At 39.2% G+C, this 117380-nt stretch overlaps 2 protein-coding genes across 3 annotated transcripts; both read left to right on the top strand.

Moving 5' to 3' along the window:
* Positions 1-18132: 18132 nt before the first annotated feature.
* R3HDML (R3H domain containing like) lies at positions 18133-27957 on the top strand (the record flags this gene model as incomplete). The annotated part of the gene is made up of 5 exons (XM_081322177.1): positions 18133-18393; positions 20707-20825; positions 22418-22550; positions 25694-25809; positions 27825-27957. 5 exons carry the CDS (start codon positions 18133-18135, stop codon positions 27955-27957), a joined length of 762 nt encoding a protein of 253 aa, XP_081178303.1.
* Positions 27958-31365: 3408 nt separating this feature from the next.
* HNF4A (hepatocyte nuclear factor 4 alpha) lies at positions 31366-99760 on the top strand (the record flags this gene model as incomplete). 2 transcript variants are annotated; one of them, XM_081323352.1, is made up of 10 exons in its annotated part: positions 31366-31417; positions 81138-81312; positions 82137-82231; positions 86166-86272; positions 87525-87680; positions 91291-91378; positions 93146-93301; positions 96181-96417; positions 97968-98093; positions 99618-99760. In XM_081323352.1, the coding sequence occupies 10 exons, from the start codon at positions 31366-31368 to the stop codon at positions 99758-99760; spliced, it is 1335 nt and encodes a 444-aa protein (XP_081179478.1). The 2 variants fall into 2 exon arrangements, with proteins under 2 accessions (XP_081179478.1, XP_081179477.1); XM_081323351.1 differs by lacking the exon at positions 31366-31417 and adding an exon at positions 74367-74487.
* Between the last annotated feature and the right edge of the window lie 17620 nt (positions 99761-117380).

Here is a 117380-nt window from a genome sequence, read left to right on the forward strand (position 1 = left end):
TGCTGCTTTTGTCCTGCTTTTTTAAGCCCTCTCCCCAGCCAGCACAGCCAGGTTAGCTATAAATAATGTGCTGCAAGAGATCTGGGTATGATGGTATTGGTGCGTGGAAAGGAAGGTTTGAGTTTGTGTGTGTTAATAAAGGAGTTAGAAATATACTTTTCTCTAGTAGCAGGACTCAAGGAGGAGCAATAGTAAATGTAGCAACAGGGAAAAGATGTAATGGTGAGCATTGATACTAGGGTGTTGCCTAGGGATCTGTGCTGTTGTGTTGGCAGAGTGGATGTTGAGATGGGTCCTCTCACATGGCCAGGGCCCCAGACTCAGGCACAAAATCAAGTTTTCAAGTCCCAAATAGAAGTCTAGTATGGACAGGGTCAATATTTATTTATTTATTTATTTATTTAGTTGCATTTGTATACCGCCCTTTCCCTGAGGACTCAGGGCGGTTTACAGGGAATTAAAAATCAAACCATACAAAAGTTAAAACCAGTTAAAAAGCATTAAATTCACCCTGTACACTAAAAACCCCAGTTAAAATTTTCTCCTCAGCCTGGGCCCGAGAGCTCAAAGAGCCAGGTCTTCAGGCCCCGGCGGAATGATCGGAGGTCGGGAGCAGTCCTCAGCTCCACCGGCAGCTGGTTCCAGAGGGCAGGCGCTCCCACTGAGAAGGCCCTATCCCTGGGTGTCACCCGCTGGCAATCTCTCACCGGCGGAACCCTGAGCAGACCCTCCCTGTGGGAGCGCACTGGGCGAAGGGCGTTTGATGCCGGCAGCAGGTGTTCCCTCAAATAACCCGGACCCAGGCCATGTAGGGCTTTATAGATAATAACCAGCACCTTGAATTTCACCCGGAGGGCAACCGGAAGCCAATGCAGCTCGCGGAGTAGAGGTGTTACATGGGAGTATCAGGAAACCCCCATTACAACTCGCGCGGCCGCATTCTGCACCAGTTGAAGCCTCCGAGTGGTCTTCAAGGGCAGCCCCATGTAGAGAGCGTTACAGTAGTCCAAACGGGAGGTCACAAGCGCATGAGTGACTGTGCGTAGGGCGTCTCGGTCCAGATAGGGACGCAACTGGCGCACCAGGCGAACCTGTGCAAAAGCCCCCCTGGTCACGGCTCCTATGTGATCTTCAAAATTGAGCCGTGAATCCAGGAGGACGCCCAAGTTGCGAGCCCTATCAACGGGGGGTAACACCTCACCCCCCATCATTAGAGGTGGAATAACTTGGTTAACCCGAGACGCCGATATGCACAGCCACTCAGTCTTGGCGGGATTGAGACGAAGCCTGTTTCTCCCCATCCAGACCTGAACCGCCTCCAGGCACCGGGACATCACGGAGAGGGCATCACTGGGTTGGTTCGGGGTGGAAAGAAAAAGTTGGGTATCATCAGCGTACTGGTGATACCCCACCCCAAAACCACGAATGATCTCGCCCAGCGGCTTCATATAGATGTTGAACAGGAGGGGCGAGAGAACCGACCCCTGAGGGACTCCACAAATGAGAGACCTCGGGGCGGATCTCTGCCCTCCTGTCAACACCGACTGCGAGCGGCCCTGGAGGTAGGAGGAGAACCACCGTAAAACGGTGCCTCCCACTCCCAACCCCCTGAGACGCCGCAGCAGGATACCATGGTCGATGGTATCGAAAGCCGCTGAGAGATCTAATAGGACCAGGACAGAGGAGCAACCCCTGTCCCTAGCCCTCCAGAGATCATTCACCAGCGCGACCAATGCCGTCTCCGTGCTGTGTCCGGGCCTGAAGCCCGATTGGTACGGGTCCAGATAATCAGTTTCCTCCAGGAACAGAGGGAGCTGATGCGCCACCACACTCTCAACAACCTTCGCCAGAAAGCGAAGGTTGGAGACTGGACGATAGTTGTTTAAAACAGCCGGGTCCAAAGCAGGCTTCTTGAGGAGGGGTCTCACCACCGCCTCCTTCAAGGCGGCAGGGAAGACACCCTCCTTCAAAGAAGCAGTTATTACTGCATGGAACCAGCCTCGTGTTCCCTCCCGAGCCGCATAAGCTAGCCAGGAGGGGCACGGATCCAACAAACAGGTGGTGGAGCTCAGTCTCCCCATGATCCTGTCCACATCATCAGGGGAAACAGGGTCGAACTCAGTCCAGATAACATGCTCAAGACCGCCTGATTCCTCCACATCAGACTCTGCCCAGTCAGAGTCCAAGCCGGTCCGGATCCGAGCGATTTTGTCCGTCAGATGATGACTGAACTCCTCGGCTCGTCCCTGCAAGGGATCCTCCCTCACCTCCTGGTTAAGGAGGGAGCGAGTCACCCTAAACAGGGCGGCCGGGCGATTATCTGCGGACGCGACAAGGGCGGCAAAGTAGTTGGACTTCGCCGTCCTTATCGCCGCAAGATAAGACCTTATAAAGGTTCTTAACTGCAATCGGTCGGATTCGGATCGGCTGGATCTCCAACCGCTCTCTAGACCTCGTCTCCGACGCTTCATCTCCCGGAGCTCCACCGAGAACCATGGAGCCCAGCGGGATCTGCGCCGAGTCAGAGGTCGCATGGGTACAACACAGTCGAGTGCCCTGGTGGCAGCCGTTTCCCAGGCCTCCACCAGAGCATCGACTGGGCTGTGGGTAAGGGTGATAGGTATCGGCCCAAGCGCCCTCTGGAACCGGTCCGGGTCCATTAGGCGCCTGGGGCGGAACCACCTGGTCGGTTCCGCCGCCCAGCGGCGGGGGATGGCATGACGGAAAACCAGCCTCAGGAGGTAATGATCTGACCATGACAGAGGGGTGATGGACGGAGAACCCCCTCCCAGATCATCCAACCACTGTCCAGACAGGAACACGAGGTCGAGAGTATGATCCCCCTCGTGAGTCGGGCCCTCAATAACCTGGGTCAGGCCCATGGCTGTCATGGAAGCCATGAACTCCCGAGCTAACTCCGACGACCCCCCCAGTGATGGCAGGTTGAAGTCACCCAGGACTATGAGCCTGGGGAACTCCACCGCCAACCCTGAGAGGGTGTCGAGCAGCTCAGGCAGGGCTGTTGCCACACAGCTGGGCGCCAGGTATGTGAGCAGCAAGCCCAACTGAACCCGAGGACCACATCTCAAGAGCAGGGATTCACTCCCGGCCATCTGGACAATGGTGGCCTCCCGGGGACACAAAGTCTCCCGAATAACCACTGCCACCCCACCACCCCTGCCCTGAGCCCGTGGCTGGTGCAGCACCCGGAAACCTGGCGGGCATAACTCGGTGAGAGGCACCCCTCCCTCCGAACCCAACCAAGTTTCCGTGATGCACGCTAGATCCGCACATTCCTCCTCGATCAGATCACGGATGAGGGGAGCTTTGTTAACTACGGATCTAGCATTAAAATAGACCAACCTGAGCTCAGGGGCCTGATCACCCTCATCCCCGGGTAAGAGGGTGCTAACCGGAGGGTCGGAGCGCGCCACCGCTCGGAGATAGCGGGGGCGCGATCCCAGATGTTGATATGGCCCTCCGCGCAAACACCTGCTGCCATTCCCTATCGCCGTGGGGATTGGAAGCCCCACCCCCACATTCCCAGAACCAGCAGCCACCTCCCCCGACCCCGTCCCGTCAGGACCTCTAACAGGACCAGACTGAGTGCCGGTTAAAGATTCCCTCCCTACCCCCCCCTCCCTCCCCCTCCCTAACCTCTTAAAATAACCGGCTAAAAATTTTATCAGGGGCCTCTTAGCACGTCTTGACTCGAGGCCCCTATCTAAGCCCAGCCACCTCTCGGAATCCCAAAGCTTGGGATCGTCATTAAGGGGAGTATGGAAACAGGCGACAGGTCGCGCCCATGAGGCAGGAACTGCCCTAAGGGCATACAAGTCCGCTTCGGAGTAATAAATCATACTGCGCTGAGATAGTCTTTTAGGGCAGATGTTGTGTCCAAAGGATCGCTCAATGATGGTGTATAGATGGTAAAAAGTCCAGTAGGCACCTCTGCTAGTCTGCAAAGCCATCTCAGCTCTCACCTGAGATGGAAATCCAAGGGACAACCTCAGTCGTCCTCTCACTCCGGCTGAGGAGTCCAATCAGGAGCAGAGAGAGAAAAGGGGATCCTGATCCAGGGCCACCCCAACTGGTCTCTCACACCAGTGAGGTGGTTACTGGCCAGTCCAAAACCGTCCTCCCACCACGGTCCGGTCCCAGCCACACTGGACTATCAATAGGAGGGATCTTAGTTCCCATCAGGCATGGAGCTAGCCATAATGCCTGCCTGTCAGCTGGAGAAGTAAGAACAGGCAGGCCAGGCCTCTGTCAATCCTCGCATCTCCGGCCAGCGCCACCAGTCCGGGGGGGGGGGGAAGAACAGGAGCATTCTTTCCCAAGCACCCATCCGCCAGTCCAGGCAATCTTCTAACGGCAGAGAGAGGCAATCCCAGCAGATGTATTAAGTCCGGGAATTCGCCAACATGTCCGCCGGGGCCGATGACCAGGCCCACCATCTGCAGCCACCATCCGGGAGGAGAAAAAGGCTCCGCGCCGCCAAAAACGGCGCCAGCCAGCTGGTGATCGTAAGAAGATCTCTGACCGGTGGGGATCGTCGCTGCTGCCCCTCCGACAAGCAGAGGGTATTCACGGCGAACAGGCAGAAAGAGGGAAGGCAGGGCAAGGCGTCCCGGACTTCTCGGCGCCATAGCGGAGAACAGCAGGTCGGCAGGCAGGCAAAGTCTCAAATGCCGCTAGTTCAAATCAGAAACCGCTAGCTCGGAGGGGGGGGGGCTGAGCACCACAAAAAGCAGCGCCCAGCAGCTGTTTTAAAATCCCCCCAATCCCCAGAGACGCCTCGGCAAGCCGGCAGAAGAAGGAAGCAAGGAGGGCATCCCGGACTTCACATCGCTGTCGCAGTGCTCAACGCCATAGCGAAGCTCGGCAGATCGGCAGGCAGGCAGTTCTCAAGAGCCGCCAGTTCAGAGCAGCAAGCTGACAGTTCAGAGGGGGGGGGCCTCAGCGCCACGAGGAGCAGCGCCCAGCAGCTGTTCCAGAGTCCTCCCAATCCCCAGAGTCACCTCGGCAAGCCGGCAGAAGAGAAAAATCAGGCAAGGCGTCCCGGGCTTCACGGCGCTGCAACAGCGTTCGGCGCCATAATAGAGCTCGACAGGTCGGCAGGCGGCAGTTCTCCAGCGCCGCTAGTTTGGAGGGGGGGGGCTCAGCGCCGCAAAGAATAGCGCCCAGCAGCTGTTTATTAACTCCCCCACCCCCAGAGTCGCCTGGGGGTGGGGGAGTTAATATAATCTTAGAGTGATGATGTTCCAAAGATTGGACACCACCAACCAATACTCTTTAGCCAATGGTACCAGGACCATGCCCCTATTTCTTGATTGGGTAGGATAGGGAGAGATGATTGGAGTGAGACAGTCCTGTAATTAGTCTAGTTCTGAGCTATAAAGGGCTTTAAAGGTGACAACCAGGACCTTGAATTGTATCCAGAACAATTGGGAGCCAATGCAAGTTGGGAAACAGTGATGTCACATTCACCAAATAAATGGCACTGTTAACTGCCTATGCAGATGCATTCTGCACCAGCTGAAGCTTCTATTACTCTTCAAGGACACCCCCATGTAGAGTAAATTGTAATAACCCAGCCTATTCAGCCAAGGCTAAATCCAGCCAGAAGTCACAAAGGCATGAGTGACTGCAAACAGAGTCCCCAGGCCATGAACAGGTGCACCTGACATATAACCCAAAGTTGCACAATGGTGCTCCAAGCCATGACTGCCACTTGCTCCTTGAACAGGAGCTGCAAGTCCTGGGTGACTCCAAGATTGTGCATTGGATTCTGTCTGGGGGAGTGTCATCCCAGCCAGAACAGATATGGAAGATTTTGGACCAGGAGTTACAAAAAAGTCATAGCTGCTTGGGTTGAGCTGAAGCTGTTGCATCCCTTCTAGACCTCACAGCTTTCAGGGATTGAGACAAAACCTTGTTAAATGAATAGTGTAATGTATTGGCCTTTTGTATATGTTGTAAGTGTTTGCTCATGTTGCACTGCTTGCTAATTGCTTGCATTCAATTGCTAAGTGCTAGTTCACGTGTATACTTGTAACGGTTGCTAGCCGGGCCAGATTGGTTGTCTCCAGCTGGCTAAGTAGGTCTTTGGGCAGGAAAGCTATGCTTCAAACCTATTGGTCACCACCTATCGGCCAACCATATAAATAGCTGCCCAGCAGCTCCATTGTTCCTTCAGTTATGTTTGACCTTCAATAAAGCCTGTTGCTGTATTGAACCTTCCGTCTCGCTCAATGCCTGCAAAGAACTGGCTACACAACAAATAGTATATATAGTATTCCTCCATTTAGGGAGGAATAGGAGTAAGCAAGCGAAGTATGTATTAGAACTGTAAAAATCTTCATTTTGTATCTTTTTTTCCTATGTTTAGGATTCTGAGTTTTGATTTAAGGCTTAATTCTAAAGGAAAAGGCAAGTTATATAGTATGACTGAAATGTAAAATGCAACTTTCATATGTTAAATGCAGGTAGAAAGGTACCAGGTTAGGAAAGGTTACACCTTTGGGTTGCCCTTTTTGCTGCAGAAAAATGTACTGTATTTCTAGTAGATGTCTACTTACTGTTTAGAGTTCAAAGTCTTAATGCTTTTGCAGTGTGGGAAGTAATAAACATAGGCATGAAAGAAAGTCCAAAGAACTGTGCAAGGAATCTGTCTCACTTTCATAAATTGGTTTTCTGAGATGTGTTTTCAGTGAGCTATCAAGCAGGAACTGTGAAATATGTAGCCAGCACAGGGCAGAATTCATTTGCACAAAAAGCACGTATAAAGATATTTTAGATGCCATTATGCTGCTGTAGAAATGTAAAAATTCTTCCCTATAAACTTCAGACCAATGGCTCTTATGGCACAGCCAGTATCTAAAAAGTAATGACACATCTCTAATATTTTATCTAGTTACAATAGCCAGATATATTCTAATAAACATTCAATGACTTAAAGATTAAATGTACTTCAAGAGCCACAATTATTCTTTTTAGATTCATAGTGATGCCTATGTAGATTGTTCTGTCTTATATTGTTTTTGATATACAACACTATTCTAGGAATAATTTAGTTCTAATGTATTTCCTTTTAGAAGTTTCAAAGTCTGAGTAGAACTACAGTATGTGCTATGTGCAATATGACCCTATGTCAAATTTAGCATTCCTATGTTGAATTCAACCTTATAACAATAGCATCCATTACTCTATCTTATTATTTTAAATTATGCCCTTCTGCTCTGCCCCTAGCAGCAGTAGCAAATTATAAAGATCAGGGTTCAGAAGATGTCATAATGGATGCCATTATGTCATAATAAGATGCCATAATGGAACGAAGTAAACCAACCTAACTATTCTAGAGAAGTGGGGGATTCAACACCAAAATTTTATTTGAGAACAGTTCTCAACACTGAATGTCATGAAGATTTGAATTCATTAAAAGTAGAAAGGGAGATTAACATCTACTGTAAGTGCTTTGAGAGAGAGCAGCAACAGTGCCTAATACTTCAAAAGCGTTATTTCACTTTAAAAATGTTGAGTTGCAATCTATGAAAAATGTGCAGCATGATTTTGTCTGGATTTAAGCAGGCTGAACAACTCACAGCATGCACAGATACAACATTTTACATCGCTGAGGCCTATAAATTTCCACAAGATTCTTATTAATCTTTAAAATCTTCCCCAGAGAGAATGGTTTTTTACTAAGAAGTAATCAATGTTTATGATGTATAGTACTGTTCTATTAAAGCTTTTTCTTATGGGAGTCCTTTCAGGACAGATCTGCATACGTGTAAAAGTTTATGGCTTTTTTGAAATCCTTTGATAGACAGATAATACTTATTTAATGACTTGTTTAGTGACAGTTCATAGTTACAGCAGCAATAGAAAAGTAACTTTATTGTCTGGAGTTCTCGCGTGTATGGCCTTTGCAGGTCTGTAAAGCAAAACAAAGCAGTCAGGGTTTTCTTCTCAGCTTGAATGTTGTACTGTCTTGCTAAGATGTGGCATGGAGATATAAACAAGACATCAATCTTAAGAATGCATCCTAATTTTAAAAATTGTTGATGTCCAGTCAAAAATCTACTACCTCGTAATTTAACCCCACTGTTTATGATCCTGTCTTCTGGAACAACTCTGAACAATTCAGCGCCTTTTTCTACTTGACAGATCTTCAAAGAGAGCTTGTCATGTCTGCCTGGAATCGTCTCCAGATTAAACTTCCAAATTTTCTTCACAGACTTTTCTTTCTAATCATCATATAATCTTGATTGTTCTCCTGTGGGACATATTCCAATTTGCCAATCACTTTCTTAAAATGAGGTACCGGTACTTAACATTAATTTTTCAGGTGTTGCCTGACTAGCACAAAGGATCACTATAATATTATGTTGAGGACTGCATTTTTTCTTTTCTTATTTTTGAAGCTGTATTTTAAATATTTTCAATCATTAAAATTAAATATTTTTAAGGAAGCAAATTTGGTTCTCTTTGGAAATAACATTAGATATTGGAAGACACATTGTAAATTACATTTATTTATAATAGTAAAATTAACATACATTTTTTCCTTAATATTTAGATAATATTTTTTTCAAATATTCAAGATACCTTACCAATACAACAATCCTGTAAATTCAATCACTATTATTGTCTATATTGCTAATGGGTTTGGGGTGACAATGAGAAGAGGCTAAGAAGCATCCCCTGAAAGTTTAAACAACACTAGCCAAAACCATATATGTGAAAAATATTCTTGGGCATTTTTTATAGATAAGTATAAATGTCAAAAGGAAGAGAGAACAATCCAACTGCAATGGTTGGCACAGAACAGTAATGATGACATGTCTGCAAGCCACAGACAGCAGAAGCATGATGGAATTTGCCAGGAAAGGAAGCCAGGTCAAAGTTCTTGGAAATAAATTTTGTTAGAAGTAGGTCCCACTAAATAAAGTTGGGATTATTTGATCCAAATAAGCATAAAATCAAGCTGTAAAACATTGCAAGGGCTACAGGACAAATCTAAGTCATAAAAACAAAATATTCCTAACTCTTTAGGCCTGGTGTAAGGGCATGTCATGGGCATCATCACAAAATGGGTGCTATTTTGGTTACAGCCAATCATAAAACACCAGAAGATAATCTGGTAAAGGTGTTGCCCATTAGTCTCTGTAGTCAAAATGTTCTCTACTTTCAGCACTCAGTTTTTAATCCTTTGTTCAAGATGTGGGCACTTTCTCTAATAAAGTATTAGGTTTTGGGTATTCATTTTTATTTTCTAAGAATGTCTCAGCATCTACTTATATTTTTTTTGAAACGGAAGATAATGTTGAAATATGATACTTTGCTTTGCAGTATGACAATTTTTAAAATAATTACACCATGAAGGCTTACTGGAGAGACCAAATCGCCCTACAAGTGAGAAGTGAGACCACAAAATAGTCAAAGTAATAGAAAGTGAAAAGGCTACAGTGGTTGGGGCTTAAGAATTCAAACAGAAAAGTATCTGCCCCACAACACCCCAGACTTGACAATTGTTGTTAAGGAAGACAAATACACTGGTTAGTGGCAGTACTTGGAGACAGCAGAATAGAAGAGAAAGAACTGGATATACAAAATACAAAAGTCTGTAACTAAAAGTGGAATAACTGTGACGAAAGAAAGCAAAGATAGTACCAATAGTATTGGGGGCCTTGGGTGCAATCTCAAAATATCTGGACCACCACTTGAACACCATTGGCATTGACAAAGTCATCATTAGTCAATTACCAAAGACAGCTTTATTTGGAACAGCTTACATCCTGTAACTATAACAGTGGGCGGGCAATTAATTTTCCCGAGGGGCCACATAAGGAATGGGGATTGTAATTGAGGGCTGCCGTCCTGCCCGGGGGTACACTACCTCCCTCGCTGTCACCCCACCACTGCCAGCCAGACAGGGACCATCGAAGGGCTGGATGTGGCTTTCAGGCCTGAAAACGCCCAGGTCTGCTTTAACACCATCAAATAACAATTGCCTGTTCCAGGTCCTTGGAAAGCACTTGATGTGTGGATAAAAATGCCAAATCCAGTCTAAACATCTGGCTGACTATTCAGTCAACTACTGGTATAATAATGTTCAGTTGTGGCATGGATGTGGCTAGGATCAAACTGGTTCTCTATACACAGTGACATTTCAACATAACCCCCACTTTAACATTTTTGTGTCCTGATGTCTTAGGTACACCAGAAGTCATGGAGTTTGTGTTGTATGTCATGGTGCACATTTTGTCACTTTCTTGTTCCTCCTGCTGCTGCCTATACTCCTAGTTTAAAAGACTGAAGGTGGAAAATGCTAGCTTAAAATTAGGCCAGAGAAAGATGACCAATTCATGGTTTAAAATATAAAGTGAATATCCCAAAGGTGCATTTTCAAAAGGCAGCTAGACTTTCTTGGTTTTTCCTTGAAGACGTTTCATTCTAACCACTGCACCACCAGGGCTATGGAATTATTGTATTGAGTAGAAGACATAATACATAAATAATTTGAAAATCATAATACGTTTTAAAATTATTATTTATAGTGGTGGTGGTGGTGATGATGATGTTGTTGATGATGATAAGCTTTTTAAAATAATATTCTTTATCTATGAGTATCCTTTCATATACTGGAAGCAGTTGGGTTTTTTTTTTAACCCTACAGTATCTTGAATCTCTTTGATTCTCCAGGTAATAGCTGAAATTTCATCAAAATTTAGATACAAAATATATGAAAACATCTATTTGCTTTCAGATGGGGAAAGGCAGTTTTGTATAGTGTTTAAGATATTAGGCTAGAAACCAGAAAATTGAGTTCTAGTCCCACATTTGGCACAAAGCCAGCTGGGTGATCTTGGACCAGTCACTTTCTCTCAGCCCTAGGAAGGAGGCAATGGCAAACGACTTCTGGAAAAACCATGCCAAGAAACTTATCTACGCAGTGTCTGGGAGCTCTTTGATTCTACGGGTACTAACTGAAGGTTCGCCTGGTGCATCAGTTGTGGCCCTATCTAGACCGGGATGCCTTGCGCACAGTCACTCATGCACTCGTGACCTCCCGTTTGGACTACTGCAATGCTCTCTACATGGGGCTGCCCTTGAGGACTACTCGGAGGCTCCAGCTGGTGCAGAATGCAGCCACGCGAGTGGTGGTGGGAGTTTCCTGATACTCCCATGTAACACCTCTACTCCGTGAGCTGCATTGGCTTCCAGTTGTCCTCCGGGTAAGATTCAAGGTGCTGGTTATGACCTATAAAGCCCTAAATGGCATGGGTCCGGGTTACTTACGGGAACATCTGCTGCCGGCATCAACTTCTCTTCGTCCAGTGCGCTCCCACAGAGAGGGCCTCCTTAGGGTGCCGTCGGTGAAAGAGTGTCGACTGGCGGCCCCCAGGGGGAGGGCATTCTCTGTGGGCACGCCAGACCTGTGGAACCATTTACCGGTGGAGCTCCAGCCTGGTCTGATGGGTTTAGGGGTATTTTAACATTTTGTAATTTATTAAACTGGGCTATTGTATTTAATATTTTTTAATTTTTATATATTGTATTTTATTGTATTGCCCTGTACACCGCCCTGAGTCCTTCGGGAGAAGGGCGGTATAAAATTAAATTAAATAAATAAAATAAAATAAATAAATATTTTGGGAACAAAACATATGAAAACATATCACAAAACATTGGCTAACAGAAGAATTATCTATTTGTTCATTTTTATTGCAATTACATGATTAATTGACTTTTTTGTAACCATGTTTCCATCTAGATTACAAATGGTTGCTTGCCTCTCCATTGTGGCTTAACCCACTTTTTCACATGCTGCACTGTTTCTTCCAACTCCAGCAGAGTTACCATTTTTCTGCATTTTTTCAGTGGTTCTGAGTGCACACAGACTATATTTCATCACAGGATGTCAGTTAGTTATATTAGAGGAAACACTGGCTAGGAGACATAATTTTCCTGTCTGGATTAGATTCAGAAAAGAAGTGATATCAGTACTGATTATAGACTCGACAGCTTACAGGGGTAGGCAACCTCTTTTATGACTCATGGACTTCAACTCCCAGAATTCCTGAGTCAGCTATTGGAAGGAACCTTAGAAGTCTTCCATTCCAGCCCCCTGCCCAGGAAAGGAATCCTGATATATACCATCCTCTGCAAGTTCCTGCATAATAATCTCAGGAAATTTGACCTTATTTATCCTGCAAGTGCCTTTATGTAAACACTGATTCTGACTACTAGAATATCCACAGAAATCAGAGGTGCGTGATGTGAAATGGAGAGAAATTATCCCACCTAAAAGGCTAAAAGGCGTGAAGGAATACACACATTACCCTGGTTACATTTTTGAATACTGAAGCTTAATCTGATACTGTTCTCATGCTTTGCAAAAGAAATTTATTTATTCTAGAAGATATATTTTTCCTACAGGAATTTGAAATGAGAAATTTGCTTTCATGCCCTGGTGCACATAGGCTTTCTGGAAGCATCTGTCAGGCTGTCCAAAAGCAGATTGTTGGACTAGATTTTTTGCTTCGATTCAGCAGGAATGGTTGGTCTGATCGTGCCAGCTCTTGCACATTGGAAGCCAAATTGCTTTTCCTTTCAAGTACTATTGGAAGGATTAATATTTGTATGAAAGGTCTTGGTTAGCCCAAACATTTATCTCCCCTTTCCCTTTTTCTGTCTATCTAGTCATTAGAGACAATTTTTGGGATTTCTACTTTGCTGACAGCAGTTTAATTGTGTGTACTTTTTGGCACACTGGAAGGTCCTCTCTGCAGATACCGTGTGCTTTGGCAAAATGGGCAGTCTGGGCTGCAGGATAAGGCATCTATCAGGGATGCAAAATCTACCAATTCCTGGAAGACAGATGTGGGGTGGGGGTGGGGGTTGTTGCTCATTAGAGCTCTTTCTAACTGTGCCTGAGACACAGCTTCATTATAGGATGCTTTTCAAGTCAGCTTGCTTTACAGCAGTGACAGCCAGAACTGGGCCCCTCAGAGGCCAGGCCATTTCAATCAAATGAAAACTAAAGTATGCTTAGAAATTTAAATAGATGTTGCATGACAGGATTAGAAGCCTGGTAGCATCCACACGCACGCGCACACACACAACTGAACTTCTATTGGGCCTTCTCCTAATAGAGGAGATAAATCATAATATAAATACTGCTCCTCCTGGATGCTTATGAATTACCGGTATTTAAAACATCTAAAAGTTCTGCAAAATGTATAAAATACAAGATGATGTAGGTAGAATTAAGTTATAGTTCAGAGTTCAAAAGATTCTGACATTTTTTTAAAAAAAACATGTAGAGTAATTGTTTTGGTTTTAAAACAGAAAGAGTGAGCACATATATTCAGGCAAACCAGAATGTCAGACTACACTGAGAACAGTACATTGCTTAAGACAGAAATAATAATAATAATAAGTTCACAAGAAATATATATAGGTAGTCCTCAATTGAAGCCTTTGAACTATGGTGCTGGAAAAGACTCCTGCGGGTCCCTTGGACTGCAAGGCGATCAAACCGGTCAGTCCTAGAGGAGTTCAACCCTGACTGCTCTTTAGAAGGCCAGCTCCTGAAGTTGAAACTCAAATACTTTGGCCACCTAATGAGAAGGAAGGACTCACTGGAAAAGAGCCTAATGCTGGAAAAAGTTGAGGGCAAGAGTAGAAGGGGACGACAGAGAATGAGATGGCTGGATGGAGTCACTGAAGCAGTAGGTGTGAGCCTAAATGGACTCCAGAAGATGGTAGAGGACAGGAAGGCCTGGAGGAACGTTGTCCATGGAGTCGCGATGGGTTGGACACAACTTCGCAACTAACAACAACAACAATAATAGTCCTCAACTTACATCAGTTCATTTAGTGACCATTCAAAGTGATTTATGACTGTTTTACACAGTTACAACCTTTGAAGCAACCCCATGATCATGTGATTAAAATTCAGATGCTTAGCAATTGGTTCATACTTATTTTTTTATTTTTATTTTAATTCCATTTATATCCCGCCCTTCTCTGAAGACTCAGGGCGGCTTACAAGCTTAGCAGTATGACTTATGACAATTACTATGTCTCAAGGTCATGTGAACTTTTGCGACCTTCTAACAAAGTCAATGGGGGAGTCAGATTCACTTAACAACCGGGTTACTACTACTTCTACTCCTGCTGCTGATAATAATAACAACAACAACAAAGGTGGAAGGGACCTTGGAGGTCATCTAGTCCAACCCCTGCTCAGGCATGAAACTCTATACCAGGAGCCCCAACCCCTGGTTCATGGACCAGTACCGGGCCCCGGCATGCCAACAACAGATCCGCACAAACAAGCAAAGCCCCATCCATGGGATTCAGGGAGCACACAAAACCACACATCCTCCAGTCCACAGAAAAACCTCTGTCCATGGAACCAGTCCCTGGTGCCCAAAATGTTGAGGACCTCTGCCTTATACCATTTCAGACAAATGGTTGTCCAGTCCCTTCTTAAAAACTTCCAGTGTTGGAGCATTCACAGCTTCTGGGGGCAGGTTGTTCCACTGGTTAATTGTTCTAACTGTCAGGAAGTTTCTCCTTAGTTCTAGGTTGCTTCTCTCCTTGATTAGTTTCCATCTGTTGCTTCTTGTCCTGCCTTCAGGCGCTTTTGAGAATAGCTTGACTCCCTCTTCTTTGTGGCAGCCCCTGAGATTTTTGGAACACTGCTAACATGTCACCTCTAGTCCTTCTCTTCATTAAATTAGACATACTCAATTCCATAACTGTTCCTTATATGTTTTATCCTACAGTCCCCTAATCATCTTTGTTGTTCTTTCTGTATTTCCTTAACTTTTTTCTTTTTCTTTTTACATGTTGAAAGAAGCTTTTGTTGTTGTTGTTGTTGTTGTTGTTGTTATTTTTGACTTTTGTTGCAAGCCTTAGTTAATTTTGAGCTTTAGCTTTCCTCACTTCATCTTTGCAGACTTGGGCTATTTGCTAATAGTTATGTGCCCCTCTTTCCACTTTTTATACTTGTCCTTTTTGTCTTTCAATTTATCAGAGAGTTCTTTATGCAGCCATGCTGGTTTCTTTTGAGAGCTGTTATTTTTCTTCTTTGTTGGTATTGTGCTAGACTGGGCTTATCAACTGCAGGGATTTACTTAACAACTGTGGCAAGAAAAGTTGTAAAATTGGGCAAAACACAATTAACAAATGTCTCAGTTAACAACAGAAATTTTGGGCTCAATTGTGGTCATAAGTGAAGGACTACCTGTATTAATAAATCTAATTAATAATTCTAATAAATCTAGAAAGGATTATTTAAACTGTAATTTAAAAGTCACCCTACCAATGAGAGGAGTGACATGTACATTTAATAAATAAATAATTCTACATTAAAAATAAGCTTTATCAATGGGAATACCAACACTGATTCTGCAAGAAACCTTTTCAATATTTTGACAAAGATAAAATCTCGTAGAGATTATCACCATCAGGTTGGTTTGTAATAAGGCTACGAGATCTGATCATAGTTGAGATTGCTGATTTGGCTTGGCTCAAGAGGATGGGGTCCTCTCTCCTTTGCCTGATTGGGTTTCAGGTGTTACATCATGGAAAGGGTGGAGGTATGTTGTTTGTCATTTGAGATACATGTTTGTTAACTTGGGCTCTAGGACAAAACCTGGACTTTTGTTACTCTACCAGCCTCCTGCTCTGTAGCATCCTTTTTGCCCAAGTTCCTTAATTCTGTTGCCAAATTACTTTCCAAACCTATGGGAAACCTGATTTTTCTGGGTATAGGATCTTCAGTAGCTCATGACCACAACAGCTGTATGCATCTTCCAGGTCATCCAAGGCACAACACAAAATAGTGGTTATATGCCTGACCTGGTTTTATTCTCAGAGCAAGTATAATCTGTTACTGGAGGAGATTTCTGTTTCTCCCCTGTCATTGTCAGATCACTGTCTGGTGGTCTGCAGGTCTCTGGTACTGGCTTCCACTGTAGGGAGGCTGGGTTTATTAGATTGGTTCACACTAGGTAGCTGATGGATCCAATTGAGTCCTGAGTAAATTTGGGGCTGTTGCTTAGGATCTGCTGCATGGATCTGAACAGCCTGATGGTTGCTTGGAATCAGAGGGAAGCTGAGGTTCTGGATCAAATGGCATCTCCTCCTGCAGGGCTTCCCACCCCCCCACCCCCGGTTTACAAAAGATTTGAGGGGGATGAATTAGGTAAGGAGATGGTGGAGGAAGACAAGTGGTGAATCTTACCAAACATGGATTGGAGCTTCTATTAGGGCTTAACTCTTGGCAGCAAAGCCAGCCACAGATTCTTACCACATCCATGGATAACCTTCCAGAGGCCTTGATTCAAATGGCCTGAGTCCTCCTGAAAGGAGTGGCTTGGAGGTTTCCTACAAGGTCACTTAAGGAATTTGAAGGACATCTAGATAAAGAATCCTAAGATTCACTAAAAGGTGGACTCTAGCCTTAGAGAAGGCTAACAGTTAACTGTGATTTGTTGATTAAACTAGAGTCAGTTCATTAATCAGCTTTAATATGAGGACCCAGATTGTTGGGGGCAATAAGCTGACTTTGTAATAGTGCTGCTTGGGGGGGGGGAAAGCCCTAATAAGCAGGCATATACATAGAATGAAGGCTATTGCTAAGCACATTGATTTGTGCTTCTTAGATTGTAAGCCGCCCTGAATCTTCGGAGAAGGGCGGGATATAAATGGGATTAAAAATAATAATAATAATCATAGATTGAAACTACAGCATCCACCTTCTTCAAAATTATTGACATGTTTCAAAACATGTTAAGCTAAAACATTGTTTATAAACTATATTGGCTTGATTCACAGAACATACTAAAACACAGGGAAATGTTTTGGGTAAACCAATAATATGGGATATTGATTTGAATAAGAGATTATATAAAAACAATTCAATTCCTCCAGTTGTGAGACTATTTCATCTCAATATTATCAATCTGGAGTCAAGTGCAAATAGTAGTGGTGCCATGAACTAAGAATTCGGAACATAGATCCCTCATTTTAAAATGGCTTATCTGAGTATTTCTACTTTATCTTTCTAAAAAATGAGTTTTGTCCCTGTTTTCCTGACCAATTTCTACCTTCCATAGAGTTAGGATTTTCTTCCAAGTAGACAAGTATAGGATTGTACTGTTAGTGTATTAATTGGATAGCCTTTGCAGCTTTCCCAACCTCATAACTTTTAAGAAGCAGTGATACGTGGTAGAAACAAAGCTATGTGTACACAGGGAAAGAGTCATAAATTGCCCAGTTGAGCACTTTTTAGTCTTTAAAACTTTTCCCAAGGCAAGAGTTCAGATGCAGATTTTACGTCAGATTGCCATCAAAGACTTCTTGGAATTGGCTTTGTTAAATCTGTCTGCCACATGTGTCTGTGTGCAGGTTGTTTGTAAGGGTCACTTTTTGAGTTAACCGCTGCTGAAGCAACTAACATTTCTCAGCTGTTCTTGGCACAGCCTTCAAGGTAAGTAGTCTGGGGCATGTCCTTTTATTAGATGCTTTGGGGAATATCAAGAAATATATATATTTTTCCTAGGGTTAAAAAAGAACGAGAAGCTGGTATTATTCCCCCATGTATAATAAGAATTAGCCTCTGTATTTTCTTAACACACTTTTTACATTTTTCTTGTTTTACATTTTTGCCTACCCTGATTTCAGTTTATGTAGCAGATTTGCTTAGTGAATTTATTACCTGTGAAATTAGAGGAAAAACTGATTTGGAAGTATTCTATTAGTATCACTTTAGGAGGCACATGTCAGTATGTCATATCATTCTTGGATAGACAAGGGGGGGCATATTCCTTCAAAAGCAGCACTAATAAAACATCTCCAGACATTTCACAGCTAATTTCAGTCATTTGATTAATTCAGATTAGCCAAACCGTTGTACTTTATTCTCCTTAAGTGTATTTAATGTATTTCAGATTTCATTCTTTTGTCTTGTTTTCAGTAAAATGAAAAATTAAACATTGTCTGTGATTATTCTAGATACATAAAACAGAGGAAGCAAGAAGGTGTCTCCAAACTGATTGCATTAACCGAATCAAACATTTGGTTCAAGAGAAAAAGTGTGCAAATCCTAAAATGACTCCTTTGTGCATGCAGTTCTATTTTAGTAGCTTAATCTTCTGGATGATACAGAAATCAAGCTTCTTCATGCTGACCAATACTACTGACCTCCTTTACCCCTCCAGCAGCCCTGACACCAGAAACATTTCTATCCATGGAGTATCAAAGATTCGCAGGAAGCGTTACATTTTTTCCAGGGAAATGAGTACCCTTTTGGGCTACCACAACCAAGTGCGGGCACAGGTTTTTCCTCCAGCTGCCAACATGGAATATATGGTAAGTTTATTTTTTATACTTGCTACTTGGGGTTGGAAACAGCACATTGATACTGTGAAAACATACACTGTAAATTGATTGTCTGGTGGACAGCTCCTTTGAGGTGTAGTTCAAAAGTTCTGCCAATTCCCCAAAGCTTTATTTTTAAAGTTGAACAAAGTATTTTAGTATTTTGTCAGAATTCCTCATATATCTTGGTACGGTAAAAAAAGTATTATTTCTCAACTTTTATTTGTCAATCTATATTGTAATAAAAGTATAACAGCCCTAAGAATCTTCCTTCCCACAGTGAATCAGCAGTTCCTTATGTTTCTATGTACCTAAATATCTCTATGGTTTCTGGCTGTGACAATTTGGTCTTTGAAGAAAGAAAAAAGTGGTGTAATTAGTTCATGCAATATATAAAAGCTTTGATTTGATTTAGAGAATTGCATGAAACCAAGTTTGTCAATTAGGCTGCATTAACAGAGAAATAGAATCAAGATCACATGAAGTGTTAATACCAGTTTATAATACCTTGGTAAGACCACACTTGTAATACTGCATCCAGTTTTGGTTGCCATGATGTAAAAAAGATATTGAGACTCTAGAAACAGTGTAGTGAAGAGCAACAAAGATGATTAGGGGACTGGAGGATAAAACATATAAAGAACAGTTGCTGGAATTGGATATGTCTAGTTTAGTTAATTAAACTAAGTTTAATTAAATTAAACTAATTTAATTAATTAAAAGAAGGACTAGAAATGACATGACAGAGTATTCCAAAATTTCAGGGGTTACTACAAAAAAGAGGGAGTCAAGCTATTCTTCAAAACACCTGAAGGCAGGACAGGGAGCAATGGATGGAAACTAGTCAAGGAGAGAAGCAACCTAGAACTAAGGAGAAACTTCCTGACAGTTAGAACAATTAATCAGTGGAACAACTTACCTCCAGAAGTTGTGAATGCTGCAACACTAACATTTTTAAGAAGAGATTGGACAACCATTTGTCTGAAATGATACCGGGTTTCCTGCTTGAGCAGAGTTGGACTAGAAGACCACCAAAGTCCCTTCCAACTCTGTCATTCTGTTCTGTTCTATTCTGTTCTAAATATAAGTAGTCCATCAATGTATTTAAGGTGGGTTTTTTTTTAAAAAAAGACGTGTTTTGTAACTGTATTGGCTAGATAAGGAAAAAAGGCAAAGAAATTTGCATTTTCACTAGTTAAGTAGCAATGGAAATTTCTGAAGATACATGAGTGTATCTCATTTTTTCAGCAATCATTTGGGAGTTATTTTTTTTATTTATTTATTTTAATTCCATTTATATCCCGCCCTTCTTCGAAGACTCAGGGCGGCTTTCAAGCTTAGCAGTTATGTCTTTGAAAAATCCTTATCTTAAATAGAGGAACCTTATAAGTATTTATGAAACTTTTAAGTAATATGGCAAAGCATTAATTATTCAGATTAAGGTCTTAAAATCAAATCTGAAATTATATGTCATACTTTTTGTTTGAGTATGCTTTGATATCTTCCCCTGGATCCACAGATTATATATTTATGAGGCTGGAAGCAGTGATGAGGAATAGCTGTGAAATGATCTGGAGGTAGAATAACAGATGTTACAAAAGGCACACATTAATTTAAAAGAATATGCATGGTGCTCAGGTAATATTTGGGACAATTATTGCATATTGTGGTCACCTCTAATATGGTAGCGTAGCCTTGTGCTAAGGAAGAAAAAGCAGTAAAGGTCTTTTTTTCTCAAATATTAAGGTCTCCTTGCAGATCTCTAGGCATACTCAATTTCTAGCTAGATGACTTAAAATCCATTAAAATTCTCTATAATTTTCTGCTTTCAGCCTGAAATGAAGCAATTCACGTTAAATTATATTACTCACTATAGCTGATGTTCCTCCAGCCAGACATAGACAACCAGCAACTTTCAGCTTAGTACTGTATTCAAAATATCTCTGTAAGCACGTAATCCACATCCAAATATCTTGTCATCCAAGGAGGAAGGAAGGAAGGAAGGAAGGAAGGAAGGAAGGAAGGAAGGAAGGAAGGAAGGAAGGAAGTTAGTTCTGGGTCAGCCAACTGCAAATATTTGCCCTTGCCAAGTTATACACAAAGAAATGTAGATTCCAAAAGAGAAGAAAAAAAAATCTTACTCATACTAACATTGTCTTCCAGGGGATATTTATTTTATCTTACCCATATTTTCTGTGGCATGCATTAAGTCTAAGACATGGGGAGGCATCATCTACATTGTAGCCAACTGCCTGTTATATGTTGCTTTTTTATTATTCTTGTTTTTCTCACTTCTTATGGAAGGTATGGGATGAGAGGCTAGCCAGATCAGCAGAAGCATGGGCAAAACGGTGCCTATGGGAACATGGACCTCCACAATTGATGACACTGATTGGGCAAAACCTTGCCATACACTCTGGCAGGTAAGGTGTGTCTTTCAGCAATGCTTGGATGTTTTGTGATGTTAAATAGAGTCAAACTTTTTGCAGAATTCTAGAGAAATTGCTTCATTAAAAAAAAGAATCAGATTAACAAGGTAGTCCACCTCTAGTCAGTCTTATATAACCTTAGCAAATAAATCAATTATGTTCTTCTGATTATGCATTTCTTTATGATCTCAAGGGTCCCCAACCTCTGGGCCGCGGCCCGCTATTGGGCCACAGCCTCTTTGCCAGTGGACTGCAGAAATGGCTGGCCAGTGCATGCATGCGCGTGGGCACACACTCCCCTCCCATTCGTGCTAGCGCCCATGCACAAATGGGGCTGCTAGCACGGGGCGGGTGTGCATGGCCCATTTGTGCATGCATGAATAGAAGTGCTAGTGCTGCACTGGCATGCCTGGCGCTGTTTGCATGCACACTTGCACGCACACCAATTTGCAAGCTGCTCGCCCGGAAAGGTTGAAGACCTCTAGTATAGGTGATGTGGCTGCACAGAGCCCACAGTACAGTCTTTAAGTCTTTTTAGTGGGAAGCATGGCTACAACTGTTCCTTTTCCTTTTTATAGCCTCATAAATAGCAGCTTAGGAATTCTTCAATGTTTATGTTAAGCAAAGGACTTTTTTAAATTGCCCCATTTCCTTTGTCATAAGATAGTAGATGTGGCATATTTCCTTTCCTAATTTTTTGGAGGAGTGAGGGTGGGAGGGGGAGAGATATTTATTTTTTAAAAAGGAAAACTTACAAATAAAACAAGAAATTGTAAATTATAAATGCCTACAACACTGTAGAAGTGAATCTTAATAATAAACTGATTTTCTATTTTAAATACTTTATATAAATTCTTTAATTTCTGCTTTGTACTTCTGTCAATTTCTTTCCTTTTTCTTCATCATTTCTCCTTGTCTGTTCCTGGCTGGACTTCTGGACTCTTCTAGTCTTATTCCAAATCTTTGTTCCAGCTGAGAGAAACTGTTTGAAGACTCATGTCATTCTGAGGGAAAGATTTAAACTCCTGTCTTCCCACTTTTCTTAGTTGCAGCCTCTTTTCCTATTGCCTCTTTTCATCTACCCTTTAATCTGCCTCTTTCACTCCTGGGCTTTGTTTATTCAGCCTCTTCTTTGAAAGGCCTCTGGCTGCACAGCTGCCCAGAAGCTATTTTGTCTGCCCCACCCCCACACTCCCAACTCCTGTCCATCATTGCTGTTTGACTGGCAGCAGAGTTGTCCTGACAATGGAGGTGGACAAAGGAGGGAGGCAGAGGAAGGTACCCAGAGGTTTTTAATCCTTCCATCTATCTGAAGGTACCCAGAGGTTTTTTTAATCCTTCCATCTATCAATTTGTTTGTCTAGTTGTATTGGGATTGCAGATATTAGTAGTGGCTTCTAGAGATACCCATTTTTGATCTCTTGAGGGAGAAAAGATGTAGGTGTGCCACCATATGCTTCCAGAAAGAGGTGGGAAGATTTGGGGAACTGCCATTTTCCCTTGTCAAATGATTTGGATATTAAATTCCTTTGCTTCTCTTATGAAAAGAAATGAATAGTTCATATGCTGTGTATGTTCCTCTGTAGGTACCTTTCAGTGATGGACCTAGTAAAATCTTGGTATTATGAGAAGCAACACTACACATTTCCTTATCCCCATGAATGCAAGCCTAGATGTCCTTCCAAATGTAATGGTTCTGTTTGCAGCCACTATACTCAGGTAAATATTTATTTTCTGTCTACAGTCATTATAGCTAGGTAAATATTTATTGATTTTTCTTACGTTTAAATTGTCTATGTCATTTTTCAAAACCAAGTTTTCCAAGAGCAGATTTAACATATTGACATCAGATTGAAATCACAACTGACCATTAACTAGACATTACAGAACAATATTGTGTCTGAGGAGTAAAAAAGAAATGACACTTAGATCAGTTTATACAGATCACTTCATTCACCTTATATGTGTGTGCATATATTAACACTTGTAACCATAAAAGCAAAGTTGAATGGATGGAGGATTTTCTAATATTAAGTAAAATACATTTGGTTCAGATTGACCAAATGCTTTTGGGTATTCCACATTACAGAAACATAGTTTGTAATCTGAATAAACTATTCTCACACAGATTTTATTTCCAAAGATGGATTGACCATCCATTTCTTCTTCCATTGATTCATTGATTCACAAGTTGCTCTCTTTTTTACATAAATGAAGCAGATCCATGGATGCAATATTTTTCCAGTTTTTTTTCTTTTGGAAATGATTTTTTTCCTGTTGAAATGATTCAGTCTCAAAGTGTTCCCTTTATCCATTAAAGAGATCACAAAAATCTGGAACATAGGACATACATTTTAATCATATGATTATATACCTTCAACTTTGAGAGAAAAATGTGTGAACAACAGGTTGACATCAAAGGGGATGGATAATTATCACAGTCCAGCCAGGAAGAATTATCCAGATGTTTATAAACACAAGTTCAGGTATTTCTGTTTACATCTACACTGAAATGGTCATTTAGCCAACCTTAAGAAAAAATGGATGCCATTTTTGATGGATGGATCTTTATCCAGGACCCTTAATCAGCTGTGTATGAGGGTCTATCCATAACAACATTATATTTAGGACATTATCACTATTCATTTTATGCTCCTGTTCAAGAACATAGTCAATTTGATGAACTTATTTCACAGACAATTCATTTCTTCTTATGTCTGGTAGCACAGATTATTCAATCAATCATCTAGCAATCCTGTTTTTACTCTCTTCATTTCTAGACATGATTTTTCTTTCTGTGTGAACACCTGAGACTTCCTCTATTTAAACCTTTCCCCCACTCTTGTGTACTTGCAAGATGAGGAAAGCAAAGTACCTAAAACCCACAGAATGGCCTGAAATCATGTATACAAGCTTCCACCTAGGAATATCTGATTCTGAGATATCTTTCACAATATTAAGTGTCTTCAGACTCAAGCTACTTTGTTGTCCAAAGTGGATCAGCAAATAGTTCCTCTCCATCTTAAAGCAGAAAATACCCCCACATTAATTAATGTTTTGAACCTCCTTTTTCATGATTGTTAGGGTCTATGAAGGAAAAGCTTTTATTGTGTAATCTCCCTGTATTATTTGTGGAATTTTATGCAATAGAGATTTCATTTTCCACTTGTAGTTTTCTACCATGGCTTTCCACTTTTCTTTGGTAAGCGATGGTAATTGAAATTTTCATCCATTGCTTTCAGTTTTTCTTGCAAAAAAAGATAAGAAACATGGAAGGTGCCAAATGTCACTTGCTTGATAGCTCCTGGTAATCCTTCACTGGTAATATTCACAGGGCTTTTTTTCTCATTGAACGCTCAGAAGGAGTTCCGGCACCTTTTTTGGATGGAACCTTGTAGGGTAGGCAAGGCGGGTTGTATAACATGTGTGAGTTCCGGCACCTTTTTCTTTTACAAAAAAAGCACTGGATATTCATAAAATTTCCTCCCTCTCCTCATCAGTCATTCCTTCCTAATGGCTAAAGTTGCCCTCCGGAGCCCAATTTTGTATTCTTTTTCCCCCCTGAACTGAATTGTTTAAAAATGGATAAGGCTAAAATTGGTAGTCTATTATGTCCATTCACATAAGGTAAAGTGCAGAATAAAGCTCTTCAAGATACAGACAGACATTATTATTCACCAACATGTGAGGAGCAAGCTGTTAATGATGTAGGAAAGTGGCAATTAACATTATTGGCAGTCTTGGAGTCGTATTTCCTGTCTGGGGAATCAGAGTTCATACAGATTTAAACGAAAATTTGTCAACTGTCTTGCAATGTTTGCCTCCAATGTTTAGGGGGGAAAGTTGTTTCTACTATATTCTGATGCTAAAGTCCTACGGAGATAAAATTCCATCCAGGGGCAGGAATATATATGTTACTATTCCCCCCCCCATTCACTCCTGCTCCCCCATCTTTTAATTGGGCCACAGTATTGGCTTTTTGCAGTATTTTATTTATTTCCTGTAGCTCTGTACCATCTTTATTTTTATGATTGTAGGCTGCTTAGGGTTATTCTGATGTAAAGTGAGCAGTCAATAAACTTTAAAACAAACAAACAAATAAGGTATCAGCAACACTTGACTCATATATGTTTTGAACAGTTCCTTTCTTGCTGTCTCTGCTTGTCCAAGAAAAGAATGGTGTGTTGAAATGCTGTTAAATATCCACCAGATGGTAATCTCACGTTTCCATAATTTTAAGCATGGGAAGCAAGCATACTTCCTTCCCTTCTCCTGATTATCAGTGCTTTCTTTACTGAAACCTTTATTAGATCTATCAAAGTTTGGTTAAAAAGATCAGTCTTCACCAGTCTTTTCTGACTCCCATCATCAACTGTCAACATGGCCATTGGTTCTAAATTTTGGAAGTTGCTGTGCAACACATCTGGAGAACATTCACTAAGGGAAGGCTGGCCTAGACAATAATCTTTAGTGGATACCATAAAAGGAACATAGGAAAAGTCCAGCTCAGACAGATCAAAGTTCTGTAATGTAGAATCCTGTTTCCTAGGTCCTGAACAGGTAGCCAAATGCTTCTTGAAATGCACTAACAGACCATGGATATATAGGAAATGCTATATATCAGTTACAACTAAATAGCCATTTCCTTACTGCTTCCCCGTCCCAAAGTAACTGATGGATATTAATAGTATCATTCAGAGAATGTAAAAATTCCATTTATGGCTAATAACCATTGTTGAGTAAATCTTTCACGTTATGTAAAAGACAAGCATCCCAGAGTTTTTGGTGAATTCAAAAGTACGTGTCTTGTGTTTTTAGATCTACCTCTCTCTTACAAAAGTTTGATGATGTCTTCCTAACAGATGGTGTGGGCTTCCAGCAACAGAATTGGCTGTGCTCTCCACACTTGTACCAATATAAATGTGTGGGGCAACACATGGCGGCAAGCGGTCTACTTAGTGTGCAATTATGCCATCAAGTAAGTAAACTATCTGAGTGTCCTACAAATATGTTGGATGGTGACCTTCCATAATTATTGGGAATTACAGATATTGTTTTCAACAATTCAGTTTAAGTTGAGAAAAGCTAACTTTAAAAAGGACTCATTCTTGACAGAGAGCAAGACTAGGATTAGCATAAGGGTTAATATTAGGCTATAGGGGAGAGAAGAATGTGGAACACAGAGTATCATGGAACTATTCTTGATGAATTCCATAGTGTTTCCCCTCAAGATATTCTTGAGGGGAAAAATGGTAAGGGAAAGGGCATAAACAGAAAGACTATAACACACACATGCAGATTTCTCTGGATCTGGATTTCTGTGTAAAATGTGAGTGTATGAGGGAAGAAACCAATTTGCAATGAATTATTTAGGACTGAAAATGTGCAGAGGGAAAAGGGTAAAGCTCTTGTTCATCCTTGTAATATCATATACTTCCAAATAACCTTCATATTTAAAGATAGAGTTTGTGGGAATTCTTATACTTTAAGGAGCAATCCATATACTGTAATTTCTTAATCAGACTATGGCCTTCCAATACTGTTTATAAAACTCTGCACGTTACTGTACTACAGAAAATAAACTCAGCAAATAATACTCAAAGTAGCCCATAATTTGCCTATTGTTTCTGGCTCATTGCATCTCTGATTGATGTACTAGTCTGGATCTGCTGCTGTTAATCTTGCCTGAATGTCAGTGATGTTTGCCATGTTGGCCCTGAGTGAGATTATTCAGGCCCTGTTCCCACTTGTATCCAGTCTGTCGTGCAGCCTAAGCCAAAGTGGCCATGAAAGTCCCAGGAGGATGCCAGGATTAATGACTGGAAGGAAAGAAGCGTGGTCATTGCAGGCTAAAGTGACCCATCAGAGCTGGGCATATCCCAACCAATGATCATACTGTATTGGCAATTGCATTATTGGTGAGGCATGCCAGACTGCATCCATGGCAAAAATGTGTTGAGAGAAAAGGAAAACAATTAAAACTGGAACACTTCAGGATGACTTAAACTGCCTGAACTATGTGACAAGAATGAGACAAAGGCAATATGAGGGCATGGCAGAATATAGCATATGCTGCAGTGAGGGGGGAAGTTAAAATATTCCTACTACAAGAGTGGGGGAAAGTGTTCAGTTATTCCTAATGCAGAGAGACAGCAGCATCTTTAATCCTTTTTGTTTACTTCTGGCTTGAGTTGCTACTGTGCCAGTCTATATCAATGGTAATCAGTTGATCCTGTTCAACAATGAAGTGTAGGTATCATGGAGAAGAGTTTCTCTCATAATAAATAATTCCCATACAAATGGCAGGGATGAAATAAACCTACCTTCCTTCCTTCCTTCCTTCCTTCCTTCCTTCCTTCCTTCCTTCCATTTCTCTATTTCTATCTATACCACCCATCTTACCTAGGTCATTCTGAATAATGTACTAGTTTGTAAGGGTCTCCTAAGAGTCAGTTTGGTGTTGTGGTTAAGGCACCAGGCTAAAAAACAGGAGACTGAGTTCTAGTCTTACTTTAGGCATGAAGCCAACTAGGTGACCTTCAGCCAGTTGTGCTCTCTCAGTCCTGTGAAGAAAGCAATGGCACACTGCTGTCTTCTTGCCAAGAAAACTGTAGGGCAGTGTTGAGCATCAGCGTTTACTGACTGTGGTCTAGACAACAGTTTTCCTGACATTTTCCAGCAACTACATCTTGCGTCTTTGGAGGCAATGTGATCCATTTGCTCTCAAAATGCCAGCCGTGGTTTCCAATGAAATGTCAGGAAATTTGTTGTCTAGACCATGATCACTAAACCCTGGAGCTCAACACTGCCCAACAGATAACAGCCTGAAAGCCTACACCAGTATAAAACTTCAGGGACTTGTCCAGGCAGTTGCTAGGAATCAGCACTGACGTGAAGGCATAAAAAAGGGGAAAAAAGAGGATAATAATATGCACCAGTGTAGTGTCCAGGACAAGAATAATGCTCATGCACTTTGCTTTTCTTTGTTTACAGGGGCAATTGGATAGGAGAAGCACCTTACAAAATGGGGAAACCTTGTTCAGCCTGCCCACCTAGTTATGGAGGCACCTGCAGCAACAACATGTGTTATTTGGGATTTAAATCCAACAGAATTGGTTGGTTCTGAACATAGCATGTGTACTCTGAGCTCCCCACTATGTTGAAATTATGGAAGGAACACTCACTGATGGAGATGATAGAAGATTGGGCCAAGTGTAAAACAGCTGTCTAATTTTTACTTGTAAATACTTTACTTATAAATACGCCTTCATTTGTATAAATTCTACATTTCTTTCTCTAGCCATCCACCCTTCCCCCATCTTCTAAACCACAATACAGCTCCAAATATATTTTGTCATTCATAGACATGCTCAAGAGCCAGCATTTCTCATAATGTTAAGTAGGGGATAAATTCTTAGATCTTATTCATTCTGCATTCTTAATCTCATTTCTTTATTTGTTGTAGGATTATGCCATTGTAAGTAACAGAGGGAAGCCAGTTTGACAGGCATCAAGTAGCATTTAAACTAACAAGTAAGTGTATCTCTAGGCATTCCCTGGAGGCATTTAAAGAATCAACAGGAAAAATATTTCTAATTTACAACTGAGACCAGGGTAGTGCATATGCTGTTGGACTGAGGAGATAAAGGTTGAAGTCCACACTCAACCATGGAACACATTATTTTTCATTGTAACCTTTCTTACAGGGATATTCCTATTATGGTAAAATGAATGGAGCTCTCCTTATCACTTTGAGCTCCCAAGAGAAAAAGTGTGATATAAAAGTAACAATAAATACACCGCATTTTAGCCAGTAAATATAATATTGATGAAAGGTTTGAATATTTTTAAAGTTAATTTAATCACGTACTTCTTCCCTATCAAGGTATTTTTGGTTTTGTCTGAATTATGCAGTCAAGTTATAACATTTGATTACTTTCACTCTTATTATAGTCCTTGTTTCTTCTGCTTTTAACTAACAATTAAATACACTAATTATTTTTATTCCTCCATTACTCACAATTATTCTAATTAGATTTTTTAATTTTAAAAAGAAAATATATTTCAATTGCCATTTCGTTCTTGTGCAATAATGTTTCACTTAGATCTGATGACAAAAATCCACCTTTGATTTGCACATAGCAAATGTTCATGTGTTTTGCCAAAATGTGTCTCCTAGATTAAGTAAGAACATATCCTGATTATTTTATATATATGCTGGACATAATACAAAGGACATAGTTCTCCGTAAAATCATTAAACTTTTGGGTGGGTTGTTTAATGGATTGCATTAAAACAGTGCATTCACCATTCATTGTGTTTGTCTCAATCATACAACATTTGTTTTACCTGATTTGATTAAGCACTAGACAAGTTGTGCACCCATAAGTTATCATTTCAGAGATATTTCCTTACTTAAACAGAGAAACAGAATGACCAAGGGTGGGCAAAAAAAGCATGAGAACAGGAGCAACTTTCAACTTCCTGCCAGCTTCCAACTGAGTTTTCTTTTGGGGATCTGGCAGGGAGCACCTGAAACCCACCTTTCTTTCTTTCTTTCTTTCTTTCTTTCTTTCTTTCTTTCTTTCTTTCTTTCTTTCTTTCTTTCTTTCTTTCTTTCTTTCTTTCTTTCTTTCTTTCTTTCTTCTTTCTTTCTTTCTTTCTTTCTTTTTTCTTTTTTTCTTTCTTTTTTCTTTCTTTCTTTCTTTCTTTCCTTCCTTCCTTCCTTCTTTCCTTCCTTCCTTCCTGAAAACATTAATATAAGCAAAGGCTCTCAACAATAAAGATTTATTTCTGAAGAACCTTGACAAATTAGTGAATCAGAGAAATTCTTAGAATTCATTATGGCATTTGACAAAATAGACCACAGCCTACTTCTTGATAAGATAGAACAATGTGGGATAGAGAGTACCACTACTAGATGGATTCACAGTCAGAGATGACCAACCACACTCAGCATGTAGTCCTCAATGGAACTATATTTACATGGAGAGAAGCATGCAGTGGGGCACCTCAAGGTTCTGTCTTGGGCCCAGTGCTCTTCAACTTCTTCATAAATGATCTAGATGAGGAGATGAGATAGAAGAAGAACTGATCAAACTAGAGGGAATTTCTAATATTTTGGAAGATAGATTCAGGAAATGGTATAAGGTTTCCTGCCTGAGCAGGGGGTTGGACTAGATGACCTCCAAGGTCCCTTCCATCTTCTTCTTCTTCTTCTTCTTCTTCTTCTTCTTCTTCTTCTTCTTCTTCTTCTTCTTCTTCTTCTTCTTCTTATTATTATTATTATTATTATTATTATTATTATTATTATTATTATTATTATTATTATTATTATTATTATTATTATTTAGAAGGATCTTGACCAATGGAACATTGGGTCCTATCTAACAAATTGTAGTTCAGTGGTGAGAAAAATAAGGTCCTGTATTCAGGCAGTTAATAGTTAATAACAGTCTTGTTTAGTAACATTAATTTTGGACTCAGTAGTGATCATAAGTCGAAGACTACCTGTATACATGCATTCAGTAGAAGTTCCACCATCCCATTCAAAGAAAAAAAAAATCCCAACATGGACCTGCTAACATCAAAACTAATAAAAGCAGGGCAGTTCTGCTTGCAGCCGCTTTTACTGTTAAAGTTTTATGTGATTTTGTTTCCATTTTTTCAATATTTTAAGTTTAAATTGGTTATGTTGCTGATATATGCCTGTGAGTGGATGGGTGTGCATGTGTGTGCATGCACTATGTGTGTGGTATGCAAATACACTGGCAGCATGGTTGAAATGCCATACATTCATTTTAGAAAAACTCATTGAAAATGGGCCAGAGCAACTAATACAAAGGTAGCACCAGCCCTCCATCATGCGTAAGCACAATCAGACAACATACACACCCTGATTTATTTACACACTACACAGAGCCTGGCACTAGCTCATTCACCACTGTCTGTTCTTTACCTATAAACAAATGCAGGTCTGGCTACAGAAACGGGCTGCTTATCCCCAGCGACAGCATGGGGATCTATCTGCATTTGTCTGCACACAAAGCCATTGTTCTTCATGTTTGCTTGGTGAGGGCAATAAAATGTCCCATGTCTCAGCAGCTGTAAAACTGACCTAATTCACACCTCCCCATGGGAGTTCCTTCAGCTTCTCTGTTCTGAACTGCTTCTCTGTGCCTCTTTGTCAGGGAGAATCCAGATGACAGCAATTTTTCCTCATAGGGGATCACCCTGGGCCTGAAACCAGGTGTCAGTGGAAATCCCAAAATTGTGCTAGAAAGTCATGTTTGAGTTTCAAGCTTGGGAGCAGTCACTATAGCTACCGTGGCAGACGGCACCTTGCAAGTTGGTTTCCATACTAGCTTGGTTACTATTTAACATCTCCACCCACATTAGGCCTGATTAAGCAAATCAATAAGATAACAGGCGAGGCAGGTTTCCTCACCCTTTCTCCCTCCCTCCCTCCCTCGCCCAGCTTCTTTTCTTGTTATTTTACACTTTCCCATTTTCTTCAGAATTATACTGATGAGAAATGGTCAATGTAAGCACACAGCTAAGTGCTAAGATGGAGGCCCCTCCGTATGGTGAGTACACAGGCTCCTGTCTGCCTATCTTTTCTTGTTTTTGAAGAGAGACGCTCAAAGGTTGAGCAAAGCTGTGTACACTCAGGGCCGACAAATCCTGCTGTTTGTTGTTGATCTATGGAGACCTTATATCTTAGGCCAACACGCATTTCCTGGCTGTCCATGGTCTCGTATTCCCTGTGGTTGGCTTCCTCTTAGTCTGTTGGAGAAGCAGCACTGCTGCCCTTGACTTGAAAAACGAACAAGCATTCCTTGATCTGAGTCTCTTTTGTTTTTGAAGTGAGAATGAATTTGCCAAAAAAAAGGAGTTTAATGTAAAACCAGCAGGAAAAGAGGTTAGGAACTAAGCTCAGCTAACCTTAGATCTGAGACGGGAACAAAAGCAGGCTTTTCAAATGCATATTGAAATTTGTACCTTGCTCTTGTGTGTGTGTCTGTATGTAGGAGAAAGAGAGACCATGTCAAACCTCTCACAAAACTTTGCAAAAAGACTTAAAAAATGAATGTAGATTTTTCTCAATGAGACTGATTTCTGAATTGATATATATGGAAGGACTGCACTGTGCTGTTCGAATGGCATAAAGTCACACTTATATTTCTAGTTATGATTTCTAAGATGGGCTGAATGGTTAACCTCACATTTATACACATAATGTATTTGTTGTCAGTAAAGATGATCATTAACGACTTTTCTGTCTGAACCATGTACCCATGCACCAGTCCTGTTTTGCACATGGATTTCTTGTGAATTAAACATGCACAGAAAAGATTCTCCCAATACACATTGTGTTGCCCATTGTCCTTTGTTTACAACAGTGGCAAGTTATAACCACCTCTTTAATCAACAAAACTAAACCCACCCACCCCCAAAGTTACAACCTACTGGAATAAGGATTTTTGTTATGTTATTCATAATACTTGCATATTGTATATTTTATATTAATAAATTATGATTTATTGAATAAATCGCAGTGGCTGGATATAGTCAACCAATCACTACAAATCACAACTTGCTAAGCTTGAATTAAACAAATAATATTATGCTTTGCTTGTTGCATGAACCTGTATTATGTTGGTGGCGAGAAAATAAATGTTTGGAATTGAATCTCAGAAGCTAGTGAAATTTCTGCTGGACACTAAGACATGATCTGGTTCACATAACACTTTGCTACAGATAGTGGTAATCTGGAGTTTTCTAATCCTACATAGTGCACACCAATTTATATTTATGTAAAGCATTGTATTCTAGTCATCCTCAAGCACACCCCATAAGATGGTCTAGATTTAGCATGCTGTATGAACCCAGCTATAATTTATATCTGGCTATTCTTTTGACTCTAATTAGTTAATTAAACCATAATTGCTTAATGCAATATATTAACTCCACCTAACTATAAGCCTAGCAGGCTGATCGCAAAGCTTTAAGGGCTGCAACCTTAGATCTGTGTGAGCATCTAATCATCTGACATAAAGACTCACCCTTTAGAACAATGTAGCTCAGGTAGGAGGTCTTTTGGCTCCACAAAGTTGTAAACTTTTAACATTGCTATGTGGTTTTTAACTATATAGGCATTAACTATATTATATATATTATATATGGCCTAAGACAATTCCTTTTCACTCAATGAAATCCAGACAAGCCAAAAGGTTGGGCACCCATGATATACCATTTTATGTATATAGCTAGTAAAAGGTAAAGGTAAAGGTTCCCCCGCACATGCGTGCTAGTCGTTTCCAACTCTAGGGGCCGGTGCTCATCTCCGTTTCAAAGCCAAAGAGCCAGCGCTTGTCCAAGGACGTCTCCGTGGTCATGTGGCCAACATGACTAGATGCCAAAGGTGCACGGAACGCTGTTACCTTCCCACCAGAGTGGTCCCTATTTTTCTACTTGCATTTTTACGTGCTTTTGAACTGCTAGGTTGGCAGAAGCTGGGACGAGTAACAGGCGCTCACTCTGCTACGCAGCACTCGGGATTTGACCCGCCAAACTGCCAATCTTCTGATCGACAAGCTCAGCATCCTAACCCCCTGAGCTACTGCGTCCCTTATATAGCTAGTACTATGTACCAAATTAAACATCGAAAAGCAGGCAAGATGTTGCCAAAACACGAGGCACCTGGAGCATCAAAATCCAGTTCAATGAGCCCAGTAGCCTTAGAAAAGGTGCAGATGAGAGAGAGAATCCTGTGGAAACGCAGTGCGTAAGGTGAAAGGTAGCTTCTCCTTACCCTTATTTGCACCATGAGAAAGATACCCTCACACACACATACCTTGGGGGGGTCCCCCTCCAACGAGGCTTTGGGGGAGTCCCTGGTTGCAAGCTGGGCTGGCGCACGTTTGTCTTGCAAACTTGGAGAATTGCATGAAGGGAGCGTGAGCCCAGCAGGGTGCCAGGAGGGGGAGAGGAGAGAAGTGAGGAAGAAGAGGAGGAGGAAAAGGAAGCAGCAGGACTGGGAGGAGGAGGTGGAGGCAAAAGGAGAGATAGCAGAAGAAGCAGGAAGAGGGAGAGGAGGAAGAACGCCGAGCTCAGATGTTGCAAACCAGTTGGAAGTGCAGTCATCGGAGGACCTTGCATTGAGCAAGAAGGCTTCTCCCCTGCCACTTTCCCACCCCTGTCCAGAACCCTGCAGACTGGCAGTAGAAGATGCACTTTCAGCACACCTCCAGCTGTGTGGCCCGGTTCCTAAGTGCCCGCAGCCCATTACCGGTCTACGGACTGGGGGTTGGGGACCCCTGCTATAAACAATGTAATCTATAAGGATGGGATGAAGCTGGCTCTGATAGTGAAAAAGAACTTCATAATTCCATTAGCCAAAGGAAGAGTTGCCCCACTGTAGGAAGAAGGTGTTAATATATATATTTTTTGTCTAAAAATAAGATCATCTTTACCTTTGGATTGTTCTTTTTGATTATTCAAATAGAATTATTTAAAATTTCAACTAAAAAGATAAAAACTAGTGTGAACAAAAAGGAATAAAAATAAAAATAAAAAGTGGATAAAAGAAAGAAAAAATAGAAAAATAGCAAAGAAAAAGTAAGAATATAGTAGAGAAACATATATAAAGAAATGACTTCTCTTTTATCATAACAAATATAAACAATTTCAGTAACTTATCACCTTCTCTTAAAATACAATAAATGATTTCTTCTTTCTGTATTCTATCTCTTATCTATAAACAAAGTCTCATTATTCAGTCCTGATCAGCAAAAGTGCATTTCTGGGTCCATTTTTCAAAAATATCCTTCAATTTAATATTCTGTATTGGTAAGTCAAATTTAAGTGTTCTTCTTCTTTAACTGAAATCTTTAGTTCTTTTTTGATTGCCTCTGATGTTCAACCAAAGTCTCATCCATCAGGTTTTTTAAAAAAGAGAGTTTGAAACAAAAGCCTTTTCTCAAGGGAAGGATTTTCATAATTAATTCCAAATTTTTATTTCAAATCCATCTGGAAAGTTTTCTAACTTTCCAAAATCAAAAGTTCTAATCCTCCTTTTGCTTTTTATTCCAAATATACTGTATATATATTTATTTTTAATCCTTACATTTGTATTTAAAACTTCTTTCGTTGAGGAATGAAGGAAACTCATCCAGTACTAAAAACCTTGTACTGCTCTAAACTTGCCAGAGACCACTATGTTGCAGTCTCCTTGCAAGGAGCAATTGTATGAGGCACCGGTGGATAATTTCAAGTCAGTGTATTTCCTGGCCCTTCATTCCGCTGGGTTCATTGTATGCAGAGCCATCTTCAGTTTGGAAGTTGCCCAAAAAATAAATAAATAAAGCACCTTTGTATTGTTCTTGTTAGGAGAAAATCTAGAACCTGTTCAACTATAATGTTGCCTTTCTGCACAAAGGGTGAGGGACACCCTTAGCATGTGTTCATTTCCTGTGATTTTCTCATATCATTGACTGTAGTGTGTTTTCCTTTAATTTTCCTTTCTGATTGTGAATGAAGCACTTTGTGCTTGGAACAACATGCCAGACAATCTGCTATAAAGTTGGTGGGTAAGGCCAGGATAAACATGAAAACGGATTTAAATGCAGTTGAAATTAAATATATGTTCAATATGATTTCTTTCAAGACACCTATTGAATATTTTTCTCCTACTATCATCTTTTAAGTGATATTCTGCACACCACTATTAGGTTTCTCTGGCTAAATTGCAACAAATGGTTTTGGGATAGCTGTGCTACCAAGCGGGACTCCCCTTCTGTTTTTGTCAGGTTTGAAATTTGATGCTATTGTGAAACCAATATAGTGCAAAAAGGTGATTTTGTTTGGTTTCTAAAACTTTGGAAGTCTCTTTTTTTTCTGACGGAAGGAATTACAATTTTAGATGATGGTGTCAGGCAAACAAGCTGGAGACATCCAGAATCACTAGAAAATGGCAACGTCTAGGTAAAACCCCTTTTTTCTTTACAAGATGAAACATACCCTTAGTTAATTAGTAAAACATTTTGTCTGGCTTCAATAAAAAAGGAAAATATTCCAGCCTAGGGGTTTAAAAAGCATAACCCCAAAGGGAAATTGGTAGGAGAGGGAAATGAGGAAAATGTTGGCATTTTTTGAAGTTACATCTAACTAATAAGCAACTAGAAAATTTATGTTATCATTTTGCCCAGGCTTAATTTTCCTGTATACTCTTTTCTCACTTTTATCCTATGATATAGAACCTCAGAGAGTATTATGATTAAATGGATGTTTGAATCTCAGTATCTTACCTCCCAATCAGCTTTTAAAATGCCTGACTGTATTGGCCCTAAAGCTTTAAAACTCATTGATATGGATTAGTACAATGTATTGTTACAATAGTGATTGAGATATTGAACCTAAAGAGATAAAACAAACCTATAAGGGGTCATGTATAACTTTGAATTTCTGATGGCAAAGGAGAAAGACTGGATGTAAATGGGGGAGGAGGCTTTAATTGTGTGATCATAGTCACCATTTTAAACATTTTGATTCCCACCGTGGGCACCCTGCTGACTGGTGTTGAAAGAATAATTTTGACAGCATCAGACTACTGCCACAATGAATAGTTGCAATTCACTTTCCAAATTTAGCATGGACGGTATCAACATGCCTACAAGACATTAATTCTGGGGTACCAGTTATGTGGCAGTTAGTATAAACTGATGAAAAAACACTTCTATTGTAAGGCAAAGGGTCAGCTTTGTTTGATGCAGAACTCAATGTGATTGTGAATACATTTCATAAGTTGAAAGGAAATTAAGATTCTAGTGCAATTCTATAGCAAACAAAATTTTCCAATTTTCTATCAAGCCCACAGAATGTGCAATAGATGTAATATACACAACTCTTGAAAATGCAGTGATGTGTCGTGTGTTTTATTATTTTTCTGAATAATTGCTTCTTAAATCAATCTGTTCAACTTGATGCCTTCAAGGAATATAGGATTACAGCTGTTGTAGAAACAAATTTTTCAGCAAGTTCATTAGGAAAATGTGGGAGAAAATTTCTACTCTATAGCTATGACTCTGCTGACACATATATTGTTTGTGTGTATTTATATATAATATAGAAAGCCCAGTGTAGAACCCAGAATCAGATGGGGTTGCCAAACTGAAATATTTGGTATCTCAATGCTGTGTGTACTTCACTCATAACCATGCAGATGTGCTTACATAAAATGCCAAGCTTCAGTAATATTAACCTTGCTAGATTTTCTTTCGCTTAGCATGTTGTCAGAATCCAACCTGCTTGGTTAGATTATTCAAAGGATTTTATGAACCCAGGAAATCAAGTTAAGTATGTTGTACGAAGAGACAACAATAAAAGTAAGAGACTTGGGCAAAGCAGTTCATTTATTTCTTTCCTTAGAAACAAGACAAAAATAAGAAAAAGAAATAAGAAGAAAGAAGAAAGAAAGAAAGAAAGAAAGAAAGAAAGAAAGAAAGAAAGAAAGAAAGAAAGAAAGAAAGAAAGAAAGAAAGAAGAAAGAAAGAAAGATTTTTTTTCCAGATAGCATAGAGAAGTGGAGGATTAACCTATCCTCCCACATTGTCTTGTCAGATCATTTCTGCATTTGTTTCTAGCATTTTTTTTCATTCTTCAGCCAAAATGGTTTACATATAAATCAGTGGGGGGTTGGGGGCAGGCATACCACCAGCAATTTAAAAGGCATGACACAGGAAAAAGGAAAAAAAACAAACTCATCAGCCAATGCTTCAAGTTAAGAAGAGATTTTAAATCATGATTGGATAAAATTTGGATAAGGAGAAGTTGGTCTTTTAATGGGGTGGATCATTTGTCCTGTTTCCCCACCCCCCTTTTTTTTGGGGGGGGGAGGAAACAGCAAGATGAGAATGGTGTTTGGAATTTGCTGCAGAAGCTTGATGTCCCTTTTCATTGTTTATATTGCTGAGTCCTATGTTTGAGAGTTTCTTACCTGCCTTTCTGTCCATGTGAGATAGGTTGGGCTGAAAGAGTGACAGGCTGAAAGCCATCTGATGTGGTTCTGCCATTGAGAGTGAACTTCAACCTAGGTTGAGGTCTTCTTAGTCCTAACCCAACATCTTAAGCACTACATTGGCTCTTCATTTTCTTATATGTGGTACGTATTTTGCTACTGCTGAAGGGGGAAATGTCAGAGGAGCGACATGCTGCATTTGGTCAGCTGCAAGCTTCTCTACTCCATAGAGATGAAGTACTTTGATTCAGAGGGGATGAAACTTTTCTGTGTAATATGTCACTCAAGAGTGGGGAGTGCCTTCTTTATTCTCCCTCTTAACTATATTGATATAGTGGAAGAAGGCTGTCTTACTCCAGAGAATGCTTGCAGGCCATCACATTGTAATAAATAATAATAGAAGTACAATATAATATTTATGTAGTCCAGCATTAAATTAATATTAAACCAACCAATACCGTACCCTAGAATTTATTCTTGCAAACCAAAATGTTCCTTTGCACCATTCCTAAGAAATTGTTGTGCCACAATCTGAAGCAGTATGGTAATCAGGTGCAGTCTGACACTGCACATTGCATGAAGCCAAAGAATAGCTTAGCCGATTTTGCCACAGCATGCTGGGTGAATTGAACGTTGCTATACTGAAATGTGAGGCATAGATTATGGTTTTGTATGTTGTGTTAATCCTACAAATTGTGACTTTTTCAGTTAATCTTGGTTAAACAAGGAACAGCTCAACATAACATGCAAACAAGGTCATTATATTTATATTTATATTATATTTATTAAATTTTTATACCGCCCTTCTCCCGAAGGACTCAGGGCGGTGTACAGGGCAATAAACATTAAAAAACAAAGTACAAAAGTTAAAAAACAATTAAATAATTTATGCCCGATATATACAATAGTTAAAACCATATTAAAACCCAACCCCAAACCCATCAGACCAGGCCGGCTTGCTCAAATAAATAGGTTTTTAGATCCCGCCGGAAGGAGCGAAGGTCGGGGGCCATCCGGAGCTCAACCGGCAAGCGGTTCCACAGGTCTGGCGTGCCCACCGAGAACGCCCTCCCCCTGGGGGCCACCAGTCGACATTCTCTGATCGGAGGCACCCTGAGGAGGCCCTCTCTGTGGGAGCACACTGGACGGAGGGAAGTTGACGCCGGCCGCAGGTGCTGCCGTAGGTAATCCAGACCCATGCCATGTAGGGCTTTGTAGGTCATTACCAGCACCTTGAATCTCACCTGGAGGGCAACCGGCAGCCAATGCAGCTCGCGGAGCAAAGGTGTAACATGGGAGTATCGGGAGACTCCCAACACAAGTCGCACGGCTGAATTCTGCACCAGTTGAAGCCTCCGAGTGGTCTTCAAGGGCAGCCCCATGTAGAGAGCATTACAGTAGTCCAAACGAGAGGTCATGAGCGCATGAGTGACTGTACGCAAGGCATCCCGTTTCAGATAGGGCCGCAACTGGCGCACCAGGCGAACCTGGGCAAAGGCCCCCCTAGTCACAGCTCCCATATGATCTTCTAAAGAGAGCTGTGAATCTAGGAGGACCCCCAAGTTGCGCGCCCTATCTACGGGGGGCAATAACTCGCCCCCCATAGCAAGAGATGGAGTAATCTGAATTTCCCAGGATGCCGGCACGAACAGCCACTCAGTCTTGTCACGGTTGAGCCGAAGCCTGTTCCTTTACATATTGTGTTAAGCTAAATTTTAGCTTATTTGATTAGACTTTTATACACTGTTTCTAGGTGGAAGGGAAAAAATTCCGATTTTTCATTCATTTTCATTCATTTTTTCATTCACAACACTACAGTGCAGACCTACTCCTATTGCTCAAAATGCATATTGTTGGTTGAGCAACCTCAAATGGAAACATATTCTTCTAGGAAATGGATCATCTGTTTTAACCTGGGATTGAGCAGGGAGATGCTTCACCCTGGAGACAATTTTTGCTATAAAGATGGTTATACTTAATCAGACTTCCAAGCCTTGTTGATTCTACTAAGAGAAGGGGAAAAAGAGGGGGTGGAAAGAGGACATGCTTCAGGGCCAAAGACAAATTTTTCTTCCCCCCAAAATTATTAAATTACACAAACATATGGTGATGGAGAATGTAGCATGAATGCCTTGCAGCTTAATTCATCAACATATATCTGGGGAAAGATGAAGGAATTATTCTGTTCAACATAAGATAATCTTCAGTAGAGTATTTGATAAATTATTTTTAAAGAGTACCCTTGCCCTGGCTCCAGACACGGAGGAAAGCCCATCTGATGTATAAATTAGTGTTTAAAATTATCGCATGAATATACATTTTTGCAAAACTGGTAAGTTAAAATATAGTGGAAAGTTATTTAAAATGTCCAAACATAATTCTATTTGATTATGGAATCATTGACTTCATTGGACAAAGTCAGGAGAGAAAGAAATTGATAAAGGATGCATCAAAAAAGAGAGAGAAGGGAGTCTTAAAATGGTGATGTATATAGGATTAGATACATTGAAAAGTTCCAGACTATGTATAGAATATAAATAAACAGCAAGAAAGAACCACATGAAAGTGTAGCATCTACCCCGCATTATATTAACAAGATGATCCCAAAAGAAATGGGTTATTACTTCATTGGCAAAACATGAATCCCAACTTCAATTCTCATCACTTCCAAATGAATGATAGCTTGCAGTGTCACTTAGTGTCACTTGCACTAAGTGAAGACACAGTATTGTGATACTTGAACGTAAATATAATTCCAGAACATACACTTCTTTAATATGGAAACTTCAATATTATCATGAAGTTTTACATGGATTCCACATTATGTTATCTATCTGCATCTTCCATACATGTATTTCCTAGTATTTAAGTTCTGCTTTTTTTCTTGCTACAAGAAATTGACTATGGATGGAAAGAACATAATAGGAAGATATTCTTTTTTAGAGCATAATAGAAAAAAAATGTATAACTGAATTACAGTGAAAAAAAGTTGCATGGAAAAGACAGAAGATATTTTTGCACCTCCTCTCTTGACTTGCCATGTATTTATGGCTTCAAAGCCATCTACAAAATAAAGAAAATAAAACTGGCACATTTTCTAAACAAGTTGTAAATGGTCCACTGGGATCCTTCCAAAAAGTCCTAACTCCAGTGAAGTTGAATGTTTGATTTGCTAGTGATTTTTCCCCCCTACTTTTGACAAGCAGATTATGTAGCTTTTTTTGCTGAATTAGATTCTGAAATAAACTCAGTTTAATAATTTTGGAGCAATTTCTTTGTGGATTCTCAAGACTGCCACTGAGTTTGAAAGTTATTGCCAGTATTTTAATGACTGGGAGATTAGCTGGGAGGAATGAGGACAATCTGTCCCCAGTGTTTTCAGCCCATAGTAGTCTTTTGTCCTAGGTCCGCCTACTTTAGGAAATCAAATTCAATAAAAAAGGTCCTTCTCCCAGCAACACAAAAATATGGGGATTAGACATGTCCTTCTCATTTGCCCATACTGAGCACTGGGTAAATGTTACTAATCCTTCAGCCATTGTCAATAAGGTATTTATAGAGTATCTGTTCCTGGATAATCCACAGATACATATACAAATGGCACAGGAAGGATAGTGGTTTATAGCACTCAGTCACTTAAAAAACTTCAAAACAAATGATGACCTTATAGAGTCGGGTGCTCTGGAAACTCATAATACAACTCCATTATTTCTTAACTTAATCATCTTCTTTAATACAGTAGTACAAAGAAACACTGGGAAAGAACCAGGCAAATGACAGTTCTCCTCCAGCAGAAGAGATTATTTACTAGATTATCCCTTGCCTCTACATTTCCACAGCACTGGAAATATTTCTCTTGGTCTTGTGGAACATCTCCAGACTTTCAGAGCATATTTTCAGGAAGTATTATAGGACTGCACTCCTCTACTGTCTACCTTCCTCTTCTTGGCATTAAATCTGGATCCAACTAACTATTACTAATATATGTGCAAGATGAGATATATTTAATCCAGAACCAATACTTTGACCCAATGGATACATCTGTAATTTTGGAGAGCTTGTTGTAAGCACTGACATAACATACATGCAACTAGACTTATTATCCATTTACAAAATGGTTACCATTATGATGGGCATTTACTAGAACTTTAGCTGGAAGCTCAAGGAAGCTGGATGATTGCATCCATACCATGTACTCCCATCCCCAACCTGTGCTGCAGTTTTCCTTAATCTGGTGCTGTTAAAGTATAACTGCCATAATCCTCAATTAATATGACCAGAGATATGCAACTTAGTGTCTTCCGCAGTTTTTGAGCTACAACTTCCACAGATTCTTATGGTTTGACATAACTGCTGGATTAATTAGATTTGTAATTCCCAAACTGGAGAATACCAGGTTATTTATCCCTGAATATGATCCTTGTTTATACTGGTTGAAAATAAGAAGTGGGGTTTCTGTACAGAGTACAAATGCCAGTATATGCCTATTTCAAAAGTAATTAGGAAAAATGCTTCAGATCATGCACAGATCAGCAATTCTCTTTTATTTATTAAAGCAATCTGTTTTTTTTAAATGTTCCATATGTATGGAAAAAAGTTGTAGCTGCTTTAAGAGTTGAAGTGTTAAAGAGTTAAAGTGGCACCTCAAGTCTTATTGATAATAGAAAGGCCTCAAATTGTATCAATAATGACAAATTGTGTAATGTGCTCAGACAAATAGGAATTTCAGAACATCTCACTGTCCTCATGGGAAATATATAGAGTCCTGAAAGCCACATTATGTGAAACAGATTAGCACTTGGTTGGCAAGGAGGGAGACAAAGCTATATACTCTTCCCTTATTTAATTAACATATATGGTGAATATCTAGTAAAGGAAGCTGAATTGGAAGAAGATGAGCATGGTTTTAAAACTGGATGAAGAAACATCAATAATTTGTGCTATGCTGATTATATTACCACAATAGCCAAAAATGCAATGGATATGCAAGGTCTATTAATGAAAGTCATGGAGCACAGTGAAAAATTAAATATAAAGAAGACCAAACTAATGACAGCAGGTACAACTACCAGCCTTACAATTTACAGTGAAGATATCTAAGTGGTAAATGGTAAATGGCTTCTTCCTGTTAGGATCAGCCATCAACTATAGATGCAAGCAGTCAATACACTGCAGACTAACACTTGGTAAAACATCCATGAAATCCTTAGAAAAGATGTTCCAAAGGTACTTTTTCCAAAAGGCACCAAGAAAGTCCATCATGACCTGGATGATTGAAAATCTCCACAGATGCTTAGAAAAGATATTCAGATGCCATGTTATGTCTATAGTATACCTTCAAAGTTCAGAATTGTGCAAGCAATAGTATTCCCTGTGACACTGCGGAAGTCAAAGTTGGATTTTAAAGAAGCAGGATTGAAAGAATGTTAATGTCTTTGAACTTTGGGTTTGAGAAGACTCCTGAGAACAATGTGGACAGCCAAGAAAACAACAACTGGATCACTGAACAAAGCAACCAGAGTTGTCACCCAAGGCACAAATAATCAGTCTTAAATTATTCTACTTTGGAGTGAGAAAGGTAAAAGGAAAAGACGAGAGGTTGGTCAGCAGCAAGGTGGATGGACTCAGTTACAGAGGCAATGAGTGCAACTTTGGAAAACCTAAAAGATCAGGTTAGGGACAGATCATCACATCACATCACATCACATTTATGTAAGCGGTTACTAAGAGTTGATGTTGACTAGCTAACATCAATATCTTGATAGTACATAATCAAAGCTGCATTAACAGAGGGAGAGAATCAAGATCATGTGAAGTGTTAATACTACTGTATAATGTCTTGGTAAGGCCACACTTGGAATACTGCATTCAGTTTTGGTCACCATGATGTAAAAAAGATGTTGAGACTCTAGAAAGAGTGCAGAGAAAAGCATCAAATATGATTAGGGGACTGGAGGCTAAAACATATTTATTTAATTGGATTTATTTATTTATATAAAGAACAGTTGCTGGAATTGGGTATGTCTAGTTTAATGAAGAGAAGGACCAGGGGTGATATGATAGCAGTGTTCCAATATCTCAGGGGCTGCCACAAAGAAAAGGGAGTCAAGCTATTCTCCAAAGCACCTGAAAGCAGGACAAGAAGCAACGGATAGAAACTAATCAAGGAGAGAAGCAACCTAGAACTAAGGAGAAACTTCCTGACAGTTAGAACAACTAACCAGTGGAACAACCTGCCTCCAGAAGTGGTGAATGCTCCAACACTGGAAGTTTTTAAGAAGAGACTGGACAGCCATTTTTCTGAAATGGTATAGGGTTTCCTGCCTGAGCAGGAGGTTGGACTAGAAGACCTCCAAGATCCCTTCCAACTCTGTTATTCTTTTCTTTTCTTTTCTTTTCTTTTCTTCTTTTCTTTTCTTTTCTTTTCTTTTCTTTTCTTTTCTTTCTTGTTCTGTTCAGCAGGGTTATTTTTTTCAGGATTGAGCAGGGCCAAAAAAATAACAGACTGTTTAATAAAAAGCAAAATAATGCTGAGGTCATGCACGGTCAAAATCACTCTTTCTGAATCGTTTTGAAATGTGCGTAGTTTTAACAAGTATATTGCAACATATGTTATGGCCTAAATAGGATTATTATATCTGGACTGCAAAAAACTGGAGAACAGATGGAAGCAAAACATCAAGGCTGTTCTGACCATCTTCTACTGTCACTTGGATTTTTCTGCCATCTGTTCATCATCTGGATATACCTTATCAGAAATTTACTGTGGATATTTCTATAATTCTGGCACTTCTGTTTGGACTGTTGCTCAATGTTTACATGTAAAAGTTGCTTTCCAAGGTAATATAATTTTTGTCAGTGATCTTAATTGTTGTCATTATTTAATCTTTTTGTTATCAAACAATGCAATGTTTTTCCTGATTAACACATGCTTTAATCATACATGATAATTTCATATCCCAATCAAATTTAAATTTTAAAATCACTATCAATCACTTTCAGAGTAAGGGCATGGACTCTTTTTGCAGGGATATTTCACTGGAAAAAAAAGTGCCCCCTCCAAAAGAGACATGTTATTTTACAAGTTTTGTGAACATACTTTTCTATTTTCATTTCAATTCTCTCTCAAGAACTTTGTATGAGAAGCCCTGGTCTTAATTAGTTTTAATTGAAAAAGTAGATATGCAGAGATGAGCAATTATGTTATCATTTGAAGAAAAGGATAACTTTTTCCCTTGTGGAAAATCTAAGGGGACTACGTAGATTACTTCCATAACTGCTACAAGAATGGGGCATTTCACACAAGATATAAAGCTAGCAGCCATTCTGTTTCCTGAAATAGTGTTGTTCTGTACCGCCATACCTCTTCACTTAGCCAATGTCAACAGCGATCTGAGGAAACAGGCAAAACCAAACACTTAGATACTTCTCAGAACAAGGCTCATAAAACCTGCACAAACCAGAATACGTGGCACGACACCCTTTTTCCTTGTCCAAATCAATAATCAGGTCTCATTAAAAGTGTTTGCCGACATGTAAGTGATTCCTATTGTAGACTGAGTTTCTAATGAAGAGTACTGTCTGAGGCCTGGCTTCCTTCTTCCCAAGTTATGCTTAATACAAGCTCACTAACCGATGCCAGATCTGCTTAACTAGAGATTTGTAAAGATGCACAATGCATGAACCACTTTTATATAAACTGGATGTATCTATATTTCTACCCATTGTAAATACCATTTCTGTCCTAGGTTGTCAGTCCGAGTAAAAGAGCTTGGTTACCAGAGAGGAACAAATCCCACAATTCCCCTTAAGTAAATACATGCCAGAATTTACTTATCTCAAAATGATTTTAAAAAATATGAAATTTGAGGGCAAGAAATCAGAACATTCAAAGTACAAACATTAAATGGAGACTTTTTTTTTGTTTAACCCCAAACTGTTTTCAGATCATAAGCTTATCTTTGTCTAGTTTAAGTGAATAAAATGAAGAATTACCTCCAATTATGAGGCCATAACATTGTCTGTAGCTTTTACTAATAGTTAGAAGAAGAAGAAGAAAGAAGCCACAGTTGGTGTTTGTAATAAAAACACCAAACAACAGAAAGAAATAAGGGCATTTAACTCCGATTGTAGGATTAGAAAGTAGGGACTGAACTGTGATTTTAATGTTAACCTCAGTAAGCGGCAGTATTTCTTGTTATTGACAATGACAGTGTCAACATTTAGGGAAGTTAGAGCTCTACAGTTCAATTATTATACTTGGCCTCTTTTGGGAAAACTCTCTGTTGACATTGGTGCGGTTTCCTTCATTCTCTCTTGCCTTTTTAACACGCATCATGGCAGAACTTGAATTAAAACATTTGACCAGAATCAGTTCAAATCAAACCTGAGCTTTTCCCAATGGCATGGACAATCACTTTTGCTTGGGACAGGAGCAATGAATAAATGATACATGAAATGAGATTTAAGGGTTGAAAAAGGATCAGGAAAAATTTCCATGCAAGAAAATAAGGCTTTCTTTTTCTTCTGTGAGTTTCAACAGCAGCAGCTGAATCTACTCACCCTTTCTATCCTGATAGGCAATATACTCATCTTATCAAAGTTCATCTAATCCACTTTGAAAGTTCTCTTGAAGTTAATTTTATTATACTTTAATTAGAGTACAAAGGACAAATGAAAATGAGAATAGTGGGAAAATGGGAAAGGGGGAAAAGGGGAAAGAGAGAAGTGTAAGATGAAGGGGGGGGGGAATGAAAAAAGCATTAACTTCCGACTCTTTTCAGTGAAGTAGAATGAACATAATAATGTTACAACCTCAACTTCTTACTTTTACATACTCAGTATATACTAGCCATTTGTCTAACAAAAGGAAAGCCTGATAAGCACATCCCAAATTCAAAGGTTTTTTTTTTCTGTCTCAAGCACAAAACCCAGATGTGGTTTCTAGACAGAAACAAGGTTAGATGCATTCTTCTTCTCTTTGATCAGAACAGTTAATTTGATCATCTCCATCATTTCTCCAACCAGTTTTCCATTGTAAGAATTAGTATATCCTTCCATTTGTTTTGCGCCCGTTCCCAAGAGCCCGAATTTTGATCATGTGATCGTGGACAGTTGTAAGTGCAAGGAATGGTTCTAAGACACTTTTTTCAGTGCTGTTGTAACTTTGAATAGTCACTAAATGAATGCTTGTAAGGGGAAGAATAGCTGTACACCTATTATTTGAGCTGGTGGTGGCTGACCAAACAGGGAAATTTGTGGCATTTTTTTCCTCTTTTACAATGTTCTAACTGAATCATCCCATGAAACATAATGGAGGAAAGTTCACGAAATAGAATTTTGTGTTCCTTGAGAGCAATTATAGATAGTCCTTGACTTACAACCATTCATTTAGTGACCATTCACAGTTACAATGGCAATGAAAAAGTGACTTATGACCATTTTTCACACTTACCACAGTTGGTGCATCCCCTTGGTCATATGATCAAAATTCAGGCACTTGGCAACTGACTCATATTTATGACAGATGCAATGTTCTAGGAGCACGTGATCACCTTTTGCAACTTCTGACAAGCAAAAGCTATGGGAAAGTCAGATTCACTGAACAACTGTGTTGCTAACTTAATAACTGCAATGATTCACTTATGGCAAGAAAGGTCATAAAATGGGGTAAAATGCACTTAACAAATGTATCACTTAGCAACAGAAATTTTGGGCTCAATTGTGGTCATAGGTTGAGGACTACCTGTATTATATACAGTGCATGTATGGGATTCTCTTCCACAAGTTACTATAGAGGGCTTCAAGTCAGCTCGTAACGTATTTTAGTGAAATTCATGGAAAATAAGTAGTTTAATGATGAAGAATCTATGTATTATAGCTTCAGTTTCATGCCCATATATCGCTTGGCAACTGTTGTTTGGGTATATGAACTGGAGCAATGCTGTTACAAAGGCCTTTCTTGAAAACTTTTCAATGGCATATTTGGGTACTTTGAGAACAGGACACTGGACCAGCCAAGACTTTTGATTTTTTAAAGTTCTTTTTAAATTTCCTCAGTTATCAAATCACTAATATGATGTCACTCTTTTGTTCTATGTTCTGTTTTTACTGGAACAGAGGTGTCAAACTCGCCATGTGATGTGATGTGTCACGACTTTTTCTCCATTGCTAGAGCTGGGGTGGGCGCGGTTTCGGCATGGCGCATCCAGCCCACGGACCAGCAGTTTGACACCCCTGTACTAGAAGGTAAATGGTGAGATGCTCCCTGCTGCCCTCTCTTGTCCCTTGGGATATTGATATTCACTAAGAATAGAATAGAATAGAATAGAATAGAATAGAATAGAATAGAATAGAATAGAATAGAATAGAATAGAATAGAATAGAATAGAATAGAATAGAATAGAATAGAATAGAGCTGGAAGGGACCTTGGAGGTCTTCTAGTCCAGCCCCCTGCTCAAGCTGGAGAACTATACCATCTCAGACAAGTGACTGTCTGGTCTCTTCTTTAAAATCTCCAGTGATGGAGCACCCACGATTTCTAGAGGCAAGCTGTTCCATTGGTTAATTGTCGTCACTGTCAGGAAGTTCCTCCTTAATTCAAGATTGCTTCTCTCTTTGATCAGTTTCTAACCATTGTTTCTCGTCCTTCCCTCTGGTGCTTTGGTGAATAACGTGACCCCCCTCTTCTTTGTGGCAGCCCTCAAATACTGGAATACTGCTATCATGTCTCCCCTATTTCTTCTTTTCTTTAGATTAGCCAAACCCAAGTCACACAGCCGTTCTTTGTATGTTTTAGTCTCCAGGCTTTGATCATCTTAGTTGCTCTTCTCTGAATTTTTTCCAGACTCTCAACATCTTTTTTGTGATATGGTGATTGGCTGCAGTATTCCAGGTGTGGTCTCACTAGGGTTTTATAAAGCGGTACTAATACTTCACATGATCTTGATTCTATTTAGACAATCCATGATTGTATTAGCTTTTTTGGTTGCTGCTGCACACTGCTGGCTCATAGCCAAGTGATTGTCCACTAGGACTCCAAGGTTCCTCTCACAGGTATTATTATTATTATTAATTTTATTTGTATACCGCCCTTCTCTTGAAGGACTCAGGGCGGTGAACAGGGCAGTACATGTTAAAAGACAAAATACAAAAATTAAAAGAGATTAAACAAAATGCCCACAACTCTTACAATAAGTTAAAACACATTAAAATAAGTTAAAACACATTAATAAAACCCAACCCCATCCCATCAGTTACTGTTTTTGAGCCAGGTCTCACCCAATCTGTATTTGTACCTTTGTACCTTCCTGCCTAAATGTAAAACTTTGCTTTTCTCCACACTGAAACTCATTTTATTGGATAGGGCCCATTGCTCAAGTTTGTCAAGATCTTTTTGAATCCTGAGTTTGTCTTCTGGGATGTTGGCTACTCCTATAGCATCCAGCTTTTTTTTAGAGGTTTTGAATATATTTATAAATCCAGCATCAGTGGAGTCTAACTAAAGCCAGAGGACCTTCTTGAAAATAAGAATTCCACAGGTCAATATGCTTTTTATTTATTTTTAAGAGTTGATGGGAAAGAAGCTTAAGAGTACAAAGGGAATTCCCTCTAAGCATCCCAATTCTGTGTAATGATTTCACAACTGCAAACAACTATGGATGTGTGCAGCGGTGCTTCTATTACATACTGTATATAAGATATCTACAACAAAGTGTTTAGTTTTAGATGATACTCCTCCAGGTAACTCAATAAAATATTTCTACCAGTAAGGGAACTGTCTTATCTCCTGTCAACATTACAATATATCACCCCCAAAAAGGAAGTACATTCACTGCGTTACACTTCCTTTTGTCAAACCACATTTCAGGTTGTAAAACAGAACAATAATACAATATACAATGCGGTTGCAATGAGTTGAGGGAAACTCTGAAAACATGGAGGGAAAACTGTTCTCAGTTAAAAGTGATGTCTACCTGGCTGGGTTATATCAACCCAGTCCCTATACCAGGATGTGCAACTGAGAATAACTCACTCTGGGGATGGACTTTTTAAACAAGTGATTTTATGTAAGGTTACATTCAATACATTAAGATAGTTGCTCTCAAGGTGCAGGATGCTTCTATTTCGTCTGCCTGGTGTGCCTGACAGAGATCACCTGTAAAGGGTGCCACCTATTAGGCGGTGTGATGAGAGGGGGCTAGATGGAAGACATGCTCTTAGGAGCTCCTGTCCCATCGTCAAGGCAAGGAAATGAAATGGTATAGGGTCTCCTGCTTGAACAAGGGGTTGGACTAGAAGACCACCAAGGTTCCTTTCAACTGTATTATTCCTATTCTATTCTGTTCTGTTCTGTTCTGTTCTGTTCTGTTCTGTTCTGTTCTGTTCTGTTCTGTTCTGTTCTGTTCTGTTCTATTCTATCCCATCCCATCCCATCCCATGGCATGCGTCTGGGTTATTTATGGGAGTACCTTTTGCCGGCGTTAACTTCCCATCGTCCTGTGCACTCCCACAGAGAGGGCCTCCTCAGGGTGCCGTCGGTCAGGGAATGTCGACTGGCGGCCCCCAGGGGCAGAGCATTCTCTGTGGGCGCACCTGCCCTCTGGAATCAGCTCCCTGTTGAGCTCCGGATGGCTCCCGACCTTCGCTCCTTCCGCCGCGACCTGAAGACTTGGCTATTTGAACTTGCCGGCCTGGACTGAGGGACTGGTATTTTAGATCTTAAATTTTAAAAATTTTAAATTTTAGAATGTGTTTTATTGTTTAGGACTATTGGTTTAATTTCATTTTAATTTTTGTATATTATGTGTTGTTTATAGTGTTTAATTGCCCTGTACACCGCCCTGAGTCCCTTGGGAGAGGGGCGGTATATAAATCCAAATAATAATAATAATAATAATCCTATCCCATCCCATTCTACGAGACTACTCATTGTTAGGGTCTTCTGGAAAAATGCTCAACCTGTGGCTCTTTCAGAGGTCATTGGGGATCAATGGAATTAGTTCTATTGTAATAATATTTTTCATTATATTTTCTTTTCTTAAATTGGCCATAATCATATTGGATTGATGCTGTGTCTCAATGTAATTTTAAGTGCCCATTTTTATATCAGGCGAGCCTATTAGCAGAGAAGGATTCTTATATAAAACCATGTCTTATGGCACCTTAAAAACTATTTTTATTGATAGAAATAATACAATTAACAACTAAGAGAGGCCACATTTTAGAACTGGCACAAGTTCATATATAGATTTATTGTAACTTGTAATATTTGCAGGCCTTTTTTTCTCATAGAATGCTTAGAACGGAGTTCCAGTACCTTTTTTGGATGGAACCTTGTAGCTAGGCAAGGTGGGTTATATGACATGTGTGAGTTCCGGCACCTTTTTCTTTTACAAAAAAAGCACTGAATATTTGAATTGTGCTATTTGCCATTGATGTTCATATTTTACTAAGATTTAAAGGATGATTAGTAGTTGTATATTCATTTAAAAATAAACATTGAAATATTGGAAATTTTAACCTAAATTTATGATGCTTGTAAATTCTGTTTCTACACCTTGTGCTTTAACTTTTCCTCTTTTTTCATTTTTTTGATATTCTTTTTCTTTTCTTAAAATGATCAGTAAAAAAGTTTAAATATTCATACTTTCAAAAATATTTTAATAGTTTAAAATATTCATTCTTCTTCCACTTATGTAGGAAAAGGGTAGAAACTCCAACATTGGAAGTTTTTAAGAAGAGACCGGACAGCCATTTGTCTGAAATGGTATAGGGTTTCCTGCCTGAGCAGGGGATTGGACTAGATGACCTCCAAGGTCCCTTCCAACTTTATTATTATTGTTGTTGTTGTTGCTGCTGCTGCTGTTGTTGTTGTTATTGTATTAGTTCTAGCATATTTTTGAAGTCTTTAAGCCCTCTGACTCATTTCTCTTTTAAAACATATTCAGAGTAAAAAGAGGCATTTATAATGGGAATGCACATTTTAATAGATTTGAGTTTGCAAGTGTATTTCGATCCAGTTTGAAGTCAGAGATATCCTTAAAGTCTTGTAAGAACTACCTTCTCCATCAGTCCCAGCAATAAAGGGGAGTTGCTTTTTATAGGAAATGTCCTTCTATATTGTCCCTCTTTTTGCTTCTGCTTTTAGGAAAATAGCTTTTCAGATTTGTTCCCTGATTTAAAAATGCCCTTTTTTGCATGCAACATTCTGGATCAGGAAATTGCCCCTGAGACAAATATAGACCTAGGAACAAGCTTTATCTTGTCTTGTTCTTAGAAAGAGATCTGTTAAGGTTTAAACCTGAAAATTCTTTGTCAAGAAAATGGGATTCTCATGCTCCTGACCATCAGTATTCATTTCATATCCAGATCAGCTAAGCCTAGATTAGAAAGGTCACAACATGCCCATAGCTTTTGTTTTCAGATGTTAGCAGTCATGCAATGAGTCTGCAGATAAATGTTCCCTGAATTTAAGAAGATCAGAATTAACTTTATCAGAAATTATTGCATTGCAAGCCTATATAATCTTCATGGCACTGAACCTTTGGTGGGAACCTTTGCCTATCTGTTTTCTGTTGGCTAGCAGACATCTTTGTACATAGGAAGGAGGCCTCAAGGGGGAAATGTTGTACAACAAAGAGCCTGCAATGTCCCTCCTCATTATGGAGAAAAAATAAAACAGATAAGTGAATGGCAGAAGCTGGGATCAGAAAACAAAAGGAAACTGAACTGAGAAAGGCAATACTGATAGTTCCAGATTTATGACCATTCATTTAGCGACTGTTCAAAGTTACAACAGCACTAAAATAAAGTGACCTATGACCAGTCCTTGCACTTACAACTGTCACAGCATCCCCCATGGTCATGTGATCAATATTTGAATACTTGGCAACCAGCATGTATTTATGATGCTTGCAGTGTCTCGGAGGCACACAACCTCCATTTGCAACCTTCCCAGTTGACTTCCAACAAAGTCAATGGGGGGGAAGATGGATTCACCTAATGTTTGTGCAATTTATTTAGCAACTGAAGTGATTCACTTGACAAACATGGCAAAATGGTCATAAAATCAGGTAACAAACACTTTGCGTAGCAGTGGAAATTCTGTTCCCAACTTTAAATTGAGGATTACCTGTAAACAGGGCTTTTTTTCTCATAGAACGCTCAGAACGGAGTTCCGGCACCTTTTTTGGATGGAACCTTGTAGGGTAGGCAAGGCGGGTTGTAGGACATGTGTGAGTTCCGGCACCTTTTTCTTTTACAAAAAAAGCACTGCCTGTAAGTGACGAAAGTCTTGGGGAAGCCTGTCTATGTAACCAGAGTTGTATCACATGGACACATGCAAAGGAGGTCCCTTGAGAATTCTGGGAGTTGAGATCCTCACGTCTGAAAGTGGCTGATGTTGAGATGTACTGCTTTAAGCGAAGAAAGGATATAAAATTGTAAATCCCCCCCCCCCGGTTAATACTGTTACAGGTTCAGAAGCCAAGTGCACAGGGAGTTAAATTCCAACATTTCTTGACCCTTCTTCACCTATACAAGCATTTCTTGACCCTTCTTCACCTATACAAGCAAATAGGTGCAAAAGTGAGGCCTGCTATTTTGTCCTCCTTTTTGAGTTGGCTTGAAAAAGTGGCAAGCAAAGAGCTCCAAATTGGAACTCAAAGATGTTTTAGCTCCAAACTGGAACTCCAATTGCTCAAGACAGGATTTACAATATCCTCTGAAGTTTCTGGTTGTGCTTTGTTATTCACTATCCTGGATAGCCATCTAGTGGCAAAGCTAACTTTTACTAGCTTCCTGCCAAGTCGAACTCAAAAGCTAACTCAAAAACTAAGGTCAAAATAGCATCACATCAATTAAGTGCTCCAGTGTTCGCTTTTGATCTTACAAAATCCATGGTTTTCTCCTTCCTGCCTTAATGCCCTTGCCTCCAACGTGCAGAGCTATGGAAAAAAAGCAATCAGAACGCAACGCAATACAAATGATTCACAAAGAACAATTGGTCTGGGCAAGGATCTGACAGGTCCTACAATCTAGGCTTTCAAATACAGCTTCTTGAGTCCTGCCTTATGAAACCTGATCAGGTTTTTGTGAAATTTGATTCAGCAGAATTCCTTACAGCCTGCAACTTTACTGAATGAACTCCTACTTCCAATCAAATCGCATTGTGACTGGCATTAAGGGATTAGTTTATCCCTCCAACCCCCCCAGCCCTCCCCCCCAGCCAAACTTCAGCTGACTTTGTGTTGCTTAGTCAGACCAAATATGGCTCCTTGCTCAGAATCCTTGAGATGTTGGTTTTGCCGAAGCCTCTTTCTGTCCATGAGATCCCTCTAGCTCTCTTTTTTTTTTCTTCTGGGGAATCTGCAGGTCCATCTGGAACATGAGTGGCTATGATTTGCTTCAGGAAACACCAGGTACTGGGCAATAGGATTAATGTTGATCATTCAGTTTGTTTTGGGAAGGAAAATGCTGTTTTAAACTTTCTCGAAGTTTCCAAGTAAATCAAGGAAATGTGACTTCACTGAAGCTGAGCGGGGTATTAATAAAATCTTCCTAGGCCTGAACTATGAAAATAAAAACCTTTATTGGTTAATATCTAGATTTTACTACTAAGCAACACTTACACATAGCTTCAAAAATGTACTTCGGTATTTGAGAGAAAAGCAAAAAGCAGTTTTCTAAGAGGGGATCTGGACAATTTCATCCAAAGAGTTTAGGGTTGTCCCTAATCCCCCTCCTCTAAAGAAAGGATAGTGGGTTTGAAATACATTCATAGCTTTAATTTCTTTGAAGAGGAGTAAAGCATAGCACAACTTTTGTGAGGATAAGCATTATGGGTTTTTTTCAACTTGATTAGCAGGAAGTTTTGCAGTGCTAGTTTATTGTCTGCTAATTTCTGAGCAAACATTCTCTGAGAAGCCAATATATTACAATAATCCCTTGCTTGACCTTCAGATTCTTCCAAACACTGAAGGTTCCTGGAAATGTAGAGAAGCAACTCTTCATTTTTAACTCTATCCTGCAGAACCTCTCTACCCCATTCATTCCCAAAATAGTTCAGAGTCTTAAAGGTAATAATCTAAGGCAGTGTTTCTCAAGCTTGAGCACTTTAAGATGGGTGGACTTCAACTCCCAGAATTCTCTATCCAGCCATGCTAGCTGAGGTATTCTGGGAGTTGAAATCCACCCATCTTAAAGAGTGCAAGATTGAGAAACACTGATTTAAGATATAAATTTAATAAAAGGTCTAAATGCTAAGTGCTTTTTTTAAAAAATAAAAAAGCTGTTGACAAGAATCAGATTCTTATCTGATTACAATCATATGTCCTCTTAGAGTGCATTCCTATGGAAGCTGGTTCGGACCTGTGCACTGTAGAGCAAATACATGTCAGTATACAACAGATGTTGTATAATTTTGGAATGTGATATTAAAGTCTATTACTCTCTCCCCTCCCCCACCGATATTTGATTCCATATCATTTACTGATTCTTGCTATTGAGATGTTTTGCTATATTGCACAATTTCAAATGGAAGAAATCCACCATAATCAATAGGGCATAGCTGTGTTCTGAGACTCCTTATGAAGGAAATGATACTGCACAATTATACATCCTGGAATCAATATCTTTTGATATGAAATGTGAAGACTGGATTCATTGTTACATATTTTAATTTTTTTTTAATTTTATTTGATTTTTTATCCCACATTTTTTTTACTCTATAAGTAAATCAAGACAACAAACATGCATAATATACTCCTTCCTTTTCTTCTGTTTTCTCCACAACAACCCTGTGAGGTGGATTGGGTTCAGAAAGAGTGACTGGCTCAAAGTTACCTCATCGGCTTTCATTTTAAGCCAGAACTAGAACTCACAGTCCCCTGGTTTCTAGGCTTCCACCTTAACCACTACACCAAATAAGTCCATTTTTACATTCTGAATAATCACAGGATATAGTACCAATAAAAGAGAATATTTGTAGCTCAGGGTTGAAATGAGGGGTCTTTGGTGCTCTCTGAGCTTGGTTGTTTTCTTACAGATGTTTCCTTACCCAAACTAGGTAACATCATCAGCAATGATGATGTCACCTAGTTGGGGTAATGCAATATCATATTACATTACCCCAACTATGTAACATCATCAGTGTTGATGATATAACCTGATTTGTTTACTGAAATGTCTAAGAAAATAATCAAGCCCAGAGAGCACCCAGGACCCCATAGAATATAGTTCTGTATGGAGTATGATATTTCAAATAACATATGAGAGACTGCTTAATTCTGGAATGTGTTTCCCTGGGCCTGGGGTGTTAAAGTATGTGGCCGAACTAACATACAAAAGGGCATCTAAGTACATCAGAGAAAAACATTCAAGACTAAATTTCTACCTGGTATGGTATGCTAATATCTGATATAGAAGAAGGCTTCTTTCCCACCTGGGAGCTGAAGAGATATAAAACTCTGTCTGCTAGTTCAAGTGATAATAAACCCAGTTTAGTTATATTGCATGATTATTCTATATAAAATATTATTGAGATTGAAAATCTCTAGTTCAATATTCCCCTGATTAATGTCCTTCTAATGTGTTGGAATAGATTAGAACTTCCATTGCTCACAACTGGTGGGTTATGAGGGATTATGAAAACTATTGTCTGATATATCTGGAAATATCAGATAGTCAACTACATTTTTGTTTTTTGTTTTTCATTTTCTCATAACATTTTGGGATTTCAGAGTACAATCCCATCCAAATAGTGTGTTCTCCATTCAGTTGTAGTTTAGATCTCACCCTTGTGACTACTTAAATGTAAAACAAAAATGTAACAATGTACCAGGAAAGGGTGGGCATTAAGAACCATATCTCATCCATTGGATCTATTATATATAAATTCCACTGAATGTATATAATGTTTGCACAAACACAGATAGTCCTTAATTTATGACCAAAATTCGGGCCAGAAGCAAGGGAGTTGTTAAGTAAGTCATACCTGATTTTATCACATTTTTGTCACGGGTTGTTAAGCAAATCACTGTAGCTGTTTAAGTGAATTACATGTTTGCTAAATGAATCCAGCTTTCCCCATTGACTTTACTTGTTGGAAGTCAGATGGGAAGATCACAAATGGTGATCACATCACCCATGCAACATCGTAAATACATGCCGATTGCCAAGCCCTCAAATTTTGATCATGTAACCAGTGTGAGGACTGATTGTAAGTCACTTTTTTCAGTGCTGTTGTAATTTCGACTGATTGCTAAATAAATGGTTGTAAGTTGAGGACTACCTGTATTTGCTTGAAAAAGGCATCTTCTACTGTATATTTTCCACTCTCATATTTAGTCCATGTACGATGTACAATTGTGTGCAGTCCATGAAAAATATTGTTTTCTGAAAATTTGTGAACTTGGCAAAAACAAAATCCTAGGTGGCACAATATCTTAGTTAGAGCATGAAACGCTTTCAGGTGTGATTTACATAATTATTACAATTCCAGTGATTATGTGAAGAAATTCTTGCTCTGATCTAATATCTGCTGACCTTTAATGGAGATACCAAAAGTATGATTTTACTTTAGCACGTGTAATTAACTGAAATTTTCCCCTATGAAAATCTGTAGCATCTGTAATCACTTTGTTTTATGCACACAGGAAAAAGAATTATTATGGAAGATTTAAATGAATTTTTGGATCATTCTTTTCATTTCCCTTTTTTCTAAAATTTTCATTAACAGTTCTCTTTAAATGCAGGTTCATGCCTTACCAGCTATTTCTCCACCTTAATTAACTTACCCAATATTATTCACCCTCAGCATATTTCCATGAAACCAGCTTTGGGGACACCAGTTCTGAAAGTTAATCATTGTATTGTTTATCAGTTGATGATTGATTTATAAAGTTTCGTGGCTTCAGCATGCCACCACCCATGGTACAGTTTGTTGAAATTCTCAGTTAACTTAAATGGTGCATTTTATGGCTATAACATAATTTAATTATTTTATGGCAGAACAGGGTATTAGCTTAAGACGCTTGCTAGGAAAATCAAACAGCAGGAAAAAGCAATATTATTTTGTTTAGGTGGTATTTCATTAAAGTAGACCTAGATATTTTAAATGACCTGGGTTTATTGCAAGTTGTTTCGATAGCTGTTTCTTATCTGAGTGAAAGTGAAAAGATCTTAATCTAAGCAGTTGATTCTAAACCTTAAACTATATACTTAAAATAAATAAAATTTAAAATTAATAAAATATGGTTGTATTAGGGGGCAGTATGTAACTAGATTGTATCTTCTTATTTATTTATATTATGGTTTAAGCACACAAACACCAGCTTGCTTTGGAACAGGACAAGCAATTTGAGTAAATCCTAAACTGTACATTACTATAGCAGTATGTATTGTGTATGTCTCAGTTCCTGTCAGATTTCAAAGGGAAATAAGCTATTCTCCAAAATTAGACAATTTTGTGGCCATCTAAATGCTGTTGATATAAACTTGCTATAGTCCCAGCTACCATGCTCAGCGGTTTAGAAATTTGGAAAATGCAGTTATAAACATCAAGAAAAATGTAGGTTCTCTGTATCTGACATTGTATATAGCTTTGTTGTTACAGAACTATCTCTGTGATATTTTTGTCCTGAGGCTCCTTGATTCCCTTTCAGTACCCTTTCAATTTTCTAGCATAACCCAATCATATCTATTCATTTTGGAAAACCCCAAACTCCTTTTTCCTTCACCCCACGAATTCTTCCTTTTCGTTCATTTACCTACACTTTGCTTCGGGATCCTCTTTGGCATGGAGAAAAAGTAAAATCTGAATTTATGCACTCAGTCCTTCTTATCTAATCTTATTGACCAAACGGCCTGTTATATGTTTCAAAATTTGGGGGGAGGGGGGGCTTTTAGCTTGAACATTTGTTAAATTAATTATTAATTATTGTTAAAAGATCAATAGTTTTTAAAAAATGGACGCTAGTTTTTTATCCTAAAGTTGGAAGTTGTACGGAAAGTCCTGATAGTTAAAGAGGCCTAAAATTGGGTTCAGTTTGAAATGTTTTTGTAGCTACTTAAAGAAAAAGTCCTAAAGTAAGCTGCAATATCAGTGGCTTTCTTGGTCCTTTATGACCTTAGTTCTTCATGTGGTTGTACTTCCCCCAAATGGAACTGCCATATAATGCATGGCCCTCCTAGACTTTTACATCTTGCTGAATGAACAACTGGCAGTTGTAGCCAAGGAAGTTTTTCCATAAATACATCTCATGCACCATTTATGTCCTTTCCTGGATCAGGTGTGACTTTTCATGGCCATATATACTTGAGATAGCTTTTGTTTGGATTACTATATCATGAAGACCACTTGGAAATTTCAGATGGTCCAGAATTCAGTGGTCCACGTTAATTATGAGTACCTCTCAATTTGCCCAGAAGCTGAACTGATTTTCAGGAACAATTCAATAAATGGTTGGTTATCATCTATAAAATTCATATTCAGACACTGGATAGCTACATGATTCCTTTTCTCCAAATGATTTTTTTTGTCCTATAAGATCTGGCAGAGTTGGCCAGCCACAAGTCCCAGTGACAAAATAATACCATCATGTGGGACTATGGAAGAATATGTGTTCTGTTGCTATCTCATCTTTTGGAACAGCATTCATTTTCCACTCCATCTCTGAATATCCCTGATCCAATCCATGCTGTCTTTTAGGAAGGCTTTACTTTGAGGAGTGTAATTTGCAAAGCAGTGTCAGAGATGTATTTTGATTCTTTTTTATATATCTCCCAGTGGAAAAAAATAATCAAATAATTCCCTTGGGATTTCTGTGAGTATTATTGATTTCTGTTTAGCTTGTGTTTTCAATATTTGTATTTATGTATCAAAAACCAGTGCTTTCACCATAAAAGCTGTTATGTACTGGGCTTTTGGAATATCACCATGTGCGTTGCTGGAGAACTAATGGTTCTCCAGCAACCCAGACAGGACGTCTCTGGTCCTGCAATTGGTCAACTTTGGGCGGCAAACATGGGTTCAATCCGATTGGTTGCTACCATAGGGTCTGGCTATATATTGAGGCAGGGTGACTCCAAATCCTCAGTACAGTTCCAGCTTAAATAAAGAATGAGTTTCTCTGTACTCAACTGCGTGTCTTCATTCCTGCTCATCAGAGCCCACAACATAATAAAAGCTATCCAAGTGGCTTAATTAATAATGAAAACCAAACATTCCACCCCTTCAGAGATAGACTGCAAAAGAGGAAGATACAACACAAAAGGAAAGAAGCCTCTGGCAGCAGGTTCATGATTCCCATTATAATCATGTGAGAAAAAGGGGTTCCATCCATAGCATTAATGGCTTTCTTGTTCTTCCTTACAGAGCAGTTGGTGACTATAATTTCTGCAGGGAAGGAGAAGAGTCCATTTCATTCTCTCCCAATATCACATATCTTGGAATAAACAGGAACCTTCTTGAAATAACTGGTCTAGACACCCAAGGCTAGATCAATAGATAGTACTCAGGAAATCAGTGCTGGAACAAACAACTATGCGAAACCCCAGTGACCAGTCATATGACAAAAAGGGGGTTGGGGGAGAGAATTTGCTAAACCTATGAAATCTGTGCTCCCTTTTCTAAATTCCTATCTTCACTCAAAGCTATTTTACTGGGCCTTATATTCTTGTACCTGAATGAGCATAAGCATTTTTTTAAAAAAGTAATTTGGCTGAAGAATTTTTCTCATTTGTTTTTAAAGTACAGGTCTTAATGTTGTTTTTACATCTTTTTTAAAACTTTGAAAAAAATAATTTTGGACTTCATGTAAGTGGAAGGAAAGCACCTGCATACTACCCATTAATGTAGCCTGAAAAAAAGATTCCCCAGTTTTAATTAATCCACTCATTAAAGTTAATAGCAAAAATATGTTACCCTTATATGAAGTCGAAGCATTTCTTACAAATCATTTTCAAAAAGTGACTAGTTCCATTCCTTTTTTTTTTTTTTTGCAATAAAATCCAAATACTAAAATGAACAAGCAATGAAAACAAATCAACGAAATTTTGGGAAAGGTGGATTCATTGTAACAACGAATGTCTTCACTCCTCACTTGGATTCTGTCTGCACCTCCCCAAGGGTATATTTTTTCATTTTGGGAAGCCCTCTATTAGACAATATAGTATCTGGTTTTTGCAATTTGGTGGTTAAAAGAAGCTTCAAGAGAATTCTTTGATTGGCAATCACCACACCTCATTCAAGGACTTTTACAGTTCTATTTCTTTTTAACATTTATTTTAACATTTTTTTAAAGAATGCACAGATGTATTTTAAAACAATCCAGGTATTGTTCACCCATGTTTTCTGCATATCTTTCATTTCCAAGGAAAATTCATTAGCCCCTTGGTGGAGCAGTGGGCTAATGCCTCCTTAAGTAACACCAGCTGCCTGCAATTAGTGCAGGTTCGCATCCCACCAGGCTCAAGGTTGACTCAGCCTTCCACCCTTCCGAGGTAGGTAAAATGAGGACCCAGATTGTTGGGGGCAATTAATCTGACTTTGTAATAATGCCGCTTGGGGGTGTGTGTGAAAGCCCTAACAAGCAGGCATATACATAGAATGAAGGCTACTGCTAAGCTTGTAAGCCGCCCTGAGTCTTCGGAGAAGGGCGGGATATAAATGGAATTAAAATAAAAAAATAAAAAATTACAAAGGGTAAAACTGAATCACTGAAGAACACTTTTTGATTGGTAGTGCAAGCAACTTTTCATCTGAGACTGATGAAGAGATTCTAAGAGATTGGCTTAAGAATTGAGAAGTCCTTGATTCAAATTGATTTTGATTTGATTTCTATAGCCATCCAACTCACAAAAGCAATGCTTACAATTCAGTGGAAGCATTAAAAAGAAAAAAAGAAAGAAAGGGATGAAATGCAAAACACAACAAAAGGAGACAATGCAATAATAAAATAAAAAGAATAGCAAAAAACCACAATAAGAGGATAATAGAATTAAAGACCATCATTTGTATAGAACATTCAGAAATCATTCTAGTTAAATTCATCTATCATACATTTGCCAGTTCAGAGACACACCTTTTTTTCCTGCATCAAAGACTACCTTTGGCTTCTGAGTGGCATGCCAATAACTTTGCTTCCAAAAACTGTGGGCAAATTCAAGACAAAAAGGAAAGTTCTTTTATTTCATTTTCATTTAATTAAAGCCTTAAAAATAGATATTATGATTACAATTCAGTTATGTGTTGAAAGGTTTTCCCATGTGATGCATGGAAAAATAATTGCCAATGTTTCAAGGTTGCTGGAGATTTCAGAAGTGCTAATTCAAGATGGCCTTCAATCCTTAGCAACTTGTTACCTTTCAGATATAATAGATTACCTCTTTTCTAATCAACAGCATCTTGCTGTCTGGAAATGATAGAAGTTGAAATCCGACACATCTGGAGAACAATAGCTTGGAGAAAAACCAACAAATTACATATTATTCCCCCTTTCTGGAGAAGTGAGAAATTCAGAGCAAGTGCTAAAATATTTATTTTCTTTTGAATGAAAGGAAATATTGGAGACTTGATATATCTTCATAATAAGCAAAGTTTTCCTTTAAAGTCTGCAAGCAGAACTTTCTGATAATAAAATGGTAAACAGCAAATAGCATAAAGGATTAATTTTGAATCAGAGAGCAATGGCTACTCATTTCTCAAACTATTTCATCCTAGTTCGCTCCTGAGAAAATGTTATGCTTGTCTTCCTCTCCACCCTAAATCAGATTTAATCTTTAGCTGTTTCTCAATGTATCCAGAAAAAGCTTTGACTATCAGGAGTTGTCCTTCCTAAACTGACCCAATTTTATAATTGACTTCCACTTGCTTTGCAAAAAATCTTCAAGTTACCGGTAAGTTTTCCATAGATCTAAGTAACTAAAATCTGTTAATATCGATGGAATGGATTTTTATTTTCATTGCTATGACTTTAGTACACAGAAACATATTTATTTCAAACCCTGAAAGATGTCACATTTCCAAGGTTGGAATGAAATTTCAAGATAGTATAACAATCATCAAATCATAATTTTGGCTGAAATGGTTTAGCCATTGTGTTTTAGTGCCTTCAAACAATAATAAGCTAAGGAGAAGCAGTTTTGGCTCTTTTTTTTAGTCTGTATGGATTTTCCTTGATAAATAAAGGCAAGATATGATAGAGAAAACACAGGAAAGTTACAAATGGAGAATGCTATAGCTTAGCCATCTCTGTAAAGAAAGCAGGATAAATAAATAAAAAAACTCTAGAGGCCATGGCTCTCCTAAAGGACAAGAGTCCTTATATATTAATCATTATGTAATTCCCCAGAGTAATCATCAGTTGTGCTATTAGTAATTCACAGTATATGATGATCAAACATGGGATGAGAGGGGATGCTTGATAAACGGGAAAAGTTATCTAGTTTTATTTTTGTATCATTCTTTTACACACATCTATCTATTACAAATGACTGTATGAATTATAAAAACTTTTGATCTTCCGCTAATTTATATGCAAGTGAAACATTGGCTGACTGAGACTATCCCACAAGTTGTAACCACCTTTTAATGTTCCCTTAGCACAAAAATCCTGTTGTGATTTAAATTAAGGGAGCCTAATTTCCCTCCAACCTGGGTACTCTCCAGATGTATATATGTGGGGGATCAGAATTATCTTACTCCTCCTGGTACTCAGTTAGGGGACACCCAGATAGGAAAAGCTGCCATAAGGAGATGCTAGTTGGCAAGTTGTACTATTATCAAAAAGGAATGTGAAGTCTGTGCAGTCTTGGTAGCTTTGCAGCTTTGTCTTAAAGAGCTGCATAGTACAAATGACGTTTGTGGAGCTGAGTGAAGCAGTTTTGATTTGTTGTAATTTAAAGAGAAAGGAAAGCTTTTGTTATTGGCTTCCTGTTTACTTTGCAGTTTTATTAAATCCATGGGAATCCTGTGAGCTTTTTTTCCTATAGGTATCTTTCTTGAGTCCTTTTTCACTAAAGGTCATCTTCTTTAAATCTTTTGAGAGGCCTAAAAAGTCTATTAGGGAAACTTACGGTAAGTTAAAGAAAAACCTGACCATAGATGTTACTTTGTGGGAAATTCCTAGCTTTTAGGTTTAGTAAAAAAATAAAATAAAAAAAAGTTAATCCCAAGTACATGAGACTTCCTGTGGAAATGTGGTTCTAGTGATGCTTTGCAGGATTTCCACACAATTGCTCTAGCAACACTGTCCCTTGGAAGTCAACTGCAAATATTAAACGACCCCTAGTTGTCATTCAAAGAGCCAGAAATTAGCTATTTGCAAGCTGTGTATGCCTGGAACTCCAGATTCATACATGCCTGCCTGACCCCTTTATGAGTAGCAGTGTGGATTGTCCCTCTGACATCTATTCCAGCTTCTCTCCCCCCACCAAGTTGGCTGGTAACCCATAAATGTTCTGGACCCTTCTGATTCAGCAGAATTCCACAGGGGTGCTTATTAACACATGGGGGAAGGGGGAGAATGGCTATGTAATTGAATTTAGGCAAAAGGCAAATGGGATTTGATGGTGTGGAAAGACAATCCCTGTTTACTAAAGTCTGACAAAATACAGGCTGAGGGAGGGGGGTATTGTCTCCTTTTGGAAATAACCAAAAAGCAAATATATCCTCAGGTCATGGAAAAGGGGCAGGGACAAAATATTGACTTTGCAGGGGGAGGGAAAAATCATCCTTTAAAACGCATACACTCAGTTTAAACATAGATGTTTAAACTTCAGTGCAAGACCTTAAAGAGCAAGCTGGTTGAAAAGTTTGCTTGACAGCTTTTGGTGTCATTTCTTGCTGTGGTGAGCAAGTCATGCAGTAAACTATTTTCTGTTAATTTTTCCATCTGAGATAACCTGGCCAAGAAATGATTAGCACAAAAGTAAGTTTGCCCTAATCTGCAGAGAATAGGAAGGGATGAAGAGAGTGAGAAAGCTGTGCTGAAGTTATCTGTTAACTACATCAAGTGCCTCCAATTGGAAGAGTTCGTTCTTCCTATCTCTTTGGCTTTCAGTACCCTTCCCCCTTCACATTGTCTTCTCTTTTTTAATCTTAAGGTATGGCCCAAAATGACTACTTCAAGCACAATAGATGTTTTCATCTTTTTCCTTTGAAATAAAGCTGTGAAAGCAGGCGTCGGGGATCTTCCTACCTGCTTTGTTACTGGCAATCAGAAGGAATCCTCTTCGCCAATGCTTGACTTTGAAGTCGCACAAGTAGCCAGAATCCATTCTTTCAAAGTGCACTGCAGTTCAGGCCAAGGCAAGCTGATTTGCAGTCTACCCAGCAGTTCCAAACACTGAATGTCAGAGCCTGAGGAAAAGCATAACTAGGTTGTCACTTGGAATGGAGTTTGGTCAGTGGTCGGAGATCTATATTCTCAGATAGGTAGGACTTTGTCCACAAACTGGAATTTGAAATTTCAACGGGGGGGAAAAAGCAGAAGGGATGGTTTGAGAGATGACTGTGCTGGCGTGGATTCCCCTAGGACTTTAGTTCTCAATCTTGTAACTCAGGACTGTGCTCCAACGGGCTTACCTATCTCATGGCCTGGGGAATGGAACAGTAATAGGCTGCTACAGTGTTCTGTCCATTGAGAATTACGACAGGACGTGCATTCACCTCTTTGAAAAGAAGAAATCCAAATGATTTTAAAGCAAGGGAGGCCTCACGGTAAGCCATACTTTTAGGCATAGAAGGTGGCTGCCAGCAGCAGGGCTGATGTTGGAAAATAGAGTTGGATATGCATTAATACTTGAACCTCTAAGTTATTTTGTTGCTTTCAGATGCAGTGGGGGATTCTCTGGACATGCCTTACAATTAAGACAGGTTGAGCCAGCTGCTTCAGTTAGCAAACCTGCATGGATGGCAACTATTTCATTATGCCTAAGCATGCAGCTTTTGAAGACCAGCTTTTGCTTGTCCTGGCCCTGTGTGTGCAACATGAAGGGTTCCTCAGAGTGATGCACGGCGAAATTGTAAGACCACCTACTGTCCTAGGCTGCTTCTACATCTACCTCTCTCTATGTTGCTTTGAGGCTCCCCAGCAGGAAGTTTGTGGGGAATTGGAGAGATCGTGGCAGATCACTTTGGTGCCAGGGCTAGCAAAGGAAGTAGGAAAATCCCAAGGGCCAGGAAGTAGAATGGGGCAGGAGTTCCTATCAGAAGAATGATATCTGCCGTATAGTTCTAGAGTAAACATGGAAAATCTGTCTTTGCAGCTTTTCTTCTGAAGTAGGTGGTGAGCCAATGGTTAATCATCCCAGCTTCCCAGAACCCATGCAAGTCCCACAGAATTGGGGAGAAAGGAACATGTATTATTCTCCCCTCCAGGCACCCTTGGCATTTACAAGAGGCCTTAATATTTTTTCTTCTCTGAGCGCTCCTGAAATGTGGAGTTTAGTCTTTTAAAGACATTTTTAATCTTGTATTCTGTATCAGTGCATGCAACAGGAATATTTTTTTTAAAAAGTAGCAAATATAAAGATAGAAAAGTTCCAAGCTCATTTATATATTTATTTATCAAATTTAGCAACTGCACAGCTTTCTCACAGAGGAACATTGGGCAATGTATGAATAAAATATTGAAACATGAAAACTATATATAAAATTTAAAAAGAGGCAAAGATGGTTAAAATTCAACATTAAAATTAAGTAATTTTAAAAAGACGAAGGGAGGGCTTAACCGGTCCCAGCAAAACAGCAGAGCCATGTTTTTAAACTTTTCCGAAAGACAAGGAGGGTGGGGGCCTGCCCTATTTCTTCGGGGAAATGTTCCAAAGGGTGGGGGCAATGGCAGGCTTATACTCTAATTAGAAACAGCTCTGTAATTGAATCAGCATTTGTCTTTTAGATATTTTTACATTATGCTTTGAAGACCATACAATTTTTCAGGCACACATTTCCTTCATTTAAAACAGAATAATCCACTGCAATAACTGAACACTGTTCTCTTCCATAATACTGAAGTAGGGAACAGGCTCTTGCCAAAAGATTATCTGAAGACAACTTATCTTTAAGATTTTAATTTCAGCCACCAGCAGTACATCTGAGTCATCTTCACTAAAGGTGAAAGGCTTTATGATTCATTGTCAGTTTCCAAGCATTTAATCCTTCGGTTCCCCTTAAGAAACTCCCCTGCCTTATTAGCCTTGTACATATACCTTTTGATTGCTATTTCTAGTAACCTTAATCCTTTCAGACCTTGTATGAGAGGAAACTTTTTTTGTCTTACCTAGTTAGGAGCTTGTTTGACTTAGGGCTTGTTTTGCTAACTGAGCAAAACAGGCTGGGTTTATGATATTATACTAGACACTATAGTAAATCCTGTGCATGTTTAACTTATGTCTGTACACATTTATCTAATCATAGGGATCATCTTATCCAAATTTGGATTGGCATGAAAGATCTCTCAGTGGGGCTGTTGTTGAGACTCTTCCTCTGGCTTTCTGATCCTCTTATATGAATTATTGGCTCAATAGCTTCTAGCTGATGAAGAAATATTAGGATATGTTCTTTCAAGCAGTAACCATGACATGTTTAATGGTCACAGCCCAGAAGCCTGTTCCATTTCCTTAGAGAAGCTCAAGTCTGAGATGAGGAAGCTAGTGGTCTTCCTCTCAATTCAACAGTGGACTCTCTGGAACAACTAGATTGACAGTCATTAATATGTCACCCAATATGAGTGTCTGAAGAGCAACAGTATGTGAAAGCTATTGACTTCATGCACATATCCTGTTTATGGGCTTCTAGAGGAATGTAGCTCCTAGGAGGAAAAGGGATATTGTTGATTGGGAATCTTACGGGTTCAGGCCAAAGATCTATAGCAAGAGTAGAGAACTTTTGTCTAGCCAGATATTGCTGAATTGTAACTTCTAGTTATCTCACCATTGGCCATGCTGGTTTTATGGTTTGGTGAGAACTAAAATTCAGCAACTAGAAGTTTTTCACTGTAGATCTAATCTGGGTCATGGTGTGCAATGCACGGCTTGTTGCACGCTCACCCAGATGTTCACACTGGGTTTGGCATTTTTGTCTACCTATCAAGTCCTCTCCAAAACCAGGGATAGGCAGATGTGGATGTTTGATGGTATTACAGTTTTTGTTGCAGAATGCAAGCTGTTCTGAGTAAAGCTGCCTTTTGCAATTGACTAGTGTGCAATGTATTGCTACCATTATTTACATTTCTGTCATGCTGTTCCAGTAGTTGAACAAGGTGGCTTCCATGAGGATCTCTCTGCACTTTATTCCCACAAAAACAACCCCATGAATTAGAGTTGGGCTGAGAGAGAATGACTGGCCCAAAGTTACATAGTGAGTTCCATGATTAAGGAAGACTTGAACCTCGTATGGTCCTAATCCAACATCTTAAACACTGGTCTAGCCCAGGGCTTGGCAGGGGAGAGTTCATTACATTTAAATTAAGAGAGCGTAATTAGCCCAGTCACCAAGTGTGAGTTTTCATGGCTGAGAGAAGACTTGAACCTGGCTCCCTTGAGTAGTCATCATCTAACATCTTATCTATTGTGTCATAATATCTCTATGTTTGTATGTTGTGGGTGAAAGAGTTCCTGAGGCTACAAGCTGGGATGCAGAAGACAGATGCATGTTGCTTATAAAAACAGAGGAAACCAAATTTGGTGGATTGTTATATAGGGATTATGAAATAGACTAACCACTGACTAAAAGTATTGATATTAGGTTTATTTATGTTCTTTCCATTGGAAATTTTGTTACAGAGAATTCTTACCAGGGCATGCTTGCAAAGCATCTGGGAGACATTATGAAATAAGAGCAGATCCAAGAGAAAATCATCTGCATGTTCCAGTGTTGCAAAGAAAATGAAAAAGTACATATTTGCTTTATCTCAAATACTAGGCAGAAAAATACTGGCCCAGCAGCATCTGTGGAGGGGCAATAGGGTTAGACTAAGTCAATGTTTCTCAACCTTAGCAATTTTAAGATGTGTGGACTTCAACTCCCAGAATTCCCCGGGAATTCTGGGAGTTGAAGTCCATACATCTTGAAATTGCTGAGATTGAGGAACACTGTTCTAAGGAAAGTGTTTAGAATCTTTTTCTAAATATGTTGTGATATCACAGACATGCTCCAAAGAGGCGGAGTTTGTACCACAACAGTGTTTTCATACTTCTGATAGAAGCAGGGAAACAATAGGATCCTGTGGATGCTTCAACATTTGACCAGTTCTTAATATGCACTAATGTGAAGACAGTCAGCTCCAGAGCAGGAGTGGTGTAGAATAGGTGACCTTAGGGACTTCTACCTGCTTTGGTGACCAGGAGGTGACTTTCACCCCATCTGTAAGTGCTGGGTGTTAGAATTAGAGGTGGTTTTCTCAATATTGTACTTGTATTTGTTAGACTTATATCCAGTGGTGGGATTCAGCCAGTTTGCACCAGTTTGGCAGAACCAGTAGCTAATTTTTTGTTGGCCAGGTCCAGAATAGACTTCTGGAAGTGGCATCCACACAGAGAACCGGTTGTTCACATATATTGAATCCCACCACTCCTTATATCCCAGGTTTTGATCAAGAGTTCAAGGTGACAGATATTGGTCTCACGTCTCCCATTTTTCCTCGCAAAAACTGCATTAGAAAAGCATCGGTAACACAGATGTGAATTAACACATTAGTGCAGTGCTAGATATCTTCTTTGTCAACAAAAGTGCGTATAGTCAAGGCTATGGTCTTCCCAGTTGCAATGTATGGCAGTGAAAGCTGGACCATAAGAAAGGCTGAGCGCCAAAGAATTGAAGCCTTTGAACTATGGTGCTGGAGAAGACTCCTGCGAGTCCCTTGGACTGCAAGGCGATCAAACCGGTCAGTCCTAGAGGAGATCAACCCTGACTGCTCTTTAGAAGGCCAGATCCTGAAGCTAAAACTCAAATACTTTGGCCATCTAATGAGAAGGAAGGACTCACTGGAGAAGAGCCTAATGCTGGGAAAGATTGAGGGCAATAGAAGAAGGGGACGACAGAGAATGAGGTGGCTGGATGGAGTCACTGAAGCAGTAGGCGTGAGCTTAAATGGACTCCAGAAGATGGTAGAGGACAGGAAGGCCTGGAGGAACATTGTCCATAGGGTCGCGATGGGTCGGACACGACTTCGCAACTAACAACAACAACAGATATCTTCTTTCTCCAATGCCAGTTTTCAGCACTTTGAAAATGACTATGTATTTCTTTGCTTTCTTCTGCATTTGCAGGAGTAGCTGACTCTTGATTTCATGGCCACTTCTTACACTTCTAAGTACTACTGTCTCTTCCTTCAACGTTCCTTCTTACCTTTATTATATTCTTCTTTAATGCTATATAAAGTAGGCTGCTGCTATCTTTCATGTAGTCCTTTTTGCTTCTGAGTTAGCCATTGAAGGGCCAGAAAGTACCCAGTGGGATTTATATTAGACATTAAATCATGGCCTGTTCCTGAAGAACAGTTCAAACTGCCTGCAGAAATTTTAATTTACTATCTGCAGTTTAAATCATAGGGGTTGCGAAAGATAAGATGTTTTCATTAAGAAAAGAACAGGCCATAATCATTAATTATTATTGGTTCTTTGGTGCAATTCAGCTGATATTCAATATGATAACATTGATTTACTGTTATTAATCTGGTTGTACACAATAGAATTTATAGTATATCATAAAACCCCTCCTCAGCTACAGTAACCAATTCATTGCATAAATGTGAATCTAAGATCTGTAGCTGTAGAAATACTCAGAATTGTAGCAAATGCAGAGTTTGAGCTCATACAGCAGAGCCCCATGACTCTTTTCAAGACTGGAACACAGGAGAATGTGAGTTCTAGTCACGCTTTAGGCATGAAGTCAGCTGGGAAATGTCGGGCCAGTCCCTTGCTCTCAACCGTAGGAAGGAGGCAATGACAAACTACTACTGAAAATCTTGCCAAAAAAGCCTTCAGGGACTCACCCATGCAGTTCCAGAAGTCAAGACTGACTCAAATGCAACAACAACAAAAACTGATTAGCAGAGAACTCATCATTTGTATCCCACTCCTCATTTAGGAAGCTTCCATGCACGGGCTTATCGTATTTTGTTTTGCAGCAAACATAAGATAGAGAGAACAAACTTATTAAATATGCATTTTCTTACATCTCATAAAATATATATTAATATGTTCATTACCATTATCCAGATACTAAAATATTGGAGATTTGCTACATTCCAGGAAAGTTGTATGTAAGTAAAATGTACTTTGCCAGACAAATAATTACAGCTGTAGACATACTAAAATGCTATCAATAATTACAATAGTTAGTACTTTGCGAAAAAGTATGATCTTGATTTTAATGTGATTCAGAGGAATTCTTGGAATTTTTAAAAAAAATCAAAATGGGCATTACACAGCGAAGAGAAAAAGGCCAATTTGTAGCCAATAGGTGAAAATTGACAAACATGTTTAAGAGAAAATAGGTTGTAAATGACAAAGCAAAGCTTTTAACAGTCAGAAGGTCCAATTAAATTAATGGGAAGAACCTTAACTGGATTCTCTAGATATATTTCCTTGGACCATCAATTTACTGGGCCATAAACTAGTCAAAGCCAGTTCTAAAAGGGTGCAGATATACTGTATATGAATAAAGTTAAATTGAGTGATTGGGTATTCTCTCCCTTTCAGGGTTTTATTACCTGCTGTCCGTTTTTTATTTAGGACTGTGGCCCTATAATTCTACTATTTAAGAGACATGGAGTTAACACATTTACAATACTGTCAGCTGGAGAATCTGCTACTATTCTGTAGAACTGATAGAGCATCGGCATATCATTGCTATGTCCAGCTCCTTAAGGAGAAATAGAAGGGCAACATATGATGTTTATCAAAGACTTATGGGAACAGGATGTGCCTGCATCAGGCTAAAATGACAGTAAGTCCTATTTTGATCCCATTAATTTTTAGTTATCTAATTTCATCTGCAATATAATAACTTGGGAACTTTACCAATTTTTCCATGCCTTGTTTTTTATTGACTGCTGCAGGCTTAAACAGGAAAGCATAACTCAACAGCAGTAGGAGTAGAGTAGAGTAGAGTAGAGTAGAGTAGAGTAGAATAGAATAGAATAGAATAGAATAGAATAGAATAGAATAGAATAGAATAGAATAGAATAGAATAGAATAGAATAGAATAGAATAGAATAGAATAGAATAGAATAGAATAGAATAGAATAGAATAGAAGCTGGAAGGGACCTTGGAGGTCTTCTAGCCCAGCCCTCTGCTCGAGCAGGAGTACCTATACTATCTCTGGCAGGTGATTGTCTAGTCTCTTCTTAAAAATCTCCAGTGATGGAGCACCCACGATTTCTGAAGGCAAGCTGTTCCACTGGTTAATTGTCCTCACTGTTAGGAAGTTTCTCCTTAATTCCAGGTTGCTTCTCTCTGTGGTCAGTTTCCAGCCATTGTTTCTTGTCTTGCCCTCTGGTGCTTTGTAGAATAGCTTGACGCCCTAAAGACAACTTAAGATTGCTTCTCTCTCATGGGCTCAGGGGAAAGTGAAAGCAATATCATAGGAGCATAGCAGAAAAAAACATGTTGCCAAGGCTTATTGTACCGAGCGAAACTAGGGAAATACTCTGCACTGAGCAGTAGAAACATGATCAATATTCTTTTGTTGGCTTGGGTGTAGATGATTTTGCCCACAAAAGCAAGTGGCAAGACTTGATTTTAACCTCAAAAAGCACTGGTACCTGGTAGTATCATTCAACTTTTATCTGTCCAGATTGTCATATTATGTTTGGTGAACTAAAAATTCATGATAGGATCTCTTGCTGTCATTTTTACAGTTTAAAATAGTAGCAGGTTCAGGAAAGTAGTGCTAGAAGTAGGGCATTTTATTTTGTCACCCGCACCATACCATTGATTCAAACTGTTTCCTGAAAAAGCTGCTACCAGTACCAGCTTAGGAGGTACAAACAGTGGTGGGATTCAGTCAGTTCACACCAGTTTGGCAGAACCAGTAGCTAATTTTTTGTTGTCCAGGCCCAGAATGGACGTCCAAAAGCGTCATCCACACAGAGAACCGGTTGTTCACATATTTGAATCCCACCACTGGGTACAAACCTTTTCCTCAACAGAAGATTCTTCTTTTTTCAGGGAATGTCAATTATTTCAAGTGGGACAATCCATATGACAAGTGGTGGATGGAGATTTTATTTTTTTTATTGAAAGATGTGGGTCTTTTAACTATGGGAAGTCTGTTTTAGTACCTAATTTGTGTTTGCCATCTGAAAATAGTGAAAAGGTTAACATGGGGTGCAAAATGATTTGAAAGTCTCCTTGAAAACTTGAGGCTGTAGGATGCCAACCCTTATATATGTCCTAATCACAAAAAAGGGGGGGAAGGGCAGAGAAAGACCAGACAGTTTCCTATATTATACTGTCTGGGTTCAGAGGAGTTGGTCAGCTTGTTCAGGAAAATTTATTTATTTTTTTTATTTTAATTCCATTTATATCCCGCCCTTCTCCGAAGACTCAGGGCGGCTTACAAGCTTAGCATTAAATGATTAAGGAAAAACAATGGATGCCACTGCTCCAAGCTAATCTAGATCTCTTTCAACTGTTCTTACCTCCTAAACAAGAATCTTTGGTTCTTCTGCGTTAGATGTCACCTGGCCCAAATCCCGTGTACCTTTTGAGCTGAGAGGATCACCAGGAAGGTGGGGTTTTGGGAACCATGGACACAGTCAGTGTTGCATTTTGCATTTACGTGCCTGGCACTGAAAGATCTATTGTAGGTAAATGCTGTGGAAGGAGTTGTTGATAATGAAGTCAGAGCCCGTAAAACATGGTTTTATAGGGAAGTAAAATGAAAGTCCCACATTGTTCCTGTGTACGACAATGTGTAAATTACCATTCCGATGACCTTCATCCAACAGAGAAATGACAGGGCGTGGGAGAAGAGAAGAGAGGAAGAGAAAGAGTAGTTGGAAGGACAGGACAGCAGTTCCAGATGGAAGATGGAAATTGTATTCTGCCTTTCAGAAGTGATCCTTGCAGCTTCTGCTACCAATAAAGTAATCTTAATAATGACACCTCAGGTACCACACTGCACTGGGGAAAGCTGAGTGTAGATAGCAGGCCCTTCGCTATGCTTTTTCACCTGTCCTGGAGCAGAAATCAGCAACAAGCTGGTGACGAAGCCTGTCATAAACAATCGTCAACAGGGAATAGAGAGGAAGAAAAGCAAAGCAGAAAGAAATAAGAGGCTGAGCGCAGCAGTGTTCACTAGTGGGTGAGATGATTAACGATTAACCCCCCTTGCCTCCTGCCTCCACCCATTTGGGTAGTATAGGCCTTGAAGTGCAGCAGATTCTTTCAGAGAAATATCTGAAATAAAGGCCAACAGATAGGGGACGCCGGCAAAATCAGTTGGAGAGTTGAGGGGGCCAATAACCTCTGGCTGTGGAATCACTGCAATCTGGCCCGTGTTTGCAGATGATAATGCGCCTTTCCAAAGCCCTGATAGACATGGAGATGGCAGATTACAGTGCAGCTTTAGATCCCGCATATACGACATTGGAGTTTGAGAACATGCAAGTCTTGGCAATGGGCAGTGGTAAGTCCATTTCAGAATGTTGTTTTTCTCTATCAAAGTTGGGGTCGGGGCAGGAAAGATTCAGAACTCAATTTATTTTTTACAGCAGCCAGATAATGTGGAGCAAACATGATTACAGTATGCTTAGTTCCATCCGCCACCTATGTAAAAGCCTGGCGGTGGAGGAGGTTTTGGTCCTCCAGGCACAAATATTTTCCCCAAAAGATTTTGTCTGGGACTCTACTTGGTTTAATCAGCTGACATTTCACAGGACGGTTGCAGTATAGGAATCAAAGCCCTATTATTGTTTTCTCTTGCACTACACACAAATTTGGCTGTGGAAAACATAGGAAGAAGCCCCAGAAAGAAGCAGAGTTGGGAAGTATAGAAGGAAAATAATTGAAATCGAGTGGTTGTTCCCATAGGAGTAGGTTTTAAAAGAAGGAATGCAACACCTAACTTTTTATTGTTCAAAAAGTAGTTGGAGTTCAAGGGCCTATCAGGAAATGAAATTATTTTTTGGTAGAGTTATACCAATGAAAACTCTTCATATTGTCTGTGCAATAATAATCTGCAATTAGAGTGAAGCATAATACTATGTGTTCGTATTTGTGAATAAGACTCCATAAATATAATTGATTCTAAATTATGTTTAGAATTATAATTGATATAATTCTAAATGTGTACACGATCCCACACAGGTTTGGAATTGTGGTGAAATATGATTATGATTATTGCCTTTATTACTATTATCATTTCATGCAGTAATGTAGCTGAATGATTTACAAAATATTTTCTATTGTCTTCGTATGACACTTTCACACTCCATGTAGAATTTTACAGGAAGTTATCATTACTACTTCTATTATGATTATAAGCTCAGTTTTCTCATATTATGCATTTTTTGCTTAAAAACTGTGATCTTTCCCTTGATCCTTTTCTTTATTTTAATTGGCATAACACTGTGTACCTTATTGCCTCAATGAGTCTGATAGCTTCAGTGGCATTCATTGAAATTCAGAACTTTCTAATATTTGGAAAACAGCATGCTATGAAATACAAAATGGGCTAGTTTATGATAATTTTTTTCTTGTTTTTAGAGAGATGTATTCTACGTTTTCTGGAAATTGTACCTGATTTCCTTACTGTCATACAACGTTTTAGGACATCTTAAATAGAAATACAGTTGTATGGCTGAACATAAATATGTAACTAGGGAAGATGTTCTAGGGAGAACCACAAAGGCATCCCCAGCTTCCTCTCAAAACTACAATTTCCAGTCTTCTTTGGAGAGTATTTATGGAAGGTTTAGTGATAATTGTCTCAATCTTTTATTTGGAATATTACTGCCAATTTTTCATTCTTACATTTTTGAAATATCTAACGCTAAGTATTAACATTATAAGCTAATGTTTAAAAGCTAATAATTAAGATAGGTGACTAAAATGAAAGCTATGTTTCTGAAAGGTTGTTTGTAGAACATAGCTCTCCAAACTACTAAAAATTAATAATGAATGAGTATTCAGCATGTTCAATTTTTTCTCCCTTTACTCATGGTCAGATTTTTACAACTTTTTGCATAGTAGCTTGAATACAGTATCCAGGGTCACCACAACGTGTGCATTGACATTTGGGTGTGGCTGTTGCTGACACCTGCTGGAAAATGACTGAAGTGGGGAAGAGTCCTCTCTACATAAATATATCTTGGGTACACAGGGAGGCACATGCACCTTGTTCTTCATTTTGTAAAACTTTACCAAACTATTAAAGGCTATTAACTGTACAATCCTATTACAATCTGAATATGTGTAACTGCTAAAAAGATAAATGCAATTATAGATGCATATAATTATTATAAGGGACGCAGTGGCTCAGTGGGTTAGGACGCTGAGCTTGTCGATCAGAAGGTCGGCAGTTTGACCGGTCGAATCCTGAGTGCCACGTAACAGAGTGAGCGCCTGTTACTCGTCCCAGCTTCTGCCAACCTAGCAGTTTGAAAGCACGTAAAAATGCAAGTAGAAAAATAGGGACCACCACGGTGGGAAGGTAACAGTGTTCCGTGCGCCTTTGGCATCTAGTCATGCTGGCCACATGACCACGGAGACGTCCTCGGACAAGCGCTGGCTCTTTGGCTTTGAAACGGAGATGAGCACCGGCCCCTAGAGTCGGAAACGACTAGCACGCATGTGCGGGGGAACCTTTACCTTTACCTTATAATTATAAAGTATACATGCATCCATCCAATCAATCAGAATACAGCTGGAAGGGACTTTGGAGGTCTTCTAGTCCAACCCCCTGCTCAAGCAGGAGACCCTACAGTATACCACTCCAGACAAGTGAGTGTCCAGTCACTTCTTAAAAACCTCCAGTGATGATACACCTGCAACTTCTGGGGGCAAGCTGTTCCACTGGTTATTTGTCCTCACTGTTAGGAGGTTTCTCCTTAGTTCCAGGTTGCTTCTCTGCTTGATTAGTTTCCATCCATTGTTTCTTGTCCTGCCGACAGGTGCTTTGGTAAATAAGTTGACCCCTTCTTTTTTGTTGCAGCCCCTCAAATACTGGAATACTGCTATCATGTCACCCCTTGTCCTTCTTTTCTCTAGAGTAGCCAAACCCAAATCCTGCAACCGTGCCTCATATGTTCTAGTCTCCAGACCTTTAATCATCTTAGTTTCCATTGAAACTAATCCATTGAAATGTAACTTTCAAGTCAAAGGAAACAATAATTCTTCTATTGTCTACATTGGTCAGATTCCCCTCTGTTCATTTGTGATTACTGTGTTTTAAGGAAGATTCATAGAAACTGCAAAAAGCAAAGTAAAAAGCAGATGGAGATGATCAAATAAAATGAATTCTTATGAGAATGGGCTTAGGAAAATGGGTATCTTTAATCTTGAAAATACAAAGGGGGAGGAGTTGGGATATAATACAAGTAGTCCTCGACTTACAACCACAATTGAGCCCAAAATTTATGTTGCCAAGTGAGACATTTGTTAAGTGAGTTTTGCCTCATTTTACGACTTTTCTTGCCGCAGTTGTTAAGTGAATCACTGCAATTGTTAAGTTAGTAACATGTTTGTTAAGTGAATCTGGTTCCGCACTGTCTTTGCTTGTCAGGAGTTTGCAAAAGGTGATCACATGACCCTAGGACACTGTAGCCATCATGAGCCGGTTGCTATGTGTCTGAAGTTTGATCATGTGACCATGGGGATGCTGCAATGATCGTAAGTGTGAAAAACGGTCATGATGTAACTTCAAATGATGTAACTTCAAACAGTCACTAAATGACCCGTTGAAAACCAAGGACTACTTGGAATGCTTTCCAAGTTCTTGAAGAAATATCATATCAACATTCCTGACTTTTGTCATCTAGGAGTCTGGGACAAAGAATAACAGTCTTAAATTACAGAACGGTACATTCCAGTTGAATGTGAAGAGAAACTTCATCAGGGTAAAAGAGTTCAACTATGCAGCCAATCACCAAGGCCACTGTAAGAATTTGCCAGTTGGTTAATGCTTGCAGATAAATGCATAAATACGACAACAACTTTCCCAAGAACTGATCACAAAGCACTGATCTCACCAGGGAGAATGTGCAAAATAACAATCTATTTGATTTATGGTATAATGAACTCTTTATCTTGTTTTCATTCCCTTTACAAGTATCATTTAATTACTTGGTACAATTTGTTGTACAGCATAGCTGCTTGGTTATATAATAAGTGACCAAAGAAATGCCAAGCTATTATCAGATCTTTATCATCTTTTTTTTTTCCACTGCCTTCTTCATTCTGTAGTTTCACATTTTCTATCAGAATTTCCTTTTTCTCTTGGAGATGTTTGCTGGACAATTAGGATCAGTTGGTACAAAGAAGGAATAATTACTTAACTCTTTAATTTTTTTATTGCGAAATATTGTGAAAAAGTATGCAGTAATCAAATGTGCACACTCATCATTGCTAGCAGCATCACCCATTAACCTACCTTGCTTGCTATTCCGGAAGAGCAGAAGGTAGTTTTTATGGATAGGATCCATACTACTGATAATAATAAAGTTGGAAGAGACCTTGGAGGCCTTCTAGTCCAATCCCCTGCTCAGGCAGGAAACCCTATACCATTTCAGACAAATGGTTATCCAGTCTCTTCTTTAAAACTTCCAGTGATGGAGCACCCACAACTTCTGGAGGTAGGTTGTTCCACTGATCAATTGTTCTAACTGTCAGGACATTTCTCCTTAGTTCCAGGTTGCTTCTCTCTTATTACTTTCCATCCATGGCTTCCATCCAATATGCGAGTAGAAAATACGTTTGCAGTGGAAAGGGAAGTTCTGAATTACAAACCCAACACATATAGAGAAATAGTCTTCTACGAAAATAGTCTTTAAGGAAATAGTCTTTAAGGAAAATACAAATAGGTCACTTAAGAAGATAATCTTTACTCCATTATATTTATTCGCTAATGTCAATGCTTTTTAAAGCTTTTCAAAACAACTTCTAAAAGTCTTGGATTAGCTAGCATCTTGGCCAGCAGAAACCCAAACACAGTTGAGAAAATCATGGGTGAGTTATTAAGATTGATATTGTTGATTATTTATGCCATCATTAATGTACATGAGGAAGGAGATTATTTGGATGTCTGGCAATCAGGTTTAGGATTCAGTAAAGAAATCAGTCATGCTTGTGGATGACCTTTTGAGATACTGGAATTGGAGGAGTGTAATCCTCCTGGTTCCCCTTGATCTCTTGGAGGCTTTCAATATCATTGACCCTGGTGTCTTTCAGGATCATCTTTGAAAGACTAGAGGGCAATGTTCTGTAATGTTGCTTCTCCTTCCTGAATGGTTGGTTAGTTTCAGAGCATTTGGAAGTGTTGCTGATAATGTTTGTGGTTACCCAGGCAGTGACGTTTGTATCTCCGTACACTTAGTTGGCCCTCCTGGTTTAGGAATCAACCTAGATTCTGTCCTTACTTTTCATGGGAACAGGCTAAACCCTGGAAGAGGAAGTCCCTGGTTAGGGCTTATCTATGTTACTAATTTCTCTCTCACCCCCTCTCCTCCACCCATACTATCAAAACAGAGTACTGACTCTCTTTGCAAGGCAGTTGGAACAATGTAAATGACCAAAGATCCACATACAAACACATACAAACACATATATACATATAAACATACACACACACACACACACACACATATATATACCGGTATATGTTTGTTAAGTATTTAGATTACCTTGCTAGGCCCCAAACATGGGACAAATCTTATTTCCTGTTTCAGCCTAACCCAAGGCCATCAACAGGCAGTAGTCACAACAGTATTTTAGTCATGTATTTTACATCTGAGACTATGTATTTATAAATGAGTTGGATGAGTACTCAAGGAATAACCACCCATAGCAGTAACAGTTGTAGAGAAGTTAAGTAAATTCCATCATCTTTTAGTGAAAACAGCATTTTTATTGGTTAATGTTACTCTATTTTATTGTATTAAAGTTCTCTTTCCTTTTTGTTTCTGTTTTTAACTGATATATTTATTGTTATCTTGTTGGGCATTCATTTTAATTGTACACTGCTTTCTGAGCACTGAGCAAAAGGATTATGCATAAATATAAGAGATTAGTCAACATTATTTACGATTGCATTGTTGACCTAGTTTGAATCTCAACATTGTCACTCTTTTGTTCCAGAATATTTTATATGCACCTGGGGACACATTTTTTTCTCCCCATTGGAAAGTGCCTCTCATACCTGTTTCCTAGCTTGCATTTCATACACACAGCAGACTGGAGAGTAGCCCCAAAATGGAGTTTTGATTACTTTCAAGATTGGCTGTATAGCACAGGATTTGCTTATCTGATGTCATGTTGAAAGGAAGGGCTTTGAAGCTTCTTTATTTTGATAATAGTTAACAAACTTCACAGGCTTACTGACTGGTGCCATGGTGAAAGGGAGGCTCCTTGTAATCACATTAAATTGGCAACTACCCCTACAAATCATCCCATAGCTTGTCAGAAAGAATGCTTCTGCAGGCCACCAAATGCACATCAATACAGGTGGACAAATTCCTACCACCTGTGGTTAAATAATGATTGGCTGAAGATGCTGTTTGTCGACTATAGACTTACAAAGTATGTGGACTCAAGGGTATATGCTGTCCCTAGGCCACATTGACTAATGGGGCAACCTCTCATTGATGTGAAGGTTTGCATTTTTAGAATGATTCAGAAGAAGGACTGATGCCCTGAGACTTAGTTTAAAGCAGGGGTCCCTAACCCCCGATCCATGGACTGGCACCAGGCTGCAGCATGCCAGAAACTGAGCTGCACAAACAAGCAAAGCTTCATCGGGGAAATGCAGGCAGCACACAAGAAACCTCCCACCACAGCACCAGTCCCTGAGGCCCAAAAGGTTGGGGTCGCTGATCTATAGCATATGTTTGCAAGCATATAGATAATACTGGTTTGAATCTATACAATGTTTGATTTTCAGATGGTGAATACAAAATGAGGAAAATGCAGGTTTGATTTAATATGTATTAGGACAGCGTGTGGAAAACTGAATGGATCAGACAGCTTCTTAAAGCTGCTGGTTTTATGTGAACTCGTGTACCCCTAGTGATTTCTTGACTTAGTGTGTGTTCATGATTGCTTCCTACATATCTTTTTAAACAGACACATCCCCGTCTGATGTTACAAATCTTAATGCTTCTAACAACATTGGAGCCAGTGTGTTATGTGCCATTTGTGGTGATCGTGCTACAGGGAAGCATTACGGAGCGTCCAGTTGTGATGGCTGCAAAGGGTTCTTCAGAAGAAGTGTCAGGAAGAACCATATGTATTCTTGCAGGTAAGGAAAGCAGAGTGAACAGAAAGTTTACTAAAATGATAAAATAAATTGTTAACATTTAAAGGGTAACAAGGCGCAGTTTTATGAGGTATTCTTTCTTGAATCAAGAACTATATCAAAGAGAAAGAATGAAAAGAAGTAAATACCGGTACATTTAGCTTGGAGAATAGAAGAAAAAGAAATTGAGAGCATGATGTCATCCTTCAAGAACATTAAGTGTGATCCTATAAAAAAAGACTAAAAGATTGTTTTCAGTTGTTTTAAATGGGTAAGTTTAGATCTACTGAGCTTCAGGAGAGTAGATAAGGAAAGATTTTATAAATGTCATAAAAACAGTTTTGAAAACAAAACCAATTAGCAACTAAGAAGTCCCTTGCTAGACTTTTTATAGAAAAGGATGAAGATCCACCTATCATGGATAGATTTCCTGCATCAAGCTTGAGATTGAAATATAAGGCCTCAAACATAAGCTTGAGACTGAAATACAAGACCCCCAACTCTGATTCCAGATCTGATGAAATGAAAAGAATACCCCTAGGTTTCTCTTTTTTAACACTCATTTATCTTTGGTCTGCGTTTTCACTTAGTCCAGAAGATCTACAAGAGCATTTTTAACTTGGCTAAGAAACTGGCAAGAATTGTCTGGAAAAGGCAAGATATAGAAGGGTTGTAAGAAAAAAAGAAGGATCTTTTCTGATATTTGGTGTACAATGTGCAATATCAAAAGGCTGCAATTTGCACCATATTTCAAAGTGTATTATTACAGCAAACTTAATTTGCTCTGTGTTAAAATTCAAATCATGTCTCTATCCTTTCCTTTGCAGGTTTAATAGACAGTGTGTTGTAGACAAGGACAAAAGGAACCAGTGTCGATATTGTAGGCTAAAAAAGTGTTTTCGAGCAGGAATGAAGAAAGAAGGTAAGATCCTTTCAGGAATCATCAACTGAGTTTGTTTTTTCATTGTGTAACTATGCTATAAACAGTTTTGAAGACTGCTGTGTAGTTTATCAGATTCTATAGAAGGTAGCCATTTCCCCCCTTCCACATCTGACAGGAGCTTGGATGATATATCTGAGAATGAGTATGAAATAATAATTAAAGTGTTGGACTTGAGTTGGAAAGATTTAGGTTTATGTCACTAACTGAACATAGGTTCACTGAATAACTTTCTCAAGCCAGTCTATTTGCTGGGATTGTTGAGAAGGTAAAAAGAGGGAAGTCTCCTATAAGTACTGCCATTTGGTTAAAAGGAAAGGCAAGACATACTCTTTGCTAGACAGTATGGGGTAGTATCTTAGTGGGTCTTAAATGATGTATCACAGGCAACATAGACAGATAATCTGTTTAATTGAGGTAAATGGATTTATAACTATGACCAGCAAAAACATAATCCAAGATATCAAAGCAATTATGACAATGGTTGTTCTGCATTTCATCTGGCAATTCAAATATCCCCTTTTCCCTGCCTCTGAATATGTAGATCAGATAACAGAGATTTTTTTTCCCCAGTTTTGCTGTCCCACTGGGAGGGACTTTCTGGATAGAACACAATTAATAGCTGTTGTTTGCCATCCGAATTATTGTCTGGGAAAAATAGAAATATAAAAAAAAAATCATTCAGAGTTCCAAAAAGTAATTGATCATTATTATTGCATCACAAATCTACAAAGTGCTTTGATTCCTCGGAACACAACATCCAAAGCAGACGAGGACAGGTGGTTTTGTGTGTTGTTGTTTTTTGCAGTAAAGTTTACATGAACAGTAGTGTCAAATCACAAATTGGAAGTTCTCATACACATATATGTGCACCTAGAAATATAAAGGTTGTCATTGTTGGGATGGCTATGATGTTTCTTAAGAAGACATTGCTGGAATATCTCTCTCGGTAATCCTAAATTTGATTCTTTTCCTCTTGATTTGCAATTTACCTGCATTAAAGTTGTTAGAAAGTGGCACACCTCTCTATCTTTACCCTCTACCAAGGGTGCTGGTAGTAGCAATGGCAATGGCAATAGAACAGGAAAAGGGTAGGCTTGGAAATTTGGGGCATCTGTAATAAGCCCAACAGAGGCTTCACTTTCTCAGGGTCTTGCGGAAGAACAGGGTAGAACAACGGCTAATGACGCTCTTTTACCGGTCTACTATAGAGAGCGTCCTCTCTTATGCTATTGTGGTTTGGTATGCTGGTCTGACAGCCACGGATAGGAAAGTATTACAGAGGGTGGTGAGTACAGCACAATACATTGTGGGCTGTCCCCTGACACCACTGGATGACATCGCCAGGGCTCGTTGCCTTGGAAGAGTGAGGAAAATTCTCAGGAATGACTCACACTCTTTACTCTCCTACCATCGGGTAGGAGATATAGGAATATAGCCAGCCACACCAGGCTGAAAAACAGCTTTTATCTGTGGTCTGTTAGGCTTTTGAACGGGAAATAATTTTTATAAACTTTATGCAGAATTGACTTACGAGGCCGGTGTGTGGTGCAATTAGTTCACATGGTGTAATAAGATGGAGGTTTGTTGTCACTGTGAGTTGGGGGGTGGGAGCACGAAGGGAGGCTCAGCTAATCTCAATGTATACATGGTTGTACTTTGACAATAAAGGTTCATTCATTCAAGCCACCATCAGCAACAACAAAATAATAAAACTTCAGAAGCTGCAAATAGGTTTACACTGTTTATCCTGGTATAAATGCTTAATATGAATGTTGATTTAGAACAGAAACAAGGAAGCATTTCATACATAGTTAACTTATGAAATTTGCTGCCAGTCCATGGATTTATGGATGCTATTTTAGTTTGCTTTAAAGGCAAGCTCAGGCTCACTCTGTGTTCCCTCCAAGATTAAAGGCAGTCTGCCTCTGAATTGACAGTTATAAGGAGGAAAGGGGTGGAAGTGGGGCTCCCATTTTCTGACTCAGTGCATCCTTAGGCCTATAGTTAGCTACTGTGAATCAGGATGCTGTTCTTCATATTCCTACTTATGGACGTGCCAAGCCACATTTGATGAAGGGGATTCTTGTCCACAAAGCTTGTGTGCTAGTCCTTGTGTGATCCTTTAAAATGCCACAAAATAGATTATTTCCCGGGATGAGAGTTTAGTAGGCAACTGTGCTTTTTCAATTGTGCCTCACTGTTCTTTAGGGCTGGTGGAAACCAGCCATAATGAGGGAGCTGTCCACCTTATGCTACAATAAAACTTTCCACTTTTAAGTGGCAATAAGTCTTTGGGTTGGCTTTGATGCATCCTGTCATGATAGCTAATGCTTAGATGCTGCCAATACTTAACATTAGTAGCCGAAGAACAAGTGTTCCTAAAAATGTGGTTCCATTTTGCTTGGATAGTGAAATCCTCATATCTGTCCAGAGTGCCTGCTCAACTTGTATTTTCCTGTTAATATTCAATAGAAGTTACATTGGGTCCATGACCAGCTAAATACTGAGTAAACATTTAGGATACATCATGCTGTGACTGAGCTCCTGGGTTCCTGATAACACACAGCATAACCTTGAGTCCTCCTATTAATAGCTGCTGACTGCAGAGTTTTCATTTCAGTATAGCCTCATTATAACTCTGTTATTGAGCTGATTGGAAAATAAATCTGAGAGGCACTGCTTGTAACAGTAACAATCAGATATCGCTTAAGAGAGATATTCTTGTGATTAGTCCGAGAGTGAAAGTATCTGATTACTAGAGCTGATAACTTACGTACTTCTTGGACTTGTTAAGGATAATCTCTTCCTGGGCCTTAGCCAAGTAATCATAGCTGATCACAAGCCTGATCAGGAAATATTAGAATACATTTACCCTGGGTATGAAAAGAAACACCTCAAATGTTAAACTGTTGAAGCACCTTTCCCACTATATTTTTTTTAAAAAATTCTAATTAATTTAAAATTTTGCTCTGACTGATTAAGTTGCTTGGATAAGCAACAAAATGTCTCAGATTAACAAAATTTGGTCCAGTTGCCATGATTCAACCTTTAGACACCTTTGGCCTGAATGACTGGATCTTCATTGACATATTTCTCCACTATAATTGAAGCCTAATATTTTTAAATATCTATTAATGTTAACAAAACTGGAAACAAAAAGAAGACTCAGAGGAGCAATAATAGAGTTTTTTAAATATTGTGTGTAGAATAACGTAAACATTGCTCATTTTTAATTAAAATACAATGCTAACGGACAACAACAAAAACTCTTCCTAGCTTCTCAGTGCAGTAGCAGCTTGGGAAACAGGTAGAAGATTAAATTCATCCCACATTGCTAAAGATTTAGCCTCAAAGTCATGACATCAAGGAAAACTGTATTAGTGAAGCTGAGAAGGATTTTTTTTCCTCCTTTGGGTGACAGGTCAAGAGATTAAAATGTAAAAAAACCAGTTTATTACAATTGAATTTCCTTCTTGAAAGTGCACAATAGCATAGAGAATATATGTCTACTTAATTAGCTATTATCTTGTATCATTTAATTGCTCAGTTTAAATCTATGTGGTAGTTCAAATCAACATCATTATCATCAGCAACAGCAGCAACGTATGTTCATTGCTTTTTTATTGGGTGAAATCCAATTTTGAACAAAACTACCATTAAGACTGTTGTTTCCCTTCCATCCTCATTTCCCCTAAGCCTGCACTGATAGGGCTTCCAACCTTCCAGTCAAAACAAAGGGGGAAAAATAGCTTCTTTTCCTGTTCTCATACATTTTCTGTTTTTTCCCCATGGGAGTGAACCTGCTTGGATTCACAGTTAAATATAGAATAAACAGCAAGTGCAAAATGTCAGTCATGTTCCTATTGATAATATAAATGGCTTAGGTAGCTTTAATGTTGGGTTTTTATTTCAGCTGTACAAAATGAGCGTGATCGAATCAGCACTCGGCGGTCTAGCTATGAAGACAGTAGCTTACCTTCCATTAATGTTTTATTGCAAGCAGAAGTCCTTTCACAACAGGTACTTGTTTCTGTTTTGGAAAGAATTAGTATAAGTGTGATTAGGCAACTCCCATATTCCACTGTTATAACAGTGCACATCTTAACCTGGAAAGCATGTCTTTAAATATTGAATGATGCTTCTCCAAGTACACGTATATGGAGGGATTTATTTTGGAATAAACGTACAGAAGTTTCAATAGAAGAGAATATACGTAGCTCAGGGTTGAACGGTGGGGTCTGTGGTGCTCTCTGAGCTTGGTTATTTGCTTGCAGATGTTTCACTATCCAACTATGTAACATCATCAGTGCTAGCAAGTGAGTTTGTTCCTTGTTTATATACAATAGCTTTCCCTGCGAGTGTTGGTGGGGGTATGGTTTTAAAATTTTCAGTCCACTGTAAAAGCACCTTAATTTCTTCTTTAACTGATCTAGTTTCAACATTTATTAAAAATGCAATCTATGATGCTTTATTGACAATACTGCAAAGATAAGGTCAGAGCAAGGAACTGCCTATTAGCTGTTATATGTATCACTCCTCCTCTCCAGTCACTGGATATCTGGGTATTACCCTTCATGGCCATTTTGTCTTAAGCTGCAGGAGAGACCAGACAACCTCGATATTTGGAGTTAGCTGACTGCATAATATCTGATTAGGGAGAACAATTGGCAGATTTCGTTGGATGCAACAGCAAATTCAGCTGGCAGCCTCCAATAATAGCTGTCCTTAACTTGTTCCAAGTGGCTTTATTACTTGGACTCAGCAGTCAGGGCAGAGCATTTTATGCCACAGAATCAAGTTTTGGAGGAATGCTTGTTAACATGGCCATGAGCAAAAGCCCTACCTCTATTGTTAATGAAGTCATACTGCCATTGTAACCACATTTTACATAACAATAATAAATGTTATCAGTAATTCTCTGGGTACAAAATATTGCATTTTTGCCTAGTGAAAAAACATTGCACTAGGACTATAACCTTAAGAGAAAATGCTTAGGTTATACATAGTTGTAACCAAATAAGCTATACAGCCATGAATGTAGTGCATTAAATGTTAAAAGAGGTCTTGATAATAAGAGTGCATACTGTTAAAAAATGCATTCTCACCAGTCTAAATCAGTTACTCAGGACTGATATTTATGATTATTTTAATTGTTTAGAGAGAAATAGATTTGTACGACCTTCAAAATGATTTTGACGGTTCACATTAAGCTTGACTTTCTTTCATCTTTCTATTAATGATATTAGATGGAACTCTTCTCCTTGTTTTGCAGATATCATCACCAATGTCAGGTATTAGCGGAGATATCAGAGGGAAAAAGATTGCAAATATTGCAGATGTGTGTGAGTCCATGAAGCAGCAGTTATTAGTGCTTGTGGAATGGGCCAAATATATCCCAGCCTTCTGTGAGCTTCCCCTGGATGATCAGGTGAGCCAAGTTTTTGCCCTCTTATTCTAATGAAACTGTTGCTTCCATGTTCCATTTTCAAAATTGTAATACTGTAATTCTTTTGAGCTACACATCTGATGATCAGGCTTTAATATTTCTATTCAGTTTTTTATTGATATACAGTACTGTAATGCTGAATTGATTGACAGTAATAATGGTAATCCTTAGGAAAGGCTCGGTAGGCGAATAAAAATGCCAAATCCTGACTAAACATCTGGCTGACTGTGCAACCAACAGTAATAATAATATCTGAAAACATCTGGAGCACCACTAGAACACCACTGGCATTGACAAAATCATCATCAGTCAATTGCAAAAGGCAACTTTACTAGGAATAACTTACATCCTGCAATGATATTTTTAATACCGTCAAACATTTGGAATCTTCTTGTAATGCCAAAGGGATAGAAATAAATGTTGATTGAATCCTCATGTATGTTTTCTTCTTTTAAAATTATGAAAATCCCACCTTCAGTCGATCACAAAAATATCTTTAAAAATGCTGTCCTCCCAAACAAAATAAAAAATAATAGAACAAGCATTTTATCAAGTGTTTCTTGAGTAAATAGTGAGATTAATCTTCTAACAACTCTTCTGCTTTCTATATTGAACAGGAAATTTTGGGTGCAGTGAATTTTTTCCTAGCTCCTCACTCCATGATTCTGTTCTTATGGTTGGGTGATTCTCACAAATCTGAATTGCACAGTACTAGTAATATTCTAAAAACTCCTCCCATGTAGACACACATTTGACCAGTTCATGTATAATGGAACATCTGCACCCCAATTACTTTTTCCTTGCTAATATTTTTGTTACAGAATCACTTACTCAATCCATTATTTTTCTAAGATTCTTTTAGCGTTAGGATAGTATTATCAGACAAATGCACCATACTCCACTTTGTCTCACACTTAAAACCGATGCTCTCTTCAGCTCTTTCATTACATGATATTTCTACATGTTTGTTCAGTGCTTACATGTTGGCCCATCCCCATAAAGACAATCTTTCCCAAATCCTCCAGTTAATGTTTAGAGATTGTTTGCTGAAAAGCTGAAGTCCCAGTTGGACATTAAAAAGCATCCATGTTATACTGCGTCTTGGTGTTAACCTTTGTTTCTAAAGACTTCTTAAAAAAAAAGATGTGAAACAGGAGATTCAGAACATTCTTGAGGCTCATTGAAGGGTATAAAGTGACACAATGCAATCATTAACAACATAGCAAGCAGGATTTTTTAAAAAAAGAAAACGCTGCCTGTCCCTCACTATAGAAAAAAATTCAAAGGCATTAAAAAAATTAATTGTACCAGGGCAAGAATGCTAATTCTATTCCTAATAGATCTGTATGTGAGTAAGTGTTCCATGTTGCATTGGTCAGGCCACACTTGAAATACCCTGACTCTAGTTTTGGTCACCACAGTGGAAGAATGCTGAAAAGCTAGAAAGAGTAGAAAGAGCAGTAAAGATGGTAAGGAGCTTGAAGGCTAAATCCTATGAAGGTTAAAAGAGTTGGGTATGTTTAGTCTAAACAAGGCTAAACATGATACCAATCATCCAATACTTGAAGAGTTGTCATGAGGTGGAGGCTGTGGATTTATTATTCATAGTACCTGAAGATAAGGCAAGAACCAATGGGTGGACGTTTTACAAAATGAGACCAAAAATCTAAATAAAAAGGAATTTCCTGACACTATAATGTATTAAGCAGTGGATCCACCTGCCTCTTGAAATTATGGAGCTCATCACTGGAGCTTTTCGAGCAAAGATTGGAGAGTTATTATGGGGACCAATGTGCTTTTACTTGTTTATTAACTCAGCGCAGTACATCCTTAACTAGGAACAGTGCATCCACCTAATATCCTGGCCAATAGTCAGAGGGGAATTAAATGTTCTGGAAAATATTGTTCGCAGCAGTCTTAGATCTGTGGACGTGACTCCTGTAATTCAGAACATCATTTAACTATTTAGTCTTATATTCCAGCTATAATCCAAGATGGATGATGATGGTGATGATGATTATGATGACCCTTGGAGTCAATGTTGACTCCTGGCAACTACCTGGACAAATCTCTGCAGTTTTCTGGGCAAAATACTATATTTTTCCATGTGTAAGATGCTATCTTTTCCTGCAAACACCCTGTTCAAAAATCAGGTGCATCTTATACAAGTGCAGCAACTTATACACGGAAAAATAATGGTAACCTCCGGAGTTCAGGGCATGCCTGTGTGGGTTGCCATGCCGCCTGGTGCAGGTGTCAAGCCCCTGTGGGCTTGCCACTAATGGGAGGGGGGAGGGGGCAAGATCGTCGGCCAGCCCTTTCGGATTTGCTGGCTCAGCTGTTTGGCACTCACATGCCACAGCGTCTTATACAAGGGTGTGTCTTATAGATGGAAAAATACGGTATTTTCAGAAGATAATTACCGTTGTCTCCTTTCTAGGGTTGAGACACACTGAATGATCCAGTTATCCAACTGGCTTTTGCTTAAGATAGGTCTAGAATCTAAGTCTCACGATTCCTAGCCTGATGCCTTAACCACTATACCAAAAAGACAGTCATAGCTGAATAAATACAGTTTTTATTTATTCATTTACTTATTTAATTACTTACTTATCAAATTTATTGGTCACCCATCTTACCACAGGGTAGCTTTGCCGTACTCTTTGGTAATTTACTTTTTGGTAATTTCCAATATAACTGAGACTGCCTTTAAAACTAATGAAGAAACTTCAGGTAATTCAACAGTGGAACAATCTTCACCTAGACTTAGTGAGTTCTTCTCCATTGCATGTTTAAACAAAGGCTGGGATGCAGTAGATACTTACTATGGACTGGAAGTTGGCTTAACTTATCTCCAAGATTCTACATTTTAGGATCTCTGACTATATTGCATAGTTACTTTGCCATCTGCACTGACTGTCACGTTCTACTACTCACGTTCTGGTATTAATCCGTAAAGCTCGAAACACCTGAAGGTTATAGTATTCAAAGAAGCATATCCACACATATTCTTTGGCCAGGACCTTAAATTCCCATCCGGTACTTCTATCCTATGAAGCAAAGCCAGTGGCTATTAGAGAAAGGGTTTTTCTGGTTGTTCTGCCCCAGTTCTGAAAAAGCACTGGGGGCCCCCTCCCCCCAGGTGTGTTTTGATGTTGGTTTTGACTCCAGACATTTAAAGAGCCATTTTGGAGTTTTAGAACATTAACGCTTTGTTGCTATTTTATTGTTATTTGTATTTCTCCTTCTGATTTTTATCATATCAGTTTGAACTTTTTGCTGCCTTATATATATTTTATAGTCACTCTCTTCCCTCACTCCAGCCAAGCCTGGGAAGCATGCATACTCTGAGTAAATAATAATTTTAAAAAATTCCTCCCCCAAATGTGCCAGCTGAAATAAACACAGTTGCTTTGGAGGTTGTGAATACAGGGGCTCAGCTCATACTGTGTTCTCTAAAAAAAATGGTTCTCATTGGGAAGATGCTTTTCTGTGCTCCTCCTTGGGGGGAACCCCTTAGCTTTCTGCCATACTCAGTATGTCTTCCTCTATCAGCCAGTAACAGTAGATCTGTGTTCTTTTGTTCCTGAAGGTGGCTTTGCTACGGGCCCACGCAGGGGAACATCTCTTACTGGGGGCAGCCAAACGCTCGATGGTGTTCAAAGACATCCTTCTGCTAGGTAAAGAGCTTCTCCCATTAAAAGTTCAATAGATTTTTCAATGGGGGGGGTTTAAAAAACAAAACAGGTGCTGGCATTTGTTGGACTTCTTGTAGTGCAATCTTGTATGTTTACTTGTCAATGTCAGACTTGCTAAAAGGGAATTATATCTAGTGAGCATGTATAGTAATGTTTCCAACCTCAGCAATTTCCAAGACTTGTGTGCTTCAACTCCCAGAATTCCTCAGCCAGCTGGGAGTTGAAATCCAATCTCTTGGCATTGCTGAGATTGGCAAACAGTGGTTTACGGGATTGTACCTTTCATCTTCTGTTTTCACATATCTATTTTAATGTGTTTAGAGACAGGCAATGATTTTAAGACAGTAACATCTACATTGAGAGAGGTATTACTTTCTGTTCCTTTGTCCTGCTGTCATCTCTGACTTTACATTTTCTGAAGCAAGATAGCAGCTTGTTTATAGAAGTGATAGAAGGCTATCTGTGTGTGGAATTGATTTCTGTTCTCCGTCTTCTGCTGTTTAAAAACAAATACCCAGCCTCTCTTTCCACCTTGACATCTATTTGTATGAATGGTCTTCCTCAATGGAACATGAGATCCAGATGTCATTTTGTTTAACTTTTAATGCTTTTGAGTTTTCCTGGTATTTTTCCTAATGAGAAAGTGGATTGATTGAACAATTTCTTTAGCTTGCTAATATGCTACTAGGAGCTGTCTTATCTCAAAGACCCAGCATTTAAAAATTGTTTTGTGGTGGAACTAAGAACTCAAGAAACAATTCCAATTTTCTTTGGGAAAACCACTTATTGGCCAGAAAAGTTGATGTGTAACAAATAACATAACACAAGCATTCTTAAGCTCTACAGGTAGTCCTCGACTTATGACCACAACTGAGCCCAAAATTTCCATTGCTCAGCAATTTATGACCCCATAAATACATGCCAGTTGCTAAGTGCCCAAATGTTGACCATGTGATTGTAGGGATACTGCGACGGTCATAAGCGACTTTTTTCCATAGCTGATATAACTTTGAACGATCACTAAATGAATGGTTATAAGTCAAGGAGTACCTGTAGTTTATAATGATACTTGCATGTCAGCAGAACAGTTCCACAAGGACCTTGTAGAACAGGGGTGTCAAACTCAATTTCATTGAGGGCCGCATCAGCATTGCGGTTGCCCTCAAGGGGCCGGGTGGGTATTGCCAGGGTGGGTGTGGCCTACTGGGTGGGCGTGGCTAGAGTGCATATGGCCTACTGGGTGGGCGTGGCCAGCTCTATATCATTTGCATCAAGGGTGCCTGTGGGGGCCTGGACAGGAGTGGGACAGATCTGAGGGTCTCTGGTAGAAGGAGGGTCTCTGGGCCAGGGCCAAGGCAGTGGGGGCCGTTCCCTCACTGTTTCCAGGATGGCTTCGCGGGCCACATGAAACCACTTCGCGGGCCGGATCTGGCCCCAGGCCTTGTGTTTGACATGTCTGTTGTAGAATATAAAAAAGTGATGTGCAACAATTATCTAATTAATTAATTATTGTGGTTTTTGTGGAGACAAACTGATCCCCTATGACTGGTACTCTAATTTTAAATAGCTAGATAAGGAAAAGACAATATTTCCACCAGCTTAAACTGACAGTGATTTTTAGATGAAAAGAAAAAAAAAGATCAACGGTTGTTATACTGAAAGATAGCAAATTATAGAATAAATGTTCTGTATGCAAAGAATGAAGCAATTTGATTGAATGAGAATTTAAATAACCCCATTTTCCTGCAGGAAATGACCACATAATCCCTCGAAACTGCCCAGAATTGCTGGAAATCAGCCGTGTGGCTGTGCGAATTCTTGATGAGCTGGTGTTAACATTTCAAGAGCTGCAGATTGATGATAATGAATATGCTTGTCTGAAAGCCATTATCTTCTTTGATCCAGGTAGATACTGTTTTTGACTAATTGGAAAAGGAATATAAGGATACTTCCTTTAAAACTATAGTCCCATAGCATTGCTGAGGAACTTATTGCTTCAAACCAAGTCCTTAATACTATTTTGCTATTTCATTCAGCAAGACTTGAACTCCAGAGTCAAAGTTCCCCAAAGGTTCTCAAAGTATGGTCCAAAGACTTTCAGAATGTCAAATAAAAGTTAATGGCTTTACTGTTGTGGTGAATTGCCCTATGTTGTTAAAGGTGGCCATACTGAATAAATGTTTTAAATAAATCAATAAATATTTTTAAAATTCAGTTTTAATTTCTAATACGGTAAATATTGGTGAGAAAAATCCACATAAACCAAAGCTCTTGGGGGGTGGGGGACAGTCCCTAATCATTTTAAAGAAAATAAGGGATGCTGAGACCAAAATGTTTGAGAACTGCTATTCTAGATCAGTCTATCATGATGCCTTCCAGGTTTGTTGGACTTCAGTTCCTATGACCCTTTTTGGTCGAAGTGGGTGTGAGAGCAAAGGAGCTGAAGCTCCTGTCAAAGGATGAAGGCCCTCAGGTCATGCAAGATTGTGTTACAATGAATATTCTCAAGTAGCAATAGCAATATTAGACTTATATACCGCTTCATAGTGCTTTTGCAGCATTCCCTAAGAGGTTTACAAAGTCAGCATATTGCCCCCAACAATCTGGGTCCTGATTTGACTGACCTCGGAAGGATGGAAGGCTGAATCAACTTTAAGCCGGTCAGGATCGAACTCCTGGCAGTGACTGAATTAGCCTGCAATACTGCATTCTAGCCACTGCACCACCATAGGATAGTTCAGAAAGTATTTCCCCAAACAACAACTTGGGATATGAGCAACAAAAAGCTTATTATATGGTCTTTGAACAAAGTATCTTAACTGTCCTAGCATTAGTTTCTGGCTTCACATGAGACAGCTTTTCTTTCAGTTGTTTCCTTTCAATATAGCCATTAGCCCTGCTGCACTATGATGAGTAACAGTAATAGTAACATGGAGAAGAAAACAGTATATTATAGGTAGTCCTCAATCAACTGCATGTGGGACCAGCAACTCTGTCACTAAGCAATGCAGTCATAAAGTGTAATGTCATATGACAGTGCCTGACATACAATGTTAGTTCATCAGTTCTTGTTGCATTCATTAAGTCGTTAACATAATATCACATAGCCAAATCTTGTGAATTCCTGTCAGCTTCCCCACTGACTTTACTTGTTAGAAGCCAGTTGTGAAAGTTGCAAATGATGAACATGTGACCACAGGATGCTGTAACGATCGTAAATGCATGCGAAGCACCCAAAATTGCAATGATGCAGATGTTTTGATGGCCACAATTTCAAAGATTAGTGACAAGTCTCCTTTTGTCACAGCTTGAATGGTCACTAAACAAGTGATCAGTAAGAAAGGACAACATGGAATTAAAATCTCTCAACTTCTACCAAAATAGAACCTCAGAGACAATCAAGGAGACTATCTGAAAGAACAATTACTAGGCATTTCATTGCTGATTCCCCTGTCTATGATCAAGAGCAAATAATAAGCCTCAGCAGCACTTTGTATTAATCACACTAAACACTTGCATACAATTTCATTTTAATTGTCACCAATTAGGTCTGAAAAAATGTGGGAGGAAATATAAAGAACACACTGACCTGGCATTTTCATGCCAGAATGCCAGAGAGAGGAATAAAATTACAATTCTAAAAAAAAATCCACTGACGCAATAATCCTGTTTCACAGCTTAATCCAAACCTAATCTATGCTGCATTGGTTTTATTCTGTCAGACCACAATAAATGAAATAGAAATGTCCACATGCAAAGGAAAAATGTTTCAAGGCTGATGCAGGCTTCAGCCCTTCCCTAGGAGAATTATATGACCAGGCTGTTACAGAAGATACAAAGAAATGTTTCTTCAGTGTTGTGTTTGGTGGTGCTGTTTCATAAGCTGGAGTTGCCAATGAAAGTTGTTTCATAAACTATAGTGCTCAGTGGGTTAGGACCCTTAGCTTGTCGATCAGAAGGCCGGCAGCGGGTTGAATCCCGAGTGCTGTGTAACAGAGTGAGCACCTGTTACTCGTCCCAGCTTCTGCCAACCTAGCAGTTGAAAAGCACATAAAAAATGCAAGTAGAAAAATAGGGACCACTACGGTGGGAAGGTAACAGCGTTCCGTGCGCCTTTGGCGTCTAGTCATGCCGGCCACATGACCACGGAGATGTCCTTGGACAAGCGCTGGCTCTTTGGCTTTGAAACGGAGATGAGCACCGGCCCCTAGAGTTGGAAATGACTAGCACGCATGTGCGGGGGAACCTTTACCTTTACCTTTTATTAATTTCGACCAGACCTTATACCTGTGAAGTCAAACACTTTGGGGTCTAGCTCCCTCGCTCCTGACAATTGTCCATGCCCAACTGGAGTTGATGGACATTGGAGACAAAAGGCCATAACAAGGTCCAGAGTTCCCCCATCATTTGCCTTATGTAATCTGGGATCATGCAAAACATTTGCAGGGCAGAATATGGGACAAATGCACCCCCAGCCTTTCTAGTTCTAGTTCAGCGGCGGAATGCATGTAGAAGACCCAGACTCACACTCTTTCAACTTCAAATGTTCTAGGGAAATTCCTGCCTGAAACTTTGGATTGCTGCTTCCAGTCAGGGTCAGCAATATTGGGCTAGATGGATCAGTAACCTAAACCATTTAAGTTACTAGCTAATAACTTTCCTTTTAAAAAACAACATTCTACAAGAAACTACCCTAGGTTATTTGAAACAGGGCTACTCACTCTTTCCAATACCTCTGTCCTTCAAAATTGGCATAATATATAATATCTCACTTTTTATTCCAGATGCAAAAGGCCTAAGTGACCCTATCAAGATCAAACGAATGCGATATCAAGTCCAGGTCAGCCTGGAGGACTACATCAATGACCGGCAATATGACTCACGAGGACGCTTTGGAGAACTGTTACTTCTCCTGCCCACTCTCCAGAGCATTACGTGGCAGATGATTGAGCAAATCCAATTTGTTAAACTGTTTGGCATGGCCAAAATTGACAACCTGCTGCAAGAGATGCTGCTTGGAGGTGAATATTGTCGCAGAAACCTTCCTGAAATTGGACATCAGGACTTTTGCCCCTAGAATTAAAGACAAGTGCAGACTAAACAGTACCATGAATATCACTTCAGTTAAAGAAGAAAGAAAGATAAAATCAATGATACATCTTGCTTGAGAGTTTGATCTTCCACCTGAAGCAAGATTTCTGTTAATCCTTTTTTTAAAATTTAGTGGCCATACTTTGCAATTCATGTACAGTAAAGGGATCGGGTTTTTTATAAGAAGGAATACTTGTTTCAGACTGTTTCCAAAATTTCAGTTGCCTACTTGAAAAAAATGACATTGAGAAAAACTTAACAAACTTCAAATTTTCTATTAGACAATGAACATTTTGGCTTCCTCAGTTTCATTAAAAACAAGAAATCTGTGTCTGTAGCTCAGCCAAGGATATGGTAGAGCCCAGACCAAACTTTGCTCAATTACACCTTCCAGATATATTGGAATTACGGATTGTGTGGGAGTGCCAGATTCTTTACAGTAAAGAACAGGGTAAAATGAGTGTCTTCAGCCTCTACAAAGCAGCTAAAGAACAGCTAAGGAAGGATATGGCTTGAAGTAGAAAAAGTGGGGGGGTCACAATAAAAGTGGGACTTAAATTATTCCTTATTCTTATTCCTTTCCAGATACCGAAAAGCTATAGCCCAGTTTTCCCTCAAATTCTAATCGCCCAGGATACTTTTTTTTAATTAGTTTTATTCACTTATAAAATGTGAAAATACAAAAGCAAATACTAGGGGAGAACAGTAGAGAAAAGGAAAACAAAAAAGGTGTGAAGAAAGGGAGGGGAAGACACAAAAGGCATTGACTTCCGACTCTCTCTGTTGCAGTAAAATCAGACATTAAAATCAAATCTCAGCTTTTTACATTTCTATAGTAGTATGCACTAGCCATTTCTGTGTCAGCAAATGAGTCTAATCGGTAAAACTCAAAATCATAATACCATTTTTTTCCATCTCAAGCATAAAGTCCAGAAGCGGTTTCCAAATAGAAACAAAACTACTTATGTTCTTTTATCAGCACAGTCAATTTGGCCACCTCTGCTAATTCCATCAGCTTTTGTAACCATTCGTCCATGGTAGGGATCAAGGCATCCTTCCACTTTTGTGCATAGATTAATCTTGCTGCCGTCACCATATATAAAATCAGAGTTCCATTTTTTTTCCCAGTTCTCTTTCCATTAGGGTACATTCTTAGATTACATGTTGTAAACATAAACTATTGAATTTTTTCCCCACGATTTAATTGAGTAAAATGGGTAACAACAATATTTGATTAGTTTGGATTAATTAATTTTAATTCTTCCAAAATGCATCTCTGTGATTTGGGCTTTACCAGTTCGTGCTTCCACTATTAATCAACAGAATAATTTAAATCTAGACTGGAAAGTCAGGACATACAACCTTACCTATTCCCTGTCCAAGTGGTTATTGACACCAAGATCATTTCAAAGATTAGAATGGAATATACTTTTTTACACTGAATATTGTCCAATCCTTAGATTCTTATTAACTGTTTTAGGGTCATCAAGTGACACACCTCATGCTCACCATCATCCTCTGCATCCCCACCTTATCCAGGAGAATTTGGGAACAAATGTCATTGTGGCCAATACAATGCCTCCTCAAATCCATAATGGACAGTTGTGTAAGTATTCACACTTAAAAGATCCATCTATCCAAGAATGCTATATTTGTTCTCAGCTACAGTAAGCCAGCTTTTGGCAAGATGATGTCTCCCAATCATGTTTAATTTCTATAGACCAAAATGAATAATAATTATGGGAAATGAAACCTAACATTTCTGAAAGATATCATCTGGAAGAAAAATACTCTATCTACAGCTCATCATAAATACTAAAAACATAAGATGTATTATTTTATTATTTATTTGAGGGCTACATGCTGTTGCTGTTTCCATAAGTGCCCACAGACTTTCTCCCATTCCTTATCATGTAAGGAATGAGTCCATGGTAGTCTTGCCCACTTTTTCCAGATTTTTTTTATCCCACCTTTATTATTTTTTATAAATAACTCAAGGTGGCAAACGTATCTACTACTCCTTTTTCCTCCTAATTTTCCCACAACAACCCTGTGAAATTAGTTGGGCTGGGAAAGAGTAACTGGCCCCAAATCAAGCCACCTTTCATCCCTAAGGTGAGACTAGAACTCAGAGTCTTCTGGTTTCTAGCCTGGTGTCTTAACCACTAGATCAAACTAGCTCTTTGACCAATTTGCTCTCTATAATCAATATGCCTACCATTTATGCCTCTGTATTAAGGGAACTTAAGAGGACTGAAGCATCCTTTAATGCTTTGCTGAGGGTACTTTAATTCTGCCCTCAGCTAAATCAGAGGCATGCATAGTTCCTGCTTGCTAGAGATAAAAATTAAAACTTCCAAACTAAGTTGATCTGCTTTTATTCTTTGTCAAAAATATTAAATGTATAGAAATTTAAACAATGCTACCTCTGCCATTTCCATCTACTGTAGACCTGATGGCTGAAATGCCAGCTTATTTTTGGATTTTCTCCTTCTTGCAATATCTCGTATGATGAATAATCCTGAAGAACTTGAAAGCTAGCACACTTTTTCCTGCAATTTTCATTGCAATAAAGATAGTGTCATATTATGTACAATAAGTTAGATTTTTTTTCCTATGATTGGTACATTGCAGAATGTACTTCTGAATTAACATATATAAGAATGTGTACAGGTAGTCCTTGACTTTCAACAGTTCATTTAGTAATTTAGTTACAATAACAGTGAAAAGTGACTTATGACTGTTTTTCATACTTATGAGTGACCATTGCAGCATCCCCATGGTCAGCTGATCAAAATTCAGATATTTGACAACTGGTTCGTATTTATGACGGTTGCAGTGTCCCAGGGTCACGTGATTCCTTTTTGCAACCTTCTGATAAGCAAAGTCAATGGGGAAGCCAGAGTCACTTAACAACCATGTTACTTCACTTAACTGCTGAGATTCAATTAACAACTGTGGCAAGAAAGATTGTAAAATGGGGCAAGTCACTTAACTATCTCACTTAGCAACAGAATTTTTGGACTCAGTTGTGGTTGTAAGTCGAGGACTACCTATACATGAAAAATAGTTGTGCCTTCATTGAGTCTGTTCAATGGTTTATTTTGTAACAAAGTTTTTCTTCCCATAGCTACTCCTGAAACTCCCCAACCTTCCCCCCCAGCTGGGTCTGGAGCTGAACAATACAAACTACTTCCGGGGGCCATCGCAACTGTAGCCAAACAGCCCAGTTCAATCCCTCAGCCCACCATCACAAAGCAAGAGGTCATCTAGCATCCAACTGAATGAGGAATCAATGATTCATACACCACAATGTGAAGAAATAAACCTCCCTCATTCTCATCTCAATCACTCTGGAGGTAGAATATTCATGGAGATTTCCCAGGGCAAAAATGTGCTATTTTTATTTGGAAATTATATGGGGAAAAATAAGAAATGATCTTCACATGCAGCTGTGACTGAATGCTGTAGAACTTACAGAGTAGCCTCAATGGACGCTTCGCCCTTTGCAAAGAGAACCAGATGTCAAACTTTAGATCTGTTGGTGACTGTTCCAAAAATTGCACTGACCTGCCTGTTTTGCCACTGCCTACTTCCTCCCCCCCTTTCTCTACAAATCTGCCTTTAAAAAAAGAAGAAGAAGAAAGCAGCTGACAGGAATGATGGAAAGAAAGCAAGCCCCATTATTGGAGCATCTCCGAACAGTCCTTTCTGTGACATTATGGGTTACACATTTATAGGAAGAAGACAAAGATGCTGAGACTCTGAACTTGTTGAAGTTGAAGCATACATACCGTTTGTACTGCCTGCTCAAATGCCTTGGGGAACTACTACAAGTAAAGTATAGGCTCATATGCTTCCATGAGCTCTAACAGTCTGAAGGATGAAAGTCTGCTCTCTTCAAGCACAATTGTTGCATATGCTACTGATATTTTTGTCCGTCTGGTAGATTAACAGCTTCTATGGGGAAGCCCTCTCATGCTGAACAAAGTATGGCCTTGCTGGATCTGTTTAGGATTCTTTCCATCCAACAATGCACTGTACCTCTCAGCTTCTTTGTGGACTTCAGGATCTATCACTCAAGACCACTGCCTCTGCTTATGGAGAGTTTGTGACTAACAGACATTACAAATCATTCCTTCATGTCTTTATCTAATGTTTTTTGAGAGCACCAGGTTTTTGCCGTTTGCTAGCAGGGAAAAGCAGGCCTCTGTGAAAAAACTGGATCCAAATGGAATTGAGTGACGATGGAAATCACTAGGGGGATTGGGCAAGGATTGGTGAAAATGCTTCAGGGAACGTCCTGTCAAATGAGCAAAGGGCATTTTGTTCCTTCCTATTTACAATGAGGGGACAATAATGAACCTGCACCTGCTCTCAACACTGCCAAACAGGGTGGACAGTAGATGGATCGACTGCACTTCTTCACCAGAATTTGCAGTTTACAGAAATGGATTACTGGATTGTTATGACATTCACCCAAAGCTTTCTTGTAGCTGACGGCTTCCACAGGGGGCAGACAGAAATAGACCTGGAATGATTTCTTCTTTAGTTATCATCACAAACCAGCATATGACGTTTAGTAGTTAAAGAAGCTGAAAAAGAACTAAAGCCACTCAGATCTTAAGAGCCCCATGATTTGCTTCAGTTTATCTTAGGAGATCAATAATCAAATTATTCTTTAGCCATTTCAGTTTCTTAGAAAATTGTAGGGTTAACTCACATGACAATTCTAAAGAAGCCATGAGGTGATTCTACCACCCTCCTCAGTGTTTACCAGATAAAACTGGACTGGGGATGAATTCAGATTTGCAGAATATATGTTAGCTACTATTCTACCCTGAGATCCACCAATTGAAGCTTAATTCCAAACATATACACTGATTAAAAAATCCAGAGCCCTCAAGTTGTTTTGAGTACCAGTGTCAAACTGGTTCAGTTTTTTGGGGATTTTTTTTGCACAAAACTACTCTTATCAACTTGATTTCCTCCAAATTTATTGAGATTGCCACTCCCAGAATTGCTAATCAGTCTTCTGGAAGTTGCCATCCATCATGTCTGGAGGGCATCAAATTGGGGAAGGCACTCCAAAGTTTTCATCATTTTAGTAATGTAACAGGAGGGGGTTGTGTGGAAGATGTTTTGTTTAGTGCCTTCAAGAGAGTTTTGATTCCTGGCAACTCCTTGGACAAATTCCTGCAGTTTTCTTCACAAGATTTTTTTGGAAGTGGTTTGCCATTGCATCCTTCCTAGGGCTGAGAGAGAGTGACTGGCCCAAGGTCACTAAGCTGGGACTGGAAACACAGTCTCCTGGTTTCTAGCCTGATGCCTTAATCACATCAAACTGGCTTTGGAAATTACTATTAATCAATGTTTGAAGTTCCAAAATACTGCATATTCCCTTATGCTGAACAGTACACTGGGATTAAGCAGATCCTGATCACACCTCATTGGTGTCCTGTCATCCCATGTGAGTTAAGAAGTGATTCCATGCTCTACTGATGTGCAATACTGTGTTGCTTTGTAAGGCATCAAACTAATTGTGTATTGAATCAGCTTTCCCTTCCAACTAATGTCAGGTACCTTGTGTTTGGACAGTTTTTCCCAGCCCTGATGTCCTTAAATTATCTAGGCCCAAATCCTTCTGCATCTGAAGTACATGCTCAGATATATGGTGTTGCCAAAGGTAAACATCTTCTTGGAGCTGGTGATTTCATGAACACATCCATCTACAGTAGTTTTCTATTTTTTCTGCTCCAATGTAGCCTACAGTTTTAATATTGCTTGATGTACTCCATTCAAACATCAATCAAGCCCACTCTGCTTAGCTTTTCAAGATCAGCTGAGGTCAACTAAGGGCTCCTAAGGATAGACCTCCTCCTTTAGTTCAACTGTATTATGGAAATTTGCTTACAATTCTAATATGTTTTTTTGAAGAATTATATAACTCCTCAGAATTGTTGGGAAAACATTGGTAAAGGACATACAGTAGTAGTAACTATAGTTCTTCCTTTTTAAAAAGTAGGAGGATAGTTTGGAGAAACACTTATTTATGATGAACACAAATACATTTTGTACAGTCATCTCTTTGTCAGCATGTAAAGGAGAGCCAAAGTAATCCCTGCTAAAAAGGGCTCAAGTCAGATTCTTACTGGAAATAAGCCAATTTACTGCTAATCTACCATCATTTATAGGCTGCTACTTAAGATCTTTTATGACAGATACAAAAATAAACCCCCTGCCAGCACATAGTCAGTGTCTAAGTATTGTAATGTTTGCCAAATACGAACCTGTTATGCTATGTAATTTATTATAATGATGGGCTTAATAATTTTTCTTTAAATTATTGTGTAAATAATATTGATTCCATGAAATCATAACATTTTATATGAACAATGTAAATTACAAGACTGCTTCTCCAACTGCAGCAATATTTTATGTATCAAGGTCGGAGGAAGTTATTTTTGATGCAGATTTACTACGTGCCATCTTCTAGGACATTATATTAATTTTCATCAACTACTGCCTTCCAATGGAAACAGCTGTATTTCTTTATTCATGTTTTAAAAAAATAAATACAAAAATCTTTTCTAACCATTCACAAACAGATGTTGTTTCTAAGATGAAAACAAATCAATTAATGTCAAATACAAGGATTTTAGTTCCTTTATATTTCTTTACTGTTAGTCAGTGTAGCATAGTGGAATTATGCAGAAATGATACATATTAAGACTACTTAATTTAGCCATGGTGTTCCAAACAAACCAGAGTTGGCTGGAGTCATCCATGGTCGAATCAAAAACATTTTATGGGATAACAAAGTGAGTTGCTCAGCATGTATAAAATGAAGCATAAACCTATAAAGATCATTTGTGTAATTTACATGTATACATACTCATGTTATTCAAGGATGTAGCATTTAAAATATGTAAACTATACATTCAAAGGTTGTAAGTTAAAAGTCTCAACTGGAATTCTAGTTGATTCCTTGTTTATAAAAAAAATGTCACCAATGCTCCAAACAATCAGGTAACAGATTTTGCAAGTCCTTAATGGTGTTTTTTTTAATACTAAAGCTGAAGATTCATCACACATTTGCTGTGTTGGAGAATTAGATCCAAGTGCTTGTTGTAACATAGACCTGTCTCATTTACAAGATTTCTCCCTTCATACAGTTGGTTTTTTCATGGGCAGATTTATAGTCTCAGTCAATTAAAAATCATATGTGGAAGTCTGAGATCTGTCTTAAGATTTTTAACAGCCTACAAGTGGAATGTGCACTGTCACTCATGCGTTGATTACTGCAATGTGCTGTACGTGGGGCTACCCTTGAAGAATATCCAGAAGCTACAATTGGTTCAGAACCTAACACAGACTGTTCTGGAGGCCCCTAGGGTAGCTCACGTAACACCACTGTTACACAAGCTGCACTGGTTGCCGATCTGCTTTTGGGTCTAATTCAAGGTGTTGGTTATTCCCTTTAAAGCCCTTTATGGCATGAGTCCAGGATATCTGAGGAACTTTCTTGCCCTGATGGGAGCGGCCTGCCTCACTTGTTCTGCCAGAAGGGGCCTACTACAGACCCTATCGGCTAAGAAATTTCAGTTGGCAAGGTCTAGGAGAAAAGTCTTTTCTGCTATTGCTCCTGCCCTGTGGATCATCTTGTTGCCAGAGGTGAGAGCCTCACCCACCTTTCTGGTCTTCTAGAAGGACCTCTAAGCCTGACTTTGCCAGTTAGCATGGGGCCTCAGTGCTTTAGTTGGTTGGTGCAGGGACAGAGAAGCACCATCTCCGCTCCATTTGAGCCTTTGGCTTTTAGTCTAATTTGATTTTTGAAATTTAAATTGTTCCTGTGTTTACAATTGTTTTTATATTTCTATTTTATTACATTGTATGCTGCTCAGAGTCAATTGTACAGTGAGATAAGCAGCATATAAAATAAATACATAAATACATAAAATGTATGGGGCTAATTTCTTCAAACTGAGCTAGAACCACTAGATTACAAACGACCACGACTGAGCCCAAAATTTCTGTTGCTAAGTGAGACAGTTGTTAAGTGAATTTTGCCCCATTTTACGACTTTTCTTGCCACAATTGTTAAGTGAATCACTGCAGTTAAGTTAGTAACATGGTTGTTAAGTGAATCTGGCTTCCTCAACAACTTGTTAAGAAGGTTACAAAAGCTGATCATGTAACCCCGGACACTGCAACTGCCATAAATATGAATCAGTTGCCAAGCATCTGAGTTTGGATCCCTTGCTCACAGGGGTGCTGCAATGGTTGTAAGTGCAAAAAATGGTCATAAATCACTTTTTTCAGTGCCTTTGTAACTTCGAATGATCACTAAACAAATGCTTGTAAGTCAAGGACTACCTGTATTAGCATTTACATTCTGTTCAAATTCAGCAGAATTAAGTAATTTCTAATTTAAAGCTCACCCTAGCCTTAAAACTCATATTGCTCTGGATCCATACAGCCATCTAATATAGACGCCTCCAAAAGTTTTGATGAATAGCTCCCAGAGTTTCTTGCCATTGGCTATACCAGCTGGAACCATTGGAATATGAAGCCCAAAACTTCATGTCTCTGTCCCTGAGAATAACATAATCTTTAAAACAATATTGTATTACAAATGACACACTGAGTAGTTATAATTTTAGCTACAATTACCATCTGAAGTAAAAGTCTGAATTATAGATTCTTGAGTTCAAATACTAAGTCACTTGACTGCTTGAGTGACAATTGCACTTCATATTTTTAATTCTTTTTAATAAGTAACTCCATTCTCCTACTTAAACTAGTGGTGTTGGAAAATACTGGAAATCATTTTCTTGCCTCAGGGAATGGTTTATGTTGACTGATAGGGATCTACAGATTTGGATCTGACTGATTTCACCCAAATATCTCCTGTAGGTCATCTTCAATTCTCAGGAATAAAAATCAGATATAATAATTTCATTTCCAAAAGCATTCATCCTCACATAGCATCACAACCTAACCTTCAAAAATGCTGACAAAAACTAAATAGGTTTTCTGTCCATCCTAATTCTCTGTAGGTTAAATGAGTGACGCCAAAGGCAGAACAGAGCCACTAAAGCGCAAAAGAAAGATAAAGTGAAAGTTAATTTGTCACTGGTTGTAAAAGTGAAGAAATAGCTTGAAGATTAGGAAAGACTGTAAACAGCTCCTCCTACTCCACCATTACTGCCTCTGGTCACGAGACCTTTGTGTGTTGACCAGCATCTGTCAGTCAGGGAAGAGGGACAAAGAAGGACACAGGTCTAGAAGGAAGAGAACAAAGAGCCTTTCCATGTAATGCTTTGGTATCAATACTACAGTGATGTTGTACTTGTGGGTTCTCATGCTATCCTTGCTGAGCAGCTAAATTGACATTTTTCTGGCTAAGTGGCTTAAGATTTTAGCTTGTCTCACATGAAGCCTCGGAGCTGTGGGCAGCCAGTGCTCTTATGCTTTGATTTGCTCTGTGAAAACAGTTTTGAAATGCCAAGATGGGAGTAGCAATTTGTAGGAGGCTAATTTCAGCTTTCCCTGATTGGCCACCTGGAGGAAATGTTGGTGAGCTCTGATGAATGCTTCAAAGAGCTGCAGTAGAGACAATTATGGGCCATTGCAAGACAATATCTAAGGGGTCTTCAAACTTGTCCCTTTTATGATTTGTGGACTTCAGCTCCCAGAATTCCTCAGCCAGCGTGCCTGACTGAGGAATTCTGGGAATTGAAGTCCACAAGCCATAAAAGGACTAAGTTTGAAGACCCTTGATCTAAGGGATTGGGTAGTAGAATCTGGATGGGCTGTGGCAAATTTTCAGGCATGGTTCTATTAATTGGTTGCCTAGTAATAATGGGCCCTGAAAGACCGAGCAGTAAAGTTATTGTAATTTTTCAGGAGGGAATGGAAAAAGAAAATTTTCTAGAGGTGGAAGTTTTTCCCCCAACATCAAGATGTAGACTGTGTTTGCTACCAAAAAAACAGTAGAACTTTTCCTTTGTTTTCAGCTTGGGGACCAAATGTATCAAAGGAATGGACAAATCAATTGTCAGTCTAATTACACAAGGCTGGTGTGTGGCTGCAGCTTGTTGGGTAGAGGCAGAGAGGTGGATGGAGGAAGAGTGCAAGTGGTTGGCAAGAAATAAAAAGAATTTCCTTGCTGCATTGTCTCCAGTCATCACTAGCCTGCCCTTTTGAATTATCCTCAAGAAAACGTGGACTTTGTCAGAAGAAAAATATATCATCCATAATAGAAAGGAGTAAGATAAATTCATTATATGAACAATGAATCAAGGATGAAAAGTAAAAAGGGAAGGGAATAGTTTAGCCTTGGTTTCAAACATGAAGCAGGATGGAGGAATTAGATTGTGATTCTTTTAGTTAAGTCCCAATCACCACAACTTAAAAACTATCTATGAGGCTTTAAGGATAGAACCTAACCGTATCATCCAGCCCAACCTGGGATCTTCTGATATAACAAGTGATAATACACAATCTGTTGAGGGAGGGGCAAGAGTGCTGTCATGACTTGTTCCAATCAGGTAGATATACTGTAAGAACGAAAGAGCCTTGGCATTCAGGTGAAGGGGCTGCCATAAAATGGGGCTTGGCTGGCTGTAAAACTGGGCTGTGGACTCTCTGAGGGATTCCTAAGGGAGGGAAATTGACAAGTTGATTTTTTTTTACAGGTGGCAGGACTTCTATGATGTAAGAGACGAAAGAGAGGGAACCCTACATTTCTTTCTCTCTATTTTTCCCAGTAGAGTTGGACAGCTAGCTAGTCTAGGCTAAGATTTGCAGCAAATGTATCAAAGCACAAAAATAGTCTTTAACTATTCTTCTTCACATGCTCTGCCTACTATTGACTTAATGGTTTTCGTGTGTGTGTGTGTCCAATCGCACTTGGCCAAGTCTCCTCTCCTCTCCTCTCTTAATTTTTATCCTTTATGGATAGATGACCATCCATTAGAAAAGATTCCCTCATTTTCAAAGTCTGTTGTCTCCCTCTTCAGCTTCCAAAGTGCTTCCCAAACAGTTCATGCAGCTGTTGAATTTGCAAACAGCTTTCCCAGATTCTAACATCAGCTCCTCACTGCAGTTTGAAAACTACAGGGGATAAAGAGGGAAGCTATACTTCCTATTTTAAGCATATTATACTGACTTGCTGTTACTAGTCCACCCCCAAAGTCACTTGTTTCATAAATTTATTTTTTTTTTTTGCCTTGACTATACGCACTTTTATTGAAAAGTTTTAAGATACAGTTTTCCTTTAAAAAACCCCCCTTCCCCCTCCCTCCTCCCCTCCCTACCTCCCCCCTATCTCCCCCCCTCCCCCTCTCCCTCCTCCCTCCCCTGCCTCCCCCCCCTACTTCCCCTCCTCCCCCCCTCCCCCCCCCGACTTCCCAGAGCAAAATACAAGGTATATATCTAAAAAGCAATCATAAACAATCATATACTAACAATTATAAACTCTAAAATCCATCACTCTCTAGCTTATATAGAGTAAACCAATCCTTAATAATACTAAATATGTATAAAGAACTAAAATAAAAGAAAACTAGCGTCATTCCCATCTATGTTCTTCCACAATTCACTATTTCCTAAACAAATTCTCATTTACACATCACAAGCACCTATCCCTATTAACCTCTCTAGCCAAAATAGGCTATAATAGATAGTTCTTACACAAATTAACCCACATTAACCCACAAAACTTTCTACCTCTTCCTCTGTAGTAAATTGTCCATTAATTCCAAATTGAAAATTCTGTTACCATACATATCATCCCAAAACTCTTAGAAACACAACTACCACTTGACTGTAAGTATGTTGTGGAAGTTCCATAGATTTCTACTGGTCTTATTTTTTTATCTTTTTTGAGCGTTTTAAGGCAGCACGCGTCACCCTCTGTTCTCTAGGATCATCCAAAAGAGTTGCAGCTTGATCTCCTCCTGTACCATTCTCGTCTATCTGTCCATCTTCATCCTCTTGATGTTCTCCTTCTCCAGATCCCTCTGCAGCTTCCAAAAGTGTTGATGGGGTTGCTTTTAAGACATTGTTGTAAAAATCATGCGCTTGCTTCACAGTACCCAAACAGTACCTTTTGCCTTCATACATGAAGCTCAACCCAGCTGGGATCTCCCATCTGAACCTTATATCTCTTTGCTTGAGCTCTTGCACAAGAAATATAAAGTCCTTCCTTCTCTTTAAAATCTTTGGAGGAATTTCTTTTAGAACCAAAACTTCTTGACCAGCAATCACAACTTTAGTATCATAGGCAGCTTGTATAACTTCATCTCTAATTTCCCTTTTTACAAAATAAACCACCACATCTCTAGGCAACTTTCTCTGTTTAGCAATCCACGAGTTCACACGAAACACTTTGTCCATGCCTTGTTTTATTTCAGATGCTGGATGGTTCAATACCACCTCAAAAGCCTCAGAAACCAGCTGCTTTAAATCTTCCTTAATATTCTCTTTTAGGCCTCTAATTCTAACAGCAAACTGCATCTGGTAAAATTGAGCCAGACTCAGTTCGCTATCCATTTTGTCTTTTAAATCTTCAATTTCCAATACTTTTGCTTCTAATATAGCATTCTTTTGAGTCAAATCTTCCACTTTGTCATCCAGCACCTCCACACATTTAGCTACTTTATGCACTGAGGACAAAATGTCTACCTTCATCTCTCTGAATTTCTGTTCCATCCTTTCTTCCATTCTCTGCTCCAATTTCTCCAATTTCTCCTCCATCTGTACAAATTTAACACCCATTGACTCCAAAATTAACTGGGTATGTTTTTCAAGGTCCTTCGATGTCAATACATCGGGAGAATGCAACGCCTGCAGTAATGATTGTTGTTGCACCGGAGAATTTCCAGCACTCCGAAAAGTTCTAGGGGGAGGTTTAGCCGCCATCTTTTACTTACAATTGTGATGCACTTTCACTTTAAGTTTTAAGCAAAGTCCATCAAGCTCGAGAGTAAAATAAAATAATCCTCTTCATCTCTTCATCTTTCCCTCTTGTACTGCTCTGCCTGCTCTTTTCCTTTCATAGTCTCTCCTTCAAGCAGGGATGGTCGCAGACGCCTGGCTCTGCTCCATGAAATCCGGAGCAGAGACGCTAGCCAGCTGGGAGCAGCCCAGGCTACGGGGGAGTTCAATCCTTCAGCCGCCCAAGCTCCAAGCTCAGGCGGCCCCGGAGAACTCGACCCCTACCTGGGGGCTCACCCCCTCCTCTTCTCCCGAGGAGGGGGCTTCAAATTCGCCCGAACAGCTGATCGGCGCTGTTTCGGGCGAAAAATCACACAGCTGAGCCGCGGGCAGCCCGGGAAGGCTGTCTCCGGCGCCGCGGAGCCACCGGAAGTCCCCATAAATTTATTTTTTAACAAGAACACAATGATACATTTAATGTGTCACTTTGGTTCCTTGTATAACAATAAATCCAGTGGTCTGGTTCCCTCTTTTAAGACAGGTGGTTATTAGAAGAAAATGCAATTTTGTCTTTAGATGAAGCCCCTTGTAATCAAATAACATGATTAGATGCTTACAATCGTGCAAAATCTCAACATAGCCCTTCTTCTGAAGGAATTTCCTTCTAACTACAGTAATAGGACTTTACTCTGTAGCTTGTTAAATATAAAAAACAAAACAAACAACCAGATCCTAGTCTGTTGTGTTTTGTTTTTTTTCCCCATTCAATCATGTCTGATTCTCAGAGACTGGACAAATCCCTGCAGTTTTCTTACCAAGGTTTTTCAGAAGTGGTTTGCCATTGTGTCCTTCCTAGGGCTGAGAGAAATTGACTGGCCCAAGGTCATCCAGCCTAAGGCAGGACTAGTATTCAGTCTCTTGGCTTCTAACCGGACGCTTTAGCCTCTATACCAAACTGTCACTACCACTAATCACCACTACCACTGCTTAGTTTCACTGCTGCTAATCTAACCTGGTCTACCGTAAGGAAAGGTAGAATGGCAAGAATGGGGTGACAGAGAATAGATCAGCTATCAGAAAATCAATTGCTGGTGCAAATTGCAAGTAAAATCATACATTCTCAAGTGTATCTGGCATCTCCAGTCTTTGCCAATTGAATTGAAGGAGCCTTAATAGGACTTATTCCTGACTGAACATTTCCCACAGAATATAGGCTATTTTATAAGACAAACTGTCTAACCAACTACACTTAGAGTGGACTCCGTATGTGCTGAATTACAATGTTTATTCCAGTCACAGATACTCTGACTGGAAATAATGTGACAATAAACTGATATATGTGGAAGGTCCAGTTTGGGGAAGGTTAGTATAATAAAAATGCTTCATGTTATGATTCCTTATGTATACTTCAATTAGTGAAATGGCTTTCAAATTCCACCCCACCCGTTTCATATCATCTTAGTGGAAAACGGTCTTGGTGAACAGGTTTTATAGCCCCATATATTATGCTGGAAAAAGCAGCTATTACCGCTATAAAAATCCACAAGATTTTCAAGGCCTTACAGTCATAAAATTGAGAGGAATCAGGGACAGGCTGAAGACGTGGCAATCCTGAGACAGCATTTTCCTGTGCCAGGCAGTGTTCAGTTCCTTCAAGGTTGAGCGCAGTTCATTTCTATGTACTTCATTTTCTGATATCAAATGGAATCAGGTTCTACTTGTAAGATTTCAAACTCCTGTCTAAATTCAGTTTTAGGCATGATGCTCTGAAAAGCAAATACTGCTATTGGAAAAGGAATCACACCCCAGGTCAATAAAATCTCAGCAAATGATTCTCGTTTTTGTTTTGGGTGTGCACTTGATAAACTATGCCCAGCACTTGTCACTTCTGTTGACTCACACAGCTGTTTACAGATTTCAAATGGTTCACCATTCCCTTCCTCTTACACTGATATCTTGGGAACTGGAGAGTTGAGTGACAAAGTGGCAAGACTAAAGATCTCTCAACCGCCTCACCAGACTTCAATTTCCAAAATCCTTTGGGAGATGCTGTAACAGAAATTACACAGAATCCTGAGTTGTTCGCAATAGTAGCCATGGACTGAGAGCGAGGCGTCAGGAGAACCTTTCACTGAATATGTTGGTATGCTGAACAGCATGTGTGCATGTGCAAATGTGTGTAAAACCAGGGAAGGAAAATGGACATACTTGGCTGGTACCCTAAAAACCCAAATGCTTCTAATTGCAACAGTATGTTGCAAGTCCTATTTGAAAAAGCAAAAAGCCAGCACTTTCACCTTGAACTTAGATTTTTTTTTCTTTTGGCACAGCTCCACCATGTGGTTAAATAACCACTTTTCCTGACTCCCTAATATCACAATGTTCCTTACTGGATTTCCACACCCAAAAGTTTTAGCACAATCTTTTCCAGTAAGAATCTGAAGGTTTTTTTTCTTTTTACATTTTCTTCTCATTTGAGCAGAAATGTTTAAATATTTTGGTAGAGTCAGAGAAAGGAAATTTGTGACCTAGTGTTTTGCAGATTATATATCCTTCCAACCAATTTTTAATTCAGCTTCCCTTTTATTGTAAACTGCCTTGAGTGCTTATATAAACAAAAAAGGTAGCATATTTAATATTCAAAATATGTTTTTCCTAAAACACTAGCTGCTCTTCCATAAGATTACAGTGGAATCTTATATACAGTTAGTCTTTGACTTAGTGACTCTTCAAAGTTACCATGGACCTACCTTGGGGCCGTTTATGACCTCGATGTGAACTTATGATGGTCAGGCCTCCCTCTTGAAGTCATGTGACCAAACCTCAACTGCTTGGCAACACAGCCACATTTATAGCTCTTTGCAACATCCCATGGTCCCGTGACCATAATTTACAATGGTTTTGCTGAAAGGCACTTCTGGTTTTCAGCAAAACTGTGCTCATAGTGAACCATTGATTCACTATTCAGTTACGGTGTTTACTTAACGAATGCTGCTAAACAGACTGTAAAATCAGATCAGTCACAGGCTCCATGGGAAGGTTTCATTATGGTTGTAAATTGAGGACTACTGTGTCTCTACCTTTAAAAGTAGGGTTACGATAACCTTAGACATGGAACAAGTCAAAATCTTAGAATAGCCAGCCCTCCTTTACCAGGAAGGAGAGAACTACAACTCCACAAAACAAATTCTGGGTTTACAAATTCTATTTTCTACTAATCTGGTTCATATCTACTGTATAGCATTTCTAGTTTCGTTTTGCCTTTCTGAAAATCAACATCTGTGTTAAGCTTCTGCATTCACTGCTAAGTTTGTTAGTTATCTTTATCGCTAGACTATTTGCTCAGCAGTGATTAAATATCTTCTGCAAGCTTTCTCTACTCCCTCAACTCTTTGAAGTAGTACCTCTTGTGCAGCCCTGTTCTACAAACCAACCATCTCATTTGGGCTATAAAAGTTTTAGTACTAACCGTGTTAAAAAAACATTTTTAAAAAAAGAAGAAAAGAAAATGCCGTTTTGCCAAATGAATCCAGTAGAACCCATTCAATATATAGATAGTCCTCCACTTACTACCCCAATTGAACCTGGGATTAAATTGTGGCAATTGTTAAATAGGTCACCAGGTGACCGTGCCTGATTTTACAACTCTTTTTCCCCCCCAGTGATTGTGAAGTGAATGCCACAGTTTTTAAGCAAACCCATTTTTTTCAATGGGCATTTTTTGCCAGAAACTGACAAAAAACACCAAAACTTGGGCTCACAGGACTTTGGGACACTGTAAAATAGCCATAAATGTGAGTCAGTTATCAAGCATTGAAAATGCAAATGTGACTGTGAGTGTGTGTGAGTTGTCTGTGCATGTTCCTGTTGGAACTCCAAAACTAGGTTGTAAGTAGCTCTGGAGACGTTTGTAATATCTTGTTGCTAAGCAAACAACATGCAAACTATCCCCAGTTTTCTACAAGTTGGAAGGAGCATTTAGGCCACTGACTCCAAATTCCTGCCCAGTGGAAGTATCTAGTTTAAAACTTCCTTGAGATGATTGCATACCCTCTACCTTTCTAGGCAACTGGTTACACTCATATGCTCTTCCTATTACAAAGTTTACTCTAACGTTCAGTTAGAAACTACTTTACTACACTTACCTTCATTATCCTGTTGCATGCAAGAAAGAACAAGTTCTTCTATGGAACATTGTTTCTGCTATTTGAAGAGCGGTATTATATCTTCCCTCTGTAGGAATATCCACATAGGGAATGAAAAAGGTCAAGAGTGTGAGCATGATCATGCAATCAAAGTCCTGACCCCCCTTAATCCCTCCTCCCCCTTGCTACAGATGCTTCGGTCTATCATCTTTTCTCAAATATAAACATACCAAACTCATTCAATCTTTTTTTCATAGGACTAGTTCCTGTAAAACTATCCAGTTTTTCTAAATACTTCTTAAATTGTATTACCTGGGAATGGAGATAATATTTGAGATGGAGTCTGACCAATGCAGATTGCTACACAGTGTAATTACTATGATTTGAAAATTATAATGGTGTTGATGCAGCATATCTCATTGCTGACTCATTTGTAATCAACTCCTATTCTAAGATTATTTTCATAATATAGGTTTGTGTATTAGGATAATGGGTTTTTGTGTGCATGCGTGTATATATATGTGCCTGTGTGTGCATTGCTTGAAGTCAGTGTTGACTCCTGGCAATTGTCTGAACTAGTCCCTGCAGTTTTCTCGGCAAGGTTTTTCAGAAGTGGTTTGCTATTGTCTCCTTCCTAGGGCTGAGAGTGTGTGACTGGCCCAAAATTGCTCAGCTTTATGCCTAAGGCAGGACTAGAATTCAAGGTTTCCCAGTTTCTAGCCTGATGCCTTAACCACTACAACAAATTAGTTCTCTGAATTGTCATGAATCCAACCGATACTCTGCCTTCCCTATGACATAATAAAATAAACTTTAAAGTACTTAACCACCAGAGGGCCCTTGCTCTGACATTCCCTCAGCTGTCTTTAAAGGATGATACAGGAAGATTCCTTATGCTGACAGACAATGCCTCTGTGACTCTGGACATATAAAAACAACAGAACATGTGCTTCTCCAATGCCTTTATTACAGAGACTGTGCTAGACTTTGGTGCTGCATTGAGCGGAGGAGTAAAACAGCTGACTGGTCCCGAGTCCCTATTGAGAAGGACAAGGCTGAAGGGAGATCCTGCCTAAAATTCATGGTATTTATCTAGTAGCTATGCAGACTGTGCTTTAGTCTGGCAAGATCCCTGTCTATAGGCAGGAAACAATAAACATATCACTCTGATCAGCTCATCCTGTCATTTCTGGTTCCCTGATACTAGGCTCATCTCATTACTTATTATTGCATAAATACCCAGGGCACATAGGACAATTCTACACTCCTTGCTGCTTTCAGTTACCAACGTTGCTATAACATACAATATTGCCAGATTCTGTAGAGCAGGGGTGTCAACCTTGCAATGTCACGTGACGTGTTGTGACGTATTGTGACTTTTTTGCCATTGCTGGCAATGGGGTAGGCACAGTTTCACTATGATGCATCCGGCCCACAGGCCGGCAGTTTGACACTGCTGCTGTAGAGCAGCACTTAAAATTTGTCAGATGACTTGAACATAAACTAGACTTAATAAGCATCTAAGTCACCATATGAGAGTGCTCTGTAATTTGCATATTATACTAACCTTTCTGAACACCATTAGCATCAGATCAACAATCCAAAAGTTAACAATATCCCAATCAAGGAACAGCCAAACAAGCTAACAGTAAACAGCCCAGCCAAACAACCTACAAGGCTATTCCCACTAACACTGACAGGCCAAGCCACGACTAGAATATAAAATTGAGAGCAAACCCACTCCCTACCAGTACTGATGATGTTAACCAATTTGGGTAAAGAAACAACTGCAAGAAAACAGTCAAGCTCAGAAAATAGCAAGCACCCTTATTTCAACCCTGAGCTACAAATATTCTCCTTTATCGGTACTAACCTTTATGCTCCCCTACACACATCTAGTGCTCCTACCCCTTTTCTTCTTTTAGACTCTTGGTTGTGTGTGTGTGTGTGTGTGTGTATTATATATATATATGTATATATGTGTAAATTATTTTTTTTAGATTGCTAACAAAGAATTAAAGGGAGACTGATATGCATTTCAAACTTATTTGTTTTCATCAGTCAGCCATTTATATATATATATATATATATATATGTATATATGTATATATATATGTATATATGTATATATGTGTGTATATATATATATATATACATACATGCATACAGTATATGTATGTATGTATGTATGTATAAGGGGATGCGGTGGCTCAGTGGGTTAGGACGCTGAGCTTGTCGATCAGAAGGTCGGCAGTTTGGCGGGTCGAATCCCAAATGCCCCGTAGCAGAGTGAGTGCCTGTTACTCGTCCCAGCTTCTGCCAACCTAGCAGTTCGAAAGCATGTCAAAACGCAAGTAGAAAAACAGGGACCACTACGGTGGGAAGGTAACAGCGTTCCGTGCGCCTTTGGCGTTTAGTCATGCCGGCCACATGACCACGGAGACGTCCTCGGACAAGTGCTGGCTCTTCGGCTTTGAAACGACTAGCACGCATGTGCGGGGGAACCTTTACCTTTACCTTATGTATGTATATTTTTTATTTTTTTTTATTTTAATTCCATTTATATCCCGCCCTTCTCCGAAGACTCAGGGCGGCTTTACAAACTTAGCAGTAGCCTTCATTCTATGTATATGCCTGCTTATTAGGGCTTTCACACACCCCAAGCGGCATTATTACAAAGTCAGCTTATGGCCCCCAACAATCTGGGTCCTCATTTTACCTACCTCGGAAGGATGGAAGGCTGAGTCAACCTTGAGCCTGGTGGGATGAGAACCTGCACTAATATATATACACTGTGTATATGTATACATACATAAATACACACAATCTTCTTGTATATTTTTAAAAACTCTGATGTATCATCTATGCTTTTTAATTGACCTTACCTTACTCTACTCTCCTTATGCTCGTCTATGATGCAATAAAGATTTGATTTTGATTTTTTTTTTGCCTTAGGTACCTTTCTGGACAATTTCTTGCTTACAGAAGACAGACTTAAATCTCCTAATCTGATAATTTGTAAGTTTAACACTTTCAAGCTGTGAGCATTAACACATTATTTCACACGGTCACGGGAGCAAAAAAAAAGATCAAAAAGATTAAAGCAAACATTGCTATTTTTACATATTGCTTTACATATTAAAATTCACCAAAATCTCTTGCTTGTATTAACACAAAAGGAAGTTCTTCATTTTGTGTAGATTTACCTTAGATGTACTTCTGAAATATTAAAAAAAGAAAATTAGATATATTCATTGACACTATTATCAAGAGTTATTCTGAAAAGCTGAAAATCCCTCCTTACTAAATAAAGTTGAATCCCAAATTTTGCAGACAATGGGCAGGCTAAAAGCTACTTATATGCCTTGGCCTGATTGCATACCCAAGGTGCAACCTTAGACCGGTGATGCCAAATACTTTGGGCCAACGGCACACACACTCACAAAATGGTTTTTGCAGTGATTGCAGAGTTACTGAATACCCTTTTATGGAAGGAAAATTAATATAGTGAGAGAAATGTTCATACAGCCAGTCAGATATAGCGATCAAGATACTGACTTAGAAACCAGGAGATGAGAGTCAATATTATATCCGTTTGTGTTATAATAAAAAATATCCAATAAAAAATAAAATAAAATAAAATAAAAAACAGGCTGCAGTCACTGCTGTTAAAAACCTAGACATCATGTTGGAGTATTTTAATTCTCCAGAAAGAAAAAAAGGGGAAGGAGAAAGTTGCAGGACAGGGCAACCACAGCTGCCTCTCAAGGGGCCATAAAAAGAGGCCAAAGTGGTAAATAGAGAAA

This window comes from Vipera berus, assembly GCF_964194415.1.
Source record: "Vipera berus genome assembly, chromosome: 3".
NCBI classification, from domain to species: Eukaryota; Metazoa; Chordata; class Lepidosauria; order Squamata; family Viperidae; genus Vipera; species Vipera berus.